Source organism: Anopheles gambiae, chromosome X, assembly GCF_943734735.2.
Source record: "Anopheles gambiae chromosome X, idAnoGambNW_F1_1, whole genome shotgun sequence".
NCBI lineage: Eukaryota > Metazoa > Arthropoda > Insecta > Diptera > Culicidae > Anopheles > Anopheles gambiae.
Genome location: NC_064600.1, coordinates 2507381 through 2651559, shown reverse-complemented (window position 1 = coordinate 2651559; position 144179 = coordinate 2507381). Strand labels below are relative to the sequence as shown.

Sequence of the window (144179 nt, the reverse complement as noted above, 5' to 3'; positions counted from 1 at the left end):
GAGGTGCCGTAAAGTGACAACCCCGGTAATGATGGACGTTCCGAGTCCGCACAGCACAGCAAATTCGCCCGGCTTTGACAGCTGGTTCGGGCCGATTTGCATAAATTTGTCCCACGCCCGTGCTGCCCGGGAAAGGGTGCAGGCAAGGGTGCATTAGCCGGGCGCAGAACGACCGTCCGCAGGCACACTCTCCGCTCTCCGAGCGGTTTACTTCTTCGCTCCGACGCCGTTCCCTTCCAGTCCGAACCGTGCCGATGCCGATGAGCGATTGAGCGGAGCAATCTGTCGAACTGAACAAATATGCCGTGCGGTGAAGGATTTTATTCAACCCCCCCCCCCCCCCCCCTCCAAACGAGAGCATATGCAAATTTTGAAGGATGCATCAAACCACTGCCGGGCACTGTGTGAGTTTCTTTTGGAGTGTTTTTTTTCTTATTGTTGTTGTTTGGCTTTGTGCTGCGAAGAAATGCGATCGAAAGTATAGCACAGGGGAAGAGAACATATTCCCAAAAACGGTTACTGCAAGTCAAGTTCAAATGCAGTGCGTTTAAAAACAAAGCAAAAGCAGTAGCAGTGCAGCAAAACCGACCCACAGCAACCGTTGGGTGATCAAACAGAGTCAACACAATTTATTAATCGCGGCCCGCTTGCCCGGTCCCTTCTGGAACTATTTTTGCGCCACCGGAAAAAAAGAATAAAGCTACAAAAGCGCCAACCCAGGCACACACACACACACACACACACACACTCCAAGCGATCAAGGACCGAGGACTGAGGAACGCTACCAGAAATGTCGCTTGCGTGGCTGCGTACGAAAACACGGGCGGCATTCTTAATCAAGCCCTCTGTTTCCCGGGGTCCTACCCCCCTCCCCCCCCCCGTTTTCCACCTGTGTACACTCCTGTCACAACTCTGTGCATACGTACGCGTGTGTTTCTGTTCCGAGTGCCAAGAAGGGCAGCAGAGATAATGTATTGAGGCATAAATACTGCCTGCTATATTTTATATTAATGAATATTTAATCACATTTGCATGCATAATGGTGCATCGCGCGAAATGATAGCACTGCTGCTGCTGCTGCACTCTTTCTGTGTGTTCGTCTTTGGAGTTTCCCCTGCCAGGGCAAACCGGAGAAAGGGTGGTTCCGGAGAGTCGCGATTTTATTTTTGTTGCGTTGAGTTTTTTTTTGTTCCCTTTCCGCGTGTACGCTACACACACACACACACACAAAATACAAACACCCAAACAGACACTTCCACACACACACACACACATGCTTTTGTTGTTGCTGGTGCTGCTGCTGCGTTGCCCTTCGTACGGTGTGGAAAAGTGTAGCAAACGGAAAACCCCTTACGGGTGGTGCGGGCAGTGGCGAGCGGGGGGAGTGCAATACAAATTGCGGGACACGCCGGGACGTGCAGCGCGGTTTCGCAATCAAACAACGGGAGGATGAAAAATAAAATACAGCTACAAAACTCATAAGCGGTTTTGCTCACATCCCTCAGCTCCCTTCAACCTCCATTAAACGATTCCTCCCATCGGTGGCTGTGGGGGGTGGAGCTGCGCTGGGTGAAAAGGTGTCTGGCTGGAATGCATGGCGAACTGTGCCCATGGTCGGCGCGCGTTTGCCAGCGTGCACGCGGAACGAGCGGCGAAACGCGCGGCCACCGCGAGCGGCCCCGATTTCGGCCTGCATTCCGGGCGCATTTTACGCTCCCTTTTATGGATGTGTCGGTTGCTGCGGACGAAGAAGCAGAGGTGTACGCGAGCGAGAGAGAGAGTGGCAAGGCTGGTGCAGCAGGTGGATCTTTTATGTTTATTGTTATGCGCGTAATTGCAGGGAGCAGTGCTGCAGCGACCGGGTCCCGTGCGAAATGATGGATGGATGACTGCAGCAGCCCGGTCCGTGGACGGCCCGCGCCAATGATGACGATGGGGCAGCGGCTGATGCGGAAAGGCAAAAAAAAAAAATGAGGCACGGGAAAGAAGGAGATAAAGAGAGAGAGAGAGAGAGAGAGAGAGAGAGAGAGGTAGGAAAAAAGAACACAAGAAAATCAAAGCGGCAAAACAGTTCACATGTGGAAATTGAATGAAGAATGGGGCGGCTACTCAATGAGGCAGCGAGCAGATTGCGAAGCAAATAGGCATGCCAAACGGGGAGGGAATGTGGAGCAAGACACTCTCTCCTTACAGAGTGCGGTGCGATTAGATAGTAGGTGCCGGGTAGAAAAGGGTGCTAAAGGCAGCGCCAAGGCGAAGAATTTGGTCGGCAGTGTGGTGTTGTTTTTGTGCAGTGCTTGAATGCAACGATCGAATCGGTTGATCCGGATGAGCTACCAGCAAAACCAATTACATAAATTGTGACGACAAGTGCTTCGGATCTTGGGTTCAAATTTGATTGTACGAATCCGGGATTAACTAAAGCATTGTTTATACTTGTGAATGTAACAATGAATCAACAATCCTTACTAAATTGTCTTCTTTGTCGCTAACTGATCAAATGAGCCATAATTGAATTTCAAATTAATTTGTTCTCATCGGCTACGTACAGCAGTTTCCTGTTCAACATACTTCAAGCAAACAAATCAATATACTGAACTACCTTCTACAACAAATGAATGAAAGGATAAACATGAGCTCAGTTTTTGAGTTAGATTAGTTTCGTGTACTTTCTTCCAGAAGCATAGTTTTCCGATGACTTAGATCCGATGACTTAAATCAGTGTTCTATCTACCGTACGCTAAGTCTATCTAAGTCTAAGCCTAAGTCTAAGTCTGTGAGATCATTTATCGAGATATAGTTCTACAGTGCGATCTCACTGATGACTTGGTAACTATTGCCTGCCAACAGGTGGATTTACACTCGACAGTAGGCTTGCTTGTCAGACCGCGGATGTGATGAGTGGTCTTGGTTGCTGCACGCTAAGTCATAACATAACGATGTAGTAGGTTCTTCATCGCACCACTTCTGCAAATTTTTAAAGTATCTTTGGACTCTGGCACTTTTCCTGACGTATGGAAATCGTCAACTATGTTCCCAGTGCATAAGAAAGGTGACAAGTGTATCATTGAAATCTATCGTGACATCACATCCATGTGTGCTGGAGCAAAAAAAAAATCGAAATTGCTGTTCATAAAGCTCTACTAGAAAAATGCAGATCGGTTATTTCATTTCACCAACATGGTTTTGTTCCCCAGCGCTCTACTACTACAAACCTGTTAAATTTTGTATCATCATGTGTGCGCTCCTTTGACTGACGGCTTCAAGTTGATACGCTGTATACCGATCTTAAGGCGGCCTTTGATAGTGTTAACCACACACTACTTGCCTTGAAGCTTCTACACATTGGGTTTTCTCAGCATACAGTATCATGGATAAGTTCGCATCTCGAAAATAGGCGTTATAAAGTCAAAATTAAGAACAGAATTTATTAGCTCTTCCGGTGTCCCGCAAGGCAGTAATTTAGGACATCTTATATTTATTACATTTATTGATGATTTAACTTATTGTGTGCCGCCTGATTCTTGTTTAATGTCTGCTGACGACGTCAAACTCTTTTTACCGGTTAGGAGTCCTGACGATTGCATCATCCTTCAAAATATTATAAATGGGTTTGATACTTGGTGTCTAAAAAATGATCTAGAGTTAGCCCTTGATACATGTTTCATTATTACGTTTCATAGAAAAAAAAACGATCAAGTATAATTATTCGTTGTTAGGCAGTGTGTTTAGATCGTCGTCAGGAAGTCTATTATCTAGGGGTTACACTAGACGCTAGTTTAAATTTCCGTTTACATATTGACAACACTGTTAACAAGGCATACAATATGCTAGGTTTTAGCTTTAGACAATTCCGTGAATGTAATGATGTCTTATGTCGTAAGTTCTTGTTTACTGGTCTTGTGCGCTCGTGCGTGGAGTATTGCTCAATTCTTTGGTTCCCGAATTGCACTACGATGATTAACAGAATAGAGGTAATACAACGGAAGTTTACAAGACTTGCTTTAAACTGCGCTCGCGTTGCCTTCTGCTAGGCTGACAGACGCTCGAACACCGTTTTAAGGTTAACCAATGTGTATTTGTAGCCAAAATATTAAAAAACGAATTAGACGTCCCTTATTTACTGGAGAAGAGCAATCAATATCTCTTCAAGGGATATCAAGGGAGATGTTAGGGGAATAATTTAGGATTTAGGTGTAGGATAGGTTTTAAGTACTTAATTTATCACAGCCTCAAGAGTGCAAGACACATATGTTGGTAAATAAAAAAATAAATAAATAAATAACATTTTTTGACAAAAAATGATTTCTATGGAGGTAACTTTCAACAACTAGAATGACCATATGAACGGAGCATGTCTTCGTGACATTGTCTAATGATATCTAAATGCATCATCTGAGTTGGTTTGGGAAACTAAACAAGAAATATGATTGGCAACATGTGAGCAAAAGCCATTTGAAGCCTTGCGCTAAACTACTTTTTGAAGAACATATGTTTTTGCTGTCAGCTTCAGTCCTTAAGATTTCAATCGTTCAGGAATGGCGTATCGCGAAATTGCCTTATTTCATCCGCTCATCTGAATGCGTCCGAAGCGTCTCCAGATTTCAAGCCAATTGACTTCAGGATTTTGAGATGTTGTGCTAAGGCAGTTCGAAGACGTCAAGCAATTCAGTTAGAACGAATTCAAGAATCGTTTTGTGTAAATTTGGAACCGATTGACGAATTAAGCTGAATTGACGAATGAGTTTTGAATGAATTGAAGTGTCTTTCGGGTCTGATGCCAACGCTAAACTCGCTCCATGTGCTGTAACAGTCTATCGATAGCAGATTGTTGAGGCTGCTCGAAATCTTGGACTCTCTGGAAATCAGTAGAAAAATAAAACTTTGAACAGTATCCTCAAACACGCAATCCGATTTGATCGCTGACAGTGCTCGCTGACCCTCGGACCCGTTCCGTCCAACTTCCAGCGTCACCATTCGGTCGATCGTTATCGTTGCGTGGATTTCTAGCCGCGAATCGCACTCACTCAATCGTACTCCTTTCTGCCATTCCCCAAACCAAGCAGCAACTAGAAGAGTTTCAAAAATCGTGCACTGATGCCGAAATAAGCCGGCAGCTAGAGAGCCAGCTCCTCCTCGCCATCAAAAGCTCAGATTGGTATAAGCTGCTTACCGAGGAAACCCCACAAACGACTTTCGCACCAACTGGGGAGGGAGTAAAACAAAAAAAAAAGCAGCTAACAATTGTTTTCTCGAGCTAGCCCCAAACGTCAACCCACAACAACAGAGCCGATACTCGGACTTCGCGCGTCACCTTCGACCCTGCCGGAAGGGTGAGAAAAATATCATAAACGTTAAAAAAAAAACACAACACAAAAAACTGTCGAAACAAGGAACCCTCACGTACATTGGCATTGACCATTTTACGGGAACTCACCCTCCCGGGCAAAACCCACCGTCCCGGGCTGCAGAAGTTTTCTCTCATTTTCATCTTCAATTTAATTTTATGACCAATTTAATAAGATTATCTCTACGGAGCCGGTGCTCTCGTTCGTCCGTTCGCTGCCCCTTTCTTTCGCTCCGGTTGTGATGTTTGTGCTGTCTGTGTGTGTGTGTGTGTTTCTGCTTCTCGTCCGTCCCTCTCCCATGCCCGTCTGCGTATCTTATCTGCTAGCACTCCGTAGCCTTTGCCCTTCCTTGCGCTTCTGCTACGTTTTGCGCTACTGGGAAGATTGTTGTCTTGTGTGCTTGGTTTTTCTGTGTTTTTTTTTTTTTGTAGTTTTCACACCATCTCTCCTCCACGAGCGGGTGGCGAAAGAACGCAGCGCATTGCACGAGTGACCGTTTGGTGGGTAGTGGACGCTTGTGGACGTGCTTGACCCTTTTCGATGGCTTTGTGCATGTCGAGGTCAGCTGAAATTGAAAGCAAAAAAAAGAGAATCGTTTGAAAGCACAAAAACAATTATTCGGGTCGAGGGAAAAGGAGGACGAAAGGAAAAGGATCGATATAGAAGTCATGTGAACATATTTTACATTTTGAAATGAATAAATGAGGCGAAACGTATCGGACAGAACAAGGGTTAGCTCAATCGGGGCTTTCGATGTTTCTTGGCGTATACATTGAGTTGTAGTTTTATATATATCTTTGATCCTTGTTTTTCTTGATCCTTGTGTTGTATGTAATTGATTGCTTTGATGAATTATTGTTTATTTTATACATTTAAATATAACTTCATGTACATTAGACACACTTGAAAGCTCAGTAAATATCAAATTTGTTCCTCAAAGGATCCGCTTAAATCCTTTCCTTACCTCATAATCACTCACAAACGGTTCTACGGCTATTCCAGCGGCTGTCGCAGCTGACTCGGCACGGAAAATCGTTGCCGTAAGCATCGTCTCAGTAAAGCATTTTCCATCCAATTTCCCACAACCGAAGGCGCGGTGCTGCCGTGTTGCTGCACGACCGCAAACGACACCAAGGCGCACGGCGGGTTTATCGTCCGTGTTCGTTTCGATAAAATATTTGCAACAACTCCGAAACACCGTACAGTGGTAGCTCACAATAGACTGTCGGGCCAACGCTTTTCCTCGCTCCCAAGCCACCCTTCTCATTGTCGATTCGAGGCGCATTTGTCAAATTATTGGCCGCTTCAACCCGCCATCGCCAACCCCGGGCTCGGGGCTTTGGATGCGTGAGTTTTGCTGATAAAAACGTCCTCACTCGGAAATTGATTACTCGTCTCCAACCCGAGACGACCCACCGCACCCGCTGGGGTGGGCAGAAATCGTGAAGCGTAAATAAGCGACACTCGGGCGACCGGGGGACACCTCGGTACCATCTTTCCGGTGCGCCATTTGGTGCCAAGTCAAATGCTATCGGCAGGAGTGAGCCGGCACAGTTTCACAGTCGTCCAGAGTGACACAAGTTTACAGTCAATTTGAGAACAATAATGCCGAACCGAAATGCGGTCGATTGCCGCACGGCAGGTTGGAAGTGCGGGAAGAGTGGGACGCTTCCGAGTGCGGTTGCGGACAGCAAGAAAATCGGAACATCAACTTCAACCAGTGTGTAGTGTCCTTGCCATTCGTGCCAATTGGAGGGATAGGTGGGAGGACCGTTTACAATTCGAGAGGGTTTTGTAGTTGAGAATTAAGTTTTTACGGCGTTTGCTAGCTACAATAATTGAGCAATCTACAGCAATATGAAGAATGCATGATGTTTCAGAAGAATTAAGTATAATCAATTTTTTATAAGATTGATGCTATGTCTATCCAAGAAGTTTGTCTAGAGCCTAGAAATGTAGAGCAAAAATCCTGAAATAGCCTTCACTGTTCTTCAAATGGTATCCAAAGACAGTTGATACCGATCTTGGAACTGTTTCTGAACCAATACCGATTATGGAGCTGACAATGAACCTGTAACCAGGAATTCATTCTTAACCCATATTGGATCTGGAATTGATCCTAACCTCGTGCCAGTCCTTGGAACGTGGTTGAACTCGTACTGCTCCAGGAATGGATATCGAACTCATCATGGACCAGGAACTGTTCCCGAATTCATACCAATTCTGGAACTGATGTTGAATCCATGGTGGTCTAGGGATAGATCCTGAGCTCTTCATGGTCCTAGAACTGGCCCAACTGGTCTAAGAGTTGGTTCCAAAGCAAAATCGGTCCTTACCAGTCTTTAAGCTTACCAAGGACCCATGCCGATCCTGGAGCTGATTCCGACTCCGTATCAGAACAGGAACTGATTCCTGATTTATACCTGTCCTTGAATTTATTCCGAATATAAATCGGTTCATGGAACTGGTTCCGAATCTACATCGGTACAGGTACCTATCTAGGAACCATATCGATCCTGGAACTGAATCCTACCCCATACCAGTTTTGTGACTATTGCTGGTTCTATACTAGATACGGAACAGATCCAGAATCCAAACTACTCCTGGAATAGATCCTGAATCCATACCAGCCCGAAAACTAACAAATGATTCTTACTGCTTCTGGAACTCATTGCGAATCCGAAATGGTTTGGAATTAAGTTTTGGAATTGATCCAGGAGACATGCTACTACTAGAAAAAAATTTCTGCTATTGCCTTTGGAACTGATTTTAAAAACAATACCCGCACCGATCCTGGAACTGATCCTCTTTTTGTTACATCGAAGTGTCTACACTATACCCCCAGCCTACCCTTGCAATGCTGGGCCGGTCTCATGGTACAGTCGTCACTCACACGAATTAAAAACATACCCGCCACGAAGACCAAACGCCGTACGGACCGTGCCTTCACAAAATGGTTTACAGTTGGTTGGCAAGTTTGCTCAACGATGCTTATAAAAGTACATTTTATCGAAGCAAAAATCCTGCAAAAGATAAAATCAAACAATGCACCAGCTCTCCCTTTTCGCTCTGCGCTGGTTCAACCTCATCCCGCGAGGCGCTGTTAGTTCTGGCTTGATTGGTAGGCGCTGAACGCGCCATCGGAATTTCGGCATTTTGCCATCGCCGCCATCAAGCACATCCACTGCTCATTGATCTATCCTTCATACCGGCCCGTATGTACATAAATGCCTTCTTATGTGTGTGTGTGTGCTTGTGTGTGTGGGCGTATTTATGCTCGGTTCATTGAAGTTGTGCTGCTTTGATTAGCCCGTGCAGCGCTCATTGTTCGCACTCCGAGCCTGAAAGGCTTTCCGGCGTGGCCATCGTTTGATCTTACCGGGCGCGCACAGGTTTTGCAACACCAGCTTCCACATCCGGTCTGCGTGTATGTGTGCGTGTGTGTGCGTGTGTGTGAATGTGGGAATCGCAAATCACGGTGGCAAACTTTGGATGCCAAGGGTAGTTTCCGCCCACAGCCCTCTTGCCGTCTGCTGCTGCTGTGTGTCTATTTTTCTACCGTTGTTGTTTTTTTTTATGCGCTGTTTCCTCCGGCTTCGGGCTCTCTTTTGTGACGGCTAATGCTTCCGATTCAGCCCCGTGAAATGGTGAAAGGTTTTGTATCCCACCTGAAAATGTGTGTGTGTGTGTGCGTATTTTTTTGTTTGTTAAATGGATCAAGAGCAACATTCAGATCCTTCCGGCAAGCTTTATAAGCTTACCATCCTTTTCCAGGGCTAGCAGGGAGGGCAGAGAGATACAGAGCACATCCCGTTGGCTGAATGGTTGAAGATTCTAGCAGCTCAACAAAACACTAACCCAAGTACATGCCAGCAAACACAGCAAACAACAAAAACGGTGAAGAAAATAGGAAAGCAAAAAAAGGTGGAACGTCCGTTTTACCATCATATCGATCACAATGCGCGTGGAAGAGCTGTGACAGCGGGACGAGCGGGACCAACGCAAAAGGTTGCCGGTACCTGGACATCTCGTTACCCGAGCCAGGTCGCGGAATAGGTAATGTGTAACCAGCCAACCCTGAAGCAGCAAACAAAAAACAGGCGAAAAGGACCAAAAAAAGCTAATTTTGCTAATTGAATAGTGACGAAATACAACACAAAAAAAAATCCAGTCTTTCTAGCACGAAGAATGGTTTCTGCAAGGGTCCGGGAACACACGCTGAGCCTACGGAATCAGCACGCCACGCAGTACACAGTATCCTCGGAACCGACCGAGCCGAAGGACTATCAAGCTCACAAAAAATCTAGATTGATTGAACCAACAAAACGAACCGAAAAAAAAGACTGATATTAAGCCCTGCAAAATCCTTTGCCCGCTCGATGGATTTCATTCTTTTCCGGGCTAAGACATCGTTCGCCGTTCGTTGCCGTGTGTTGTTCGCCCTTCCGGATGCGGAGACGCGGTAGTTTCGAGCGGCTAATCCCCTTGGCCCGGTGGGCAGGTGGATCACGGCGATCGCCGGCTTCGAGAGTGTGTAATTGATTGTAATTTTAGCCCGCAAGGAGCTGCTGTTTGTTCGAGCGCCTTGCGACATGGTTAAGCTCCGAGCGGGAGTCTTCGCAGAGCCGCAGCCAGCTCCAGGGCGGAGCATTGAGCCTTAAGCCATTGCACGGACGCTAAGAAGCGACCAGTTGTTACTTTTCTAGCCAGATCAGCAACGTTTAACCTGTAAGTGGGAGCAGCAGTAGCGTCAGTGGAAGCAGCAGTACCGGCCTAAGGTCAAATATCAAGTCGCTTTGGAGGATCTTTTTTAAGTTATTCTTAAAAGAATCTTCAAAGTAATGGAAATGTTAAACACTATTGTGTGTACACAAAAAAGTGAAGCCCCAAAAAGACGTTTCTTGAGACATTTCCACACCTCGAAAAAACCCCTCAATATTCCGATGGGCGTAGCTCGCAGACGACGAACCCACCCAGACGAAACTTTTTAATAAACTCCAGTCATTTACATTTTAATAAGCAAAGTGTGAAAATGCTCATTAATGTCACCTTTTTTTCATATACATGTTGTGGTGTACGAACGAAAGATGAAGCAAGATACACTAGCACACACACACACACACACTGCAAAAAAGAAGACGATGAAAGGACCTTCCCGGAGAAACTTCACGTAGCCGAATGTGACAAAAAGGGTTGTACGCACGGTGACACACTTTTCTGCTGACGTTTTTGATGTTCTTCCTTTTGGGTGGTCAGGTTGAGGGAAATTTCGCTCGGACTGTGGCCCCTTTGATCTCCCCAAACGGGCACAGTGCTGTCATCATCAAAATGACTCACGCCTCTGGCCGGCGGTACGAAAGGTATTGGCAGTGAAAGTGACCTGGAGTTTGGCGCTAGCGACTCGGGACTTGCCAGGAGGCTGGAGTCATGTCTTGCCAGGAGTGTCCCAGAGGGTTGGCAGGAATTGTAATTAACCTACGAAAGGAATTATTATTACATTCGGCGGAAAGTTTGATGTGCTGCTGAGTACACTTTGAAGTTGCATTCAGAGCATGTAACGATGGGGAAGTAAGTTTTGTTTCTCCAGGATACTTGGCGGATGTGACATTGCTAAAGCCTAACAGCTCAGTGCTGGAAACTGCGCCACAGAAATGTTCTTTGACTTGCTCCAATAATAATGGAATGATGTGTGACTGTAGATCGTCGTGGAAACTTGCAGCACCCACTGTTCGATTCCGGATTGCTCAAGAATTTTGGTAAGACCCAAGGGGTAAGACAGGGTTCGGGGTCGATGTGGAATTGGGTCAAACCAAGCCCAACTCCTTTCCAGGCCGCGGTCCAGCGAAGCGCAACGGAAGCGACGGACTCCTTTCGACCGGATCATCCTCGGACAAGGGGCAACCGACCGCCCGAGACCATGCGAGGCCAATATCCAATTACTTCACGTTCCGCTGCGCCCGCGTGAACACCGGCCGTACTCGAAACTGGACACCCTCGGTGTCAGACCATAACCGGTGCGCTCCGTGCGCTCCCGTGTGCATGCCTGCACGAACGTAACCTTTTTCTCTTTGGCCCGCGTCCCTGGCCGCCGAGAACGTGACAGGCGGACGTGGATCGATTTCGCGGACGGCGGGGGCCAGATGCAATCACACCGTGTACCTGACCCAACATCGATCGATTTCGAGGGGCGAAACCTGTTGACGGGTTTCTATCCCTTGCCGGCCCGTCCCGGCAACATGAGCAACGAGTCTGGAAGCAATATTTTGACAGGTGATAACAAGTGTCTAGGCAAGGCGAGCATTTGTTCGGGGCATCCCGGAATAGTAACACGAAACCTTGAGCTGGAATGTGATGTTCCGGGGTACAGTTTAGGTGGAAAAATAGGACCAATCAGAAGCTCCACCGAGGGTAAAGTGGGTAAAGTTCCCAAGAAATGCTTCCCGATCAGGCTTCACGAACTCCCAAACGAAGAATTCCAAATGTTCGCCTTGCAGTGGGTTTAAATCAATTGGAATGTTTTCTTGCGTCCTCCAGCAACTGTAGACGACATCTCCAACGGATACGCTACCATTCCGGTATCGATCGAGCATGTGGCCCATAGATTCCCGAGTCCAGCAATATTTCTTCCCAACCGTTGCCTCGGGGGCGCGCGCGCGCGCTCGAGCGCGTTTGCTGATCGGATCAGTTACCCCTTTACAAAAAAAAAAAAAAAAAAAAAAACACACGCATCCAAACCGGGCCCATTTATGCCATCATTTAGTCTAATTTCCTCCAATCTCGCTCTGATGCCAGGGTGAGATACCTGCCGAGGTGAAATACCGAGCGCAGCTCTAAATACACCGAAATCCCACCGGGCGTGCGTTCTGGCTTGCCAGTAACACACTGCCTGCTGCGGAATTCATTGGGAGTGTTTTTTTAAAATTTGATACTCTCCTCATTCCTTCTCCTGCGACTCCCCATCACGTCCCCGCCAAAAAGCAGTGTGGATCGTGCACACAGATCGGCATTAAAAACTCGTCATCGACGTTTTTGGACAAGCTAGCCATATTTTACTCCCGCCGGGCCGGGGTGTTTGGTGCTGTTTTGGGTTTCTTCCTGTCCTGTCCTACCACAAAAAAGGGGGAAAGAGGGGGCGAAGGAGAGCATTCCATCACTCACGGTGCGATAAAGATCACGTAACCGTCCAGTCGCGGCCATGATTTAATCTGAAGAAACCTTTTGGGTCGGCGCAACCAGCAGGAGCAGCAGGAGCAATGGCATCTCTGGCAGCTTCTTCCCGGTTTCCCGCGGGCCGCCCATTACCACCGGATGGATGACGATTGTAACGATACAAACACACACACACAGAGCCATACGAAGGTAATAAAATAAAAATAAATGCAATAAAACTGTCTCACTGTGGGGACCATCGCTCTCCGTTGCTCCGTGTGGTGTTTGGGGGGGGGGGGTTTGTGTTTTTTGTTTTGTTTTGTTTTGTTTCTTCTCACTGCATTGTCTCTTGTACGTCTTAGGTTTGCTTCGTTTCTAAAATTCAAAATCTGTTCGCCCGCTGTTGCTGCAGCCTGGAAAACCATAGTGCACCATGCAAACCCCTTCTTTTTTTTTCGGGAGTTGCTTGCACCACCCGCGCACTCTTGTTGATCCGTGCAGCGGCGGGGACCAGAATGGGTAGAAAAATGGCGTCATAAAACTCCAAATCAAACCGTACACCGGAGCAAAACAACACCATTTCACCCGCTGCGCCGTCCTACCGCCCAGGGAAAAGGGGGGGGGGGGGGGGAAACAGGGGAATTGTCCATAACTCATGCATCGATTACGGGCGGGAAGGGAGGGGGAGGATGGAGCCACCACGGCGCGATGTCACCGATGGTCACCGAGAAAACCAAACCCCAGCAGAGGGAACCGCACCGAAAAAAGTGATTGACTGGCGATTAAAATGCGCGCGCGCGCCTCCCCATGGCCACACGATCGTGGCGGCGGCGGCGGCGGTGATGTCTTGCTGGGTTTTATGTTCGTTTTATTTTATCGTAAGTATTCGCCTATCGTCTTTCCCGAACTTACGAATCGAACGCCTTTGGGCGAACCGGAAGGGTGATGGGGCAGCGTGATAAAAATCTAGAAAATAACAGCACAACAGCATGTAGAAACAAACGCACATAAACCGCCCCAGAAACAGCGGTGACAATGTCGGAGGAAAGTGAAACAAGAGGAAGGCCAAAAATATTCACACACACACACGCACACACACACACACACACACACACACTAACAGGGCTCGGTTTTAGTAACTGCAGATTGATGAACGTAAAGACGGCTGCGGGCGCCCACGAACCGGCCGCAGGCTGATTAGCTCGGAGCAATGAAAGAGAGAGAGAGAGAGAGAAAAGGATAAATACAGAGAGAGAGAGAGAGAGAGAGAGAGAGAGAGAGAGAGAGAGAGAGAGAGAGAGAGAGTACACACACTCGCGATTTAATTCGATCCCGGTCGGGACAAATTGACTCAGCGGGCGATCGGACGAGGGCCCGGGCTGCGCCAGCAAGTCTCACGGCCGGGCCTTCGGCGCACCGTGTTGTGGGAGGAAGCAGGAACTCATAAAACTACATCACTCTGGCACTAATATTCACTTGGTGTGGTATCTTTTTATGATTTGTTATAAATAATTTGGAGGTTTTTACGAAGGTTGTTTGGTAACCATTTCGACAAATCTGCTTGAAATTAAACTTTACTTTCATTTTTTATTTTTCTTTTTTTTTTGGTTGGCTTGTGGTTGTTTTTTTTTCTCTCGTTTTATTTCTTGTTGCAGTTTTATCAGCCTACAACACACGTTTTACAGGTTTGTAATTTTCTAACGTCATTTTTTCAGTAGTTTCTGACATGGGAAATTGTTTTAAGCACTCTTTTCGGGTTTTTGAATAATGCTGAAGCTTACTTACTTACTTTGGTTGCTTCCAAATAATGAATTTTGTATTCCTTTTGTTGTGGATGGTGTGGATTTTTTTTTAAACAATTTAAACTTAATCTAATAAGTTAGCTGCTTTCACTTATCATCAGTTATATTTATTGTAATTGTGATTTATTTGACAATTTTCAGCAGTTTAGAGACTTCCTTAGAGACAACACATTCTCCAAGCATTCTCCTACATCACCCCACTCTAGCAGTTGCAACTGAACCAGCTCCTTCTCTCCCGATCTTTTGGCCTGGGAAATAGGAGCGGCAAGCACATCGGGGCCGGGTATGAACATCCGCTACCGGATGCAAGAACCACACAATTTCCCTTCTCGCATGGCCTAGACGAGCAAAGACGGGCGCCCAATATCCGATTGATGAATTAGCAATGAGAAATACGGCCGGGCCGGTACACCCACTCGGTCGGCCGCTCACTTGCCCAGGCAAAGCCCCGTCGGACCCAGGGGCGGTGGCTCGAACCGGGACTAATTTATGCTAATTAATATTTCACCTGCACGAGCGAAGGAGCAGCGGCGGACCCCGGATGCTGGGACTGAAGCGGAAATTGTACACACACACACACACACACTGTACACATTCGCCCGTTACACCGGCAACCGATTCTTCCATTCGCAAGCGAGGAGCGAACTGCAGCACTCCCGGGAGAGAATGGGGATCCGGAATGGCTAGAATTATAATCCTTTACTGCGTTACTGTACCGGTGCCGTATTTTCCTTTCGACAAAAACTTATCTTCCAACGATGGCCAAACAGAGCGAAGGTACGTGCGAAAACGGAAGCAACGGCTATAGTTACAGCTTTTTTTTTTTTTTGATAAGCAGTCTAAAAATCGCTTTCCCATCATCCACGCTATCGCAATCGAGCCAAGCGTGGCGTCCCGTTACCTTGGCACTACTCGCCCCCAAAATGTTCGTCACAGGACGCATCAATGTTGGACGCCCCTCGGGGGACTGCCTACTTACAGCGTCTAGCGCCGTGACGACCCCGTGGCGTACGGGGCAGCACAGGAAGTTGAAATCCGAACATATTGAACCTCTTTGCCACAATCTCTGCTCTGCGCCGGGGAGAAAGACAAATCTATGAAATCGAAGTAGCTCCAGCCGGTCGGCTTGAGGTTGTCAAGTAGGTTCTGTGCTGGATGAACGAATCGTAGTAAGTTGGATTGAAATAATAACTGGGATGAAAATCGTACGCATTGTGCTTATTAGTTGAGTTTTTGGTGTGTTTATTGTAAATTACTTTTAAAGCAACATTTTAATACCGTCTTTGAGGAAATCGCTTCCATTTTTCTGCCAACCTACTAAAAATCTTCTCGCCAAGCTGGTGTCACAACACGATCTGCCCGGAAGAAAGTGAGTCAGACTGTGCGCAATTGAAAATTTAATTTATTTCCCCAGCGCATCCAGCCAGTGATGGCCGGTGACGGGCCGGTACGGTTAGCAAGGAGGTTCCATCCAGTTGAAACCCCGCCATCGGAAGGGAAACCCGATCGAAAAGACAAAAACTATTTCCCCCAGTGTGTAACGAACAAAGGAAAGGGAGAGGAAGAAGAAGAAGAAAAAAGCTCCGCACTGGAACCGATAACAGTCAAGATGAGGCGTGGTTCTGCAGTGCTCTGTTCCATTTTTTTGTTATTTTTATTAATTTTCATTTCACAGATGCTCCACCGGTGAGGATATCTATTACAGACAGCTTGTCAAATGAAGGGAAAAGGTCCGCCGCGCTAGCCTCCCGTCTGATTCGGTGCGAGTACCTAGCTGTAACAATCGAGAGCGTTGTACAGATCAACTTTGGTTGCGCTTGTCGGAGAAGATTTTTTCGTGGACAATTACAATTCTGAGATCTTAAAACATATTATTTTGAACTTTGCTTTGATGAACGAAACTACTAAAACACAATGCTGTCCTGCATCACCAAACTCGAGCCGCCCAGACAAGACTACCCCGAAAAGCCCTGCCGCAGTTCCTTCACTGCCCGATGCAGCATCGTCGCTTCCCGACGCGTAATCGCATTTGCTACGCGGTTCTGGTGAGACCTCCGCCGAGGCCGCATTATGGATGAGAGATTCGCAGACGATGACGGTGAACGCCGACCGCCGGCGACGGTGCCCCGTGGGAGCAGTGCGACTAAACGTGCAAACTCCATCGGGTGCAAACCGATCCTTGCGCAAAACCTCGCGCAGCAGTGCAATCGGACCGACTTCGCTGGTGGGCTTCGACCCACTCCCAGCGGACAATTATCTAAGTGGACGTCGTCGGTGTGGCAAGACGTTCTCGTCTCGGCACTTAAGCCGAATTCGCAAAGCGGCAACCAGTCAGCCGCCTGCCTGCACTGAGCGCGCTGGTAAATGATTATTAATGCATTCCAAACCTGGGGAAGCCTTGCAGTGTTGTGCGGGTGCGTACTGGTGTGGCGGCGAGAGGAGGTTTATAATAAATTCCATCCCTTTCATGGACATCATTATTAGATCAGGGGGTCCCTGCTACCTGCTTGCTACTCGGGTGACCCAGCACGGTGTGCAACGCTTGATTCCGATACGCACCGTTGCTGAATTATTCAAATGATGTCCGGCTGCAAGCGAGCATGGGCAGGAATTATCTTTGGGGAGTAGCATTTGAACGGCATGCCCGATGACTTGGCTGTGAGATGAATCATGAGCCTGGCTTTGAAAGATCAAATACAGTTTTGATTTTGGAGCAATAATGTCAATGCTCTTCGCAGTAACGAGTACATCAATATCTTATGCGTTTGGCAGAATCTTCCCAGGTTTGCACCAAACGTAAGAATAATGTTAATGCTCGTCTTAGAGCCATGTATCATTGATATCTCAAGGTTTTGATGAGACCGTTCCAGTTAGAATCTGCATTTAGACGACTCAAACTCTGTGGAAGTTCGTTTGGTAATTCTAGTATGATCTCCAAGATTCCTAAGATCGTTGGGATTTTAATAGTCTATAAGAATAATTCACTTCCAGCTATACTTTCATGCTCTGCTTACAGGGGCACACTGTCTTAAAAAGTTAGTGTAGATCCAGTATGTGTAAATAAGCGTGTAAGTTGTACAGTCAATCTTTTCACGACTTCGCATACATCATCATATCATACATGATTAACATTAATTTGAAAGCCTTTGAGAGCTGTAATCACTTTGAGCTTTAAATGAAGGGAATATAACGCGTCACACTGTACCCATTACGAATGTCGATATTCATCTGCAAACCGTCAGATTCAGGCCGTTTCCGATAAGTCCGCAACCGACGCTATTAATATCCTGCTGCAACAAACCGACACATTCTCTCCCCCAGGCGCACCAAAACCCGTCTCAACTAATCCCCTGGTCATGGTCGCGATGTTGCCCACAACGGAAAACGAGTGGGAGCGATTGAAACCGCAAATTACCTACCCTCCGATCGATCCATCCATCCGATCCGTCCGACGTGTCACTCGGTCGCTGCTCGCGTCGCGTCGTAATTGGATAAATGGCGCATCATGACGAACCTGGCGGCAGCGGCGGTGGCGGCAACTGACCACCGATCGGCACACAAACAAATAGATGTAAATTAATTACAAGCTTAAGTTCAAATTATTTCAACTATCAAATCAATCACGGTGCGATGTTAATCAATTATCGGGCGGGACGGGGCGGCGTTCGCTTCGGAGCGCCGCAAGCGTCTAGAGGGGTGGAGTGGGCTTTCACCCTAGTGACATCCCGCGCCAAACGGAAGGGAACCAGCGAACTGACAGTTCATAATTTCAAATCTTCGTGTTGAGAAAGCCCGCGGACTTGTTTCCATGCTCCATGCTGGGACCGGCCGAGACTCGTACCTCGGGAGGATCCCGCGAGCTGGAATGTACCGCTTGTGACGGGGAGGGAGGGAATGGGGGGGGGGGGGGCGTCTCACCGTTTACTGTGCGAAGGTTTTCGAGGGCACATTGCGATACAGAGCAGAACGGAATCGGATCGAGTTTGCGCCAGCTCTGGAACTCCCGCAGTTTCCGTGTCCCGGTTTGTTTGGATTTCTGGGCTGCTTTGCAGAGGGCAGAGAGCACCCCATCGGGGAAGGAGGAAGGTGAAAAATATAAGTTGTGATGCCCAGGGTTTGCCGCTGCGCTGGTGGTACAACTTCGGGAGTGGCGGTTTCCCATGATCGTGCGATAAGATGAAATCATCATTATCAAGCTTCACAATCTGGTCCAGGTTGGGAACCTAGTGCGTGTGTTTAGAATGATTTATCGATTTAAGGTAGTGGATGGAAACGAGACGAGTCTTAGATAGAACTGGACAGTGACAGTCTTTTAATACCTATCAGTTTCAGGAAAATTGGAACAATTAAAGCGCTCAGGTTTAAAAATTTTGATTCTCATTCAGTTTTTGATGTTTTGAGGATTTAGAACTTCACGCTATTAACACATCTTCAGGAGACAACTTCAACTAGTGAAGATTCTAAAAAAAAAGTCCAAGAATTCAGTTTTCTGAATTCTGAAGATCTCACAAAATACTTCAACAGTCTTTAGACATTTCCACTTCATTTCAATCGTTCATTTCAATTAGAATTGAACAAAGGTTTTGCAATAGAGCTTACGTCTACAATTAATGTTTAACTTTAACATCTTCTTTCAAACCGATTCACAAAGCATTAAGAAAGGAACTTGACTGACCATACCACCCGCATCTGACATCACGTAAAGCCTGACCCGCCAGCAGGACAACGACCGTGTGGTCTGCTAATTGCCTCAATTACTTCGCTCGCTCACACTTTCGCCCGAACCTCCGCCATTATCGGGCTCGATTGAAACTTTTGCAAACTCCTGCGGTCCAGCTCGACCAGCCCGCAGCATCGTCCCGGCTGCAGCTGAATGTGACTTTTAACCTACTTAGCGCCGCTTGGGTTCTTAGCGCATCCACATGCTCTAAATCATAGTGCAGGACGCTACCACCATCCGCCCCCCCCCCCCCCCCAAAAAAGCTGCCCAAGAAAAGGTCGAACCGAGGCCTCGATTATCGTTCGCACATCCTTCATTTTTATTGCCTGACCGCGGGCCTCGTACGCCACGCCAAGTGCTAACCGGTGGGGCACATAACTCATGCCAAAAACCGGAGTGCCCCCATTTATAATCGCCATTGGGAGCGTGCGTGCGTGTGTGCAAGCGAGAGGACACCTCGGTGTGTCAAACCAGCCAAGTTCCCAGTGTCGCAAAACGTTGCGAGGATGCTCGATTGGCTGCAGTGATCGAATTTATTGTACCCCGGCGAAGTGTGTGTTGCCGGTGGATTCGATGACAGGCGTGCGGTGGGGAAACATGGTGACTCTCCCTGCCCTCTTGCACAGGAACATGAAACCAATCAAACAGGACAAAACGTACCGGAAGAAGACGCTCCCCAAATGTGTACATCCGGAAAGGCGCAGTGCTTCGCCATCTCCCGGTGGCAAAAAATAGAGGTTAGTCGCTTCTGTCATTTATTACCCAACCCGCAGGCTGCCAGATTTATGCGTCCGATTTTTATCGGCTAGCTGCGAGTTTGCTGCGGTACGGGCTGCTGGACATGGAAATAGGGTTGCAGTTTGGGGGCGTGAAAAACAAATTTTCATATGAGCTCTGTACTTGCCCCTTTCTCCACCGGGGACATATATTTGCGGCGAGAAACCGACTGCGGTGATTTATTGCGTGAGTAATTGTTAGCGTCTTCTGCTTGCTCCTGCAGGGCGTACTTCAGCACACTCCAGCAGCAGCAGCAGCAAAGAGGCAAAAGCCCCTTTAACCGTCTATTAAGCGCTAATCGGTACTCGAGCGGTACTGCGCTCAGTGAAGTGCGTCCATCAAAGCCTACGCGCGAACCTGCGAGCGCTGCTCCAAGCTGTTGACTTAAGCCTGCCCATTTGGAAATGGAAAGACGCGGTCGAGGGAGGGAGCAACACCGAACGACCCACTCCAGTAGTCTGTGGCTTCCAGCGCCGTTTTGCGGTAAATCGACTTTCTTCGGCCTTTTGGGTTTCTCTTCAACCTGAAGTGGGTGCGGAGAGGGGGTAGGGGCAATTCCTGTCCCGGACTAGCGACGTGAAGCACCCTCGACAGCCGAACGGCCGATTGCCAGCGGCCGATAAAAAAAAAAAACGGTCGGCACCACTACTTCATCCCACTTCGGCTAGTTCTAGCTGATCGCTATCTGGCCGCGCGCCCTCGGTACGCTTGGAATTAAGATTACAAACTACAACGGTGCGAGCAGCCTAGAAACACCCATTCCAATCTCACCCAGGGGGAAAAAGCTTTTTCCCGGCCTGGCAGCTGCCAACGATTTGACGGCCCGTAAACCCGCCCGGAGACGTCAGCCGTTTTGGACAGCGGGCATTTACTAGTTTGTTTCCTGGGGAAACCGCGAAATGGAACTGGAACACCGCCCGTGTTCTTCGATGTCGGTTGTGCCGTTGGGGATAGACAGTGTGTGTGTGAGAGAGAGAGAGAGAGAGAGAGGAAGAGAGACAGGGAGAGAGACTCACTAAAACAGAAGGCTGGAGGCTCACTATGTTTACTGCCAAAGGACTGCCAAACCGGCCCCAAAGAACCATATTGTGTCCAGCGAGCCAACAAGATGCTTGACGGTTGCTCTTATGGACAAAACACACTCGAGAACTCCTGAGCATCTTCAGCTCGGTGTTCGTCAACGCGGCCCTAAGAACTACCGGACACGCCAAACACGCCGAAATCCACAACTTCAAGTACACAACGTAGCAATGCTAAACACACGCGCGCTGGGAAAGATTGATTTTTATCTCGAGCGCGCAGCGCACATCACACTTCACAACACGCCCTCGGTGCTGGAGGGAACCTACGGCGCGCAGTTCGCGGCTTACGATAAGATAATCTCCCACAAATGGACACCCCATCCCAGCCGAGCGCGTGTTGGTGTGTCCACGGTGGCAGCGCGGGTTCGTGACTGGTAACTTTAAACATTTATCACTCCCCTCGCATCGCATCCAGCAAGTTCAGCTTCCTGGGGGCCAGTGTTTCTTGCCGCGGCGGCGGTGGGCAGCCATGATTTCCACTCATAATGGAATAATCGGGCTGTAGGTTTTACTTTCTTCGTCATGTTCTTGCCTCAGCTCCTGTTTCTCCTTCCTCCTTGCTATCGATATTTGCGTCGATGACGACGGCGGTGGCGACGGCGCTGTGGTTGATGTACGACTTTAGGAAGCGAACGAAGAGGGGGCTTAATGTTGAGACTTTAATTCTTTGTGTTTGTTCGAAATGGGAAAGATTAAGTGCGTAACAGATGATCTACGGGAGATCTAGGTCCGTTGGCAAACAACAGCGGACTCTAGGCTAGACAATCGATTCTTGGAGCTTCATACAACAGTCAGTGTGTATGAAGGGATTTTGCAGAAGCAGGGAAGACATCAGCTTTTGTAGAAGCATATAAGACATCAGCTAAACAAGAGGAAGAATGTTGAATTAAGAATTACTTAAGTAAATGATGGCTCTACAAAAGACAATTCTTAATGCCAATAAAAAAGGAATTTTACTGCGTAAAAATATATGAAAAGCATTAAATAAGAAATAAATTTGTAAGCTCGTAATAAGAAATAAGTTTCATAGACTCGTGAAAAAGAAAAGGGAAAAGAGTAGTATCAAAATCATTTTTAAGGATAAACAAAACGTGATTAATTAGGACATAAACAACTCATTCACACAACTCTAAAGTACACAAAAACTAAAGTATTAAAGAAATCAACAAAACAACGATAACAAACAACAAGTAAAGTAGAAACGAATGGCCACAAATTAAAACTCCAATAACTGGTCATAAGGAAAAAGTAGTGACAAAAATAATCTATGATCAAAGAAAACATGTGTGTAAACTAGTAAGAAAAGGTACAAAATGATAAAAAAATCTAATGAACTCAAACAAACCAAACAAAGACAACAGAGTAATGTTACAATAATTTCATTGAAAAAAGCTAAAAATCATTTCTGAAAAAAAAAAAACATTAACAAAGTAAATAATTTAACACTAATCCATGAAACCAGTCAACAAAACAACGAAAATAAACACCAACGTAATGGAGAACAACGAAACAACCACAAATAATGGTCGAAACAAGTGTACAGCACGAAAAATAAATGTAGAAAAAGAATCTGAAATTACATCACCTAAATGTGGGAGAGCGAAAAGAGACATGTGGCTTTTGAAACTAATCCGCGAAAAACACACACACACAACCAAAACAAAGCATAACATTGACGGGCTTTTTAAGACATTTCGCCAACGAAGTTTGGATCTTGTAAGCCGTGTAGTTTACTTTTTGTTTATACCTCATTCCCGCTCCGTTTTGCTTCCCTGTGTTGGCATTGTTTTGGCGTGGTAATTTGCCGCTCGTTTCCCCCCTTACCGGGCGCTGGAGGATTACGTCTTTTACGCGTTTTTAGTCTGGTGAGGATGACCCCCAAAAACCACACCAAAACATTCTTCACTCAGCGCTTTCCGGTGGGCGCGGGACGCGGCCCAGCCAAACACTGTGATGGTGAGATATTTTTGTCAGGATTACGACTTCCGGCTTTTGCTCTTCTGGGGCGGGGTTGTCTGGGGGTAGTGGACCACTCTGGCTAAAGCCGTTGATAATGATGCAGATTACAGCAAGGCGAAGACGTCTTTCTTATCCGCGGCGCGGTCCCTAGCACAAAGCTGATTAGCGAAGGACAGATCCAGAGCAATACATCCACACACACACACACACATACACTTTCAATCTTGATCTCGGAACTCCAGTGACAGCCAGCCGTTGCTGCTGGATTTAATTAAAGGCCCATCCGTGACAGGTCCTCGTCATCGGCGGGATTACCGGAACGCTTGCGATGGGTTGTTGCCTCGCTGCCTGACACGTGTTGCACGTCGTCAAGTGGCACCACTCGTCCGCCACGGTGGTGAAGTGTGTCGGAAAGGAAGCTTGAGGTACTGCAGTAAACTTGGACCAGGCACACATTTCTTAAACAAAAAAAAAACGACTGCCTGAACACACTTGTGAGTGTGTGTTTTTCTAGCTTCCATCCGGTAAAGCTCCAAGTGTCATCGTGTGTTTAGAGGTTTGTCGTTATTTCTCGTCAGATTTAATCTCGTCACTTTTGCTTGTTTTTTTTTTTCTGTTGAGCTTAAACAATGCTTTGGCTTTATGTGTGATTTGGGGTATGTAAAAAGGGTATCCACAGTCCAAGCAAGAAGAACCATATTCGTATACTTGTTCGAGAACATTTACTATTAATATTCAGTACGGGCAGGCCGTATTGCTTACAAGTAATGAACTCTAGGTAAACTAAAAAATATATCTTCAAATCCTCCTTCACACAAAAAAAGAAATCATTAAATGTATTCATCCGTTCAATTAAAGCTTAAAAACTGACGCGAACAAAACCCGCCAGCGCCTCAGCAAACACGAACAATGCGCCCGCCCGGTGCAAAGGTTCCGTCCTCCAGCTCGCAAGCAAACTGCCAGCACCTGATCCTGCACGGTAAACAAGACGCCGAACGAAGGCGCACCGTTAGCATTGGTGAAATTTAAAACCCTCCAGGCGTTACGATCCGCCAAACGGCGTGGGGAGTGCACTTGGGCGAGCCTGGAACTGGAACGTATTCCTGCCAGTGGCAGGTCCTTCTCGGCGAGAGCGAGAGAGAGAGACCTTTCCCATTTCCCAGCAATGCACGCGTTACTTATCTGTTGGCTTCCCAATTTCCCCCTGCGTCTTCGGCTTCTGCGACTGCAAAGAATGTACTTGATATTCAATTATTTTCATTTCAATCAATCGCCCCAGCTAAGGTTGCCAGATAAAGAGCCTGAGTGGGTGCTTCTGGTAGGTGTACGCGCGTGTGTGTGTGTGTGTGTCTGTGGGTGTGTATAAGTCCTAAGCTTCCTTCGTCCTTTTGGTTAAGCAAGTCACTGAAAATTGAAAGTGGAAACCTCCGAATCGAATTCGTGCGGTGTGCTGCTCGCAGTATCACTTTCACGCGAGGATTACGAATTGGAATGGCAGCGTTTTTTTTTTTTTTTTTTGGGGGGTGAGTGAGGGAAGGGGACGTGATCTTTCGATTCTTGAAAAATCAAACGCCACGGTCAAGGGTGAGGTTCGCTCGTTCGCGCGAGGGCAAACAACAGGCGCGAAGTAAGCAGCGGGGTAGAGCGAAATAGCGGCGGAATAAAAATACTGTCGAGTGTTTGAGTATCGTGATTTTATCTTTTGCCCGAACCGAGCGCCCTTTGGGCCCAGCAGAAAGCACACACACACACACACACACACACACACACACACACACACACACACACACACACACACACACACACACACACACACACACACACACACACACACACACACACACACACACACACACACACACACACACACACACACACACACACACACACACACACACACACACACACACACACACACACACACACACACACACACACACACACACACACACACACACACACACACACACACACACACACACACACACACACACACACTCACACACACACACACACACACACACACACACACACACACACACACACACACACACACACACACACACACACACACACACACACACAGACACAAGGATGCATCATTCGGGCGAGTAAATTGAAGATTCGGTCGGAAGACGTGAACATAAAGCCGGTGAGATGTCGTTTCGCGGGGGCGTTGGGTTGAGCGAGGCAGCGAGCGAAGCAAAGGGACATCCGCCGACCAACTTCGATAACGAAATTATCTCGACCCCGTGGAGAGGAGGCGCTCGAGCGAGACTGGCGGGGAAATAAAATAGGATCGAAATTCGGCGTACTGTTGCCGGTTGTGAGATGGTTTGCCTGGAGTTGATTGAACTATTAGAGTGTAAAGGGAGGGGGAGAGATTGGGTATGGGCGCGATTCGTTTGTTGGAATTGATAGATACTGGCGAGGCAGTAAGAGGATTGCAGTCGTTTGATGCCTTCAATCTTTCGAAATAATTCACTGTGTGCACAGAACTGGCGAAAAAGCCGCATGGGATTGTTGGGAATACGAATGTTGATAGTTTGGCATGATCGAATGACGTAAAGATCCTGAAAAATATTAAATACTGTGAAGTCTGTAGTGCCTAAAGCATTTCTGATGTATCATCTTCAGAATAATGTTTTTTGTTTTTATTTATCAGTATAAGATTATGGATGTTCCAAAATAAACAGTGGACTTTAGCATTCGCCGCCTGTTCTTCCAGCAACTGTCTCCAGCAAAACATATAAAAAAACCAACCCTTTCTCCAGTATGAAGTTTCGTTTCAGTTCATCGGTTCATCCCACTCAACCGAACGGTCACACGTCTCGGAAAGCGCCCGGCAATAACGCAATCCGGCGGTAGAAAGGTTCCCCATTTCCAGCCCGGGAGTGTGGACAACTTTTACGCTCGTAAAAACGAAACGTAAAAACTCCGTAAAACGCATCCGAGAACGCATCGCCCGGGAGGTCACCCGGGATATCCCTCCCCCCTACCCCCGCGCCTGCTTCCCCTCCACATCAAGGTGATTCCGTTTTCGGACGGTGCAAACGGTGCATGGAACTCATAAACCGACCCATAAAACAAGTGACGCATAACGAGCGTCATACGCGTTTTCGGAGTTGTTTCGGCCGTTTTGGGCAGAATGTGTTGGCGCGGGTGGCAAACCATGAAGGTGGAAACCGTAGCGGTGTGTATGGAGTCATCGACAATCGTAAAAACACGCACACACACACACGCACACCAGGCCACAAAACCACGGATAGATGAACAATCGCAGCGGTTCTGGCCGGCGACACTGTGCGTCGCTTTCTTTCCGGTGCTCGATGTGCGGCATCGAACCTTCCTAGGATATTAAGGGCACACACAAGGAAGGCCATTAAACAGTTTATCTGCTTTCGTAGGTTCGGTTTGGTACAATTAAAGTTCACAATTTGATTGCGATAGACGCTGCAAGGCCAAAGAAATAAGCGCAACACTGCACATTATAGCAAGCAAGTAAAGACAAGCTCAGCTCATGCATTGCCATTGCATACATAAATGAGTATTGAGCCAGATCTGGCGTATGATCAAGAAGAACGAGATTGTTGAATTAAATAAAGCCATCGGAATCCCGCACACCACATCAGCCATCAGTCTTAGCGTGCACCCTTCTGCCGTACAGTGTGTTTACAAGAGGACTTCATTATTGATGTCTTTATCGTTTTGTTTTCATCGCCGTTCATAAGCAAGGCCGAGGTAATCTCACGCGAAAGGCGATTAGCATCGCTTCATGTGCTCGTTTCCATTTTTTCCCCCGGGGGAGTGAGAGGGCTTCGTTCGGGGTTTATGGCTTTCTAACAGCGTAGAAATCAGTCCCCTTTCGGGACCGCATTCGGCAAGAACCACAATCGCAGCGCAAAGAGCATAACAAACTCATAAATCCCGTATCCTTTCGTGCGCCTGCCTCGTTCCCCGGCAGGCAGGCGGATTAGAGACAGCAAACCCCCGCGGCTGTCGGTTTCGGAGGAAGCGGGTACTAATTAAAAAATAACATTCCCCTGTTCCCCAAAACTGCTCACGAAGCTAGGATGGAACTACAGTACGAACGACGGCAAACAGATCATAATCGGGCGCTCACTTGGTACTTCTTGGAGTGTATGGTGTCGGTGGCATTTCTGTTCCTGTTTTCCCCCGCCTAACTCTTGTTTATTGCTCCCCAATTCCAGGGAGACGTTTGAATTGTGGCAATAAAACTGAAGGGTGACAATTTCGAATGCGATGGCAGTAGAACGAACGATGGGCGGCTAGACGGCACTAGACCAGCTGCGGTCCGAGGTCCGAATCTGATGGATCTTTCGGATCTCATTATTAGCTATTCTATATGCGTTCCCCGCTGCCATGATCTATTATAGCTCCCACTGACAGACGGATGAAGTCATCCGGCGAAGAAGTTTTCGTTTTTATAGATTCATTAAGTTGAGGAATCAGCCCCAAGAGCGTTCGGCTGCGGTCGGCGAGTTTTCGATTGATGCTCCGGTGCATCCAATTTTTCGGCTGCTCGCATTCCAATAAAATCTTCCCAAAACTTAACCCCCACCGTTAAACGTCAAACTGCATCACAAACATTAGCCCCTGTTTTATGATGCCGAATGCGATCGTAAAAATCCCGGAACGGGTGAAACGATACTTCTCTTTTTGTGAATTATTTCAAACAATCATACACACACACACACATGCTGGTGCATCTCGTTTACCGAGAACTTCGGACGAAACGGAACGTACGAGATGCAGCATTTTAATTTATTCCATTTGGCGCAAAGTCCCATAAATCAATGGCCGGTCGCGGTCGTCAGTAATCCGGACCGAGGGCCACTATTTTCGAGGGAGCTGCAGGCGGAACCCCGGACGGTGACTCAGATTCTTTATTTGCGATTTAAGATTTCTGATTTTAAATGCAACCTTCCGCCCCTGGGGCTTTGCATCTGATACAGTGGGTTGGAATTAGCTCTTGCAAAGTTTGGGAAAAACTTTCCTACGCTTTGCTGAGGATCAATTCTTTGAGGTACTTTACCCTTCGCAAGTCAGTAATACTTCGTAACTATCTACTTAAAACCATCTGCAATGATGAAAAAATATCTGCAAGTACTTTAGATTATGTTGCTTATTAAAACAAATAATATTATACATAAATAAAACCTCAAAAACCGAAGCTGCAGCTGCCACGAATATTTATTGGACTTGTTTTTTTGGACAGTCTTTTGCAAGCAACCGAAAAAAAAAATAATTACACTCAAGCGGTGGTCAATTATGTAGAACAAGCGTACTCCATAGAGTACTTCCGTGGACCTAAAACTCAACTTGCAACAAACGAACTCCCAGTACGGTTGAACGAACGCTTTAATTCGTACACCATAATTCGCACCCTTCTTTTGCTACACCTTTCTTGTCTTCGTTTTCCTTTTTCGAAACCTCGGAAAGACAATGTATGACCTCGTCACCGTCAGGGCGAGGTTAGACTTTTGTCTTTCGAAAACCACAATCACCTCCGCCAAGAACATCTTGCCGATTGGAGCAAGGGAAGGACAGCAAGATAGAAGCATAAGTCAGGCACCAGCAAAAACTATTGGACCCGGAATGCGGGAAACGGCGGACCGTGCCCTCGCTCTCTCTCTCTCTTTCTCTCTCTCTCTCTCTCTCACACACACACACACACACACTCTCTCGCACTCTCGCTGTGTGTTCCACAGGGAAGGTAAGGGCAAAACCCACGCCACCACACCCACACGAGGGCACACAATCGCGCTACACGCATCGAATGCTTCATATCCGCGGGTCCGATGTTGCACCGCCCGCTGGGTTGTATCAAACTCACCCTCCCATATTGCCTCCCTTCGTTTCCCCGTTTCTTCCCGCAAACCCGCGTCCCGCGTCATGCCCTGGAGCGTTTCCGGCAAAAGTTTCTTGGAGCAAAAGTGAGTGTGCGCGCGCGCGCGCGCAACCGGCTTGAATATTGTTTACACGATGTTTCTGCGAGGTCCTAGAGCGCTTATTTTGATGCTCAGCTTCTCACTCCGGAGCAGGCGTAAAACTCCAATGACCCGATCCAGTTTGGTTCTATCGCGCCACCTTCCCCTGCTCCAAGCTTGAGCCCGTGCGACCGTCTGGGGTGAGAGTGTCCTAGTTCGGGTGAGTTCGATGCGAGCCCCACCCAAGCGCGGCGAGCTTTCGACCCCTCTGTGAGCGGAACACTCAACAATCAAAATCAAATAATAATTTATAGTACATTGTTACGTACGCCGGGGCACAAGCGTGGAGTGGCGGCGGCGGCGGCGGCCGCACACAGCAAAACATGTGCCCGACCTCTCACCGGCACTGGCTTTTAACCGGATACAATGCCAGCCGTTTGGGAAGGCCGGGGAAGGGGTTGGGAGGTGGAGGGAGGGTTGGCGGACGGAACAACCCAACCCAGCCGGTGCGCGGGTTTTCCGCGTACTGTCAGCGTGGGGTCGGCCACCTCCGGGCCGGGAAGCGGGAAATAATGTATCCGTAAGGTCGCCGGGCAAGATGCTGTGATATGAGACAAGGAGAAGTAGGAGGGGGAGATGGGGGAGAGGGAGAGGGGATACGGGAAAGGGTTAGAGGTTGGTTTTATGGGGAGAGAAAAACAACGGAACGCAACAAGTCAGAAGAAAACAAGCAAATGTGCTCATTGAATTGTGTTGCGCTGAACGGAACGGGCTACAGGCTGGGGGAGAGCATTAAAAAGAAAGGTTGTTTTGGCGTTGTTGTTTTCTTTCGCCGAGGATACAGCACTACATCCCAGGTTGGGAAAGCAGGGACCGACAACTCCAACGATCTTCACCGAAATCGAACCCCCCCCCCCCCCCCCCCCCCAAAACGTAAAACCAGCCGCAACGGATCCAACACAGAAGAGGCGATCAAGGGCACACCAATTGTTAGGGTTAGGTTCTTTGGCGCAATTACGGGAGGGCGTGTCGCCGCCGGCAGATAAACGCTTGCTAATATGCTGGCGACGACTTGGCATCTTTGTATCGTCTTGCTGGTCGGGGCCTGTAAATGTCAAGGAGTGTCTTCAAACTCGGATGTCTGTTTGATGATGGTAACTTCAGCCAGGCTCTATTGGAATTTGGAGTTGCAAAAAAAAAAAAAAAATTGTAAAAAGCCTGAGTAATAAAGCGGAATCAGTGGAGTCATCCTAACAGTTGAGTTCTCGTGTGCAAATGTTTCCTCCAGTCTCGTGTCCAGAGAGTTCCCGAAATATCTTCCACAGCATAGTGCTCTCGGACCTCGCAAACCTTCAGAATTCCTAAGGTCACTGCTCCAAACTTCCAGCAAATCTTATTTCCTGAAATTCGCTCACTCAAACTTTTACTGCATACTTTAAGATAGCTCATTAGGCTTATGTCATAAATGGCATTTTGAAAGGTCGCAGACAGCTCAGCACCTGAACCGCTGCGGAAGCTTCAGAGTCTCCGCCCAAGAGAGCCTCACCTCAGCCAGAGATTCCTAAATTAAGCTCCTTCAAGCATGTTTTATGACCGTGCGCGCACACTGCTTAGACTGCTCCAGTCCTCCAAAATCGTGCTGCTAGCGAGCTTCAAACACATGGAGGAGTGGGGGAGGCGGGGTGTAGTCATCAGCCCCCATAAAACACGCTTAGAATTGGATCCCGCACACCCACCTTCCGCGTGCGTGTGCAGTGTTTTCCCCCTTATTGACAGGTTGGCGTTTAGCGGAGTTGATGGAATTGACTCGCTTCACGGACTTCACGCTTCGTGCGCTTATCATTCGTCCGAACCGTGTACCGCACCGTCCGCACACGATCACCTGGGATCCCAGTATGGTCACCAACCTCTCCGCCGTTGGTTCTCCGCACAGCTTTGATAATTGCGTTTTTTTTCTTCTCTGCATCTCGCTATTCGTGGGCGGTTGCTATAAGCTAATCGAAATTTATGAAACACTAAAAAACACGGTACAGATGCGGCTAGTCCCCCCCTCCCAGCCCTCCCCTTCTTTCGTCCCGATAGATGGGAATTGGAAATGGGCAAACCGGCAAATAGTCGGCAACAGCGACCCAAGAAGCTGTTTGCTGCCGCAGCGTTGTCGTCATTCCGGGACGGGCTCTTTATGTCACGTTTTTTCGCTACGGTGGTGCCTCATTTTCACCCTCCCCACCCGTTCCCTCGCTATTTCACGACAATTAACACCTCGCGCATTATAAAAGCGCAGCACCGAAAGCGCAGCGACAGCGATCTTCTGCCTTGGAATGTCTGCCCAAATGGGATGAAATTAAATAGCTCGCGAAGCGACTGCGCGATTTCCCTACCCCGTTTTGTCATGACCTGCACTACTGCTCCCCTACCCCCCACCAGTCCAGTGTGCATTGGTGCCGTTTAAAGGTAGGTGCGCGAAACAACCAACCCGACCGACCGACCGAGACCGAGTCTCCCAGGACTCCCCATCGTTCCCTTGAACGCGAGCGTGCAAGTCTCCGTTTTCCCATAACGTTGTTTTATTTTAATGCTTCCCCCCCCCCCCCCCAACTCCTTTCTCCTCAACACAGCCCTACCTCTACACACACACATAGGCACTGATTTTGCATTAATGCATCAAGTGGTGGAGCCCCCCGTTCTGCCCTCCCTGCTTCGCTCAAAGAGCGCTGGGGCCGGGCCGCCGGGTGTGTACGAATCTTTAGCAGGCACAATTAAATTAACACTCAAACGATTTGTTGCGCACGGCAAAGGGCAACAGTATTGAAGCAGTGGGAGTGGGGGGGGGGGGGGAGGAGGTGGGAGGGGCGTGAAGTGGGGTATTGCATGACGGGAATCGGGATGCATTGATGCATCAATTTTTGCCGGGGCTTTTGGTGCCGGCCGTTCGTGCATCGTGTTGCCTTCGCACGCCCTGCTTCGCGCGGAGGACCGCGCGAATAACAAAGCACCGCACAAAGCCTTGAAAGGTAATTTGGTGTTTTTAATTGAAACTCCTACACCAACGGCAACAGCATCAACACATTCCCACTGCATTCTCACCCATCTGCTTCCGCCTGGCGGTGCAGCAGCACTGCAGCAGTTTCGAAAGCAGTTAAACTGTCCCATTCCCATCCCAGTCCCTGTTGGGGTAGCAGCATAAAGCTGAAGAAATAATACAACACCACAAAAAAACCGTCACACTCAGCCCACCCCCACCACCCCCGTAGCTCGGCCGGCGTGCTGTGCAGCAGGCAAATCGAGCGCTCTGTGGCAACAATGGCGGCAACAAACCGTGCCCGAGCGATAATGAGGAAAGCGAGTGGGCGAACGCGCGCGCGCGCGCTCTCGCGCCCTCGCCCTTGCTGGAGGCTGGCGAGGGCAAGCAGAAGTGTTGAGAAAAATTTAAATCTCGATAACTACGATGCAATTCATTTGCAACAACGCGCCCGGCCCAGCTCCCTGCTCGCCCGCTTACACACACACGCGCGCGCAGGACGATCCTGGCAAGAGCGCGCGGAGCCCCATTCCTTTCCGTGTGCTTGGTTCCGTCTCTCATGCATTTTGCTAGAGGTTTAAGCTAGAAATAATGAGTTCAATTTATGCGAGAGGGTTTTACTGTTGTTTTGTTTTTTTTTTTGTTTTTTTGCGAGGAATGCCGGGGAAGAGCTTTTCATAATTGAACACTTTTGGTTTTAAAAAGCATGCTTTGCTTACAGCCTCAAGAGCCACATCCGTACTTACTGTTGAACAAAAACGAAACAAAGCATCAGGTTAAAGGTAAAGCACATTAAACGATGCCCATTGATTCCCTTATTCGGCGACACCCGCGTTCCATGCCGCATGTGTAATGCAAAAAAAAAAACAAAAAAAAAAAACAAGCCGAACCACACACTCACGAATGCACAACAGCTTAAATGTGCAACAGCGACGAACGTGCGGGTGATGATCAAGATCATGGTGAACAAACACACGATTGTGAGGAGTGGAAAGGATTAGGAGGGGCACGGGTGGAATGGAGAAGAACGAAAAAAAAAACACTCAAATTTGTACATAATTAAAGTAAACAGGGTGTGGGAGCGAAACGGGAGTGAGATTTACATTTCGCAGTGGTTGTGCATTAAAATAGACACACACACACATACAAACGCAAAGCAAACAAACGTAATGCAGCGGTGAAGCTGGGAAGGAAAATGGGAAATCTCGCGATCCCTCACCTTCCGTGCGCGGTTTTGTTTCCCTCTCCTTTCGTACAATTGACGACGGAGAAGGGTTTTAGAAAAGTGGGGCGTGGAGAGTGTAAAGGTAAAGAACAAAAGTTGCTTCCTTTTCCCAGTGGCCGGTGTGTGCGAGGTGAAGTTATTTTGCCCATTTCGGACACGCGACTCCCGGGTGACTTCTTCCCATTAAATCGATCGAGTCGATACCTGCCTGCATGGCAATCCTGTGTGGACATGAGAGGGGCCCACCTGGGGTAGGACAGGGAAGCTTGTACCGTGGCACTTACGCCGACCGTTGCAATTTCCCTTGCGGCCGTGCGGTTACTTAAATGCACATTAAAATAAATATTCCTTCCCGGGCCGTGTTTGGTTTGGGGTAGAGCCTTGCATGCGCTACCAACATTAGCACAGCAACACACAGTGTGAGGGGGATGGAGAGGGGGGGGGGAAGGGTGAAGATAATGCGGCACTGCACTCACACGCGACTACATGATCACACGAATTAGTAGGCTTTCGGTTGAGCGGTTCGCGCTGCCTTCACTATCCGAGGGCAGGATCAATCGGGCTTCGGTTGGGCTGGGCTCGTCGCTGGGCTGCGCTTTGGGAGCCTGTTTTGCCAACGAAATTCTTCGCGGCGTGGTTTGGTAATGAAGCCCGTGGAAGTCGAGCTGCTCTGGAGCATGTAAATTAATTCCAAGGAAGCAGAACTTTGGCACGATCAGTGACCCTTTGGTTTCTGCGTGGAATGTCACTGGAGGGTGCACGGCATGGTGCTGTGGAATGCTATGGGAAGTGCGTTGTTGGAGTTTCAGGTGATCAATATGAGGATTTAATACACAACTGGTAATGTTCAAACGGCTCAACGAGGTTGGAAATAAACCCGTTCAGATGGTTTGAAAGCGTCAAAGCAATTGAACAACAACTTAGGTCTAGTCCCTAGGAAACTGCTAAGATATTCGCGATCGATGTAACAGTCTGTATTGAACATCGGATGTTGAGGCTAGAATTATGGATAGATGTACATGAATGATATCTAGACATGTGTAAGCGATAGATCCTGCGTGGGACAAGAACATTTAGTAAGACTTAACCTGGACCTGGACCTCCAGCTTCTATGGCAGCTTCAGAGCGCAAGATCCAGAACAGTGAGGCTAAAACAACTTAAACACGTTGTACAGGTACAGCTTCATAAAGTTGTTATGTAATCTTCCAATGGCTCTTTTTGCGACTATTAATAGTGCCTTAGAAAGGCATCCTTTAATATCTACAACAACTCACTGTAAGGTATAGTATTAGCAGACCAAAGATGTGGGAAGTGGGTGTGTTGAAGCAGTTTGAAGTCATCAATATCAGTATTTTCGAGACAACTTGTGATCTTCAAACGGCTCATCGCAAGTCCGGAATGATCAAATTCAGACGTTTTTGCAAACTTCAAACTAAAAGAATCGAAACTTTGGACTCAAAATAAACCTACCAACAAGGATATGGGCTTGAAACAAAGGCAGATATTAGGATTTAGCCCTCAGAAATAGCTAGAATATTCGCGATGTAAGGATATGTTTGGAGTATTGGATATTGTTACCAGAGTTATGGATAGATGTCCTAGCATGATATCTGGACAAGGGCAACTGCTGTAGCTTATGCGGGACGAATTCAGATTTTAAAGCTACTTCTACTACCGACATCAATTTTTAGCGCTACATTAGGAAAAAGTTCAGGATTCAGAACGGTAAGAAAACAAAAACTCTTTTTAGCATGCACACCTCATCTTCGCAGAGTCGTTGTATAACCTTTTAACGGAACTTTTTTGTTGCTCTTGTTTGTGCAAGTCCTTCAAAAAGGCATCCTTTAAAATCTCCAAGCTCCATTCCTGTCAGCATGTTGGCTCCAATGCCTGAGCGATGGCAGTTACAGTAACCCTTTGCGAAAAGAAAACAGCGACGCTTACCTAATCATTCCGTTCCCACGATCCTTTTTCTTGGGACGCAACTTTTCACCCTAAAAAAAAAAACACACACACACACACACACACAAAATCTGCATAGCAAACAAAGCAAAGAATCGAGCACCGATACACACGCACGCACAGACAAAAAAAAAGCTTCATCGCAACTGTCAGCACCGTGACACAGTGTCCCGCACCGGTTCCGGGCCTAATTAAGCGGAAGTTTGCTGCTTTCTTTTCCGTCTGCATTGTGCTCCGACGCGGCCTTCCGGCGCTTTCGATTTTCTGCCCGAGCCGCAGCCTGGAACCAATGTCCGCCCGGCGCGAACAAGCTTCGACAGCTCTTGTCTGCGCGCAAAAAAAACAAAAAGGAATATAAATCCCCAAAGCGCGGGAAGGCGATATGATGAAGGATACCCGAGAAGCAAACTCGGGGAAAAAAAACGCCCTCCCTTAACCCTTATCATAAACTAGTCACGGGAAGGCCCCCACAGCCACAGTCACTCCAAGCCGAGGAAGGTCAAGTTGGGTTGCATCCTTTTTTCGTCTGAGCCGGCTGGCCGCCGGTGTGAGTGCGTGATTCATCCGTCCTAAAGCTGAAGGACAGGTTGTGCTTCTTTTTTTGTGGTGCGAACCGTTTGTCTGGGTTCCATTTTTTTTTGGTGGGCAAATGGAACGATTTGCTGATTCTTACTTCCGAAGGACCTGGGATGAAAGCGGCGTGACACTGTGCAGTAGATTCTGGGAAGGAGTAGGACAAACGTGTGCAAAGCTGCAGCAGTAAAAAAAGCTCCCGCTCAGAATGGTAACGCTCCGAGCGACGGAAGGGCCAAACACGAAGGAAAGTTAAGGCGGCTCGCATGCAAATACAATCCGATCCTGAAGGACACCGGCCGCCTCAGTGAGTGAAGGTCCTTTTTGAATAAATAATCCAATCCACTGGGGCAGGGAGCGGATCGTTCGAAGCAGCTCGAAACGCAGACACAAATCGGTTCGTGACCCCTGGACCCACAACTAATGATGGCACTCCAACACTCAACACCCGACGCCCGATCCATCCATCATCGGGGCAAGCGTGGAGTTCGAGTCGCGAATGAACCGGTCACGGAACATTACTTATAGGGCGAGCGGAAAATAGCTCGCGGACGGGCGTACTTCCCTCCGTGCCACACATCGAGAACCACAGGGACTGGTGGACGGGGGTTGAGCGAAACAATCGCCTCGATCGCTAATGAATCACGACCGGAGGAAGCACGCAAATTGAACCTACATGCCTGGTCGGTCGGTTGGTTCTACGCATCCACCAGACGCAAGCACTGAAGAGCTTCATTAGAATTTAAATGATTGTTGCATGCGGAGCAGCAGGGAGGGACAGAGAGAGAGAGAGAGAGAGAGGACGTGGAAAAGGTTAGTCTTTCGTGTGGTCAAACATATTTTGGAAGGAATCAATCATCTCTGTCTTTGGAGTGTTTGAGACGATGAGCTTGAGTACACGATCTAGCCGTTAGCTGGCGTTCAGTGTTTTTAAGCCTTTCGTTAATATTTTGTATTATGACCGCTTTAGCTATTCGCTTGGACTATTCTGTGTTTTTTTTTTTATTTCTTGCTGAAATTATCTATTCAATCGTTCGCTGATTTGTTTCTCATTTTTATACGTTTTGTTTACTTTTCTCAAGTTTTTTCAGCTTATGCTTTTTTGTGCATGCTTTTCTTGTAGCTTGAATAGTTTCAAGATGCTATTCGAGTAATTGGTACTTCCGCAAACAAAACATTTGTAATATTTAAATCTTTCATCGTAAAATTTACTCATTACCGGAACTAATAAACCTCGTCCTTAAAATAATAAATTATGAATAACATGCCACTAAAAAAAAGCCTTTTTGAAGTATTAATTAGTAGTAAATAACACATTTTTAGGTGATCAAAATAATTCCTAATTGGCTCTTGGTATGCTACTTGTACTGTTTTATTAAAAAAGGAAAATAAATGTACATTAAATCTAGGAGTGTATAGTCCTCTCTTTCTGTAAACTACACACCTCAAGCCGTATTACAGTTGCCCAATTGCAGGGCTTATACGGACTCCCACACCGGCTCACCCTTAACTAGACTCCGCTCATCATCTGCCACGATGTACAGGTTGCTCGGCCGCCCTTGGTTGGTGGTGTCAAATCGAAACCGAGTACCGAGCATACCGCTCTGCCCGGAGCCGGCAGAGCACCGTCCCGAACGGTTGCTGTCTTCTGTCCAGTCCAGGGAGTCTGGGGTTAAAAATCGGCAATGCTCACCCGAAAACCTTCACCAGACATTGGAACCGGCTCAGCAAAGCAGCAGCAGGGCCGTTCGGGCATTAGCTATGCTAATGTGCAGCCATCCTCCCACCTTCCCTTCCCCCGGACCCCGAAAGGGGATAAAGTTTGCTCCGAGCCGGGCTCGTCCGTACACTCTGGCCTGGCGTGGCAACAAGATTAGGTTTTAGGTGCGATGAAAGAGAATATTTGATCACAAGCGAACCCCCAAATGTGTGTATATGCGCATGTGGAGTTGAGTTGGGTACACTCCCGGACATTCGATATGAGTCACGCCGGACATGGCGGTTGCCCATTTTCGATTGCAGCTCGGCTGCACCAGTCCAAAGACCGTCCGATGCGCTGCAAGTTTGCCGTAGTGCAGGGACCTGTCCCGACGCTGTATGAGATGGCAATCAGCCGGCAGGAGTTGTTCTTGAAACGAAATCTTGATGCCCTCCGGAGTGGCGCAGGATGGAAGCAAAGCAACTCCTCCCATTCGATGCGAATTGTGGCATTTCGGGACATTTCGGGACGGTGGCTACAGGAGCGCAAAAAGTAAACGCGCGCTGATCCTGTCGACTCCAGTTGATGTGTGCAATGTGTGCAATCGCTCATAAACTATCTATTGCACCGGGAGCTTGCTGCAGATGATGGTTGCTGATGATGGTGCTACCCCTAGCAACCTTGTTTCTCCGTGGCCTGCCTCCTGCAAAGCTCGCCGGTTCCACGCCATTTTTGACGACAACCCGGCACCGAAATCATAGAGGCCCTAGTGCTCCCGGTGCTGGCGGAACGATTTATATGCACCGTGGTCTGCTGCAATGTCCGCTCCCGAGCGCGGCGGGCTGGCTTAAAAGACTCGGATCGGCTCGCGCTCGTAAGTGGAGCGTCTGCTATGCAACAAGCTCAGCATTCCTTCCGCGCACCCATCACTGCCTACCAAAGCAAAGCCATCGGTGGAAGGTAATTCTCACCAAACAGCTTCCGAAGGGGGGAGGGCGATCGCGGAAGAGAAACATGGTTTCCGTCGCCATCTCGATTGTTTCGCGTGCCGTGCAGAAGGGGGTTGCCGCGAACGAAACCGCCCTTGCACAGTGGCCAAGAGCGTCGGAGAGAAATTCCAGCAAACGAAAGTCTTCTAATGCAAAGCACCAAGATGGGGTGGTTCTAAGATGTTGTTGGGGTGGCCTGGGACGTGAAGTACAGAAACGCGCAAGTGCTAAGCACAAGCTGGAACAATGAAATCTACTTATTGTTAATTTATTTTTTCTGTCCATGCAGGAGAGTTTCATTCGGTGGCTCGCGCGGGGTAGCAGAAGGTCGTTCGTTTCGCTCTATTCGTGTTCCCTGTCAAGTTTCTAAGGTTTCTTCCATTTCAAAACATTATTTTTGAGCCAAGCTTAGCAACAAAAAATTTAATTTATGATAAAATAATACTCAAACCTTCAACATTGCAAAAATCTCACTGAAGCCCTTTCTTGCCATAATGCTTTTAATAAGGAACCACAGCATTGCATTCGAGCAGCAACAGCTCGAATATTTCTGAGTGAGTTCCTCCCTTCCGTACCTTGCACACTCCACTAGTGATGGGTAAATTCAACAAAAATCCGGAATCGCTTCCGAATGACTCCGCCAAAATTGGAAGCGGTTCCGGAAGGTAGGTGCAAAACTCCGACCTCGGAGCCGTCTGGAGCCGTTCGGAGCCGTTCGGAGCCGTCCGGAGCCGTCGGAGCCGTCCGGAGCCGCTAGTCGGCAGCCGGAGCCGTCCGGAGCCGTTGGAGCCGTCGGAGCCGTCCGGAGCCGTCGGAGCCGTCCGGAGCCGTCCGGAGCCGCTAGTCGGCAGCCGGAGCCGTCGGAGCCGTCCGGAGCCGTTGGAGCCGTTGGAGCCGTCCGGAGCCGTCGGAGCCGTCGGAGTAGTTGTAATAGTCGGAAGTATTCTGAAGCGCATTAATTTCCCGATATTAGTGATAATTTTATTGTAAAAAACAGCTTAAAAGAGCTTAAAAAACAGTAAAAAAAGAGTCTTCTTCATTTATTGGTATGAAGCTTTTTTGTGTGTTTTTTTTTTCAAAAATAAAGCCAAAAATAATTGTTTGCTCCGTATATATATAGGAAAAAAATGAATCAAATTAGGAGGTCAAGGAGCAATAGAACTATGACGGGAGGTGGGTTTGATAAAATACGAAACAATGAGGCAGACGAGTGTAATTATGGCAGTTTTGCACGGTTGTTTACAGCGACTAAAGTGTATGGTTTAGGCCGCACTTGCTTTTTACCGAATAACATGATGGCTCCAACGGCTCCGACGGCTCCGGACGGCTCCGACGGCTCCAGCTGCCGACTAGCGGCTCCGGACGGCTCCGACGGCTCCGGACGGCTCCGACGGCTCCGACGGCTCCAGACGGCTCCGACGGCTCCGGACGGCTCCGGACGGCTCCGACGGCTCCAACGGCTCCGACGGCTCCGACGGCTCCGGACGGCTCCGGGCGGAATCGACGATTTGAATTTTTCGGAATCGGAGCCGGAGTAGCAATGTTTGGAAGCGATTCCGAGCCGTGGGTGCGATTCCGGTTACCCATCACTACACTCCACAACAAAAAGCAAGAATAAAATCGGCAAGAAACGTAAAACACAAACCAGTGCGAGAGGGAGCGTGAGTGCCCTCAGCAGAGCGTGAGTTCCAAACACGTGCGAGAAAAGTGCAGCGCTCGCTCGCGTTCCCGTCGAACGTCTGCCCCAAGCGAGCTCACGTGGAAAGCGAGAGAGAAAGCGCAACCCGAAAGAGCGAGCGTGAGCGCCCGTTTTCGATAAAACAAAACAAAAAATTAAAATTCGCCCAGCATCCGCTGATGCGCCGTCTCGCTCATACTGCTCACAGTGAGCGGCCGAGCGACGGATTTGCTCTTCCCGACCCCTGCGGGAGCGGTCGTGAGTGAAGCGGTGTCGAGCCTGATTTTTGTTTTCGGCACTCCGGTTGTTGCTTTTCTGTGTCCTTCCCGCACCGCCGACAATTTTGCCCGCAGCATACAAGCTGCGTTCCGATAACATGCTCCACCAGGCGGGCTGGGCTGGAACGAGAAACACAGGCAAGTGGGCCCAGGAGAGAGGGGATGGCGAATGGGGGGGTTGGTGGGCAACGGTGGGTGGCCGAAAAACTTCGGGAGCACGGCTCGCGTACACGCCGAAACCGAACGCGCCGGAAGGTGTGCGCTCAGTTCCGACCGAAAGGTTTGTTGCTCCGGACGCGTTTTCGTAAAGCCCCGGTTCGTGCCCGCTGGTTGTTGCCGAGGAGCGTGGGGTGGGGTCTCGGGCAGGGTCAAAAGGCGACTTTTCTTTTGCTGCCGCGACCGAACGGCCTACGAGGCCACGCACGTGCGTGTGCTCTGGAGGGTGCATTCGATGGTTGTTTTGTTGTTTTGGTTTTTGTAGTGTACGACCATATTTGTCAGTGAGTTGTGTGGATGTGTGATAACTAAGCATAGTGAAATTTAAACTGCAGGTAAATATATGAATAAATAAATAAATCAAACAATAACCAGTTGACAAATCTCATTGACCATTATTCCATTAAGTACTCACGCCCAAACCATCCTACTCCGAGATAGATTCCCATGGTTAGTGTCGCTCGCGATGTTTGTGTGAAGAAGCGTTGTTTTTTTTTGCTTATACAGTTTGGTTTTGTTTTGGTTCGACCATCTCGTGGCTTTCCACGATATGAGAATAAGCGCGCGAGAGCGGGAGAGAGAGAGAGTGAGAAAAGGCGAAAGAGAGTACGCGCCGTAAACTTTACGGCCGTGCGATAGAGAGATCCGAGCCAGCTTCATTACGGCCCTCTCATCCCAGGATGCTCACTCACCATTCCGCCACCGCTCGTCACTCAGGCACCGGAATTGTTTCGCTCGCGTCCGCCCTCACAATCAACCCGCGTCACTCACTCGCTCGCTCGTTTTGGAACGTTTTGCGTTTGCGAGCGTCAAACAGGCGCAACGGGGATTGGAAATTCGGGGGATCGGGATTGGAGCCCAGCCCCGGGCGCCCGGGTGCGGTTCAGGACTTTTTCGCTGGCAGAAATGAACCTGCGCGCGTGTGTGTGTGTGCGAGTTGATGAGTGGCTGTAGGGATTTGGGAAGCGTCCGACACAGCTAACCAAAAAACGCAATTTTGGCAACTTTGAGGAGCAAGATGGACAGTTGCAGCAAGGAACTTGGAGGGAATAATAATGCTACGCCAAAGGATTCTTCCACTATTTGCCACACTTACACGCTCCAAACATCCTGTCTCCGAGTGTGCATCTCCACCTTTTTGGGGTTTGTTGTTGTTGTTGTTGTTGTTTTTTTTTGGGCTAAAAGCCTTCACAATCAACACTTGCCACGCTTCGCTTTTCTCTTTCATTTCATCTCTTCCCCTTCACGCACACACATACCCAGCCTCACTGCATTGCAATGCAGGCCCCGGGGACGAACTCCGATGAAAAATGATGCAATTAAATAATTAAGCAGCCTTTCAAAATATGTCCATTCCTTCTTCGCTCCGTCTCTCTCCCTCTCTCGCTCTCTATCTCTTTTTCGCTCTCTCTCACTCTCTCTTCATCCACCCTTTCAGGGTTTGGCGAATCTGTTTGTTTGTTGCCATGTGCTTTTGTGGTTTGTTTTTGTCGCATTACGGACATTCCGAAACCTTGCTGGTGACGGTGGCGGTGGGACCGCCCCCGACCTTCACCCAGCCACCAACCCAGCCACACTTTCTGACCGAGGATGTCGCGCTGCTCCCAGTTTTAAGGATGTTTTATTTTTATCCCCTGACATTGATGACACTGTCGCCGGAGTGCTCGTTTTGGGTTGCGTTTGGCTGTTCATTTCCTTGTTTGTTGGTTTTGTTTTTTTGCGCGCGCTTCATCGCGATGCGCAGTCAATTAAAATTTTCACATCACCCTTCTCACTACCTCCGTTATCTTTCTCCCCATTCCATCCTCCATTCCAGTGGAAAGAGGGCCGAATTTTCCCGGCGTTCAACGAAAAAAAAAAAAGCGAACAAACAACGAACCCCAGTGCAACTAATCGACAGCTGTCGAACGAGGCGAGGAACCCGGTGGAAATGTGATGTGAGCTCCAGCAAGTGGGCAAGAAGACGCACGGAACAAACAGGGGAACGAGGGAAGGCTAGAAAAGTTCAAGCATACCCAACACACCAACACACACACAGACACACACACACACGTTCCAGCGAAAGATATGGCGCCAGTCCGGGACACACGGTGGGCTGGGCGGCTGTTCGCGCTGACACTGCTCGCGGTGACGCTGGCCGCGGTCGGGGGGCGGGCGGTGGCGGCATCATCACTACCAGCTGACAGCTACCGATTGACAGGGAGCAGCGCAGCGACAGCGTCCACAAAGGAGACGGTGTCAGCCTCAACTTCATCAACCTCAACCGACGACGCTACTATCAACCGCTGTCGCGCGGCCTGCCTGGCGAAGGTAATTATAATCTCATTAAATAATAGGGCCCGGCTGTATAGGGCCTGGGCCGCGCGGGTTTGCGCGTCACCACGATAAAACAACGGGGGGGGGGGGGGGGGGGGTAACGATCGGTAGCGGGAGCCTGCTAGAGCACGTACACGGCCGTGTTTGGCCGCCCGGGAGGCTTGGGCCGTCCGGGCTGTTGCGCTGTCAGCTTCCTTCCTAGATCGCTCGCCCGATGCCTTCTCTCGCCGTGGGAGCACCGGGCGACCCGGTGGTACCCGAATTGGCTATCATTAGGATGGGGCGGCAGGCATCCATCAAGCGGCAGTTGATGTGTCCTCCCGCTCGACTGACGCAGCCGACCGTCCTTGTCGGGGACTTACTCGAAACTTCCCCGCAAGTATCGGCGAGCTAGCCCGACACAAGCCGTTCTGTCCGTCCGCTCATTCCGTCCGGAATGAAGCAAAGAAGAGGAAGCAAAAAAAGAAAAAAAGGCAAACCCAAAACCGCAAACCCAATTGGCAGCGCGGCTGATGCCTGTTTAAGGGGATCTTGGGCGATCGGGCTCGATGCTCCGGTTCGTGATGCGTCAGCGCTGTCCAGCCTTGTCCAGCAATCCCCGACGAATGCCCGACTGCCGGGGGAGGGACGACGAACCCAATGCCTCCGCGCGCCACCGGACATGAGTCGCCCCGTGATTAACTAGTTTTCTGATTCAATCAAGATGCTGTCTATCATTTCGATTGTTGTTTTATCTCGTGTCGTCGTGCAGTCTCTTTCCTGCCCGCTGCCGTGCTGCGGGGGGGGGGGGGGGGCCCACTTCTTCCCTTCACCCTTTAGGAAAGGGGCTCCGGCCCCGGCTATTAGGTCGCGTTTGTTTTTTTTTTGCTCCCGCGCGCGGCTGGACACTGGTTGGCGCGGCCGCCTTCCACATTCTTTCCGGTTCGGTCTCGCGGCCCTACGGTACACCCGGTCACAGCGGTACGCCTCTGGCATTGTTTTGATGAGTTTTCTCTGCTTTGTTGAGCCGCGGGAGGGAGCGAATAAAACACACACACACACACACAGCCACAGTAAACTTCGAAACAAACCGTCCTTCGGCAGCAGAGCAGCCGGGGGAACACCAAACCAAATCTCTGGAGAGTTGCACTTACTGGCTCGCTTAAAAAAAAAAAAAAACAACCATGCGAGAGAGGCTGCCGAAAGCCCTCACTAAACAAAGCAAAAACAACAACAACAACAACGAAAGAAAAGAAAAAAGAACAAAACAAAACCCCGCCAAGGGTAAGGCGAGCCAACGGCAAAACGGCTTCTCTGCACAGACGGCGAAACGGCAACCGCAAACCCGGAGACCTCGCGAAAGCCACTCGTGTAGACGCATGTAGTGTTGTGTGGAGAGGGGATGGGGGGGGAGGGGGGAGGTGAGCACATGCGGGATATCTCGGGCAAAAGGAGGAGGGCAACAACAAAAAAAGTATGAAAAGAAAAAGAGGTTCCTCTTGAGTTCCATTATTAAATTTTTCCTTCCCAACCGGTACATCATTACGATCAGATAATCAATTAAATCGCGACACTAGAAGCAATTAAGAACGCGAAGGAGATTGACAAAGCGCGCCGTCGTTGCCCCCCCCCCCCCCCACTTCCTCTCCCCTTTCTGTTTGCCCTGTCGGTTTGGTTTGGAGAACGTAAGACGCAGCAGAATGGCACGATGACGGGGGTCCATCACAGTGAGGACGTCGCTACACCGGGACGAAGGTTGGAATGACTTTACTTCCGTTTCGATCGCTCCAATTGAGTGGAGGAGAATTCCCTCCTGCAAATCATTCGTGGCTGTACCATACACAGTTGGAGGTTTTGGTTTTCAAAACGTGCCCTCTGGCAGTGGACGGGCCGGCAATTACGGCGAGAGCGCCACTGTCCCACGCGGTTTAACGAAAGGTGGAAGCAGATCAATCGCTCTGATCTTACCCCCCCCCCCCTTTCCGGGTTCCCGGGCTTACTATTATCTGCACTGTTTGTGTTGAACGTGCTGCTGGAAGGTACTTCCGATCGCTGGAGCCGTTAGATGATTCACTGCACGGCTGTCAAGGTTTGGGAAATAGGGCGGCCGCCCGTACCTGGAGATGTTGGTCGTGCGTCCAAGTCCCGCAACAGCGCAATTACTGCGGGAGTTACACAAAGCAATGCCCGTTGGACGGATGATGACATTAAACAATGAAGAGAAAAACAGAAAAACGCTCCGGAAGACTGTTGACGACTCCGTGCTACGCCAGCTACATGTTGATGCAATTAGCAGTAAATTTTAAGCCTCATATCCGTCAAAGATCTTCATTGTTAGAAGTGCTTCGCCTTTCTGCGCGAGAAGGCAAGCATACCTAACGCATTGACTCAGCAGTTCGGCACAGCTCTGCTCTGTGTTTGTACCGGAACGGTACCAGACTTCGATTTACATCCCATCAACAAATTTTATTTCCCCCCAAGTGTCAAGGGTTTTTTGGCCCTCGGAGTGCGTGCAAAAGCCGCGGCGGGACGGCAATGCGCCCATATTTTATCACCTCCAGATCCCGACACTAACGACTCCATATTGTCGTCATCGCCGCCGCTCATTGCGCGATGCTTATGCTGTCCGGCACCGAGCTGCAGAAAACAATCGCGTCCACTGTTTCGGCCGGGCGACGGGGCGAGTTCATCGGACCCTGCGCCGCTCCGAACCATCGGAACGACGACTCATCTCAGACGGATCGGGTAAACCGGATCACCGGATTGATTCAGAAATAAAAAAAAAAACGCCGAAGGATTGGGATGTAATTTATCATAAGCTCCAGTTACAGCCGTGGCAGACGTTCGCACGGGCCGGGGTACGATGCGTAATTGCCGGCTAGATCTTCGGGGGCCATGTTTGGTTGCGGCCAACGACACACACACACACACACACGCGCATGGTACGGAAGGTGCGAATTAGATATTGTTGCAGTAATTACAATGATTACACCCGTGTGCGACGTGTGCGGAATGTGGTTCGGACCGGCCTGGACGAGCCCGGAATGACGTCACGGTAGCGGTCAAGTGGAGCAGTTTTCCAGAGCACAGGGGAACTGCGCTGCTGGAATCTGTTTGTCATAAAAAAATGGCTAGAATACTTGATTGGTTTAGTTGTTACATTCTGTTGTTATGTATATCCTTTTGCACATTGTTAACATTCACATTATTTTTCATTTTATATTACGTTTTCTTATTGACTACTCCTTTACAATGCTTTTATTCTAGTGCAGTATTGTGTTTTTTTGGTTTATTTGTGGATTTCATCAATTTACTTAATTTGTGCTTTGAAGTGTTATCTTTTGTTCGTCTTACTTATATTATGTATTTATTAGCAGTGTTTCGCAAATTCTTCTCTTTTCTGTTTCTATCGTTTCTTTATTGTACATCTTTTGTTTTCTATTTCAACCTCAATTTATGTAGTTTTTGAATCTATTTTCACCTTTTTTCTTCTAAATGCTGCTTTTTTGTTTTCATTCCTGTTGCTATGATGCAAGCTACATCTTTTTTTTCTATTTCAACCTCAATTTATGTAGTTTTTGAATCTATTTTCACTTTTTTTCTTCTAAATGCTCCTTTTTTGTTTTCATTCCTGTTGCTATGATGCAAGCTACCTTCTCGCAGCAACTGCATCCTCACTTCACCAAGCCCAATGTCCACTGTTTCCATTGCCCTGTCGCTTGTGGTCGGGCCCGTTGAGCCTAATGGCAGACGACAGTACGATGCGCATCCTTGACTTAACGCCCGCCCAGTGAAAAAAAATAATAAGGGTGCGCCCACCGGGCGGCGGCGTCGCCTGGTGGCTGGATTAATGTTACCGTCGCCTGATGGATGGATGGGCCGCACTAATGTTTCGCGCACGGAACGCGCCCTGGACAATTCGCGGCTCGCACGCTTCTCGCACACCGCGCAGTCTATAATTCGTCACCCATCCCTTGGCCCCTTGTCGGCCGCAAAAGTACGCGCTGCACCGGGGGCTCACGTTTCGCTCTTCAACTTTACCGACGGGCTAGTAGCTTGACATCTTTTCCGGATGCGCGTCGTTAACGTTTTGCTGCGCTGAGAGCAAGCGCGGTGTGACAAGGGGAGCGGGGATTAGGGGGGGGGGGGGGGGGTGGAAAAAAAAACCCAAGAAAAAATGCTTCCACACTTCCACACATCTTCGGTGGAAGCAGCGAGCCGAGTACATACGAAAAGGGAGCACGCGAAGGAAAGCAAAGGGCAAGATCTCGTGTGTGTGTTTTTTTGCTGTGTTCTTTCGCTCCCGGAAAAGGGTTCGTGGGGGGGGGGGGGGGGGGGCAAGTTGCAACCGACCAGAAACAAACACACAAAGCGCGATATATATTAATAACCAGCTCGGGCGGGAGCTCATAAATCACTGCCGGCCCGGGCGGCTGGTCCCTGTCCACCGGTTCCGAGAGTGCGGGGTGACATCTTGCACACGTCGCTCGTTGGGGGTGGAGGTGGGTGTGTGCACTTGCGACCGAAACAGTAGTAATCCGAACGGACACGCCTAGGGCGCACGGTGTGTGTGTGTGTGTGCATAGGTACGCCGCCAGTCGGGCATTCCCGGTAGGAATTGTGCATCAAAAGAGATTATGCTCCTTTTGGAGAGACGGAGCATAAGACGGATCGGGGCCGGGACCGATGAGGGCAATTCCGGCAGGGTTAAAGAACGTTTAGTACTAGCGGTAAAGATGCGCAACCCAAGTAACATTTTAAATCTTATCATAGTTTTAACGTTGTTGTTACGATTATTCCATTAAGCCTCCCTTTTTCATTTGAATGGCTTGTATGACCTAGTAAGACTATTATAAAACTCACTTGAGACTGAAAGGGCCCACCTACAGAACTCTGTTAAGACTACTTGTTGAAACCATTTCTAGACCTTTAAGATGTGAGGCGTAAATAATTTATCAAAATTACAGCTTATTGCTATGGATATGTTCTTGAGACGGCAATGAAGTAATGATTATGAAGGATTATGATAATTATTTGAGAATTATGATGTCGTCTTAAATTTTTTTCTGAATCTGAAATAGCTCGCGTATGAGCAAAACTCCACGCCAAGAAAATTTCACTGTTGAAGTACATTATAATAATTTGAAAAAATATGAAAGCGCCTCAATAATAAACAACTTTTTAGTAAAAAAATAAATTATTTTAAACATATATTTTTCATTGAAACACCCTCAATTTGCACAAAAAGGGTTTTCAAGGCTGTGGCATAATAAACATGACGAGAAAAGCTTTTGGAAAATTTCCATTTTTCTATTTGCCTTGTAAATTATGAATTGATTTACATACACATCAACATGGCTGACACATTTTGCATACACAAATCAACAATCTTATGCATTAAAATGGATTCCATTGGCTTAAGATCAAGAGGACTTTCTTGACCACAAGTGCAGTCGCTATGTAGTGCTGTATGTGTGGCTATCTGTAAGATAGTGGTTGGCTGAAATGGCTGAAAACCGCTTCTTCACGATTTGCGTTAATAGCGTATCTCAGATGCAGCCTGTATAGTTTGTTCCAAGTTCCCTTCATTCAAGGCTTCATAAGCATTTAATAAGATCAGTTAATGTTGATGTTCCAGTCTCAAATAACGAGTCCTAAAACATGCTTAAGAATACGTTTACTGGATGGTTAAAGCCAGGCATCTTTTAAGTCTTATAAGACAGTCTTATAATCTCCTTCAGAACGGTTTTAACGGTTTAATAACTTTAAAGACTGTTAAGCATCTTTAAAATACATGTTAAAACTATAATGCATAGTACACTCATATTAAAGTATTCTTTAGACATGTTTTTGTGTAAAAGCTATAGGAAATGTTTCTTGGGAATGGAAGTCAGTTATGCAGTACGGGGTAAACCTAATGTACTTAATTGTTTTAGATATTTACTTGAGTGTTAATGAGCTCTTTTGTTCAACAACATATTTTCTATGTATGTATTTGCAAGACCGTCCTGGCTTTTTGACATGTTTGTGTTGCTCTCACCGGTATTACTGGTTTGTTCTACATTATGTTTTGTCGTTTTGCTTCTTTTTTATATTTGTTAGATTTTCTCATCATTTTTGCATTGACTTTCTTATGTATCATGTAGTTATTCGATTATACTTGTTCATTTGATTAGTTTATTATTTTCAAACTGCTATTGATCTTGTTTGAGTCCTTAATAAAATGTCTTCTTCTTCTTCTTTTGGCTCAACAACCGTTGTCGGTCAAGGCCTGCCTGTACCACTTGGGCTGGTTTTCAGTGACTTTTAGGATTACCCCCATAGCAGGATAGTCAGTCCTACGTATGGCAGCACGTAGTCTATTTGGGGCTTGAACCCATGACGGGCCTTAATAAAATGTATTGTATTGAATTCAGGCTTTGCTTCAAAGTACCAACACTTTATGGAATGTTGTGTTACATTCATCTTACAAAACACAGCTCTACGCTGTCTCTTAGCCTTTTCGTGGAGTGAAATGGTAGATCAAAACGACGGTGCGTGCCGTGTGTGCACACCCGTGCAACCGTGACTAAGCCGGATCACTTGCGCTCCCCGGCCAGTATCGGATGAGGTGTCGCACGCCGCCACAGCCACACGCATCGGGCGACAGCTAAAGTGGCTGCGCGCGTGTCTGTAACCTGAAGCCTGAAGTGCAACGGGCTCTATAGCTTACGGAGAACCGTTCCGGCCGGCTAGATGCCCCCGGCCACCTTGAAGAGGCTCACACGCACTAAGTCCGGAAACTAGCAACGGCAACGAACCTAACCTCTGTCCCACACATGCACACATCAGTACAATGACCTCCCTGGTCGGTAAGGTAGATCCTTCCGTGGGCAGGGGTGCAAAATCGGTTCAAAAGATGCGTCGACGTGACGCGATGACACTGATTAGATTATGCGAGAAAATATTGCAGAACGGTCGCGCTGCTGCCTCCCGTTTCTCTCCACTCTCTCTCTCTCTCTCTCTCTCTCTTCTCTCTCTCCCTCTCTCTCTCTCTCTCTCTCTCTCTCTCTCTCTCTCTTGCCCTTCAAATGTCCCAAAATGCCGCAGCACGAACGCTTACATGAAAGAGCCCGACCCGACCCCGGCTGCTGGCAGAAGTCACCCGGGATGGGTGATGCTGCCTGCTCCATTCACCGTACTCCCCATCCGTGCACACAATTTCATGCTTCGGTACGGTTCAATGGTGCGGCTTAAGTCAAAGAAACGCTCACCCATCAGGCCCCGCCAAACAGTCCGCCGTCGGGAGCGGGAAAGGGGCACCAAACACGGGGGGGCGTTGAAAAATCAAAGCGAACGAAATCGAACAAAGCGCTTCCGGAAGAGGCGATTGAAATTGGTTTGTTTGAAGCATCGCAGCATGTAGCGGGGAATGCGAAATGGAAGCGCAGCTTAGCAGCGCCGAACCGTGCCGAGGCGGACGCAAACGCGAAAAGAATCCGGGGAAAGGATTTTCCCACCACTCCTGTGCACCAGGCGTGGGTGAAGGTAGGAGAGTGAAGCAATAAAATTATTATTTCAAATGAAATTAATTTTGAACTCGTTCCGCTTCCGCTTGCGTACGCCGATCCTCCTCAGCATTCAGATTTCCACCAATCAAAACACACAACCTGGTGTGTGTGTGTGTGTGTGCTTACTGTACAGGAAGGGCCAGCCACATGCCGTGCGGGAAATTCCGATGCACGCGCAGCGTACCTTCAAACCGTAACTTTAAACAGCAAAATAAAACAACAAAAAAAAAACGCACGCGATCGAACGGCTTCATTTGCCACGAAAATCGTTTTCCCGCCCCCTCCAAGATGTTGTTTGTTTCGTGCGTTTGTTTGTTTGTTTGGTTAGGATGCCCCTTGCTTTGCCGCTTCGCTTGCTTTGCCCTAGAATTTCCTTTTCCTTCCTGCCTGCCTGCCCGGTGGGGGGTGTTAGAACAAATCGCCCCGAACGGGTTGGGAACCTACGGGATACGGGTTGGTCCTGCCGCTTTCCACTAGCAGTTGCAGGAATTAAAAACAAAAAGGAAACCATCAACACAGACGCTAAATTGTCATCGCCAAAATTTGGTGCATGAAAATTTGGTTGGTTGCCTTTTCAAATGAAAGAGAGAGAGAGAGAGAGAAACAGAGCGAAAAAGGAAAAACAAACACAGCAGGCCAAAATGGACGAACGTAGCAGCGGGAAAGTATGCAAAAATTTTGCCACCGCGCGCGTAAACCGGTGGTTTTGGGTTCAGAATTGCTCTGTCAAAAGTTGGCGAATTAAAAAGGAATTTTGTTAAAGAGTGGTGGCGCAAAACACTTTACGCTTTAAAATGTTTAGAACCATTTTCCATTCGCTTCTGAGTGATGGAAAATCCCACCAAACAAAGTGAAATAACTATCGATTTCATTCATGGCAAGTGAATGTATCGCATCACAGATAATTTTTAAAATTCATTCCGGACTTGATACACTATCAAATGCTATTTTACTAATAAAGGGTCTTTCACACGCACTAGCTCATTAATATAAATCATAATTTTCGTTTGCACGGTTGTTTTTTTTTTTTGTTCGGTGCCTTTCATGCCCGCATTCATCAAACGAGGTAATGAAAATGGTGTTCAATTTTCCCACCACCCATCGTTGCTATTTTTAGTCGCCTAGTTCGACACTCATAAACTCATGGTGGTGGAAACAAAGTGATTTTAATGATCGAGCTTCCCCATGAAAAGCATCCCTTTTGCAATGCTATCTTTCGGGGGCGATTGCTGCATTATTTCGTTGTAGAGTTGCTGCTTTGTTGTGTTGTTTTGTGCATTGCGTATCGTAAAAGTTGTGAATGGATTGTAAATAAATATTGTGCTTTCATGTGGGTTCCGGTGTTGTTCTCGTGTACACATGGAAGTGGAAGATTTTTCATAAAATAATTATCATTGTATCGAGATTATCAATCATTCCATCGTGCTCCATTTGCTGACAGTAATGTGATATACACACAACATTATTATGGCAATACTTATGAGGATTACCAGTAATTAAAACGTGTCAGAATTATTGCGAAATTGCTAGCACCGTTCTCAAACTGTTTATTGCTTGGGAGGCATACGCCCGGGAAAATGGACCACAGAGAAGAGAGAAGCACGTCAAAACACGCTTGGCGGAACAAATCAGAAGCGTAAGGATGAATCGAGCCGAGGCTTGTGCAGCAGCAGGTGGCCAGTATTAAGATCTCAGGCGCTGGCCGAAAGAACCCACGGCGCGGTGGCTCCATTTCCTGCGCTCGTCATGCATGCCGATTTCTCACGCGATTAGCAGGGACCGATACATTCATTAACACTCCGGGCGCATCGGTGTTCCGGTGGCTGCAGCGCGTTGCGTCGATCGTTTCGTAAGGCCATTGTTTTTTTGTTCTTTTTTGCTTTCCGCTCTTCCGTTTTCCACTGTCACCGTAACGATTGAAACAGGGGTATGGCTTACATAGAAAAAAGCCAACCATCATCGGACATAATTGGAGCAAAAGGCTTAATAGTAATAGGATACGAACAAAATAAAAAAACAGACTCCAGACCAGCGAACGAAATAGAACGCGTCGCGTGGTAAAAGTGGTGAAGAAATAGAGAGAGAAAAAAATAATGGGAGCACAAACGGGGTCGCGAGACACGCTTAGCATTTGAAGCTCCCAAAGAAGAGGAAGAAGAAGCGACAAGGGCGCAACGCCTCTGGACGTCCCCGGGTGGCCCCGGGTTGGCTCTCCCGCGATCACGGGTCGCCCGGGCTGCGCAAAAGGGGAGCGAGTTTTATGATCAATTATAATTATCTGATTAAGCCTACTTACGCCCAGGGGCGTGATCTACGTGCCTTCGTGCCTTGGGCGGATTGGGCCCGCGAGATATCAGGGTTCGACAATCGCAGCGGGCCCTTGGTAGCGTTGAACGGAGCCAAGCGTGTTGGCGTGAGGAAGTTGTCAGTGAGCTCTCAGAAGTAAACACTTTGCAAAACTGTGTGGTGTGATATTGAGGAAAAGCGAAACCCCAGGGTCCAAGAATTTCTTCTCCACAATCGATTTTAGTGTGAAATTGGAATGTAGTTTAATGAAGGTAGAAGTGTCTAGGCAGTCTTTATAGGAGATGCAAAGTTTTTGCTTTTTGCGATAATTCCAAAGTAGAACTTTGATTCCTAAGCGAAATGCCTGGTTATATCGACAGTGAATGCTCCCGATACTTGAAAACCCCTGGATCACCCGGCAACACTCCCGCCCTCCGGGAGGGGAAGAGGCCCCAGACGTACACGACGATGACAATGGCGGGGATTCGAATTTGTTACGCTGTCGCGGCACGACGTGACCGACGGGCGTCGGTGCGCTTTCACTCGTACTCGCGCACACGATAATCCCCGCGGTCCCGGGAGCCGACTTCTTCATTACTCAAACAGCGTGAAGTTGTTAAGCCCGGCCGTCCCGTACCTCCACCGTCAGCTGCCAGCTTATCTAGCGGCAGCTCGGGCCAACGGGGACGGAATTCTTCTTCCACCCACGGGGGTTTTCCTGTTTTCTCCAGTGTTCCCGTTTGCACCAATTCCCCGTTTGTGGCGGCCGTTTCGAAGGGCTTAGAACATACCCTGGGGCTGCTCGTCCAGTCCGTTTCGGTATGTTTATTTTACTTGTTTCCGATTAAGTGTGAAAGCATGCTCACGACCATCGCCGGAATAGCTTCAGATTGTGGCGGAGCAGGAGGTGGAACGAAATTCGATAGCACTTTCCAACCTACTGCAACATAACTCTAACAAGAAAAAGTAGCAAAAATGTTTCATTATTTAATAGTTTTTTTTTTTTGGAAATTAGATTTAGAAACACTAACAAATGCATCTCCCATTACCTTCCCGTTATACTCTAAAGAGGTTCTGCAATATGATAGAGTCTTTAAAGCCTTCTGGATCCTAAATGCTGACATTTCGCCCTACGACATGTACATCCAAATATCTGCTGCAAATGACTGTACCACAACAGCCATAAACGATGCAGAGAAGGAGCGAATGATTGAAGCAAGAAAGCAGTTCCACACACCAACACCGGCAGAGCGCCCAAAGTCCCAATCCACTCGAGCCGAGTCAGCGAACCGGAAGCAGGCTGGAAGTTTTGCACCAACTGCCAGCTGCCTGTCTGTCGGTCGTTGTTGGAACTGTGGACGTGTTGGGAAATTGATTTCGAAAACGCTTGTCCGACTCGAGGTGCGGCTGAAGAGTGCCAAAACATGACCTATCAAGTGTGTTTGCATGTGTGTGTGTGTGTTGGTGCGTGGATGGACACCTCAGCGGGCATTTTGCCGTGCCCCTCTTCAGCTACGCGGCTGGAAGCTTCAGCACGTTGGGACGTCTACTGGTTTGAAGTTTGTTTGTTTTTTGAGCCTTGGGATGTGCATTCTGGGATACAGTCTCGAGGATAATTTCAAGAACTTTCCAGTTCTAGGTACTCTTGTTGAGCATTTTAGCTAAAGAGTTTTTCTAACTGAACAGTTTTTCGATGAATGATGAATATTGCGGCGTAGAAGTTCGAAACAAGTATTGAAGTCAAAATATATATTTATATATATTTCACCATGCTCTCTTCTGGGAATGCGAATTCTTCAGCATGTAGCAATCGTTCACCGAAATGTCATCATGAGTTAAATTTTTAAATTCGATTCGTATGACCGATTGCACTAAACTACTGAAAAAAAGGCCAGAACCTTCCTTCTCAACGTTTCTCGTACCGAACACAGGCAAGTGTTATTTTTAAGCACACATTTGCTCATACCATCGACGCAAATAAAACGCCACTCACGCGGGTATTTCGAAAGTGTTTGAGTCATGCGCAGCCGATACGAGAACACGGGCGCGTTAGAACGCAAACTGACTTGGAGGGTGCCGCTCGACGCAATCGGGACGGGTGTGCGAATGTGAACTCGCTGTACCCACCTACTTGAGCACGCACCTAAGCGACCAACCACGCCCTCGATTGGAAGGAACGCGCAAAACAAACACCACCCCGGGTACGAGCCGTGCAAACCAATAGGAGAATAGAAGAGGCGAAGTGCACTTTAGCGTGGACGCAACGCTAATTACGCAACGAAGCGCGCGGTGAAGATGGACGATCGCAAAGAAAAAAAGGTTGAAAGCGTTCCGTTGCAAGAGATCCGGCTCGAAGGACCATAATGGCGGTTGAGGAGATCTCGCCCGATTCTGTCAGGTAAAGGCGGATCGGTGGAGCGATGTGGTAGTTGGCTCAGATCAGGTATTATCAGCTTCCAGACTGTATGGAAGTGGTCGCCTTGATGATCGCCTGCGCCGTACAATTAATATAATCTCTAACAAAAACACACCTCCGACACATGTGAAGAGACCACCATCAGCGCTTGACTTGCGACAGCGTTCAGGCGATAGATCTTCTCCTCGCCTTCGCCCGTTTGCTTCTCCAATTAGCGACCCCGGGCCCGGGTTTTATGTGCACAGCTCCAAACGCAAACCTGCTGCACTGTTGACTCTTCTCACCTTGGGCAACCCGTCCGGCTGGTCCGGCATTATACCGACGGGTCTTACGCACCAGCTGCATCCAGGTTGCGTAGGCCACCCCATGCGCTGAAAACCAAACAGCCCATTTTCTAATTTCGCTGTCACCGATCGCCGGACGGCCGGAAACACACTGTCCCCCCGAAGGGCTGATTGTTGCTGGAATATGTCAATTGGAAGAACAGCGCGGCCCACTCGAAAACAACACCAACTCCAAGCACGATTAGCTTCGGCACCGAGTACGTGATAGTATGTCGTCTCGCTGCACCGGGGGCGAGGGTGGTTGGAACGCACTTTGGAGTCGTACAAATTGTGGGTGCAGATGTCAGACAGCGTTTCGGTGGCCGATTAGAGATGCGCGCGTTCGCACCAGATCGGACAGCGTGCCGCTGAACATGATCGCGCATTTCGTCGGAAAAGACGCGTAGCGGAAATGTAACAGACGACGAACGTGCACAATGCCCCGAGGTCCCGAAAGTGCCTATTCACGACGTGACGATGACGATGATGACTTTCACTTGACTGTCATTAATCTTTATTTCTGTTCTGTTCTGACCCAGCAAGCAGAAGCAGAGGAGGAAAAATTCTCAGGACAAAACCGTACATCGTTTCACGCTCTGGCGTGTCGTGAGTAATTGCTGGCGGATCAGAGAATGCGTAGGGGTTTTTTTTTTTTGGAGGGGAGGACGTAGAAAAAGACTTATTTGACAGTTGGCTATCGGGAGCTATTCGGCATGGCCGGTGACATATTGTGATCGCTTCAACACATGGCCTGCGCCAAACACTTCCAGAGACGCGCTGCTGTTGAGATATGCTCATTATGTGTGTGTGTGTGTGTGCGTGTTCGGGAGTCGTCGTTTCAATGCATTGGAACATAATTCTTACGTCGCAATGCTTCCTCACTTTCGTGCCCTGCACTCCCCCAAATGCAGTGAGGAGGGAGGATCTTTGGCTCAACGGAGTCACCATCATCGTACAACAGCATCAGCTTCAGGTGTGAGAGGCGCGCAGAGGTCCGGGAATGTGTTGAACCGGGCCGTTAAGATGCTCCCCGGTGCCTATGGAAGCCAACATTCCAGAATTGCATAATTATACAGCGATGAATGTTTATGGATATGTTTATGGATTGATTTAACGACATCTTTTAACGACTCACGGTTTGGCGCGGGTCTGAGGGAGCCGTGAATTTGTTCAGTCAATCGTTGCTTACTACCGCGTCCACCAAGATGGCGAGCGCGTCGGACGTAGACACGAAGCATCGGTCCCATGGGAAAAGGTGTCTGAAAGAGAGAAAGAGATAGATAGAGAGAGAGAGAAGATGGCGAAAGCAGCATCGTTTTGATGGAACAAATTCGCATTGTCGGAGCTCGCATCGGAGTTGCTATGAATTCGGAATATGTACTTCTTTCCTCCGCGCCTACCGACGCTCGGCGCATCATTCAACTTCGCCGCCCCGAAACGCTGGGCGCGTCCGATTTCGGGACGAAATAGTAGCAGAATTTATTACGTATTCAATTGAGCTAATGGGAAGCGATAGCTTCATTATAGAAATGAGCGTAATAATTTAGCGGCTAAACTGCCGCCGCGCTGCCGCTGTTGGTCGCACCAAAAGCAAAAAAAAAAAAAAAAAAAAAAGTAGAAGAAACCTACACCACCGGGTGGGAACGGGGAGCGTGGAACAGAGCTGCGGGGTGCATGGGTGGAGGCGTAAAAACGTTCAATCGCTACACGCTGCCAGCGCAACGAATTCAGTTTAGGGCATCAGGCTGGCAGCAGCAGTAGGAGAGGAAAGAGAGCGAGAAAAAAAAAGAAACACACAGAGATACGTCTCATTCGAGCCGAACACTAGACATTTCCAACTTCGGCGCTTCAGTTTTTGGTTTCATTATTAGTCTCCGCTTACTGGCCGCCGAGCAGTGAAGTAACAATCAGTGCGACGCGGCAGATGGAACGAAGGCCGATTCGGAGCCGTGGTGGCACTGGGAAGAGAGCAACGCCAGCGCAACGCAAACGTGGAATAATACATTTTCCGGTCGCTTCGTATATCTTGTCGGCTTTGTTTTTTTTTTTTCTTTAATTTTATTTTTATTTCCTCGCTTAGAGCTGTCAAACTGCCGACGCCATTTTTCTTTCCCAGCGAGACAGCCCGTCACAGGGCTTAAGTTACTGGCTGGCGAAGCGCTTCTATCATCTTGGGGCGGGTGTGACAGATTTGAAGAGCGCCCAGGGTGTAGGGTGGGCTGCTAGATTCCGTTTAGATGTTGCCCCATGCAACACCAGCAAACATCAGCTGTGTGTGGAGGAGTCAGATATTGAAGAGCAGCGCAATTGAAAGGGCAGCGAGGGTGTTGGTTGAGACACTGCGCACAGACAAATTGGTACAGTATGTTTTCCTGTTTGTTTTCCTTTTTTTTTTTGGAAAAGACCACTATTGCACTTGGAAATAACGAATAACGTACAACTTCCCACGAGGAGATTTTTTGGAGACTTCACACCTACAGTCCGCACGGAAGATATCATGCAAAGAGGCATTGCTCGGGACGACTCCACACATATGTTAGAGTCGTCTGCGCCTTTTCGGGCAACATCTTCATCCTCTCCCGACCACACAGATATGTCCACAATGTCAAATAGGGTGCTCACGTCTAAGCTTGCAACAATATCTTACCCCCTGTGCATCTCGGAAGGTTAAAAGGTGCCTCTTTGACAGCTCCACGAAGTGAAAGTACGTCTAGGGCTAGGCGTCTGAACCTTGTACCCTTCCCCAAAGGGCAAGTCTTCGCCGGGGGATGCAAAGGAGCACACACTCACACGAACTGGAACCCCTCATCCCCAGCGCCGATCCGATCCGAGGTGATAATTGGTCTCGCGGCTTCCGGCCACGCTTCCGATCGATCGATTGCCCGCGTGCGGGTCTCGGTTCTGCTTTTCGGCAGCTAATACGCTGCAACGTGTCACGATTCTGACCGTGAACTCCCGGGTGGCCTTTTCTTAAGCGCACAAGCGGCAGAGAAAGTTTGCTGATGCTAGATAGCGTCTTCGTGAGCGTTCTACTTACTGCCCTGGAGGGGCCGTAGCGAGCGTCACTCATGCAAATATTGCGCTGCAAAAGGAGCGTGCCGAGATGGTTGAAATATGTTTATACATTAGTTGAAGTAAAGCGGTTCCGCTCGGGAATTCCAGTTGCGCTTCTAGTGCACAGTATCTAACCTACACACTCTTACAAAAACGTCACTTTTGTCATATGAGTTTGTAGGTCTCAACATATCCCAAGCTGTTCCCAAGGTTATTCCAGAGGGAAACGGTGTCTTGCGTCTTGAAGCCTGTTTAAATTTATTGCTCCACAAGCGTTTCAAACGAAATATCTAGCTTGTGTGTATGTGTTCACAAGCCCCACTTGCGTATCAATTAGTCCGTTATATGAGTGGAATTCGGCATTGCCTACCACCCCCGGCTCAAGGCAAATTCCTTACCGGTTCAGGTTCGGAGCGAGTTGCACATTCTCCATTCGGCCTGGCTCGCCACCCGGTGCTGCGAAGCTGTGGGTACCGTCGCAGGTGGTCTGCCCTCTCGCATGGAATGTATCTGTATGGCAAGGTAGATGCTATCCTCCATGCAAAGGTGATGACTAACTGGTAGCAGTGGTGGTTAAGAACCGATCAGGGCGGCCTTCGACTCGGCAGGTGCGATAAGCTCGCTCACTTTATCGAGATTTTGACTCACACCGCACCATAGTTTGCCAGCGGTGGGAGGGATGAGGAAGAATCGTAAGGGAGTAGTTGGGATGCCATCGCACCGTGCCCTGCGCTCCAGTAATAATGCCTGACCGCCATAAATAACCGGAAGCTGCAATGCTGCGCGCCACAAAAGGATCGGCTGGATAATGGGATACAGTAACGATGGCTTCCCCTCTGCGTACAACGTTCTCCTGGCACAACGAAACAGGATGAAAGGTTTGAAACGTGCACAATGGGCAACATAATTAAATTACACCTTCCACTGTTTCGCGACGCCTTACGCTCGCACCCAGGACGCATAGCAGGACATGAACTCGGCGATGTTGCTGCACAACCCTATTATTGATGGCGTAACACTGTGCAATGCTGCTTCTTCTACATTCTACATCCCTATCACTCTTTCTCTCTCTTTCTCTCTTTCTCTCTATCTCTCTCTTTCACACACACACACACACATACACACACATAAACTGAGACACTTACCTTCGATGGTTCGGTGTGGCGTAAATCGAACAAAGTTTACACCGATTTCATGGGTGTTGTGTTTACAGAAGTGAATAATTAATCTAATTAATTAGCAAAACCCCTGCACACGAACACTCCCCTCTCTACATGTATGTGATTGTATGCCTCACTCTGCTTCCGCACGTGTCTGTGTGTGTGTTTAAGCATTTGTAAACTGAAAAGGATTGCAGGATAAAGGCAAATCATGGCACGTGGAAGGTGAAAGGGGCAGCACCAAACAATCGGATAGGAGATATCATTGCCGCATTTTTGGAATAGCCGTCCCTTGTAGCCTGGTCCAGGAATCTGACCGTGCGTTGGAGATTTAGTGTGGCGAGGGTTTGCTGGCTGCTGGGTTGCAAGGATGCCCCTCGGTTTTGAGCGTTTGTCAAACGTGAAGGGTGTTCTTGCCGCAGGTCAAATTTATGATTGGAGCTGCCGCATTTTTCCAAAGCCTCCAAGCGAATGTACCCTTTGGAGAGTGAGACAAAGAGAGAGAAAGTGAGAGAGAGAGAGAGAAAGATAGAGGGGTTAGGGGTAAGAAAGTTTCATGGGGAGAGGCATACCATTTGGACATCTGCTCACGAGTTTTGCATACGAGCTCGCATTTGATAAACATCATCCCTTACTGTTTTGGCTGGTGCTCGATGTCGCCAGGCCGGTTTGATAGATGTGCCGAATCAAAATTCGCCTCCTTTCGCCTTCCAGCTTTTGCTCTCGTGTTCCTGTTGTGCTTCCTGCCCAAAAATAACCTCCCCTTTTGCGATTTCAGGGAATCCTTGGCAAGGGGGATTTCCGGCACGGCATCGCTCCCTAGCGCTACTTTCACTCGTATCCTGGTCACGGCACCAGCGCTGTTACGGAGTATTTCCGATCCGGAATCCATAATCTAATTTATATGCATATTAAGCCCCATGCCGCCCGATCCCGCAAGCCGTGTGTGTGTGTGTGTGTGTGTGCGTGGGTTGAATATTTCATCGGAGAATGTGATTACGAGCGGATCTTTAGCACTAATCATCTCCATCTTTGAAGAGCCGCCCGGAAGTCTTCCTGCCGGATTTACACCATTTCGGCTGCGTCAGCCTCGTTCACTCCAAAGTGACAATATTTCAGATTTCTATTTTTTTGTTTTTTACTCTGGCTTGATAAACATTATGTTATATTGTTGGCTTTCTGGCTCCCAAAACCAACAGATTTGTGCAAATTAGTTATTGTTGCCATTTTTCACTAGTAATAAGCGGTGTTAGCGTAGCGCAACTACACAATACCTTCCTTGCTAACGAACGTTTCATACATGAAACGTTTTGCTACCATCGGTGCTACCCAAAGACACCCAACAAGAGAGGGAAAAGCAGAAGAAAATTGCGAGGAAAACGGTTTTGCTCATCGTTTCGTCAGCCAGCCAGTTGCTAGTCTGACTTCTTCTGATTTTCGGCAACCAGCACCACTAGCAAAGCCGGCTGATTGCGTATTCCGTTTGAGTCCGGTCCGGCACGGCTTGATTGACATGCCGCCCCACCCCATCCCGTCCCGGCAAAGAAAGCTAATTTCACCACATTTCGCCATTGTTTCTACCGTGCGCCACACACACACACACAGTGGCAAGGATAAAAGTCGGATCCCCTTTCAACCGCTCGGTCGGTACGCAATCGTGCACGTACGGATGTACTTTCGATTATTCATCCGTTTGCTGATTTCTTCGCCGAATCCTGCCAGACTTTACGCTTTCGGAAGGAAGCATACGTGCACACACACAAACAGAGAGCACCCACAGGGAAGTTTGGCCATTCGATGCTGGAAAGGAATCAGAAGAACGGCAAGAGCAAAACAACTCGCAGGAGCAAGAGCTCGAGTTTGCTGAAGCCGAAAGTGCGAGAAAGGTAGGAAGAGCGTTCCTGTTACCTTCTACACACACACACACACACACACACACACACACACACACACACACACACACACACACACACACACACACACACACACACACACACACAAGCGCGGGTTCGTCGTCCTGTTGGCTGGTGCTGGTCCTTGGTGCAAGAATTTTGGCACGTTTTACCATCGGAAAATAATGCTTTTACTGCCGAAAAGAAAAAATCTCCCCGAAGAAAGAATCCCGACAACTTGGCCAACAAAGCGAAAGTAGTATTTGTACGGCAGTACGTTTGTGTGTGTGTGTGTGTGTGTGTGGGTAGCTGTGCGTTAAGGATGATAAAAAGGGAAGCAAACAAGGGCGAAACTTTTTCGGGCATGGAGCGGAGCTCGCTCATTTCCATCCGATGCGCTCCAATACGCATCGCACAGGAGACCGGGGCCGTGGTGCGGAACTTCTTATCAGACGCTGTGTTTCGTGGCTGCCTGCTGTCCTTCTTTGGGTATAATTTTTCCTTTCCGCCTTTGTTCTGGCCAACGGGGTTTCCTTTTTTTTTCATGCGCTAGCGTAGGCTGCGCGCAAATGATTACGGGCGCGTAGTAGCGTTGCGGCGTGCATGATAAGTTGGTTAGGGCACGGCCGCACACAACGCGAAAGAAAGAAAGTTGCACACGCGGGCAGTACGTGCGCCGGGAGCAGGAAGCGCCTGCAGGCTTGTGGGATTAGCTTTGGGGACGAATGGAAGAACCGGAGTTTGCCGCTAACGACTTCATTATATTCCAAATCGAAACATTAGCAGCGAATAAATGACTTCGGGACGGGACTTCAGTAGCGACCTTTAAGGAACTGTCTGCTTAGAATCATGCTGAAGCTGTATGCTCCCGAAGACGCGCTGCCTCCAAAGAGGCTCGAAAGGTCGTGGTTGGCATGCATGTTAAGAATAATTTGCCAACACCTTTGCTAACACAACCGTTCACTTGATCGTTACTATCTACGCTGTACGGCGTGCAGTTTGCTGCCCAAAAATTACCAGCAAACGATGCCGTTTCCTTCATTCGCTTCCTGTCGCTTTGATGTAAACCATCTCGCTCCGCGCGCCACTAGCCGGACACTTTTCCAAGCCCTGCGAAAGGCACGAATTCCCGCCACCCGAGCTCACCTGTCCAGACGCCAACTGCCCAAACCCCGGGACACGAAATGAAACTGTTTTTCAGCAGCACATCAACATGAATAAAATATAAGCCGCTTTTCTTCTCGCTTCGGGGTTCGTTTGCTTTTCTTTTTTTGTTTCTGTTTTTCCCACCCTTACTCCGGGCATTCTTTCCCCTTGTGCTGTTGCCCCAAGCCTCTGTTTCGGTGTTGGGTGTGTGTGTGTGCGGTTTTGGGGGCGTTTTTATTTATTTATGGCACCGGAACTTCTCGCACAAACTCCCTGCCCGGGAAGTGGGGCCGGAGCGGGTCTGTTGTGCAACAGCTCGTACCCGGCTGGCAAGCAGGCTCGCCAGGGAGCAAGGTGCAAATCAAAGCGTGGACAGCGTGGCGTTGAAAGCAGTACGGCAACGTCTTGCCCAGGTTTCCTTGGCCGGAACGCTTTGGCGGCCCAGCGTTTGCTTTTGCCCCACTTTGCTGCTGCACGGTCAGCGAGCAAACGGGCGAACTTGCTGAGGCAAAGGATGTACTTTTTTTTTTATCCCATTTTCGGGTGTGATGTAGCGGTCCCTAGCAATGAAGGGATGATGGCAAATGTTCCGCACGAAACAAAACGATGCAAACATTCAATTCGGAGATTCATAACCTTCGCTTTCGTGCTTTGCATGCTTCGCCAGCACTTCATTAGGTATGCAACGGGAGATGAGATTCCGTTCAGTGAACAGTGTATGAGCGAAGATCATTTTAATTCACTTTTATTGTGGTCCATTCCATGGTTATGGAGATGCTTCTCGTCGCATTATTGTCATCGCATATAAAACTATTTATTTTCTACTTTTTGAGACATTGCGGATCAAAACGCTAGTAGAGTAAATGTATCAATAGTGGTGCAATTGCTAGCGGTACGGTTGGGTTAAAATGGGTAAATCTCAACACAGTATGACTGCCAGACCCCAGGTAGGACCGGAACCGCCAAAAGGAGTACTTAATTTGAAGTAGATTTTTCACTCTACATATGCGAATGTAGGTCTTTGTTTGGTATATTTCTTGATGTTATGACTATAACCACTATACGAACATAGCACTATTTAACTTTTAAACGCTTTGTAAAAGACCAGCGAATGTTTCAAACATAACATATTGTATGGAACGCGTACTTCGTGCAAAACCACTACTGGGGCCCTTCACGATTCTAGTCAGTTTTTTTGTATGGAGTTTGACAGTTGGAGGCTGAAATCATGTAAACACTCCATACAAAACCACACACACACACAAAACTAGCCTGCAATTTGTCAGCCTAGATTACCCAATTGACATTTTCGAGCACGAATAGTCGAGAATTCGAACAAATTCCCTTAAACTGGTGCCTTAAACTTCCCTTAAACTGCACCAGTTTGAGGGAATTCAGAAAAAAGTCCTTTTAAAATCAACAGTGATGTGGCTTTTTCGTCGCTTTATTCTAGATTCGCTCGGAAATGATGTTTCCTATCGTTATAGTTGGTCATGTACCCATTTTATACTTAAATAATACCATTTTTTCAAACCACAGCTATGAATGAAAAATGAGCTCGACGGCAACGTCCATCGATAGAGAAACGTCTAATTTACGAACACTCCAAGTCTTGGCGCTTGCAACACACTTTATCACACACAAATTCACAATTTCAAGCGTATCGACTACTAATCGAGCAGGTATGGGAAAACAATTTCGAGCAAATGTCACTTGAGTATTCTAGCCCAAGGTGGATTTAAAAATATCAGGTGGTGGAATCTAGAGCATTTTGACAATTCGTCATATGACGTAAGGTCCCCAGGATTCGAACTTTGTTTACATTTATTAAATTTGTTCATATAATTTATCTGCCCCATTTTTTAGATTAAATATTATTTAAAAGTTTATTTTGGACTTTTCGAGTTCTTATTTAACATTAAAACATGTATTAAAGTGTGTTATTTAGTGTTATTCCGTGAATTTATTCTATAATTCATTGTGTTTTCGACATTTTTGAAGATAAAAACAAAGAAATCATTTTTTTTTCAGTTTTCATATTAATTCCTCATTAACTACGAGTCGCATGGACTATTTATGTGAGATTAGAACTCTTACTCACATGATTTTAAATTTCATGCATAAACAAATCATCAAATCTTTTGTTAATATATCTCATTTTTTCGATAAAATCAATAGACACACAAAAATGCACATAATAACTAAGAAATCTGTTCTATTTGCTAAGCTTTGTGCGCGGAAACCAATGGTTAACGGTTTTAAAATGACGTAAAGTCCCTCAACTATGGCGACCCCCCAAAGGCCCTAATCCACCACCTGATATTTTTAATCCACCTTGTTCTAGCCTCAACGCTAGAATTAGATTCGAGTAGCTGCTCGAAAAATGGTAAAACAAGGTGGTGTTTACATTTATCCCGAGGTGCATTAAAGAGATCTGGTGATGTAATCCAGAATCAAAGTGTATGTGGTAAAGGTATATTACTTTTTGACAGAACGGGTGAAAACTTCTGTTCAAACAAGCTTTCTGGAGGCTTGACGAATACACAAAACACTCTTAAAATGTTCATTCAGAAGCAGAAGCGATAAAAATCAGCCTTCTAAATTCATACACCTTGGGATAAACCCACCTGTATATTACACCCACTTAGATAGCTGCTGGAAAACTGCTATACAATGCAAACAGCTGACAGGCTGAAATTTCAGCTTACCAACTTAAAACGGAAAGGACCCCACTAGTGGTACGTTTACATTAATTTATATTGTCCATTTTCTTGCATCTCAACGAATGCAACTCGTTGAAAAGCATGAAATGCATCCGAACCGTGTGCTACGTTTTCATATTAACTTTAAATGCCCAAGTGAAGATAAAAATATAGGCTACAAAAGCATTTCAACCACACAGTAACCACACAAGCTCCTAGAAAAGGTGAAACACTTCTTTCTTCAAAAAAAAGAAGCCCTTTTGCACTCGCTGCAGCAACCTGGTCAAAAAAAGTAAAAAAGAAAGTGAAGTAATTTATTATGCTTTATGGTTCAAACATATAAATGAATAAATTTATAATCCAGCCTGTTCCAGCTTTTCGGCGGTGTATGCTACACATTTTAAAACCCACACAAACACACACACCCACACACGCTTTCGCGGAACAATGGGCACAAAAGAGCGCGGGGACAAAACCTTACTACTAGCCCGCTATATACCAATTGATCCCGTTTCATACATTCCTGTGCACGATTTGCATACAGCGAGCAAAAAAGAAAGAAAGAAATGCATTGAAATGGCAACACACCACACACACGTACACACAGCCAAGGCAGGGAAAATCTTCATCGTTTTTCACGCGCTCGGGCGCAGTGACCTTCCTCCTCCTTCTGTCGCCCTTAGCACGGTAGCGGTAGCATGGATCATTCGCTCTTATACCGCGCGCCACATGCTGATAAGCGTGGTAACTTTTCTTCGGCCAGGATTTACGGGCCAGCAAACGGGTGGAAAAGCTAAAAACCGTTTACACCGGTTTGGCTTTTTTTCTCTCGTTTTTGCTCGGCGTTTTTGTTCATCAGCATTCGTTTCTGTATCGTACCGGCATGCGTTTATGCGTTTTTGGGGATCCATTTTTTTTTTTTTGCTGCTCCTGCTGCTGTTGCGTTCCTTTTGTCCGCAGCCGTTGCGGAAGGAGCGTGGGTTTGGTACCTCGCTCGCCCCGCGATCCACCGCAATGGTTGTAAATTTGTGCTGCAACCGAATGGGTCGGGTGCAAGCTCCCGCCCCAAAACAGAGAGCGAAGAACGGTTCGTTACACCAGTGTGGTCGTGCTTTTGCACTTGCTCTTTTAGCCGTTTTGTTGCGTTTTTATTTTTTATTTTTTGTCACGGATCATACCCGTTCATTGCAGTTCGTTTTTTTTTTGCCATTGCCATCGCCAAGCACGTGTTACGTGGTCGTTTAGTGAGGAGCCGAAAGGAGGATGCGAGAAAAGAAAAAGCAACCTCCAACCTGCCTCTGCTCGCAGAAAGATGGACGATGCTTTTGTCAGTGCTTTTGTCCTTTTTGTCGTTTTGTGTTTTGTTGCTGCTGTTTGCCCTCCAAACGCATTGGTGGTTTCCATACCCTTCCAGAAGTGTTTGTGTGTGTGTGTGTGTGTGTGTGTGTGTGTGTGTGTACCAATGCACATGAGGAGAGGAAAAAGTTTCGAAAATTCATACACCACTTTTCCGGCACGGCACCAGCGCCTGCAGCTCTCAGCAGGATGGAGTGTTTCGGTTTTCGCTTTTCTCCATTTCACTAAACGTTTTAACGCTGCAGCATTTAGCCATCCGCAACCGGCAAACAGCGGGTACGGCTGTGGGAGATTGCCTGCAAAGTTTCGCCCGCTCCCGTTGTTGACCGGTTGCACCGCCGAGGTAGCGGTTTTGAGTGTGTGGCGTGTGTAACGATGAGTTTGTTTTTGTTGCTTGTCACATTCACCTAATCCTTTAGTGCAACAGTTGAACATGTGGAAAGCTTGCTATGCATCCATGACGATCTTATCCATGATAATCACTGGAAGGTTTTAATATAAAAGTACCTCACTTCATGCGTCACAGCTAATGGCCAGTTTTATATGTTTTATATTACATTTTCCGTACTAGCTATTAAATGTTAAATAAATTATAGATAATACATAATAAATATTAGCCAATATTTAGCTAATACACAATAAAAAAGACTGCGGGTCACAGGTGAAAGTCAACTACTAAGAAAAATACAAAACAAAGTCTAGAGTGATATTACCTGTTTCTGAATTACTGTTTCTGCCACACTTATGAGTGTGTTTCACTTAATCGATCGTCTTTGCATCAATCTTCCCAGCATCGCTGAATGTTAATAGTATGAAATTAAACTACAATCACGAACCGTGCTGCCGTAAACGAGTTTGCAAACACAACGTGCAAATGGATGCGCCTTGCCGTCCGTACCTTACACCGTGCTGGGCGCCTCCATCCGCTGGCGCGTGGCGCTTCGCGAGTGATTTTATGCATCTTTAGCACCGCAATAACCATCTTCACTACCACTACCATCCTCTGTTTTGTTTGTGCAAGATATTTGGCTTTCCCGGTTTTGTTGGTTCGAAGCTCGAACTGGTGATCGATAATCATTCATGTGTGTGATGCACGGGGAAAGGAAAAACAATAAAAAAAGGCTACTAAAAAATGGGACTTGTCTGTGTATTCTTACCCCGACCCATGCAGCTCGATGGAAGGATGCTTTCAGCAGTGGCAGGTTTTGGGGTTTTGCGGGAAATTTGTTTTCCACCCACCTGCACGGATGAGTAGTTGTATGTGTGTGTGTGTGTGTGTGTGTGAGGCATACCGTTCGCCCACCTGGTGCGCACCTCGAACGGATTGCCATTGCTCCCTGGAATGGAAATGAACCGACGAGCGAAACGAGCAAATGGCACACAAAGCGACGAACCGGGCGTGCGGGTGGAAAACCCCGGCTCAGGTGCGGTAAGGTGAGCAGAAAGTTTCGAAATTCTTCTCCGGGAGTTTGCAGCTTGTCTTACTTTGGCCCGCTCCCTTCCCCGCCCTTTATGCTTTCTCCCGGTCAGTCAACTTTGCCACCGGCTAAACGAGTTTTCTCGACTGATTTTTCACCAGCTCCTCTGCCAGGCATTCCCGTACGCCCAGAGGCGCGTCACACCACCACCTTCTCTACTACATTGCACACACACACACACACACACACACACACATATACGAACTTCAGAACTTAAACTGTTTCAGCACCGGTTTTCTGTTCGGCGTTCCCTTTTGGAAACGCAAGATGTTGCCAGCGCCATCATCATCGTCCATCATCAGCGCGCTCCCTTTCTCCGGAGAATTGCCCTCGTTAGCCACGAACCCTGAAAGGCCAAGGACCTTTGCGGGGGGAGGGGGCGAGCGGTGCGGGCACGCGGTACGAAGGGGCTGGTAGCTGGGGTTTGCCGAAGCTTGCCACCTGCCGCCTCGAGACGGAGCTTATCGATAGCGAGTGTTGCAAACGTTGTTGTATTTCGGCGCAGCTTCCACAGCCGCCGCCGCCGCCGCTCAACGATGCGATGGAGATCGATTAAAATAAAGTGCCGCCTCTCCGCTCGCCACTCGAATGCCGCCCGTTTGCGCCCGGCAGGGACGTTTTGAATGTCTACGGTGGGGGGATAAACGTGATTTTAAATCTCAACCGAAATCAGGCTGGAAAGAGAGTGTTGAATTGATTTGAAAAAAAAAACGGAAAATACCAATCATTTTTGTCCTTTTTTTGCGTTTCCTTGACTTCAGCGATACTTATCCACTATTCATTGCACAAAAGCGTTATGAAGTGAAAGTTTTCACTAGCAAATTAAGATTGATAATCGAACGGAGTCTTCATCCTTACCCCTTAAAGCGTACGGCATGTGTCCGTTACCATAGCACGGTCTGAAGTTTACAGCTTCAAACGAATAGCAACCAACCAACCAGCTCCCAAAGCGTTTTTAAGTCACTAAATGAAGGCAAACAAACGAGAAATTTGAACCGAACAAAAAATGATTTGAAATGCAAGCCTTACTTAGTGAAAGTGCTTTCATACGTTTAATACAATTTCTTGTCACAGATGATGTCAAGCCCATAAGAGGCTTCAGCAATGCTTGGCTGACTGTCGATGCGACAGGAAGCTCAAAGTGCTGATGGAATATTTAAAACCCGCTGTCAAATAGCGAAACACTCCCAGTGCTCTGTCCATCCAACGAAACTTCACAGAAGGCGAAGAAGAAAATTAAAAAAAAAAAAATCTCAATGCAAAATAACTTCCCCACGGAACAACCTAAGCATACAATGTTCAATCAACACTGGTGGTTCAATTTTTGTGCCGCACCCAGCACAGCCCAACCGTGCCTTTCTCTGCACCAAGCGTGTTTCCCGCGCCTCGTCGCGCCAAACGTGCCAACGATGTGGGGAAGATCGATTTCAGCACACAGAAATTATGTTGCCTGAAGTGTAAATTAGTTTTCTCCAGCTCCGCCCGCTGGCGGGGGACCCGGGGGACAAACCGCAAGATAAACATCATCAGCGGCGCCAGCACCCGGGACGCACGTTTGCTATTTTTCGGCAAATTGAAATCGCCCCCTGCAGCCCACCACGGCCCACGGCGGCAAGAGTGATTTTATTTGCATTAACCGGTGGGCAGGCGACGAACGCCGTGCAGCGCTGTGCGTCCTGTGCAAACCCACCGTTGCCGAAAGCCGATCACTTCCGGCCAGTGGAAGGGACGAGGGGGTGGGAAGGGGGGGGGGGGTAGAATTTGGCTGTGTTGTGATAAGTTTTCTTTGCCTTCCCGGCGTGAGAGGGGCGGAGCGGAACTTGCTGTGGCAGTTTGTTGAATGTTTAAAGCTCCTTTTTGCTTTGCTTTTGATGGAAAATTGAACAATACTGCGGGTTCGACAGCTCCAGAACCCTGCTTCCGGTGTGTCATGCTGATCGTTCGTTCTTTCTGTTGCTGTGGTTGCTTTTTCAAATCTTCTTCATTGGCACATTAATAGGTATTAACATTTCGCGCCTCGCGCGAAACGCAGCTACCACGCTTCATTACACGTTTCGTGTTTGTTTTTTACACCTTTGTACCGTCCTTCTCACTGACTCTTTCTCTCTATTTCTCTCTCTCTCTCTCTCTCTCTGTTTGCTTGCAGCATTCTGTGCCCGATATGGCGTGCAGCCAAACGCGAGCCTGCTCAACGGTAAGTCCCCCCTCCCTTAGCGAGCCCGGGCTCCGCCCGCCAGATTCAAACTAGTGCGACTAGTGAGAAATAAAACGACCAAGAAAACGACAGCAACGAACAAACAGAGACTAAAAAGAAAACAACGCTCACCTCTCAGCAAACGCAATCAACGATTGCTAACGCATTGATGAGGAACCAAACGGACACACAGCCATAAACCCGGCCAAACATCAGGCGGCCATCGGCGAAGGTGTGATGGTGCGAACGAGCTGCGCAAACATTCGCGCCCCGCTCGCCGCATCGGTTAAAAGCATTCCAGCATTCCGCAGTGAGAATTCTATCGTACAGCAGGGGGGCATGAGGGGCATGCGGTGGAGTTGTGCGTGTGTGTGCGTGTGATTGGGTTGGTTTCTTTGCATATTTAAATCGAACAAAATACAAGCAGCTTTCGTCGAAATGAATTTTGTGCATTGTGATGGTTTTATGGACGAGGAACTAGAAATGGAAGTTGAAAAATTGTCTTTGCTGTACATTTTTCGATGCACACTAGTAATGGGAAGTAGTGATGTGCTCTCTGGAGCGCACCCACGACTCCGATCCGACTCTAACCATTGTTAGTTCGATTCCGACTCCGGCAAAATGGAACCACTAAATCCGCCCGGAGTCGGAGTCGTCCGGAGTCGTCGGAGTCGTTCGGAGTCGGAGTCGTTCGGAGTCGGAGTTGTCCAGAGTCGTCGGAGTCATTCGAAGTAGTTCGGAGTCGTTTGGAGTCGTTCGGAGTCGTCCGGAGTCGGAGTCGTCCGGAGTCGTTCGGAGTCGGAGTCGTCCGGAGTCTTTCGGAGCCGTCCGGAGTCGTTTGGAGTCGTTCGGAGTCATCCGGAGTCGTTCGGAGTCGTTCGGAGTCGGAGTTGTCCGGAATCGTTATGAGTCGTCCGGAGTCGTTCGGAGTCGGAGTCGTTTGGAATCGTTCGCTCCGGAGTCGGAGTCGTCCGGAGTCGTCCGGAGTCGTCCGGAGTCGTTCGCAGTCGGAGTCGTCCGGAGTCGTTCCAAGTCGTACGGAGTCGTTCGAAGTCGTCCGGAGTCATTCGGAGTCGACTGGAATCTGAATTGGTCGGAGTCAACAGGAACCTTTGTGCTTGTGATCAGACATTTCCTTTCATTGTGGGTTTTTGTCTTTCACTTTGCGCGTGCACTTCTTATACAGGCCTTAATTACAAAGGCCGACCTCGGCCGACTCCAGACGACTCCGGATGACTTCGAACGACTCCGAACGACACCGGACGACTCCGGACGACTCCGGACGACTCCGACTCCGAATGACTCCGGACGACTCCGACTCCGAAGGACTCCGACTCCGAACGACTCCGACGACTCCGGACGACTCCGACTCCGAGCGGATTTAGTGGTTCCATTTTGCCGGAGTCGAAATCGGACGACTTGGAACGTATCCGGACGACTCCGGACGACTCCGAACGACTCCAGACAACTCCGGACGACTCCGAACGACTCCGAACGTCTCCGGATGATGCAAAGCGGACCTACCTTCCGGAGTCGATTCCGAATTAATCGGAGTCGGATCGGAGTCGACTCCGGATTTTTGCCAACTTTACCCACCACTAATGGGAAGCTTTGAAGAACTTCCGAGGAGATCTTCCAAGTTCATTGATAGATATTTCTATGTCTTATAAGTAACCAAAACATTAGCTTATATTTAGTAAAAACATGTAGCTCTACACCTTGCAGTAATTTAAAGATTATCGTCTCAACATTCTAGCGCTACCGTGCACACAAATCGCTGCCATAGACACGCACACACGCACACACACACGCTTTGATTGCACAGTCTGATTTGCAAGCAGATATAAATGGCAACACTTAAGCTGTAAATTAACACCAGCGCCAGCTACTGTTTGATTGGCAGTCGCATAACGCATAACGCAAACTGCTCGCCCCGTCTCGACAATAAAACGAAATGCGAAATCTCTTCACCCAGCGTCCGAACCATCGTGACCTCTCGGGCAAACCCCAGCCCAGCCCTCCAGCGACCCGCCGTTGGCCGTTGGCGAGGTGGCAGAAGGCAAAGATATCAATTACTAGCGCAAACAGTATTTACGGGGCTTTCATTATTTAATTTGTGTCCTCGGCGACGCAGCGGCCCAGAGCGGTCACAGCGGGCGGCAGCGACACCTCCAGTGACCGGTCCCGAGGCGTCCCTCCAGGCAGCTGGGCAAGCATGAGAGCGAACCGTTCCGCAAGCACAGTGTAATATCTTAATGGAAACGGATCCGTGGAACACTTGGAAGGAAAGACGGCAACACGAAACGGCAGCGCATTTGTTTGCTTTTCTAAAAACACACACACACACAAACAACATGCACCGGAAAGGGTGAAAAGGGGGTTTTAAGAAGGACTGTGTGTGCTTTCTCAACAGCGCGCACTTTAGCTGGATGACAATCAACCCGAATGCGATCGTTTGTTTGCTGCATGTTTCTTCCTGGTTTTGCTTTCACCTTGCGCTCAAATTGGTCTTCGCCAGAACTATACTTTACACCGATTATAATAACAATTTTGGCCATTCTTTCACGTCTTGCATGCTACAAATACACCAAGCCTTCCATTTACACAATTGTACGTGCCTAGACGCGCCTTTTCCCAACTCTTTCCTTCCCTCTCAACACCATTTCTCTTCTTGTTCTCTTTTTTGTGTGTTTTTTTTTGCTGCTCTGATCTCCTCCCGTTGATTGTTTTTCTCAGCTTTGTCGCTAATATTTGTCCGACCAACTTGTTTTCTATTTACCTACAGTGTTTTTCTTCTCTCTCTCTCTTTCTCCCTGTGTGTGTTAAGTTCTCCACCAGCACATGAGCATGTGTGTAGCATACCTTTACCATCGAGACGCGGTAAAGAGCACACGATTTGTCCCCGATACCTTTGCGTTTTGGTTTCCATTCTGGCGTTTCGAATGCATACATATGCTCAAACTTTTAGAAAAAGAAGAGATGTAGAGGTGGGATCGAAACACAACAACAAAAACGTACCAAGAGCAAACAGAAATTGTAAGTGCGGACGATTGCTCAGCCAATGGTAGCGTGGACCGGAGGCTTGAAGTTGTTTCCAGCGGACTGTTTCGGTAATTATTGAAACTGATCGTTATGCACGCACGGGCACGGTTGTGTTGATGTTGACTTGTTTGGCAGGTACAATGGCAGACGTCTTGACATTTCCAGACAGCTTTCGTTTTTTTTAGTCTGCACGATTGTTATTCCATCGTTGCAAGAAACTCGCCATGTGGAGCTAGATCTAATGCTTACTTCAATTATTCCCTCGTGCACTATCAGTCATTTGTTAAGATATTTTTGTAGAAATGTTTTCTCAATTCTTGCAATATGCTGCAAACTTTAAGATACGTTTCATTCCAAACGTTCAACATCCAGTAGCTGCTTACTGAACGATGAAGCTTATTTGTCGCCATCATTCTGCCAACGTATTGACACATTAAATGACAAGTCAGTGTGCATGACCGTTTGCTCGTACAGCTATCGCGTCGTCTTTAATCGTGTTTGGGCTTGCAAATCCATGCTTTCCTGCTGCCCGCAGGAGTGCGTGTACCCCAAGTAAAATTACAGTTCGCACCACTTGAAGCTGAAGCTTTCGGACGCGGTGAACAAGTGGCCCCAGAAGCCGACCGTGGCTCGTGAGTTTCGGAATCATGTTTCGTCTTTCTGTGCGCCTTTTTTTCCCCCCATTGCCTGTTGCAGCAATCACTCTATCACTTGACTTCTTGAGTGCGCTCGCCACTCGGTACGGTATCGAACGGTGGGGGTTTTTTTCTCTTGGTTCTCTTCCTCCGAGCGGTTTTTTTTTGGCGAAACTGCTCGTGTTCAACGGGAGTTCAACGTCTTTGGAAAGGATATTTTCCAGCATCGCCAGCGTTGAGCCGCGCCAGTAATGGCGTGGCAGAGTGTGGAGAGCGTAAGTGCAATCGTTGTCGCCGTCTAGTGGCAGTGGTGTAGTTGGTGTTTTTGGTTTTTGTTGCGCTCTTACACTGGTAGCGCTCTTTCTGCCGCTTTTTTCTTTTGTACAAGCACCAGCTACCAACAAACCACCATCAACGAAAACCGATACACAGCAGGGCTAAGAATCGAAACACTCACACACGATCTGTAAGCGAAGGAAAAACAAACAACTTCATCCATGAAATGAGCATTCACGTCTGCACACCGTTCAAGTACCAAGCAGCAAGGCGGCTAGGTACGGTACTCCTAGCCTGACCTCCAATCGCTCGCAGCGCTCTGCTCTGCGATAGCTGGCGGACGATGGACGACGAACCGGACCCGGAATCCGCTAGGAGCGGCGACGGTGCCCTTGGTACGCCCGTGGTCCGTGTCTGTGTGCAGACCTTGGACGACCCCGGACGAGCCCTTGCTACAATACGGACCTCGGTGTAGTTCTGCTGCCGCATCTGCACCGTTTGGTTTGTTTTACAGACCGACCGCCATGCCGGTCGTTGGTGATGTTTTCCGAGGATGTCCTCCGATCGGTGCCTGTGAAGGGGCGCGCGAGCAAACAAAAACACGCAGCATAACAACAACGCCAGTGCCAGTGCAGCTGGCGGTCGGACGGTTCTATCCCGCACAGCCTAAACACGCAGGAGGACCACCCTTGTGCTGTACAGGGGGCTCTTGGAATGGAGCGTTTCGGGATACCACGGCTGGCGGCGATGGCACAGTCGTCGCTGTTTATGGATTGTAATATATCTTATTTGTTTACATCCTAGGGCTCCTGGAGGGGGAGGACTGGTGGAGAGGTGGTACTCGCAACACCCGGAGCCACTCGGAAGGAGCCGTCCGATGTTCGTCTGACTCCAGTGTGACAGTCGTGCACTGGTCGTCTGTCTTTCTAGTTTGTCTGGTGCTGTATATGTGTGACGGTGTGGCTCCTATTTCACTGGGGTCAGGTCATGCCGGGGATTGGGAACACCATTTGACCGACCTGGATATTGGATGACTTTGAATGACATCAACTCCGGAGCAGAATTAGAACCATACCGACCGCAAAGACTTGCTCAACAGCGCCAATAGAATTCATATCCAACCATTTCCACACACAAAAAACTGTCATACAAGTACATCTTTGCAGGTTACAACACATGTCGGAACACCTGTCCGCTGGAGCACAAGAAAGGCATCGCTAAGAAGTTCAACTCCCCGGAGATGCACAACTTCTTCGTGGTAAAATGCTTTCACCGTAACTCGGTGCAGAGATTGGGTCCGGAAGTACCGTCCGACAATGCGACAGTGCCTCGGAGCGGCACGGTCCTTGCAAATAAAGACCCTACCGGCGTGGCACACAAAAACTTCCAGGCAGGGACCTGGAATTCCAAGAACCCTAGCACGGGTCGGAAGGAACCGCTCGGGAATGCAATGGCCTGGTCGGCCTGAGCGAAGCGAAAACCGTTTGCCACCATCCGGTCACAATAAATCACGTGCAATTGGGAAGTGAAAAACACATCCTGCCCGGCCGGTGAAGTCAACGATCATCGGGGAAAAAAGGTGTCCCCGAGGGCACCAAGGGAAAGCTACCTCTCCGCGACGCAAGATAGGGTCGAGGGAGGGGGAAAAATAGGTGAGGAAATCAAACATTTGCCTTTGACGCTTCTGCTCTGGCTGGTGTACCCGTCTGTCGGTCCCGGCTCTCGGGGTCTTTGTCAATTCCTCCCCCGGCTTTAACCGCTACCCAGCAACGGAAGGACCAGCGCAAAAGGGAAGGTGGCGATAATTTACGATCTTTTATTGGTTTTTCCTAGCCGGAGTCGCCTGTCGGCTGTCCGGGTCCCGCAGCAGGCCGGATCTTTATTTTTATAAAACACACATACACACACACATGCACACCTACACACAGTGTTTCGACTCTATTGTCCGGATCTTGCCGGCTCTCTTGGCGGGCAGCACACGATTGCCATTTATGCTAAATGGTTGTTAAATGGCATAAAACCGTCACTTCCGTCTCCCGGCTCGTGCACATTTGTGAGCGGTGACCCCGTGCGGGGAAGTGGCCGACCTTTTTCGGCGATGCACCCAGCTGCTTGGTGTGACCTCAGAGAAGGAAGAGAGAGAGAGAGAGAGAAGAGACAAGATCCCAGGCGGCTGTGTCTTTTCCAGCAGCGAGACCGGCAACGTCACCAAGAACCGGAAGAAAGCTGTAAATATTTACGAGTCCTATTTCCCGACTCTGCCGGATGTGCCCGGGCCAGTTGTGTCAAGATATCTCTTTGGCCGCTCTGCTGATGATGTTTTCCTGTATTGCTCTGTTGGCTTTCGGGTGTCCCATGTCCCCTGCGGATGTCGCTGTCCCTCCCGCAAGGGATATCGCTTAATGTACGCTCCGGAGATCCTTCAATACCATCGTTTGCTCGCCCGGGGATTGGAACGATCTAATGAACAATTTTGAGCTTAATGAGGTTGCTACCTTTTTTTTGTTGGGTGGGATGTCATACACTCAAGGCTTTTGCTAGAACATTTGACAGCAAGAGGCAGAGGCGAAGAAGCAACTCAAAGTACCTTTTGACGTCCTTTAACGAGTGTCGCGTCTTGAAAGCACTTAGGCAGCTCGATGTTCCGCAGCGGAAACAAATCCTCACCAGAATCGCGCGCATGTAAACAGTGTCCTATTACGCCGGCAGCACACACATGGGTGTGTCCCCAACGAGACTATCCAGAGTTCGTCACTTAAGACCTGCAGCCGCACTAAGTGGCTAATGACAGGGCTAAGGAAGGGAGTTGCAAAGCAACAAAGATGAAATAACAAGCCGGGGTGTCATCTTACCCAGCAAACGTCAATTTGTAGTCGAAACAAGGGCGCTATCAGCTCGCACTCGTCCTAGGATTGATTTCAGAAGCCTACGCGCCTCACCGTATCTCCTGCAGCTCTCGCGCGTTCTGTGTTTTCATCGTCCGGCAGAGTGTTTTGTGCGCACGAAACCTCGGGCAACCTCCAGGCCAATACCGGGAGACCTTTTAATTCAATGCGGAGCGGTTGGATTTGCAAGCAGCCGCCTGGCTTTGGCCCGGTCGATTATGAATGCTAATTTTAACCGTCTGTGCGGTGTACTGCGGTGCGAGGTACGGGCTGGTGATGGTACCGATGACATCGCTTCATGGTTCAAGGAGGGCGAGCCGAGCAGGCGGGGTCGCGTTTTTGCAACAGCAACCGGCATGATTTATTGCTGGTGCGGAAAAGAGCAAAAATTTCGCATGCCTTGAGTGCGCGATCGACAGTAGAGAAGGAGCACGTGAGAAAGAAAGAGAGAGAGAGGACGAGAGACTTAGAGATAGACAGGGGTTTCGTAGCGAACGTTGTGCCGTCGCGCTACCGCAGTCATAATTTAGCGAAACGAAAAATGACGAGAACCATGAGAGTTGGCGGACTCGAAATGTTAGCACGGGAAGGAGACGGAGGAGAGACCAGCAGAAATACGCTCCCGTGGTACCCGTGTTTTTTGGTCGGTTGTAAACAAAAAGCGATATTATTAGCCCCGAGCAAACTAGCCGCAACTGAAGCGACGGGGTGCAAATGACAGACACTGCCGGGCAGCGCATGTCGAACCGGACCGCTAGCAGCAACTACACAGGCAAGTGCGCAACTGCGGTTCACTATCCAGTTCAATCCATCCAGCGTTTAATTTCGTGTTGCTTACTGCTATAGCACATCAGTAGTTTCAATGGAGAGTCGTATCGTTTCTCAGAACAACAAATTTGCGAAAAGGATTTCATTTAACCTTGTCCACGCAATAGACATTTCAGCTCAATTTTGTAACGACTTGGCTATTTCCGCGATGGCTCTACTGTCTGCCTACAGTTTTGAAAGGTTGCTGGGGTAGTTTGTTGAGGCAATCGTTTTTTGGAATTGGACTGCCAACTTTTGATCCTCATCGATACCTAACTTCGAGCGGCAAATACGAACGCCAACTCTCGGAAGAGTTGAAGTTACTACTGAGCTCTGTTATTGCAATCTACTCTCTGCGTATCAAGACTAACGGCCTCGCCTCCATCAGGTTTGTTCGGTCGAAGGTAGTCCTCCTAAGGTGAATTTCCTTATGCTTCGTATGGTATCGAACTTCTAAAAAAAATAGCTCTCACTAGCTTTACACAAGATTTGAATGTCTGGAATAGGGTAGGCCAGGATTTTGACCTGAAATTCGATTGGCACTGGAGGGCTCTTATGGTAATGGTTGTACATCGTTATTCTGTTGATGAGTAAGATGTTGTTGTTTTTGTTGTATTATAATAGAGGTATTGAGTCTCGTGGGTCTCTTTCGCCCCTAATAAGTAAGATGCTGAAGATTGATGTTGTTCGGGATAAGATACAAATCGATTTTCTGGAAATTGATTTTTCCTTCGACATATAGAAACAATCGTCAAAACACTCTATAAAATGATGACTTAATGCTCCTCATTTCAGTTCAAAACACCGCAAAATACGATAAAAACAAAAGCCCACTAAGCATTGGAACGCAGAGTCTTTTGTGGTAATTTGAAGTTCTCACATGCAAAAAGTGTGTATGAAGAGCTTCGTTTTAGCTATTCGCAAATTTTGATTTGTTTATACAATGTTCTTAAGATGTCAAAGCCATAACAACCAATCGAAGCTAATTATATCCCAAAAAGTAAGTTCGTCCTCAAACCCGTCTGAGCTCGGTCGAACCTAAGCTGCTGCTAATCCGTACCCATCGACACGCGATTGACATTTGATTTGTATTTATGCTGTGTCATTTACACAAGATCACAACTCGGGACCGCGTCTGGCCACCCCTTGTCGCTTCCATTTCACCCAAAACACCCATCGTGCACCTGCTGCAATGCCCCGAATGCCCCTCCCCGCTATGCCACTATGTGGCAGGACGTCGGGCCAGAAAGATTAGCCTAGCGTTACCAATTTGTGGAAAGCCGCTCGCACACACACACACAGACACACATAATGGAAGGAAGAGAAATGAGCGTGTCAACAAAAGGATAATCTTTCCCCCGCTTCCGGATGCCCTTCCCTTCCTAGATTTTTTCGCATTTTTTCCGCCGCTCAAGTGGGGCAGAATAGATTTTATTGCCATGGTTAGGGAAGGTAAGGCCGAATGGGCTTTATTTATTTATTTTGGCTTCTTGCTTTAAGCTGGGCGAAAGAGGAGCAACACAACAACAAAAAAACCGAGTAACCACCAAAGCGGATCTCTTTATGGTAATAATATTTTGCCCCGACTAATCCTCCATCATACTTCCTGGGCGAAATTGTCCTCCCGCCCCAGTCCAGCGTGAGCAAGGAAAATGAATGAGCGTGGATCATGGCAGAATGTCATTGGACAGGAAAGGAAAACAAAAAAGAAAAAAATCACACACACACACACACACACACACGAAAGGATGCTTTTCCTGGTGACGATAGCAGCATTGCCGGTCGGGGTATCCAAGACAAACGCCGCAGCCCAATAACACATGGGCATCCCCAGCACACACACGCAGCACGTGTACGCACACGGCACACACACACACACAAAGCACAATGGGGCTCGGGAAAATCCGTGAACGTGAAGAAAAACCTTCCCAACCGTTGAATCCTTAAGCAATTGTCTTCCATAAATCGTCTTCCATTATCGTAAAACCGTCCGCACCTGGGCACCGATGTGTGTCTGTGCGCTCTTTGGGCGGCCACCGCGGCAAGCGGATCCACCGAGCGGCCTTTGTCTTGCTGGGGGAGGCTCCTTTACCTTTTCTGCCAAAGCGTGTGCGTTTTTGTTCGAGTTCAGTTTTCTGGCGGATTCGTGGTTTTTGTGGTTGCGTGCGTTCCGTTCGCTATTTGTTGTGGCGTTTCTTGCGTACCTTGGGCCTCGAGGTCTTTTTTTTATTTGTAAATCTCGTTACCGTGCTACCCTTTGCCGCCCGCCACCTTCCTGTGCTTCTGCACTTCCAGTCCACGTACACTTTAATAGATTGGGTTGTTGAATTTCTTTTGGCCCCTTTGCTCCACCGCTCAGCGCAACCTACCCCCGAACAAGTTCCGCCAGCAATACACCTTAACATACTCTTTCCGCATTTCACGCGAGTTGTATGGACCTTCTTTCCCAATTCGGGACCATTCCCGTGGCCGTGGGCCAATTTCCAAAAGCGAGCACTCACACACACACACACACACATATAGAAAAACGTGTGGAAAGCCTCAGCATATCCCGATTATTTTGTTTTTGTTTTTTTTTTTTACTTTCTGGGGCAGCCAGCGGAATCTCCAGAGTGTGGCCGGCATTGCACATAGAAACGAAAACAAAAACCCCTTCGTGCTTCGCTTTTATTGCCTCGACGGTGGGTTGCGGGTACGGGGGCAGCAGCAGCAGCACCAGCAGCAGCACTACCCCCATCACCACCAAACTAACCTCAAATAACGGCAAACAATCTCCGTGTCCTTGTTTTGCTGTCGCTCGGATCGGAGCCGGATGATAAGGATGAGCTCGAGGCAGACGTTTAGAGAAAGGGTAGGAAGGCAGGGAGCTGATAGCTACCGCAGGTACGGTTCCACGCTTTATCTTTACCTCCTCACCCCTCTTGCTGGAGTCCCGTTTGAGCCTGGGCGAAAGGAATTTTCGAGTTTATTTATTTATGTTTATGCTCTAGCGGTTGTTTCTGCGCAATTTTTGGCATCCCCGCCCGGTTGCTCCAACGCTTTATTGTGTGTGTATGTGTGTGTGTGTGTTTGTGTTAGCCGTCGTTAATACTTGCTTGTCCTTCTACGAACACGTACACACACACACAGAAGCACAGAAGCACACGCAAGCAAAGGAAAATAGGAATAAAACCCAATCGCAAAGCATTTCCCATCCACGAAGCACATTTCATCTGTCGGCTTAATATTGTTTCATGTATTATTCTGCCACCATACCCAACCATATCTCCCGCTCATCTCATCACCTTCCTACACAAACGATACATTTCGTTTGTTTTCCCCACGCATCTTCCCCAGCCGTTCGAATTCCAAACCAAACTTCAACCCGCAACCGGCCAAGTGTTTTGCCGAAATGAAGGCACCGGGAAGAGCGTACCTTTCCCTATGCAAAGAAGGGTGCTGAGGAGGACGTGGCCCACGTGGTGGGCAGGAAGAGCGTGCGGGCATGTCAAATCCCCACGAACATCCGCAAACACTCGGTCGGTTCTCCACATCGCCCCCCCCCCCCACCCCCTTCTACACGGTTGTCAACGTGAGGCGTTTCCCACACTGCACGCACCGCATTTTCCACCGAAGCGAGACAGACAATGCTGTAAGCGGCTCGGCACGCGCACTGTGGTTGGTGCGATTCTCACGCTACCTGATAATCGCGGTGCGGGCCGCTGCTTTGGAGAATCTGTTTTTCGCGTTTCACTGGCGCGAGCTGAGTGGGGGGGGGGGGGAGGGGGTTGGACGGACGAAATTTTGGGCCGATTTTTCATCTCATTTTACTGTGTTTTTTTTTCTTTTTACGCGCGAATCCCTTTTTGCTTTCTCCACGGCTGCACCATTGAATCAAGGGGTGAGTGTGTGCGTGTGCGCACATTTTTTTATTTAATATTTAAAGTAGCGAAACAACTGTAACGCACTGCTGGAGCAGCTGATAAACTGAGGCAATGTTGCTTGAGATGACGTCATCGAATATTTGTTTTAAATTGTTTCTTTTTGTTCAGAGCAATACAATATTACTTTGAAAATAAAGAAAGTTTAGAGGAAGAAAGAATTGTAAACGCGTTTCATGATATTTTCAAAATGTCTGTAAAAAACTGTGACATATCCTTTTACAGTGTTTTTTTTTTTCATTCCAACTAACAACTGTTGGCAAGCTATGTCTATAATCACCTTTGCTCCAACTGATGTCACGGTTGCGGCACGCGGTTTGTTTTATCGATGACGTCATTTCATCGGCAAATGTCAAACTCCATAGAAAAAAAGAGATTCCTGAAACATCACAATCACAATTGCCTTATTGGTTGTGTCAATAGTGAAGATGGTGGTTATAGGAAGATCAAGAAGAGTTTGCTTGATTTGAAGTCGATTTTTCACTCACCCAAATAATCGAATTTTGGTCTTTGTTTGGTAAATTTCTTACAGAAAACTCATTTTTGTTGCTTATTTTAATGAAAGCAGTACAACATGTCAAAAATGTCGTCGAAAAAAAATCTAAAATTACCTGTTTTTATTGATTTTAGAACTAGGACCACTATAGGAACATGCCTGTTTGGTGTACCTATAATGGCACTATCGTAAAAAACGCTGAAAAATACGTAAATATGGTCAAAAGCCAATGAATTTGAATAAAACAATATCATTTGATAACAATTATGTTAAAAAAAACTAATAATTGCTTTGCTATGTGGTCATTTAGAACGTTAACAAATATATGAGTATAGTTATGAAATCCTCAGGAATTTGGAAAAAATGTTAATACCTTTCACAAAATAATGGATTTTTCGGTCACTAAGAAACGGAGTGGCCCCATTTCATTTTTAAATCCTTTGTAAAAGGCTAGAGAACATTTCACACTATCATAAATATCTTAAAAACTGTTAATTTATCGTATGAGACGCATTTTAGTGCAATACCACCAGTATTGGTACTAGCACCACTATAGGTACGTTTACCCTAATTGATTACTTTCACGGCGTCGCTAAGAGTCCATTAAACAAGGAATACATTAAAGATTTTACTTAACTTTTTATGTAAACCCGCAAATAGACTTCTCTAGCCACTCTCTAATCAGCTTTCGAAGATAAATGTCTGCATTTCGGCAATACTTCAACACTAAAACTCTTATCAAGGTTTAAGTTTCGTTTGGTTTGCACCCACTACTCGGTGAACCACTTGTATGTCGTTCAAGGCTACTAACACTGCTCTCGTGTTGTTACTAGATGCTTTTCATCCTTAGCAGCTCGTCCCTTTTTTATCAGCAAACGCCTCATCTGCTTGATTTATCATCTGTCGTTTGTAAATTCTTCTCGTCAGGCGGTGTACCGTCTACCGTTTTGCAGGCATCTTCAAGCTCCAATGGGGGATTGTGGCCGCGTCTACAGAACACTAAAGAAACCCGCAAGTTCAAGAAAAGAAAGAGGTACATTTTCAACATCTTTCTTGCTGCTGTTGTGGCTGTAGCTGTTGCGGCACCCCCCAAAACTCACCCATTCGCGGGGGCGCAGCAAAGAATGAAGTGTACCGTTGGGACTTAATCTTATCGTAGCATCGGAAAGAGTTTTTTTTCCGTTTTGCGGGACGGTTTATTTACCACCACCGCTCGCTGCTTCCTGCTCCGCGCTTTGCTCGACGTTGGTTCGAAGTTTGTTTTTTTTTTGTTTTGTTTTGCGACCAGCACTGCAAACACACCCCGGTACGGTGGAAAATTATGTATTCATGACCGAGCCGGGTTTACGGGGCCGGTGGGTGTTCGGATGGGGGGGGGGGGGGGTGGTTTTGTGCCAAACCCGCTCCTCCTGGGAGCGAAACAAGCGGCCAAACTCATCCAGGAAGGAAGCGCCGTTGTGCCACTTTCGCGCAAATAAAAGCGGAACAGCAATGAATGGAAGCTGCAAATGCATGAATAAGTCGCCACGGAGCAGCGGAGAATGGCAACAGTTATGAAATCATTTAGCTGGGAGGTCGGTGGCGCCCTCTGGTGAGGATCTAACCCGCTGTGGGGGTGGGGTGGGCACGGGATCGTTTGAATGCATTAACGAGACAAAGCGAGAGATGGAGAGACATTCGCAAGCCAAAAATATGATCCCAGCAAAGAGCAGCCAACCCCCGGAGGGAAGGGAAGGTCTCAAACGGACTATTTGCATAGACTTCAAATGCAAAACATCGTCTTGATTGTTTCTAAATGCAATACTCTGCCCCATTGTGTGGATCTGGATGGATGCGGCCCACCGGCTGCTCCTTGAACCAGCCCACGCGTTCGACGTTCGACTTCCCGCAGCAGCAATCCTAGGTTTCATGTCCGTATATCAGCGCGACTTGCAACAATGTTGCTAGCCCGTGTTGCATACCGACACGCAAGCCCATCTCATGTTCACCTGCGTTCCAGGAGCTGCTCCATTAGTGTAGGATTTCGCTTACAGGCACCTGCCAAGTGATTCTCCCGGAACGCGACGTTTGGTGACTTTCGGGCGGGACTCCCGCAGCGTCCCCTGGACGCTAACAAGTTGTTTGTCTCGCTGCTCGATTAATGGCCGCTGTCGAGCGTCGCTTTCGGGCGCGAATTTCTGGAGCACGATCACGCGCTACACCCTTGACCCTGGCGGGTGTCTTACAATGTTTCACCGGAGCGCAAAAAGGGCATGTTTTACAAAACGGGTAAACAACTGCACTGCCGCGCTGCAGCCCGCTGCGAGCAGTCCGAAAACGCGATATAATGACCGGACTGTGTACACCCGGTGGACACCGTCGGTTCAGCGGGTGGCACCGCAAGCGTTTGCTGCTGAGGATGCGCGGCTGCACGAAGCCGAACCGCGCCCGGATGACGAATCAATTACCCCAACGCGGGATGGGATTTTTGTCGTGTGCAAGGGATGTTTCGCCTGAAGGGCTAGGAGAGCGTAGCTCATAAATCATCTGTCAATGCTGTACCGGCCAACGCACTGACACCACCAACTTGGGCGAGCGCGCTAGGCAGTCGTGCGCTTCCAACTCCCCAACACAAGCACAATCGAAACTTTTCGCAAATTCGGGGTACGCCAATCGGGATCCTATTAAAAATGATTGATTGCTGGATGGTGGTCCGCCCGACCGTCCGGCCGGAAGTGGCTCGGGTCCTTGCTGTGGTGGTGCTTCCGCTCCCGACCGGTGTATGCGTGGCATATGATCTCGCCGAACAAATCAAGATGCCACCTGGACGCCCCCGGGGGCCGCCGAGAAGTTCGTCAGCTGCGAAAGCTCCGACGAGCTCCGGCCAGCGAAGTTGATTGATAGCGATATTTCTCTGCGTGGCTACTGCGAGACGATTTTGACGTCCTGGAACAATCCACGGAGCACACAAGTGCGGGGGAGGGGGGGCGTCTCTTGTCAACAGCACCACCAAAACCTGCCCGGCGGCCAACGCGGCCACAACCCGGCCGGACACGCGATAGCAATTTATCAGTCACTCCATTAATCACGTGCGTCAGGTCTCTCGCTCTCTCTCTTTTTCACGCACTGTCTCCGCAGCAACAATTGCCATCATCGTTCGATTGTGGCGGCCCCCAGGACGCCCTGGCGGTGCATTATCAGCTCGCGCGGTCGCGGTACATTCGCGGGATGTTACTGTCCAGCTCCAGCGACGGGAAAGGGCCAGCCAACTTTATCGGCCAGCCGCACACACACTGGCGAGCTTCAAGTTCAAGGTTGGTTGGCCAGCCCAGTGCGCTCATCTGTCAGAGGCTATCGCGCGATGCACAGTGTGACAAATTGTCTGCCGATAGTGATCGGCTAGAATGGAGACTGAAAAAAAAAAGAGAGCAGAGATCACGTTCCAGTCCAAAATTCCCGAAAGTGCGCAAGTGTTTACGCGCGGGAATGCGTGTCCTGTGCGCTCGATAATGGGTGCGGTTAATTTATGGAACGTGGGATAAGATTTTCACGCACCGCGTCTAATCTTTGTCGCTGCACTCTTGGACGAGCGTGTTTTGGAGTTTGTGGGGAGGGCCTGAAATTCCCATGATGGCATGGTAATTGCACGAAACCGACAAAAAAACGACAATCCAACAGCACACAGAACACACCGCAGCTGGACACAATGTTCCAGTGCATACTGGAGTTCGCGATTCTGCCAGCAGGACTCATTGGACAACATCAGACTTCTATCAGACTTCTTCAAAACTGAGAACCAAACCACGGTGCGCAAAAACCGCACATCCGTGACGGATTCGCAGGGCAGGGCAAAAGGACCATCAACAGCGGTGGAAAGCCCCTCGAGATCCTGGACCAATTTCATGCATCAAGACCTTTGGCAATTTGTCATCGTCCGCCCGTCAGCTTCGGTCGGGGAGAGTTTGGGATTCTCCAGCATACATTTTTCTTCTCTTTTGCTGCTGCTCTATTCCAACGACTCTTTATCGCCACGAGACCGTCGCTGCTCCGGTCTGCTGCGGGCATTATTAAACCGGCAACCTCTTCGCCGCTTCTCATTATCCAGACCTGTGCCCCGAAACCCGACATGTGTCGCACAAAAGAAACGCAAAATCCCGTCAGGCATCTTGGTTCCCTTTCGTCTCCTTTTTTTTGCCTGCTTGGGAAATGGATTGGCTGGTACGAAGCGCTACAGATGGCCTTCGGATGGTTTACCTTCAGGCTGGTGGGCCCGTTTCGGTGCACACACGTTCCAAATATTCCAATTCATCGCTCGCCATCTCTCTCTCTCTCTCTCTCTCTCTCTCTCTCTCTCTCTCTCTCTCTCTCTCTCTCTCTCTCTCTCTCTCTCTCTCTCGTTCGTTCGTTTGTCCCTGTGTCCCGCACCCATTGCTCGACGGGGAATGGGGGGGGTTCAAATCCATTTTGCAAAGCATAAATTTGTCAAACTGACTTTATCGTTCACCGTGGCCGTGCGTTTTTTTTTCTCTCTCTTCTCCCTTCGGTTTTGTTCACCATGCCTGTACTTCCTTTTGTCGTCTCTCCCGATCAGTTTAAATCCTGCAGAAACGTTCCCCGCTCATCATACCACGCGGACAATCGGGACCGCGTATCGGATGAAAAGAACATAGCGCACACGCACACATCTTGAGGAACAAAAAAAAAAAGGGCCATACATATCTATGGAAGCGTATTCTTGGGAGATTGTTTTCGCTTTTGTTCCGCCCGATTTTGCTCTATCAACCCCGAAACCCCGCGCTCCAGCAGTTCTTGCAGGACTGCTCGGATCACATCTTGTGCGATCTGGTACCTTCCGGGGGCCGCACTTGATGTCTCTCTTGCCGCTCCGGGACCGGGACCGGGTTTGGCTGGGGCGGTTTCGGAGGAAGTTTTTCGTTTTGTTCCCGTGTCTGTGTGTGTGTGTGTGTGTCGTACCCTGGGATCGCGTGCCTTGTCCTTCGGCCGGGTCCTTCATTTCCATGTCACTGCATTTATGCTTTTTTCCTCTTTCTTTTCGCATTGCAACTCTCTATACAGTTCTCTTGCTCCCTCGCTGGGTCTTGCTTCCTAACCGTACGTCACGGGAAAGAGTTTGTGGTCGCTGGGTCGCGGGAACTTCAGACAGAGCGAGAAGATGTTCTTATACGAATATGTGTCTACGTGTATGCGCGTGACTATGTATGAGCAAGAAGGAACCACGCAAGAGCACCTCAGAAACTCAGCAAACACTCCCGCGACGGTAGAAGAAGTAATGCCCGAGAGTGCAAATCAAAAAAACAAAAAAAAGGCCTAAAACCTGCAAAGTAATACCCAACCATCGCTGCACCTACTGCACCTACCCGCTTTCAATTCAAAGCGGGAGCTCCGAACAATGGCGGCGACCCAGACAGCGGCCAGCGGCCATTCCAGTGCTCCGATTGCACCGTGCAGCCGTGGCGCGTTTTGTAGCCGGCCAAACGCACGCCCGTTCCTCTCGGGTTGGGCTTTCGCGTGCTTCTTTCGATTTGCAACAACGTGTGTTCGCTTCTTCATTGCTTTTTAGTTTCAATTTTACCGGATCGGTTTTTGGGGAATTTTTGGTGCACACGAATGAAGATGCGAAGGTTCTCCCCAGCGCCCTGCCGACCCCGAAGGACGTTGGGCGGTGGTTATTGCGTCGACCGGTATCGCATTGTCGCCTGGTGTCCGCCGTTTCGCTCTCTGCCTCGCCACTGCGTGACTGTGTGTGTGTGGTCCGATACGGTCGTCGCGTGTGACTTTGGGGCAATGGGATGCAGAATATGTGCGTCTAAAGATCTCAAAAATCTTCTCGAGAAGGTGCATTAAAGATTTGGCCGTCCGAGATAAGCGTATCTTCCTTTTGCTTGGCGATGAAGGTTTCACAAGGAGAACTTTCTGTATTGCGCATCGTGAAACTGAGCGTATGCAGCCGTTGCTCCTGTGGAATTTATTGCCACATTATCCAAATGGCTTATCCATTCCAGGCGAAGATCTAACATATAGATCATTCCTCTGTTTGGTTAGCTTTGTCGCAAACAGTCGGTGAGCTGCAAAACGCATCGCCAATATCTTCAAGCTCCAGCTCACTGTTGCAGAGCTTTTGTAGAAGCCTGCACCAGAACATAGCCATCCAGACAGCTTTTGAGCTTCCTAAGACTTTCAGCTCCAAATTCTACACGCAGAGATATTATGGCACAATGCTGTCACCCCTTACGTAACCTCACAGAAACGGAAAAGGAAAAATCCCACAACACAAGTTAATAAATCAATTATACCGACAGCTAATGTGCCCGACGAAGCAGTGTAATCCGATTGTGGGTTTGCGGGTTGGGTCCAGTTCAGTTGGCGGCAAACGGAGGAGATGCCACCCCAAAAGTATCGGACCACAGCACCACAGCTAATGACATTTATCGATACGGTTACCCGAAAAAAAAATCGATGTTCGGTTCGGCCTTTGCGGGACCGGTTCTTTTCGGTTGGACAAAAGGCTCAATGTTACAACACCATCGACTTAGAGGCTCGTGCTGGGTTCCTGTTGCAGCGATGTCTTAAAGCCAAGATCTGATTAGAAGTGACAGGAGCGCTGTAAGGACGGAGCAGACATTCTTCATGCTTTATTTGCACATTGGAGTGACACGGTACAAGACAGGTCTAGGAGTTGGACATTTGGGTGATTCTAGCTGGAGTTTATGTCTCCCTTTAGAGCTGTCCCCAACTGTTGGGTGGTGAAGATCTAGCTCTTTCTCATACTGTGTTCATCAAATCGACACCCTCAATAGAACTCAATAAGGATGGATTGACGTGTTAAAGTAATAAAAATCAACCGTAAATAGCGTAGAATTTGCGACTTCTAGATTTCTCTGGTTGTATGTCTTGTCTCAACTATTTTTAAACACTATGAAAAACAACCCAAGCATCCAAAAGCGCAAAAGAACGTTCTGCCCAACTGCTCCACATGTACAAACGCTCATTAAAATGGGCCTTCCCGCACTGGCCAGGTCGTTTCACGATGGGCCGCGCGAAGCGCTACAATAATTAGCTGGGTCACGTGAAAAGCCGAACCACGGTCCGTACGCTTCCCCACACACACACACACACACACAATGTAGGCACATAATCGCGATCCAAAATGGCTCCTATTCCACCCGGGAGCTACAGCAACAGCACCACCACAAAATCAATCCATTTTTCCGGCGAACTGCAATCAGGGCGCGCTAATCAGCAGGAATTTGCTAATTTTCGCTAGTTCCCTTATGTTACCCGCGGAGTTAGCCGGGCCCCCAAACCCAGCGGACGAAGCCCGGTGTGTCTTTGCTCGCGTGCGATTTTATGAAGATTATTACCGAAACCGAACCGAAGCAAGCAGATCGAGCGGTGCGTGGCGTCGGCTGCGATAGGCTCGGCCGTTCTTCCTCACTGACAGTTGCACACGGGGAATGTAAACCACTGCAGAAACCCAAAACAAAGCAAAACACCAGTGCCAACGGCTGCAGCAAACGTTTTGTCTGGCCAGAGAGAGAGAGGGTATTATTTCGCATGCGGCCCTTTTTTGTGCGGAAAATTAAAAGCCATTTAACGCATCTGCATCGAGCGTGTGTGTGTGTGTGTGTGAGTGCGTATTTGTCCATGTTGTTTTCAGCCATCCGGTGTACGGAGTTGCGTTTGCGGGCCGAGCTCTGTCTCAATCTCTCCATCCCGGGGGGCATAAGCAGCGGGGAAGCGCTCCGAAAATTATGCGTTTACTCGCTGACACTGCGTCGCTGTTGCTGGCATTAGGGCGACATGCAACGATTTTGTCAAAACAGCAAAGAGCAAAAGACAAAAAGTAAAGCAAAGTAAGAATTAAAAAAAAAACACCACAACGTCTCGAGCGTCGGGTATGCCGTGGACCAGTTGTAACCTTCCATCTAGCTGCCCACCATTACGCGTGTTCAGTGCATGTTTCGATTGCGCTCTCGAGTTCCCAGGGGGGGGGGGGGGGTAAAGAACGGGCAGGAAAGAATCATTATCGACTGCTGCCCGAAAGTTCGAACTGCACAGTCGACTTACACTGCTGCCGAGCTCGGTTGCAGCAGACAACCCGGCTAATGAATTCACGATTACATACTCATGCGATCGTTTATTAGCCTAAAATGTATGCTTAAATTTAAATAATTAATTAAATTGCTTTCCCGCACTGCTCGGAGCGGGGTTCGTTCTTGCTGCAGGCTGCGACTTCGCTCTGGTACGTTCGCTCTGTGGAATTCCGTGCGATTTAACACGGTGGGTCAGGCAGGGGTCTTTGTAGCCATAAAATCATGCGGTAGGTTTGGCGTTTGGCGTAAGAGATATTGCAGGAACGTAGGAATAGAAGGAATAGCAGGGAATATAAGTAGTTGTTCATATCTGTTGAAAGGTCCGTTAAGTATCAAACTTTGATCACTGCATTAGGCAGAGCGTCAGCTTGGTACAATAACCTGAACAAAAGAAGCTAGAACCTGGATGATAACACAAAGATTTAAGTTGGAGTATATCAGTACGCGCGAAGATGCCTCGGACAACCAAGTTCTTAATGTCACAGGAAGAGTTTGACTTTTCTGGAGCACACACTAAGAATTTATCGAAGAATTCAAATCCCTTATCGACTTTACACCATTCTTGTGTGAACTTCAATGTTTGACACAAGAATCGTTGAATATCTTCAAGAAATCTTCATCTCGGAAGCGTTAATTTAAACAAACGTCCACTATGCGCACCACTGTGTCCATTTCTTCACTGTTACATTTTCATTCCTGCCAGCACCACACACAAACACACACTGTAATGAAACACATTTCGCAGCTTGCCGTATGTGTGTGTGTGTGTGTGTAAGCACTTTGGAAGGGAAGCATGTTGCGATTGCTACCGAAGAATCAGTGGAGCAACCGAAAGACGTAACATCAGCTCCACGAGCTCCAACATGGCTTTGCGAGGAGCTCCGGCGATCTCCTCTTACAAGTATGGTCGGTGTTTAGGGTTATGTTGTTGTTGTTTTTCTCCGTTGCGTTCCCCTTCTCTTTACCCAGCGCTGTTTTTTTTTTTCAATTACCCTTCGCTCACTCTCTAGACATCCACCGCGATGCTACGGCAGCCGAGAGCTGCAGTCGATCGTGACAGAATTGGCGATCGGTGCCGATTTCCACCTCCAGCAGGAAGGGCACACCGCACGGATGGGAACGATTCAAAGACGTTCAGATTTACACGATTGCAGCACCAGTTTCAGCGCTACGCGAACAGAAGGTGCAGGACACACCGTCATGTGTCAACCGACAGTGCAGCGGGCGAAGAATTGGCGAGGTGAACCTGAAGTGCACGGGACATTCGGTTTCGCTTGCTTATCTTGTCGATTTACGCATTCGATTATCGCACGGCCGGGATCTTGCCCTCGGGGGGGAGGGAAGGCAAACCTGGGAAGCTGGCCCGTGAGCTGGCAGTATTTGTCACTCCGGGCACTCCGGGAGCAACCCCGTGGGAGCCCCTTCCCCATCGTCCATCATCGGTTCCGTTCGATCGGGCTGCCTCGATATGTAAATCGCTTGCGCTCCGTCACCACATCGCCACCGGCAGCCGCCGCCGCACTCCAAAGCATGCACACATGCGACATCGGCAGGGAGGGGAGCCTGAACCCGAGCCCGATGCGTAAACTGTTTCGCATAATGCATAATAATACCGGGGGTGCTCGCATTGCCGGTCACGCCACGGTCGGAAATTGGCCCGACCGTGCACCGGCGTATCTCTATTAGCGCTCTGCTCCGAAACCCGCGCTCAGCCGGGCTCGTGTGTACACGAGGGTTGCCCGCACCCTGCAGGACCTCCAGCAGAGACGCAGTTTAGCGGCCCCGTGAGTGGCGGCGAGGCGGTGTTTATCTCCGGGCGCGCCATGTTTGCAGATACTTTGCCGTGTAATAGTGGATGATAATTTTATTATTGCATGCGGTGTGTGTTTCGTACCCCGGCAGATCTTGGGGCCCTGGGAGCGTGAGTGTATGGAGGCCCGATCGTAGCGCATGGACGACTAGCATGTGGGTCCCCTAGGTTCCTGGAACTTCTCCGCCGAGGACACATGTTCGAGCGTAGATCGAATTGCGTTGGCTTCTGGGAAGCGTACCGGTACCATAAGTGATGGCTAGCCGGAGGGTACGTTAGCCGACTGCTTCGTGGATGTCGGCAGAGCAAGACGAGTGCTTCCAAGGACAGTGGAAGGTACAAGCTGCACATGATGAATGACGAAAATTAGATCCATAATCGGAGGCTCGCTGCTCGCATTATTCTTCAACGCTTCACATTAGGCGAACATCATTAGCGAAAGGCTCAGCATGATACGCTAATATTTCGCTGGATGGTTTTGCCTGAGATAAGGGCCTGGCTTTGGCAGTTCCTGGCGTGCCTGCTCAGGTTGGCTTGCAGCTTCGAAGAAGCGATCTTCACCGCACTATATTAACTTGCAGCGCAAATCCCTTCGTTTTGAGGTGAATCATTAAGCCCGCACTGGTACACAGTTGCTCACCTTTAATTAATCATTCCAATGATTCAATCGGCCGGCCGTACACCGTGAAGACACAGGTTGGAAAAGGTCGCTTCTTGCGCTAGACAACACCGACTGCAGCGAGCGGCCAAAGCGAGCAACATAACAAAAAACACCAGGAAAAAAAACCACAAAAGTCAGAAGCCAGAACCAACCGACCCCAGACACCCCCTTAAACCCTCCCCCGGTGATCGGGAAGGGTCGGAAAAAATCAAAGGAATATTTTAGATACATCCTATCTAAATTGACTTAAATTATAATGCCTGGGCAAATGGTGAGGAGCGTTTCATTTTAATAATCTATTCCCGCCCGTCACTGTCCCTTCCTGAGCTAGCCCGGTGCCTTTACCCTTCTCTGCCTTACTCTTGCCTGCTCTCTCTCTCTCTCTCTCTTGCTCGCTCGAAAGAACTGAAGAGGAGGAAGAGTGCATGTGTGGAAGCTAAAACAAACGAACGTTTGCCGCTTAACTTATCGCAAACGTCCCGATGACAGCCAGTGCGTTCTCGGTTTGTATGTGTGTGTGTGTTTGTGTGTGTGTGTGTGTGTGTGTGTGGTTTTTATTTCTTTTTTTTTCATTCATCTTGCGGTTCCTTCATCGTTCAGCGTTTTCGTTCAACTTTGCTGCTGTTGCTGCTCTCAGGCGCATTTGATTTTGTGCTTCCCTTTTTTTTTGTCTTTCCCACCCCTTCCACCCCCCCCCCCCCCCCACCTCCCATCATCATTTGTACTTGTGCGCCGTGTGTATTAAGCATATTTAGAGCACTTTTCCCTCATTTCCCCGGGGCTACCAACCCCCAATAAAAGCCACTTGGGTCAATGCCGGCTACCTCTGCACTTCGGCAGCGCTGCGCACCGCAACGACTTTGCGCTTTGCCCTTGCTGTGCGCAGGCGGCCTTTGGCGGGCTGGCGGCGGCTTGCCGGATCAAACGCACCGATTTCGCCGCAAAAGGACGCATGCACACAAACGGGAGGGCATTGGATCGACGCCGGGGTTTGCTTCCGATTTTGTTTCGATTTTTTTTGTTGTTGTTGTTCTCCTCCTGCTTTGCTTTGTTTTGTAAATAATATTTTTTGTTTGTATGTTGGTTTGCGGACGTTTTTTTTTTTGGCTCGCTCAAACTTTTGATTGCTTTGCGCTACCACCACTGCGCCACCTCTCCACTTATCTGCACCGATCCCGCAAAGCTTCTGGAAGCAACCTGAGGAAAATGCTCTCACACATCAACGGCGCGGGACAAAGCAAAACAGCACCAGAAAAAAACGCTTCATTTCTTCATCCCGCGGCAAGCGTTGGCTGCTCATGCAATATTAATCTCATCATCTTATCCACCGGCACCGATGCGATGGAGCCCACGGCCACGGTTTCCGTCACCAATGGCGCGTTTCGAAGCGCGTTTCGTCATCCAATGGCCTCCGCGCGGCCCGAAACAAGCCCGAAACAAACAAACCGCTCCCCTTTTGCGAGCGAGGCAAAGACGGCAGCAATTGAAGATTTATTTACTTTTTCACCATCATCTTCACGGGAAGCGTCGTCCTCGTCGGGGATGATTAATGTTGGCGATTGGGTCGCCGCCGACTCGGCCAAAGGTCGCTCCTGCCAGGGGGGGAAAAGGAGTACGCTTCTGTATTTTTTAGGATTTTTTGTTGGCTTTTTTTTGTTTATTTTCACGTGACATCGCAGAACGAACGTGTCAATGCGTTCAAAGGAAGTAATCTTAAAAGTTTGCTATAGTTATTGTTGCTTCCCTTTTGGGAAACTAAAACAGATAAGGCAAGAACAATGTATGAAAGGTGTATCAAACTTTCCAGAAAAAAAAACGAAAAAACACAGAAAACATACAATTAATATAAATAGATAAACAAATGTAAACAAAAGGACAGGCGATTAAAAAAAGGAATGAACGGATAAATAACAATGAATAGAAAAGCAAAAAGTTGATAAATAAAAGTTAAAAAAGAGTAATTAATAATGAACAAACATGTTAAAACGAGTTTACACCAGAAGAATAAAGACGAAAAGATAATAAAGTAAAAGCTAGAACATAGAAAGGAAATTAAAAAAATCGTTGAAAAAAATTGAAATTTCTTAACAAATTAAATTTTAAAGCTTAATGAGAAAAACTGGAAAAGCTGAAATGAAAACATTAGTTCTAATTACTCGGATGGCTACAGCTCTTGAAAAGAAAATAAACGCCAACGGTTTTAAGACTCATTCAACATCGCTTCCTTCCCTAATAGCTGAACTTTCAAAACCGTTTTCCTAATCGCTCGCCCAAGAAGACATCATAAATGTCATTCTGCTCGGTAAGCTAAAGCTCCCATACATCTGCACGAGGCCTCCCAGATCGCTCGCAAGTCCCCGAGAGCCCCCAAGGGTCAACAGATAATCGCTTCTGGATGCGCTGGCACCTGGCAAACACGGCAAAGTCCAGCTCGACCAGCAGCACACGGCGAACAGGTTCCTGCTCAATAACGCCAGTCGCTGCTGCTGCTGCTGATGATGATGGGCCGAGGTCACCACTTTGAGGCTGACCGGCACACATTAGCAGCTTCTTTCTCCGCACCGGGCAGCCACAGATTCGACACACCCGCTGACGGGCGGCACCGTCCGCTTAGATCTCCCGGACACGCTCGGAATGTGTCTAATGTGTTCTCTCTATCTCTTCTTTTTCTCCCTCTCTCTCTCTCTTTCTCTTTTTCTTTTGATTAGAAGCTATAAAAATAGCTTAACACGCCACCGATTGGAGCTAACCCCAAACAACACCAGGGTCAGTAGCGTGGTTCTTCAACGATTATTTATTGCACACGCCCGGTCTCTCTCTTCTCTCCACCTTGCTCCACAGCGTCCCGACCGTTTGCTGCATTCGCCATCCCACTGGCACTGGCAAGCAAAACTAAAACGCTGTCATGTATTAATCGTTTCCGGAGCATGATTATAATCTGCATCTAATCAGCTCTCGCGCGCTCTCTCTCTCTCTCTCTCTCTCTCTCTCTCTCTCTCTCTCTCTCCCGTCATTTAAATGAAGTCCACGGCACGGTCAACGCCAAGTTTAGAAAAAAAAAAATGTCCGTGTGGGCCCGGGAAGCGGGAAGCCGGCCGCATCTTGGCGGCAGTTGATGGTGATGAGTTAATAAGCGGCTGCGAGAAGCTGCCTAGCGCCGTGGCCGAAAAACAGAAATAATACAACAACCGTGAAGCTACAATCATTCCACATTACCGCACCCAAAACCATGAAACGCTTAATCGATTTGCAATTCAAAACCCGCGCGAAACGATTCGCGGAGGCTCGCGCGCTCATTTAACGACTCTTTTTGAATCGTTCTTTTTTTTTTTTGTTAATCATTTCGAATCGGATGCCGGATGGATGTGTGTGATTATGACTTTTTATTTCTATGTTGAGTGTTTTTTTTTGCAGCGAAAGGAAAACCACTCTACCTCTGTCAGCCCGCTTGGAGTCTGCTAATCTGAAGCTCATTTTTTAAAGATCCCTCCTTCCCTGTGTTTCCTCCCTACCCTCTGTTCGCGTTCGAGCGGCTGCTAATAATCGAACCGCGGCGATCTCTTATCAGTCGCCAGCGATCGGAAGAAAAATTTAATCATTATTCATAATTATAATGCACGGCTCACTACCACGGGGCCACGGCACTTCGATTTATTGCCGCACCGTTACGCCATCATTTATCATCAGTTGGTTTTTTCGGTGCGGGGTTGCTATGGCTCTCTGGGGGCTTTTTTTGTGTGATTATTTCCCCCCCTCCGCTTCCCAGTGTGCAGGTTTGCCCGTTTTTCTCTTCCGTCGCCTGAGAACGAAGTCAAATGAAGTGCCCAAGAGTCCTTTGAATAAGAATTCCGTGAGTGTGTATGTGAGTGTGTGACAAGACATTCTTTTCTCTGTACGTACTTTGTTGTGTTTGGTGTGTGTGCTTATATGTGTGAAAGATTCTGTTTAAATCTGTTGTTTTTTCTTTCTTTTTTCACTTGTTTGTGTCTTTTATTTCATTTTTTTTCATTTCCTGTTAACCTGTTTATTTTTGTATTTTGTTCTTGCAAAACTAGTTAAGCGTTTACATAAGTAAATATTTGCTATAGTTGAACTAGTCTGTTACTTTCATCACCTGGTTGTTGGTTATTTTATTAATTTGGCATTTTCTGTCATTATTTCAGTTGTATGGCGCAACATATATGATTCAGTTTAATAATGTTTTCTAAGCGGTCTAATGTATTGACAATGGTACAATGGCTTCCCCATCAAGCCATGGGATGGATTAATGAAATCATAACATGCTTAGCTAAAAATACAAATGTTAAAATATTCAACAAAATAACGAACTCGACCGCGTCTGGTTCGCGTCGCTTGAACAACAACACACCAGCCAGGCCCCGCGGTCCGGAACGGCGCAAAATGATTAAACGCTGGAATGCAGAACCTCCCCCTCTGCACGGCGGACGCATCCCTAGCCAAGACGCTTTTATTTCGCAAGACTTGCGCACTTTTCTAAGCTCTTCATCGCATTGGCCGACTGGGGCGCCTTTCTACCCCGCCGTTGCCTGCCCACACCAACAGTCATATCGATTACGAAGTTCATCTTTCTGCCGCCCTCTCTCGCCGCCCTGTACTAAACCAGCGCGGCTTGCAAAACGGTCAACCTTTTCGCTTTTGCTCCATCCCTTTGTTTGCCAAGCCTTGTGTTTTTTTTTTCTTTCTATTGGTGCACAATTTGTGGAAACGGTCTCGTCCGAAGGTACGACCTGCACCAGACACAACTCACAACACTCCCAAAATCGTTTCTGTCTCACTGACTCCTTCGAACGGTGGGTAGAGTAAACTGTGTGTGTGTGTATGTTTTTGTTTTTTGTTCAGTGGGAGGAATGTTTCCTAAATGCTAAATTATTAACGTACGCAAGTGCAAAACTGCACAGTTCTAACAGCGAAGCAGACAATTTTGGCAAGGAGAGCCACCAAGTACGTTTGTGCTCTGCATTAGCTCTCTTACTTGCCTGGTTTGCTGGGGCTTTGAGAGCTCATATCGCTGGTCCTTCAATATTGTCAAAATAAGAGGATTCCTCATAAATTCAATATACACAAGTTTATAAAAAAAGATGAAATCATATTTGAGGTTCGTCGCTTTTGCTAAAGTCTTTTGTTTTAGATGATCGTATCTCGTTTGTAGGGGTTTCTCCTTGTAAAATACTGTGCATTTTTTGTCAAATTTAGCTGAAACGCCAAATATTATACTTCAATTCTCTTCCAGTGTTAGCCTAAACCTAACAATAAATGTAAAAAAACGATTAAACGATTGCATTTCTGCTTACTGTTACGTTCCCTTCGACAGTCACGTCCTGTGTCACCGTGTGTTTGCCAACCCACCCGAAGCGAAAGTCAATCCGTCCACCACCTAAACAGACAACCCAACGTCACAGTTGGAGCTAATAGTAATAATAATAAGAAGAAAAAACGTCCCACCCCTACCGGGAAGACCCTCAGTCAGTACGGGACCGCGGGAAACGGACGGGACCTGTGCGCCGTGTGTCTTGTGTGTGCAAAATAATAAAACGGAAAGCGGTAAACGCATTCAGCCAAACACGGCACACAGAACATGGCTGGCACCGTCCCCGTCTCGACTGCCATGCTCTATGCACCGTAGTGCACCACTACGCCGTGGCTTTCGATTTCTCGTGTGCCCGTGTTTCGCAGTGCTGTCCCGGGCGAACCTTCACCTGCGACCAGGCGTTGCGCAACAGCACTATGTGCATATGTGCGCGGCCACCGACTTATGCACATGTGCACTGTTGCACAATGATGTCCCAGCGTGGAGTTTGTCATTCACGAACACACACACACATACACACACTCTGCTCTCCATTGAACGCAGCGCATGGGGTGGTTTGAAATATCACCTCCCCGCCAATCGTGCACGCTTGCCATAACTCATAATGTTTATTTGGTCTAATTACGTGGGCTATTATTTACCACACATCATTACCGTGGTTGCGTCGCGGTTTTAGCGAAAGGGCCTAAACAGGGGCTGTGGCTCACCGAGCTGGCTGAGTTCGTTTTTGCGATCCTCTGGGGCCCTGAATGGATACAGCCACTCTTCGCAATAGCTCCGCTCGGTGAACGGTTTGATGAAGTCGATCAGCACAGCGGCCGACAGCAATCAGACAGCGGGGAGTGGGAACAGCACTCTGCAATTCGATGGATTAGGTAGGAAGCGACGGGAATGTACCCACTGGTACAAGGATTAAGGTCACGAGAAGCCTCGGTAATCCAGTGACCAAATGGTAGACGAGAAAGAAGCGCAAATAAACGCCCAAAAAAAACCTCAATACGATCATGCACTGCAAAGTGTGTTTTCGCTGGATAGTGATGTGGTTCGGTGATTATTGTTGCATCCCTCAAGTATGTACTTCAACAGCTAGAGCGAAATGAAATTTTAAAACAAAAGATTTAACCTCCACTCAAGCGACGAACCTTTTCTTCGCGATCAACTGGCACTGTTTACGATCGCAAAACATTTGGACGTTTCGTGTCAGTGCTGTGTCCTTTTAGCCATTGTGTACCCACCCGTGGGCGAACAAAAACTAAACAAAAAAAAAATTCGATTCGTCATGATCCAGTTGGAAAGAACCCGGGCAGGGGCTGCAACAGCAAAGCTAATAAGGCGACAGGCGACGCTCGCTGAAAGGTTCAATTGTTCCACCCCGAAGCGGGCTGCAATCAAACCTGTATCGTGAACGTGAACGGCGCGAAGCCCGCCCGAAACATCGATTCTGCCCCGCTCTGTAAACAATCAACCACCACCTCACCCACCCCCCCCCCCCCCCCCCCCCCGATGGCCCCGATCATAACAGCAGCGATGATGTTTGATGTTGATGTCGATGATGATGATGATGATGATGATGATGATAATGATTACGATAATAACAGTAATAAAGGGTGAGCTCCATGATAATGAGGATGACTCTTTATCTGAAACAATGGTCACATAAATTGCTCCAATCCGACGGGGTCTGCCGGGGCTCCAGGAACTTGTCGGGGATGCATTTTTTTTCGCACAATAAGCTTTAACATCTTGGAAGAAGCTGCACACACCAACATCATGACCAGCAGACGATCAAAAAAAAAAAATTGTTAGGATGGTGTTGAAGAAGCTTTCCAGCTAGCTTTACCTTCCCTTCGATGCACGATCGATGAGTCGAGCAGACATTTCCAGCACTTCAAGGAGTGGATGAGGCGAGGGGAATTTTGCAATGATTGCATCAGCTTACCTTACCCTGTCGGCGGCACGGTGAACAGATTCAACTTTGTTGGAGATGGCTTTCCGCGTGGTTGATACAGTATTAAGAATATTGACTTATATTTAGCGTAAATTGCAATCTTCCTTCAACTCTGTGGTTTTTTTTAGTCTTTGGGTTATCTTTCACGTTTTTTTTCATTTTTTTTTTTTGCAGTGCTGGATCAGCTGTACGAGTGCAGGAGCGCAGCAGCCAACACCGGGTTCGCGACGGTCTGCTCTGCCCCGCTGCCAGCTCCAGCTCACCGTCCAGCGGATGGTGCGCAACGAGTCACTGGTCACGGCCGACGTCAGCTGGACGGCAACGCAGCCGGACGTGTGCAACGGCACCAACTTCGAGGTGCCCGGCGCTAGCCAATGTCTCGTGACGTGGGAAGTGTCCGGCGGTGGACTGATGGGCAACCTGCTGACCGAGTCCCCCAGCGTGCAGCTTTCCCTCTGGTCGGACACCAACTATCGCGTGCAGGTTACCTGCCGCAGCAAGGTAAGCCGTCCCTGTTCGACCGTTCCTTCGCTTCGCTCAACGCGACGATCCTTTCGCCCACAGCGTTCGAGCGCACTGATCCGCTCGGCACCGCTCGTGCTGAGCACCTCGGGCGCGGTACTGCTCGAGACCGGCACCCGGAAGCCGCCGCAGGCGCAGACCACCACGGTCCGGCTGCTGGGCGAGGTCGCCGAGGGCGATGATGACGAGGCGCTGGCACGGGAGCTGGACTCGTTCGAGGAGGGCGACTCGTACCACCGGAGGCACTCGCCGAGCCAGCTGCATCCCTGGCCGATCGCGCGCGAAAGCAACGGCGAGATCGCCATCCTGGCCCTGTTCGTCGCCATGCTGCTGTTCCTGCTGGTGCTGCTGACGATCGTGATTCTGGTCAAGTGGCGCCCGGGCAGCCCCGCCGACCCCGGCCGGCTAGAGAAGGACGCACTGGTGGAGAACGAGGTTATGGTTGAGATCCTGCACGTCTAAAGACGCGGCGGGCGCCGCTGGGGAGAGTGTAAATATTCCACGATCGGAGCCACGGCACTGGTCCACGGGCTTCGATCGGCTTAGATAATGCAAAATGTGAACTTAATTGTAGGTAATGTTAAGAAGGTAACGAAGCTTACAACTGAAACCAACGAATAAATCTAGCTAGAGCTGTTCAAGAGCCCGCGGCGGATCTGCTATATTAAAATGTAACAAATAACAAATAACAAACTCGGAAAAGCCGCACGCCGATACGAAAATGAAATGAAACAACGGACGCCCGTGACGCCCCCCCGTCGATTTTCCGTGGCATTTAATTCTATTCGCCTCTTTCCCAAACAAATGACGCCCAATGGGCCACCGTGGGGCTCCAGCTTTCGGCTTCACCTCCCATTTTTTCTAATGTCATATTGTAAATGAATACCTTTCATTAGATTTTAAATGCAAACGTGCGTCTCTCCACGTTTCAAAACAAGCCTCGCTCCTGTCGAACAAAATAAACAAAACTCTCGGTCGCTCGGTCGGATGCGAGAGGGGTGTCGTGTTGCCATTCCGCTCCACCGAGCGCACTGAATATTAACCTGTATGTGTTTGTGTGTTGGGCGAGCAAAAGCAGAGCCACTGCCCGGCGTCTTACTTATTGCCCCTCTCGCTCTTATCGGGCCACTAACCGGCTGCTAATCGGCCGCTCACGCGGGCCCCGAAAGCTAATTGGAAATAATCGTTTCGAGAGCGGTGTACCGCGGTTGCAGGTGAATCGTCTAAACATTATGCCACAAATTGCTCACGTTGTGCAACACGCTCGCTCGGGTAGGTGGTGAAATGTGGTGTTAATTTAGCTACACACACACAGACACACACACACATGTGAACAGCATTATTGCACTGCTATGGTAAATTTCGACGAAATGATGAACTTTACTTCGATCGAAGTGGTCCGATTTGCTCAAAAACGCTTTAACAGGATAGTAAAGTTGTACCGTATTCTACCGCGCTTACGTTAACGCTTTGCCAGTGTGCGATTGTAAATATGTGCATTGAAACATTGTTGCCAAGCTGAGATAGCATTATAGCATTTTATTGTATAAGATCGTATCGCAAACCGAAACGAGATGGTTAGAATAATGGTTTAATTTTATCATGCAGTCCTAGTATATTGTGCCAAGCGGATGAAGTTGTAAATCTGCTCATTCTATTATCCAACACACTCCTTAGAACAAAGATAAGTGAACAACATCAACAAAAATTCGAAAGAAAGAGCCCAACTAGCCAGAATATAAACAAGCCCCACGCTCATCAACAAATACACCGCGAAAGAACTCCATAGAAGCAGCAGCAGCAAACAAAAACAAACACACCAAAACCTAATCAGTTCCTTTCCGCTCGGGCGTCTCCGGTACTGGGTTGGCCGGCAGAGCGGGCCGGTAATTCTATCGATGGATAGTGTTCCGGCGCTGCCCTTCCCAGCTGCCCCGGCAAACTAAATTAAACTAATAAAAACAGCAAACAAACCCCTTACCGAGCGCTCGCGCAAGAGAGAGAGAGATAGAGAGAGATAGAGAGAGAGAGAGAGAGAGAGTGATAACTCCGGCGAGCAGAAGAGAAATGGAAAGATAATTGTAGCAAGGCCAGGCATTAGCAGCATGGGGCTTCACCGGGCGAAATGAGTCAAGAATATAGCAGAGTGGCTTGGAGGAGAAGTAGTTGGAGGGGAGGGAGAAGAGAAACAATCAAATAATAATTGAATAAAATTGTAATAAATTATGTAAATGATTGAATCTCGATAAGTTTTTGTTTGCGTTCCCCGTTCGCCGTTGACTTTTAAGCGCTTTTCGATGGTGCTGCCCGTTCCGGTTCTGCACGGTTCATGCTGTTATTGGGACGCTTCGTTCTGGCTTCACCTCTGATAGTGGTAGTAGTAGTAGTTCTGCTCACTCTTGATTGCTCCCATGTTTTTTTTGTCTGTTTTACGCTGCAGTTCATTTGGGTCGTTTGTCTCGCTCTTCGCTCTTCATTTTCATTCATCCACCGTTGCTGCTCGTTGTATGTAGTTGATTTTCATTCTTCAGCTGTAGCGATGGCGAGCGGAACGACCTTGCTCGTTTTTTTTTTTCGGGCTACCCCGTGGCGAGTAGCGAGGTGAGTATGGCAAGAAATCGAGAAGCAAGCCAGCAAAAGGGCAACAAAACCGCGGACTCATTCGAATTGCAAAAGTGAAGAAGAAACTAATTTCGTTGAAGATGCTGAAGGAACGGTCCCGCTGCTCCCACCGTTGGCTACCAGATTGCCACTAATCCGATTCGATAATGCTATGTTGGTTATAATTAACCGAATTCATCTCAATCATTGCAGCAATCATTTGGGTGAAGAATTGAAAAGCAGATTGAAGAAGAAAAAAAACACACACACACACACACTAAAGAGTGAAATGAATAATCGAACTCGAAGCGGGCGAACAAGGTAAGTAAACAGATCAAACCGATTCGTTCGACACGCTCGCAATACTCATACACTCACATACGCACACAAGCGCTGATGGCGTGCGAAAGGAAGCGCAAGCACAGTTGGAAGCAGGCAGCAGCGAAGCGCACACACAAACACAACTCCCACAGGGTGAAAGTGATGGTATTAACGAAATTGCTGTACAGCCTTTTAGAGGCACAAATTACACAAATTACAAATTACGATTTGGCGTGCTCGGGAAGGAATTGTGTTCGTCGGGAGCGTCGTCGAGCAAACCCGAGTAAAGCGCTTCGCCGTGTGTCACATCGGGCAAAAGTGTCGTGTATGAGTGCGTTCCGTTTCGACAGCGGTAACAGTCACACAAGCTTTTTTTTTTTTTGAGGTCCTCTGTCAGTCAGCGTCGTCAACCGGTTCAGTGTAATCACTCTGCCAGTGCTTGCTTCTTTGCTGCAAAACGCCAGTGACATTAAACCAACCGCATTATGCGGCCACATTTGACGTCTATTTTGGGCGTTTTGGGTTGAATCCGTCTGCCAGGCTGCGTGGCGGAAGCGCCCAGGTACGAAGCAATAATTAGTGCTAATTGACTCTCCCTGACCACGCGCTGGGGCTGGCTTAATAGACTTGTAGAGTTGGCGTCGCTCTTTCTTTTTGCGTTTGTAGCTTTTGTAAAAAGAAAACAAATGGACCCTGCTTTCTGCACACACACACACACACCGCTGTAAGTTTTGCGAGCGTGTCCGTTGCCTTTGCAAAGTGGTAGCCTTTCAGCTGACACCAGACCGGACCTTTTGGAAGCTGCCGCAACTGGCCGTTCAATCAACATGCGCACCCGGAAAATGGTTCCTGGGTTGGAGTTGGACGCCTCAACATTAGTTGAAATTGACTGCAAACGCTGAGTGCAGTTGGCAGACTCTGGATGAGGTCGAGGAGTATTGGCCCGTACCTTCGAGACTGAATACCTGAGGACTTGCCGATCCCCTTGACAAATGGCACCATCATTAGCGCTTACAAATGGCTTCACCATATTTCAGCGGAACGAGATGAGTACCCATCTGCTGTGAGCTCCGATACGCCGACCGAGAAGGAACGCTTTTCATAAACGCCAAATGAATATTAATTAATGCTCTAGCTTCCCCCCGGATCCACTGACCGGGCGGAAGGATCTCCTCCGAGGAATTTGAATGTTTTTTCGTTGTTCTTGTTGGTGTTTGCATTCGGTGGCCGCAAGTAGTGCTGCTCTAATTCACTTGCCAGCCTGCTAGCTTTGTAGGTCAGCTCCTAACACATCCCTCCCTTTCCGGGTTGGACTGCACGGAACCCGTTCGCGTACAAGCAATTTACATACAATTGGCTTGACAGTTTTGTGACTTCCTGTCCCGGGGTTGGCGTGAACTTGGCAGTGGGTCGTCCGTCCCACAGTTCCGTGCATCCCCCCCCCACCCCTCTCATCCCCTCTCCACCATCTTGTATGCAAATGGCATGCGCCGTTGCGGCCACGTCGCCCGCGTTTGCAGTTTGATTTCCCGCGCACCCGATCGGGTTCAATGAGCCGTACGAAAACGCCGACCTCAAAATGCCGCTGTACTTTGCATTTTTCCGCGTGCCGTGCAAACCGTTTTCTCTGGTTGAGGGGCCGTAGGAGCATGGAGCACAGAATAAGCTATTGTTGCCGGATTCCAGGTCAAGCTCTGGGTTTTAGAAAGCAAAGCGAATAGAATGCATTTCCCAATGCTACAGGACCGAAACAAAAAAAAAACACACACAAGTACACCAGAGAGTGGACAGCGTACACGGGAAGGCGAATTTCTCGCTTATTCCGAGTAATTGAGTGCAAGTCAATCCACTGTATGCGAAGTCGTTGGAAGAACCAACTACCAAAACTCCAATACCACTCCAATTCTTCATCGCTACGACGGAGATTTAATCAACAAACGTTCAACATAACTTTAGTATTCGCTCACGCGAAACTAGGAATTCATTAAACTTTCCCCCGGTAGTCAAGCAGGAAGCTATCCCGGTCTGGGTTCTCCCGGCCCAGGCTCGGAACCGCCCGCTCGGAACGGGTTGTTTAATTTAAATTTCCAATTTATTTGCTCTCCTTCGAGGGTCACTTCCGATGGTGTGTCCTGCCGAAGTCATCCCGAGCTCCAATCAGGTGCAGAGGAACGTCAAGCGCAGTTTCCAAAGACATTCCACGGAAGACAATGGACCTAAGATGTCCTTCAAGTACACATACACACACACACACACACAGACTCATATTGAAGCACATTCTTGAGTGTCTTGAGAGGACACGCATCCGAGAGAGACCCGATGGATAGAGAATGCTTCACTTGACCTCGGGCCGGGCTTTTACACTTGACATACCGACCCAGCTGACAGGTGTCAACAGCCGGTGCTTCGTTTTTTTGTCTTACCTTTCCCCTCATTTACTCCAACACCTCCAGTTTCATACCAAGCAACTAAAAAAAGAGCAGACTTCAGGTGGAATTCTATTTTCATTTTAATAGCTCCAGATGCAATGGGCGAAGGCAACGCGGCTGACTACTAATTCTTCTTCTACCATTTCCGCTTTGTATATCTCTGTCTTTCTGTGTGCGTGCGTTTTGTGTTGGGACGTGTGGAAAAGGTAATAAAACACCATTTAAAAGCTTTCAACGTGTTGATTTCGGAGCTCCCGGGCAGGGGGCAAGGTGGTGGCGAGGGCTTGAATGTTTGCACCATAAATTACAATTATTAGACCGATAGCTTTTGGAGCTTCTCACGCAGTTTGTGCGGACCCACTCGACTCGAAAGGGGCAGGGCGATGGAAACGATTTTAAAGTTTGTGCGTATGTGTTTGTGTGTGTTCCGGTAGAATTCATCGACCAACGGTGGAGCGAAATTGGAGACAAATGGAGCATTAAAAGTTTGCTCACATTTAGACTCAATTAAACCGAAATTGAGGCGGTCCCGTGGTACAGTCGTCATCTCGAACCACTCAATAACATGCCCGTCTTGGGTTCAAGCCCAAAATAGACCGTCCCCCCGAAGCAAGGATTGACTATCCAGCTACATGGTAATGAATTAAGTCTCGAAAGCCTGTATAGACCGGCATGTTCGCGTAGGACATTAGGCAAAATAGAAGAAGAAGAAGAAACCGAAACCTTTTGCTCCACAATACATCGGGCTAGCTAGTGCATGCCCGTTAAAATTGAGCTGAGCTTATCTAAAAAAACATTTCTATTGTTTTCTGTGAAGACTTCACTTCAAGCTTTGGGACAAAAAAGCAAGGGAAAAAGCGCTCCATCCTTCAGAGACCGCGCATTCGGTGGGCCGGGAAATTGGCGGTTCACGATGCTTTAAAAATGGTTAGAACCCATTGGAGTAGCCTCTCGCAGGCAGAGTAACATCAACATCGGAAAGCAAAAAATGCTTAAAAAAAAAGGTAGCACCGTGGAACCTGAAGCTCACGACGCGAAACAACGCTCACACAATGGGATTACGACTCATTCGAATAAATTAGCATCAGTAATAGATCGTAAACGACCATATCGATGTGTGTATGTGAGTGTGGCTCAGTGACTGTGTGTGCATGATATGGTAGGCTGAGCTTTGACTTCTGCTTCATTTCTTTTGCCCAAACCCCTCCCCAAGATCAATTGGTTCCCAAAGACTGGTAGAAGCTTGCTCCAAAACGTGCACGAAAAACATTGGACCGTTCGGGCATGTACGATCCTAAGACTTATAAAGGTGGCGCTACTGCGTGTGTGTGGAGCACAGGTGGAGAAAATGAGAAATTAAAAGACCTCCTCGCATTTGGAATAGCACGTCTCTGCTCCACAAAAACAAAACAAAAAATGGTTCCTTCCATGTGTGTGCTTTTGCTTTTTTTTTCATTCTTGTCTTTCTACATTACACTCCTTCCTGTTGACGCAACAGCTCGCTAATGAACTCCACTATTTCAGCACTCCACGATCATCTCTTTGCGGCTAGAGCAACCGTAGCAAACGCGCCCAATATCATTAAAAAAACTAAACAACGCCAACGTTTGACGATTTACAATGATGAATTAAAAATTCAAATGCTCACACATAGATGGATGGCGCAGCAAGCAAAAAGAAAATGCGGAAAGGATACGAGTAAACACAACAGCAGAACAAAAAGAAGAAGAAGAGGAAGAAAACAGCAGCGCAGCATAAACAAAACGTTCTTCACAAATGTGAGCAAAAGGCGGAGTTTGCAATGCGTTCGCTCGAAGGGATAAGAACAGCGAGAGGGCACCACATTGGCAAAGGATGCAATTGGTAACCTTCCCCTCTTCACCATCCTTTTCACATCTGAAGAGATTTCCAGATGGCAGCATGGCGTCAATGGCCGGATGGTGAAGAAGAAGACGGAAAAGAGCACGCCAAACGGTAAGGATTTTTCGTCAGCGGATCCGTTTCGGTCGCCATTTCGTAACGCGACGGGGCGGCCTCCAAACAAACACAAAAACCCAACCTCACCCCAACGGGGCTTTCGTGCATGCACGGATCCCTCCGTTGCAAGCTAATGCACACTGCTCCTCCTCCTCCTTCTGAACAAAAGGGGCACGGTGTGCAAAAGCATGCAATAAAAAATCACTGAGTAGTATTGTATTACGATATCCTTGCCGGCGCCTTCCGACCGACACTGGGGAAAACGGCACCGAGGAACCTTTGTTTGGTTCTCCATTACAGTGGGCTGTGCACTCGGGAGTGCAGCATCGTACCCTGGATGCAACTGGAGCGCAGTGCAACACGTGCACTTACATCCTCACGTCCTTTCGGCGAACGGCCGTGTGGAAGTGTGTTTTTAACCCTTCCCACTCATGTACACGTACATACGTGCGAGGGTAAGTGGTTGGAAGATGGAAATAACAATCTTTTCACGAAACTGCGACAGAGTGAAAGCAAGAGAGAGAGAGGGACATGGCAACACATAATAGAGCGCCCCAGGACGAGATCCGTGTGCCGGTCCGGGGCCCGCACTTCAACAACAAGCCAATCAGCATAATGACGGCGACAATGCACGGGCGCCTGCATCCGTATGCGTCCACTTGCATTCTCGCGTCCCTGAAATCGTCTTCCCCGCCTGCTGGTAAGTGGTCGCAGTCGGAGGGTGGCCCGGAATTTTCCAGCCCTTCGTACCTCCGCGCACCTAGGGAAGCACGCGTGCGTAGCGCGGTGCGTGGTATCCCGTGATATATCCCCTGAAGAGCACTCTCAAGGCGGCGTCATGCCGTGCCGTTGTAATGTGATCCTGGTGTCATTGCTCGATGCTGTTGCTTCCATCTTTGTATGCATCAGTACGGTTGCAGCCATTACAAATTCCAGATTTTCATCGCAGGAATTGCGTATCAGCTCGAAAACAGTATAAATTGTTTGGCTTTGCTCATTTTTATTGGAAGATGTTTGATGTATTAGGTCCTTCTAGCCGCGATTTAGTAGGACACACAACATTGGAACTATTGCTGCACGTTTTTGTCTTGTGAGAAAGTTGGTTGATTGTGAGAATGTTGGGTTGGTCCCAAGCACATTCTCAGAATACTATGACGACTTAACAATCGGTCAGCTTGATTACGGTTCATCAGAAACCATTCTATCAAAATCTCTTTGCCTTTGGATGTTTTTACAGGAATCTATCACTCGAGAACATTCTTATGGAGTGGTGCAGCGTATGTGACGAGCAGATCTTCATGGAACAAGGCTACTACTATTTTAACAAGAAAACGATACACCGTTAGCGTATACTAAGCTTCTAGTAGAGGCGCATTTTCCCATAAGCGAACCGGTCTCAAGTAACGAATCAAGCAAACTTAAACTATCCCAAGGAACCAATAATTGCTGTAGACTTTGTAGAAACCAGAAAGCTCTAGACCGATTTGTAATGCTTTTTTACTCTCAAAATTGTTCGATGGTCTCGATATTGCCGATGAGGCTACACAAACACACTACTTCGACTTTGAGGCCCCTCTCAATATTCATCGAAATTATTTTTTGTGCTGGTCAAAGTCAAACTTTATCAGGAACAAGAGAAATAAACCCCATAACACTCAGTACTACACTTTGGTACACAAGGCTGCGAGATTGATAAATCTGATCTCTGAGCTCGTATACCTGAGATTAATATACTGTGAATCTTATGAAAATAACAATTAGAACAGTAACTATCACCTTATATATCCATCCCCATACAGCCTCACTCATTCCCGAATCGTTAAATGGAAATAGTAAGATAAAACACGATAACTCCAAAAAAAACTTCACGAATCTTCAAACTTGATGAGACAAGACAAGTCGTCTTGTCAAGTTTTCACTATAGATTCGTCTTTAAATGTACCAAGTTAAAATCTAGGAAGCAATCACTAAATCGCACCCTTGACGACTGCATGTAGTGACTGAGCGAGGGTTTTGAAACTGAAATCTAACCTAGGATACGTGGTTGTGCAGTTGTATCTTCATCTACGTAACGCATCTGCCTAACCAGATGTAGGTAAAATATAAACCATAACATTGAACAATAAGCGGCGAAAATGTATTTAATTTTAAAACAAAGTAAGATGTACAGTTCAACACTGTGTCAACCCTGTCCCAAAGGAACGGTTGCAACAAGGCCTAGACCGACGATCCTTAGCACAAAGCAAAATTTCTTCAATTTTCTTTTAAAATTATTAACATAAAACTCCGCTTTTTATCCATTCACAGCCTTCAAACAGTTACAAGTAGCGTAGAATAAGAAATTCTTCTCTTGGCGTGAATGCAGCTTTCGGACCCAACCTCGCCGAGAACGCCATGGTGCGCTCCCAATCAAGAAAGCTTCCGACCGCTCCCACGGGCGCCCTTAAACTCTCATCACCCAATCTGCCGCAACACTTCCGCCATGGGACGGAGGCAGCGCGGGTTAAGATGCTGCGGTTAATTTTCAAGATGAAATTGCGAAACCCCTCTCAGGCTTTCTCATCTGTTTCGCTTCCCTCCAGCGGAGCAAACCGAGAATAATCGCGGGATTGCTTCGAGTGCTTTCCCGGAGTGCTTGAACGAGATGCACCAAGCTTTCTTACTCCAGCTAGTCTCCCCCTTGCGGCAAAGGTAAATAGATAGCCGGGAAACAAACAAATACGCTTTTCCTTGCGGCGTTTTGTTGCTTTCCTCGCGCAAAAGGATGCTTGAAAGCGTGGGATGCGCTCCTGCGCCAGGTGGAGCAGCTCAACAATGCGACAAAAGTCCTCTTTTCGGCGCAGCTCTATATTCTTTGCCGCAAAACCGAGCACTACCATTGTTTTTTACTCCATTCTTTCTCCTCTGCACCGCTCGCTTGCACCGGAAAACTAATTCCGTAAATGCGATTCGGCGATGCATCAGTCAAATGAGATGTGCTGTGTGGTGCAAGTAGGGATGTTGTTTTTGTTATGTTTTTTGTTCATTCTCTACTTTGTACATTGTCGATTTCATCTTACATCCAACACATCTTGCGTTCGGCCATCTTTGCCTGAGACAACGACAACGCTACATCGTTTGCAATATCTTTCTGTCGCTCAGCATATTTGCTGCGGAAAACCACCTTACTTTCCCCGGCCATATGTCATCTTGCAGACGCTTTGGCTTTCGGGTCTCGCGGAGCTTCCGTTTCCTTCTCGAGTTGGCTTGCCGCCATGCGTGTACCTGTGGTTAGCGACAAGCGCACGCGTAATTGGAAAGCCCAAGCGCTCTCCAGACTAGACATCCTAATCTTGAGCCCCCGAGAACCCACTAATGAATCCCATCATTACCCGAAACACTTCGGCAGTTTGGGACCGGTGTTGGGAGTTCACATTAATTGGGCTATTATTCCTGCCCGGGCTTTGGCGGTATTTTGTCGGGCATGGGGTGAGGGCGAGGGCGTTCATAATCCAATTACCGGGTCTTTTGATCAAATCTCAGGAATATTCGTACGGGAGTCGAACGGGCTACGATGAGGCCTATCTAATTGCAACTACAACCATCACGCAACCATCATTTGCTCGATCGACATGGTCGGCATAGGGCAAAGGTTTAGCAAATAGGATATGTGTGTGTGGATCGATCTTATACCCATTTTTAGGGTTTTCATCGAAAGAATCAAAGCCTGATGATAAACGCGAGTTACAAAAATGATCGTTGAAGCACCATTAGCTGCCTAAAATCAGTGCAATGATCCCGAAAGAGCCACAAAACGGTCTAGCTACCTTTGAGGGCAATGAAGTCATTGCATGCTCAACCTCAAACCCTCGCTTCCGGGACATGAATCCCAGCACGAATCCCTGATACATCTTAAACTGTTCGCAAACAGATCACCTAGGCCGGCGGGGTAAACAATGCATCGATCCGGGACGGCATGTTTGTCCAGTGCGTCTCGATGTCGGGCCGTACGTGACTTTCAAGCGATTGTAGGTAATTATGCATATTACCATTGCCTCTGCCGACTCCGTCGCTCAACGCAACGCCACAGCGTCCCAAGACGGTGCGTTTGGGCGTAAAAGTAAAGAACGCGCAGCTTTGCCTCCACTTGAGCACGTCCACGAGCATTTCACGCTCCAAACGATCCTTGTCCGTGTTGCCTGTGAGATGATTGATGGAGTCCAACCGTGGAAAGGGGGCTTAGGAGCCGCCACGCTCAGCTTCGCTTATTTTGTTTTGTTATTAATAGTTACCAGGTCTTGTCGCTGGGTCTCTGTGTCTCTAGACCCGGGTCAAACCCACCTGCTGCGGGCTTCACCGAGCGACCGTGCGCGTACGCCAACATCCAGCGACAGTTGCCTAAGAAAAGCTTTTTTTCCACGACTGGTCGCGCAACCGGTGGAAACTCGCTGAAGTTCGTTTCGGCGAAACAGCGTACCTCGCCAATATAAGACGAGCAATGGCTGTCTGACTGTACGAAATGCTCCCAACGGCTGACGTCCAGCAAAACGCTTTGCTTCATCCATCACCAGACCCGTGTCTGCAGCGCAACCTTTTCCCTCACTTGGTGCGGCTGTCTCCACTGTCTCAGAGCAATAAAAAAAAATACATTCTCTCCCAGAGCTCTACATTCGCTTCATTCTCTCCATTCCACAGCGCTGCTAAATTTGTTATTTTCTTGGACATCACCCCTGGAGCCTCTCCGCACAAAATCCTTCGCTTGTTCGCGGGTGGATTCGGTTGGCTAAATTCCGGAAACAAAGCCTGGATCGGGCCCGGAGCAGATCTTGCTGGGGAAGACGCTGGAAACTAACGACTCATCAACAGTAGAACCGCGAAGAGAAACGGGTTTGTGAAGAGAGAGAGAGAGAGAGAGAGAGAGAGAGAGAGACGCCCAGGCTGATAAACATCATTCCGGTTCGGTTGTGCGGATGCTTTCGGCACCGTTTCATCTTATCTCGATGGTTGATGGATTAGTTTCAGTTGTTTGGCCGACTCAGGGGGAATGCGCCGCGCCACCGACGATGGTTCATTAATTATCCCGACCACGGCGAAGCACTGCTGCGCGTAACGTGCCTTCATTGTCGTGCGCGAGTGGCTTTTACGTAGCCGGTGAAGACGACCTCCTCTTCCCCATATCTTATAGACTCAGCTCCCGGTGTTGATGAGCGTAGAGCGGGCGAGCCGAAAGGTTGGCGCAAGCGCATTCCTATGCTTTCTCAGAAGATATTCAACGCGTTCAACGGGCAAGCGAGTGCGCGAGTGACATGGTTAATGCTAGGCGGCGGTTCAATGTCATGTTCGATTTGCTTGAGCTAATGTCCGATGTAAAGCGACCGTCGTATCTGGTTGCATCGGGCTGCTTCTAGATCTTGGAGCTTCACTTATCTCACATCTCGGACTCTCGGACAACTCGTGAATTGGGGCTAGCCAATTCAGGCAGCATCTTCTGGATGCTCTGGAATCAATGCACATGGTGACCTCGCACCAGCAGGCTATCAATGTTGAAAATTGATTTGACAGATTTGACATTCGTTTTTGGGAATAGATGAAAACAAAAACCATAACACGAAAGAAAAACATCGAAAGCAACTCTACGGCACCCCAGCAAACAACAACCACCTGCCTCCCAGCGTGCGGTACCCCAACAACAGTACGCCTCGTGTTTACCATTACGCTCTAATCGGCCAACCTCATCAATCTTCCGATGATCTTTTTTTTCTGCTGCCCCATGTTCGATTCGCTTAACCCGGTCCCTGGTTGGATGCGATAAAACACAGCATATCTCTTCTACCTCCTACCATCATCATCCGGCTACCGGTGGTCTGTGGTTGTGTAGCGAGACGCTACGAAACTGATATCCGATGGGATACAAAGGAGACGCACAGCACAGCAACGCTCGACTAGCAACGGCTGGTGCCTGCTGCCTTTGTGTGGTCCAAACACCACTCAGTTGCGATGCAGAGCGAGACAGCGAGAGTGACAACCAACTGCTGCTGCTTAGTCGTCGCAGGGACGACACCGTACGGACATCAGTTATCAGAACAGAGCCGAGTTCTCACCGGGGTGGGCTCTTGGTTGATTACAATTTTAATTGATTTTGTTTTGTTTTTCGGACCATGTTCCGTTCGTTTTGTTAGTTTCCTTCACCTACCCCTGGGCTCATTAAAGGCGCTCTCTGCACGGCTGGACACAGAAACACAAATGCTCGAGCGAGGGGCCGACTTTTTGGTCCACCTGCCGATGGGGCGAGCGCTGCTGATGGATGGCGGACTTCCTAATCGTGTCAATTAAGCGCAGTGTCGAGTGTCGGCATTCCTGGAAGAGGTCTGGAAGGTTTACTGAAGTCTAGAGGCCTCTGAACTGATCCCCATAACCTCTCTCACGCTCTCTCTCTCTATATCTCTCTTTTTCTTTGGTCATTACATAACCTGAGAATACCTTGAACTGCTACGAAGTCATCCAAGGTCCTTGGAGGCCATCCAAAGCCTTGTTAGAGGCAGATGATACGGATCCAAAACAATGTCTCGCTGCAGTCTATCGCCACGTTCGGGGACATGCTGTTTGCAGGAAATAATAATTCACCCAGCTGTCAGTCCACCGGCACCCGGAACCCACCGCCCACACCGCCCTCGCATATCATCACTTTCGAATGCAAGCTCCAACGCACGATGCGAAAAATGCGCAACCAGATGGAAATGGCAACTTCCACGGCAAGAAGTTGCAACATACGGCATCCGTTACCGCTCTCCTTTCCCCATTCCGATGTCCGATCCGTGATCCACGGCCTGGAAATGACTCATCGGCCTGTGCAAACATTGCGGCACGGCTGAATGTAGGGCACCGGGCACGCGGCTGCCGCATTAAAATCCTTTCTGTGGACCGTGTCCTGGTGCACGCGCGCGCCCCAGGACACGCAGAGACCCGGACAGCCTGTCAACCCGTTTATCAACTCCAGCGGGGGGTTTGCACCACCCTCCACCCTCATATCCATATCCTCATCTTTGCTGCGGAACGAGTGGAGTGTTTGGGTTACACACGCGTGTTTGTTTTTGCATAAAACGTGCCACTATAAAAGAAAAAGGCTCGCTCGTGCAGATATGCGACGCTAAATAGGCACAGGCAAAATCACTTTCAGTGGGTGAGAGCCCCCTAGAAGGGATGGGGGGGGAGGTTTGGTTGGGGGTAGAAAACCGATGGTAAACGCTAGTGTTGCTAGTGCCAGCGAGTGCCATTGCTGCATTCTAATTGCACCGGGTAATGGCCAACCAGGCACCAGGATGCTCACTTTCGTTCTCTCCCTGCAGGTGGAGTCGAGGAGGATTTTCTCGGTTAGTGTGTGTGTGTGTATGTATATTTTTTGCTACACTTATTTGTTTGGTCTCCACCATTGGACATGGTAAGTGCATTCTCGCCGCACTCGCGAATCCAAACACACGCACGCAACTAACCGCAAATAAATGTGTCTAGTTCTTTTTTTTTGTCGACTGTTCCTTTTGGTCGCGCGGAATGTTGTTTACCCTTTCCGCCTGTACAGGCAAACACTGGCAAACAGTAATACCACTCACACAGCACAACCAGGTCATACATAACTACGCTTGCACAAGGGAAAAAAAAGAAATGAGACGAAAACCGTTTAGGAGGTTAAAGCGATTGAAGTTGCAAGGCGACATTGCGACATGCGGTGTTATTGTGCATCCTTTTTGTTGTTGCTGCACTTGAAGTAGGTGACCAGGATGGATGGTGGGAAAAACAGTTCAAAGTGGCCCAGAAACGTTGTCAGGGATATCCAGCATGTCTTTTGCCGCTCGCGCTGACGGGGACGGGGCAGCGAATAGCACTTGCCAGAGGACACCGGTACGGTATACTGCGGTCGCTGTGCTATTTTGTTTGCTCATAATATTGTGTGGCAAACAGTGGCTTAGACAGTATTGTAGAGAATGGAAATGGAAGCGGAAATACTACTGGGTCGATCATTACATCAAAACAGGAGCAAAATACAATGATAGAGCCTGGTTTAATAACGATAACTACGAGTATGAACTAGATTGAAGGTTTGTAGGTTTGGTCCAGAATTTTAAACAGAATTAATGAGAAACATGCAAAACAAATTTTAATTGTTGTGGAGCTTTCAATGTCAAAGCATTCTCTTCTCGTAATTGTGAACTCTCGATGACATTTTAAGGTGTTCATCAATAACTTCTTGTTCCTCAGCACAGCAGCCGGATAGACAAATCCTGCTACGAGGAAACGGTCCTTTCTAGGCTCAAACCCATGATGGGAATGTTATTGAGTCGAACGACTTGACGACTGTGCCACGAGAGTGCCCCAAGTTCATTAAAAATAGTTAACATTTGAATGTATTCAATGCATGTCGTTCATAATAAACTTATCCTGTAGCTGATCTTGAATTCATACCGGATCTTATTTGTACCTTTATAGTGGAATTCCATGAACTGATATTGAACCGATATCTTGAAACTTCTTGAAAATTGATTACAAACACATGCAGGTCGTGGAACTATTACTGGACTCTCACCGGTCGCAGAAACCAATGCCAATCCTAGAACTGAATCAGAATTATAGAGCATTACATTATATACCATTGCCATAAGGTAAGCATTACGTAAGCATTACATTGAGCATTACATTATAAGGTTTCTAGTTCTAGCCAAGACAGTCGATGTGTTTTAAGCAAGTTGTATTGCATTGTCCTTTAGTAAATACCAAGCTAGGTCTAAAGCAGTACTATTCAATATATCGCCAAAAGAGGCGAACTCTGATGCTAATGCTAACATTCTCGATTTCAAGTTTGAGCAAAATATTAGTATACAAGAAATAATGGTTAAAAGATGTATTGTACATTTTCCTGCATTATTGCATCCTCTGGGGCCGGATAACACTACATCTGTTTCCAAAAACATCATTAATTGCCGATTCGTCAAGAAGATGTTTTTTTTTGTATATTGACAAGCAGTCTGGTCCTCGTTGGCCCGGGTTGCTCGATAAATGATTCGTCATCGACGCAAACCTTCATCAACCGGCTGGCTGGCCGGCCCCGACAGGGGATGTAACGCACATCTCCAGTCGCTTTTCGTGAAAACGCAACACGCAAACGGCCAAATCTGCGAGGGGCGGAACCGAGGAAAAAAAAAGTCCTGAGAAATGTCCTGGCAGGTACAGACACACACACATACACACACGCACGATGCACTTGATCGAAGGTTCAGGTCTCAAATGTTCTCATGCTTTTCCCTTTACTACCATTCCTTCCATTCCCTTTATTCTTGCTATCTTCAAACAAACCATCCAATGCACCGTAATTACGTTAAAGCGTTCGGTAAGCGGGCTACCTTTTGAACCCGCGCGTACTTGTGATCGAAGATCGCCCGGTTCGGCCTCTGCTGGCGATAAAGAAAAGGATCACTCCAAAGGGCTACAAAAAAGACAAGATCCTCTCAAGTATACACTTCTCGCCGGGTCCTGTTCGAGGGCGAGCGAGTCCTTTCAATCCCTGTTTTCAGTAGCAAATCGAGCGAAAGGAAAGAAAAGGGGCTCCTAAACTGGATCGGTCGCCGTTTTCTTATCACCTCCTTTACCTTCGCACCCGGGACTTCCCGGAAAACAAAAACGAACCAGAAGGTTTCATCCTTCGCACGGTACCCGGTCCGGCACTCCACCAGCTGTCGCTGTGCTCGAGGGAAGCGGACCGACAGCGAGGGAAAGCGGATGCACAGAAGAGTTTAATTCGAAAAATGAACTCGAAGTGACACCAACGATAAAACGGAGAGTGTCGGATCGAAGAAACGGGCCACGCTGACGGCATAAATTCATGCCCGCCCTCTCCTGTTAACGTTAAGGGCGCCTTATTTATGGTATCGGCTCGCCCGTAACATAACTACCGAAAAATGTCTGCTTTGGAAGCGACGGGCGAAAGAACGGGAACGGTTTTTTTTACTGCTGTCGTGCATGCTTACAGTGTTGTAATGCTGTTTCATTGTTACTTTGGAAGGTTACTGTGGAAGAAGGGGCCGAGATAAAACAACAGCGTGGTACAATGTAAACGTATCAGTAATAAAACATGACAGGATGAAACATAACATAAAAAAACAAAAACTATTTTACTTTCAGTTACATATTTTTGGCTAAAATTCTTCAATTATTATTAGTATTGCATAGAGTAGCTCTATTGAAAGAGGCGAGAGCGTCTTATATTCGATAAGATGCGAGAGCTCCGTACGCTCCCAATACTCCGCACGCTCTATACGCTCAATGTAACTCCACAGTCTCAATAGCTGTAGCTCTCCACAATAGCAATGTACACACTCTTCTCACGTAAAATAGTGGGAATGATGTAACGTAGAGGCTGAGATTATTTATTATTATCTTAAATTATATTGCTTGGTGAATCTTTCAATTCAATAAAACAAAATTCAATTTTTAAATTGAATATGTTTCCAGAAGACAGCTTAATTTGTCAAGAACCTGTAAAGGAACTACATGATGCTAATGTGTCAGTTCATTGGCGTCATAATCGTGCACAAATTCTGCAAAGCTCAAATCCAACGTTCGGTTCCAACATCAACTAGATCACACAAAATGTGTTGGCCGCTCTATAATGTGTTTAAAGGCTAATTTGTAAACAAAAAGCCAAGCTCAAACCACTCAAATCGATTACATCCACGCAATACACGACCGAGAGCTCAGCAGTGGCATCAGCAGGTGAGCTATCGCCGCCAAACCTGCCTGAGAAGATGGTAGTGGACCTGAGAGCTATAAAACTGAAAAACAGGGCTGTCAGGTGGCGAGTAAATGATGATCCTTCCCGAGCAAACATTGGCGGCGCCCGGGATGATTTCTCGAAACGTATCAAACCCGTTGCAGGCCATCGAGAGAGGGTCCGTGGCGAGATTCTTTTTTTTCTTTTCGGGTGAAAAACAAACCTCATTTTGTGTCTGTCTGTGTGTGTTTTGTTCGTATGTCGGCGGTGACGGCGGGGTCTGCCCCGATTGGATTTATCTCTTCGCTTCGTCCCGCGCACCCGCAAACCTGGCGCCAAACAGAACTTGGACCGCGGCGCGGGTTATGTTTTATGGTTACGAGTTGGTTTTATTAGTCAAATAACGTTCGTCCCCCTTTTCGGAAGCAGCGCTTTGCCGCCTGCCGATGGGTCGGCGTGCGTTAAAGGTTCTCCTAGAAATTATCGGCAGCACGGTTAGCAGCACACACTGGACGACGGCATTGGCAAGGCTGGCAACCCGTGAGCTGTATTAATTGCTGTGTGTTATTTACGCTCAGCGCACGATCACGGCACGACAAACCTGCGAACCGAAATTCACACACGTCCAGCGCACAAATAAAGTGTTCCCATCCCGTTCGAAGGACCAAAGCGATGCGCGGGTCACACCATTACCACTTCCAGGCTACCGGTGCTAACTGGGCAGAGCTGTTACCGTGCTGGGCGCGCGGGGCTAATTTCTCAATTTCCGGCCCCAGAAGGCTCGGCCACGGTTCCACGCTACCGGTACCGGTTGATCCGTGGTAGAAAAAGAGCAAAAAGAAGAAACAAAAAAAAGCAAATGGAATAAAAAAAAACCCATCGTAGCCGAATGTTCAGAGATAGCCGCCACCAGGTTCTGGGCCATAATTAGACTTAATGCTCGAACTGGTTTCGATTGGTCGCGGTTCGATCGGGCTAACGCGCGCACAAGAAGCAAATCGATGATCAAAGTTGCTCAAGATTTGAGTTGAAGCTGAAAGTGACAGTGAAGTGCAGCACTGGTAGGTGTCCGTAAGGTCTGCCGAAGTATAAATCATACGGGCTGGATTACTTTGTAGCGGTGTGGTATTTTACGTTTCAATTTGAGTTTTACCGGTTTTTGAACAGGTCCGTAAGTAGCAATTAATTTAAAATTATTTCAAATTACCTTGCTTCCTTCGTTCCACAAGTGTTGGTGCATTGCAACTACAAGTGCACCTGTCCGTGTCTTACTGACGCTTGCAATGACGCTTGATTGATCACCCCTGAAACCTGTTTATACTGTTTCGTTCAATGGCAACAGAACAGCAAGCAGGCGCCTGGAGACACTTTTTCCCGGGGCAGGAGCAACTAATGTTCTATTTTCGAGACTATTTCGGAGTGTTACTTCAAGTAATGTCTCGTCCCTTCACTCATAAACGCCATCCAGTTCCAAGCCCCCCCCTTAATTTCGTCTGCGGGAAAACGCGACACAATTGCAGGTGTTGCAACATCATAATCAGTCACCTTTTCCCGATCTGGGCTTTGCGCAGGGCAGGCAAGAGTGCATTTAAGAAGAAATCGCATTTATAACACCGGCTCCAGCGCATCAAAGGTGAGCAAACAAGCCGGCCTCGGGTCGGTGGAGCAAAGACGAAGACACCAAGACGGCCAGCCAGCGAGACCAATTAGGGCGCACTGCTCTAATCCTTTCCACGCACCAGCAACAGCAGCGCAACACCTCGCCCAACGTACCATTATATCGCAATTAGGGTGTAGCTTCCTTACCCCCAGCCCTTCCCTCCGCCAACTTCCTACCGGTTCAAAGGCTTGCTTGACGGTGATTCGTGCTCGAGAGCGATCGGAGCTTCCTGTCACCGTGCAGCGATCGTGGACGCTCGCGCGCGCCCGTCGCCGTCAGAACATTCCATTTCCTGCGGATGGCTGGAGAGGTGCCTGGGGAACGCTGCCATCATCATTACTAGCGCCACAGCACTTACACGGTGTGTCAAGGAGAAGCCAAAACACACACTCACACATACAACTAGAGAAGAAGAAAGAAAGAAAAAAGACTCCTCTGCTCCAGAGCTCGATCATAATTAATCCAGCGAATGGTGTTGGGAGCGATTTTCGGCATTTCGGGTGCCCTCCTTCCCATCATACTGATTCTGGTATTCCGAATCGATTACGAGCCTCTTCCGGACCGGGGGAGTGGAGCGCATTCCTCCAAAGGGGGAGGGCGATGAAGAAACTTATCCAGAAATAGAATCTCTAACCGCTTCACTCTAAGCACTCTAAGGGAACTGATTCGAGCGCACCGTGATTCCGAGTCCGAGCAAAATCGTCTCGAATAACGTCCCCAATTAAAGCTAAATTGGCTCGTCGCAAGGAACGGTGCTGAGAAGGAACCGTTTCCATCGGCACACACACACACGCCCGGAAGTGGCTGGCTGGATTTTTTTTCTTTCGTTTTTTTTTTTTGATGGTGCACAAACAGAACAGAAGCTTTTATTCCGCGCGTCGGAAACTCGCTTGGGTGGGAAGCAGGCGAGCAGGCAAGTTAAAATGGTGTGAGAAATAATGTCAATAATTTCACTCGGACACCGAGTTTCGCTCGACAAAGGGAAACTCATTATGGGTTGAGATTCTTCCTCTGCTTCTGCTTCACTGTATTTAACTTTCTTCCCATCGAGGCCTTCTGATTGAGTCTTTTTCTCCATCTCCAGCGGTGTTGATGCGGGAGTACTTTGTTAGGGGTAGATTTGTAGCACGTGGAGTGGTTTCCCTGCTTGCCAGAAGAAACAAAAAAAAAACGGCGAAAAGCTCGAACATAATTGCACTCATCGCTCTTTGATAGCGGAGCTAGGGCCTAAGAAATTGCTGGAGATCGTCGAAAATCTTCGTCCGCTTAATGCTTTGACGATACTAATTGTACGGCCTCCGACGCGTTCTCAGTAATGGTTTCAAAATTGGTCCCTGGCCCCTAGTGCTTGCCGACACGCAGTGGCACAGCATGCTCCACAGATCGAAATTCTCCCTCGAGAACGAGCGACTCCCAGCACAAAAAGATCAAATGCAACCTTCAAGCGCAACCTTGTAGCCGTTCCGCGAAGAGTTTCCCATTAAAACTGGACCGAAACCGTTCTAAATTCTGCGAAGCGCAGCCGTAAACCACCGCCACTCGAAAGGCCTTGGCCCCGATGTGTGATTATTGGCCGTTACAAAAAAAAAGGGAATGGAAATTCGCCCGGCGGAAGAAATGGTGGTCCCCCCGGTTGGAATAAATCAATCATACCTCGCGTTCGAGATTCATTGTAGCCCGAGCATCATTAGACAAACGATTTCTTCCCAAAAAAAAAAAACCGAACACACTCACACAAACTTCAAACCTTGAAAGGTCCCAAGGGCTGACGCTGATGTGATGCGAACGGTCTAGCAGCGGCCTGGAATGTCTTTTCACGCTGGTGTGTTCTATGAAGAAGAAAGTGGAAGCGAGCGATCCGAAGAGAACCGAAAAAAAGGTTCATCAATCGTGCACCCAGCGCGCCGAAACCATCTGACGTTAAATTATTTAACCACATTTCATTTCTTGGAGTTTTGTTTTTTTTTTTTCGTTAGTTTCGACGCAAACGGTGCCAGAAGTTGAAGATCCATAACCTAATTTCTAGCTCAAACGGTTCGATGCAGTGCTTCTGGCCGTCTGGCTAATGGCTGGGGCGGGTTCTATGGCAGGGTTAGCTATTGCTGGTTTGGAATTTTCTGGTGTGGCGTGTATAGAATAAGATGCAATTTTTAGTGCCCGAAAGTGCAACGATAGACACCGTTTTCGAGTCCATATGGACAATCTTAAGCTGCTCTTGAACATTGTTCAACTGTAGGTAAGCATTTAAACACGGTAAACACGTCCAACTGAAATGCGGATGGCTATCTGAACATAAATTCATTCGTTCAATCGTTCAATTGTTATTATTTCATTTGTTTCTTGTCAATTATTGTATTTGAGAAAGCAATTTCCATAAATTAGAGAAAACTAACCACCACGCACACAAAAATAAAAGATACAATACATAACCCCTGCCTATAATGCCGCTTGATATTTGATTATAGAGAAGAGCTTGCATCATCAACATCACTAGGTTTTTTTTAAAGAAATCTGCTAACGACATCAAGGCATCTTAAGCATAAGCGTTCAAAAAAAAAAATTGTAAAAATCGAACACTGAAATGCAGGGCTCGGCAACCGATTTTAAACCTATTTCATCCAGCAACTCTACAACTGCAACACGGAAGATAAAACATTCTGGAGTAAATAAATTCATTTGAATTAGCTACGTTAACATAAATCAAAACCATCGCTACGAAAAAAGTGCTTGCTCAACCCTGCACACGGCAGCCAAATTCCCATCGGTCGCTGCCAAATGCTCAACCACACGCAGCGCGCCCTTAGCTCCATCAGCCGTCCGTCAAAAGCGGGCTAATGATTAAATCGATTTCAAAACGGTTTTTTTTTTGGAGGTCCAATTTTCGCACCATCCAGATCCAGTTCTAACCAGGCGACCAAGATGGTCGCCCCCTTTGCGCGGGCAGAAACCAAGGGACGAGGCGCCTAGACGCCTGAAGTGACTGAAAATTGCATCAATTATGAGCAATTTTCGATTTCGGTATGGAACCAACCGACCCCCGGCCCTAATCGCACCCACTTGAACAGCAGCAAAGGGCAAATTGCGAGCGGGGTGCCTTCTCCGTGCATGTTTATTCCGGTGTAAGATCGGTGCGTTTGGAGGAAGCAACAAGAGGAAGTAAGAAAACAAAAAAAAACAAGCGATAAACAGAAGGAGATTAATTTGGAGATGTTTTGTTGCTTATTAAGATCTGGGCTTCTAGGCATTTTACTTTGTGTTTCTCTTTGGTATACGTTGAAGTTGGAGTTTCTTACAGCATTTTCCATAAGGGTTTAAGTAGTTGTTTTTTTTTCAAATAAGCTGTCTAATGGATCCAAAAATGTTTAAAATAGATATATTTTTTTCTGCTTACCTTAACAAAAACTATGTTTTGGATAAACAACGGTCTTTCACTATGCATCGGGAAACATTCTCATCAGTACTTTTAAAGCATTTTTCTACATACTCCTTAAGAGCAAAATGTGAAAAAACCTTGCGAGCAAGATCAATACTATAGCTCAATAACGCTCTCATAATGCAACACGACAGATGGTGTCGTTCCAAATGGACGCGGTGCCAAAGCACAGGTCTTCAGTTCAAATCTCGCTTCGTGTCGTGTACTAAACTTTTAATTCCTACACAGCAGTCGAAAAAGACGTCCATTGTTTAACGTCGCGTAACGTGTTTTACTATACCACTTCTATCGCTATATAAATTGTGATTGTATAAACCATACCTGCAAGTAAAAGAAGGCTGTGTGTTGGGGAGACCCTTTCATGCATTAATCACCAAGAAGAGTCTACCCAGTATTACTGCCAATAGAGAGAGGAGAAGAGTCTCTTCTATAGAAATGTGACAAAAATAAATGCACTTTTTTTATAAAACCGTCATTTTCCATTGCACACGTCCTCCTACACGTACTGTAACTTCCAATGCGAGTTTCATTTTTTACATCGATAGAATTTTTAAATTTGCCACTGCATTCATGCATGATTGTGTATGTGCTTGTGCGTGGAAATCCGCTTTTATTAACGCACCAATCGTGTTACCTTTTTTCACGCGCCTCGTTTTTGTGTGTATTTTTCGTTCATTTACTGTTCCTCGCACTTTCTCTCTTGCTCTCTCTCTCTCTATCTCTCTCTCTCTCTCTCTTTGTCGCACTCCGGGAATGTTTATTTTCAAATGCATTCCTCACGCGACTGCATTATTTAATAGCTTGGACGGGTGAAAAAAGGGGGGTTGTAGAACGGGGCTGGTATTGGCGGTGGTGGCGCGACGACCATCACTTTATTTTATGGTCTGTTCATAAAGCATAAATTTTAAGCCACCGTGACGTTTATGTAAATTTGAATATCTCACGTATTCGTTGCACCCTTCTCCTTCCCACTCGCCACCTTCCCCAAAACTACCACACACTACCGCAAGTGTGCGTTTGATTTTATATTTGTCCCCCTGGCCCCTGGCTGGTAGGCAGAGGAACAGGGTGCAGGCGGTGGGGTGGTTGGGTGAGCCTGCCGTTAAACCGCAGCACGTGTAAATTATTCGAAACAGCGTCACATCGCGGCACCTCATTGCACACTGACAAGCGCGCGAGCGGCAGATAATCGTATTCCGCACCGACCCTCCACCCAGAGCCAACCCATGCCCCATGAAAAACCGGGGGGAAAAAACAACCTCCCCGGAATGATGCAATTTTAGACGCGGGAGCAATCCCGTGCTGGGCGCAAGGGAGCAACAAGGGGAGCTTCGTTCGGCTTTTTTTTGTTTTGCAGCAGCAAACGGCAACGGCAGCGGCTCAAATCGTTCGGAAAGCTTCCGGGTTTTTACTTCCTCCTTTTCCTCTTCCCCTCTCCTCCCCCCACCACCCTTTCAATCCCTCCGCTTCTTCCCCACAACTGCACCGGGGGTTCGACAGTTGATGGAACACTTGAGCTCTTGGGTTATTTAAATATTTATAACTAGCTGATTGTGCCGAAGGCGGCGGATTCTCTTTATTCTGCTTTTATTTTTTCGCCACCACCCCCCGGTTGCACAGCTCTGCATTGCAGGATGGTTCTTTTCCTTTTTTTTAACCAAATTTCGCTCCCGTATGTGTGTGTGTGTGTGGTCTTTGCATTCCGGTTGGGTTTGATGTTTTATTTAAAAATTAATCCTGCTATAAGCTGCTTGGCGCGTGTTGGCGATGTTTGCAATTTTTTTTTCACCCCGCTGCCTTGACCGTTTTTCGAGTGGCGGTTCCCGGTTATACCCAATGCAAAACGAACGTTGGGTTGTGTCTTTATGTTCCTAAAATATCTCCGAACGCACATTTTGAAGATGGCAGGCTACATTCAATTGATCCCTGCAGATAACGACGAATTGTGTTGCAACCCCATCTTTCTAACATTTTGAATTGAAGGCGCCCTTTGCTGGCTGTGCTCGTCGAGCCCTTCCCACAAAAAAACACATACACACACATGCACACGCAATCAAACAATTTGAATACTGTCCCAATCCCATGGCAGCGATCGATGCTTTGCCTCGACGCCCACGCGCGCATCGAATTTCGCTCCCCGGGAGGTACGATCTTTCCAGCCACACCACCACCATCATCAACACCCCAATAAACCACCCTGTTTCCTTTCCCAGCATCAACCAGCCGCACCTATCGCTTTGCTCCAGCACGGGCCCTTTGGCGCGATGTCAAAGTTCCTACTATTCGATTGTTGTCCTGGTGGGCTTGTGGGAGGCCTTGAATTGGAACTGAACTCCAGCGCCAAAGCTGAGACTGACAGACTAAGAGCCCCCCCCCCCCCCCCCCCCCCCCTGCAGAGATTGGCCGAACGCTCCAGGCTCCAGCTGCGTGCATCCCGGAGAAGGTTAGTCATCATCATCATCATCATCAAGCGCTCGTTCGGTTTTGACGAACTGCGCGCGCTAGAGCTGGGCAATGGAAACGTTTCCACCAAATGTGGCAACATAAAATCAAAACGTCATTAAAGGGTGCACCATAAACAGGTTTCATCAATGGAGCAGTGAGGGGTGGGGGAGATGTTTTAAAGCTACGATCAAACCTTTTTTATATTCCTTGCAGTTCCTGGGATACTTGAAGCTGTGCGAGACTCTTGCCTAGAAGCTGGTCCTCAGTCAAGTAGATTGGTCGAGGCATGGCACAACTGTTCACCTACAGGGATAGATATGCTAGAAAGTGCACTGTAAACATACTATGAAGGCAAATCTTTAGATGAGGTTAAACATTTCGTTCAACAAAACTCCTAATGTCTTGCATTTTAGTGGAAAAAAACACTTTTTACATAAATTACATTCTGGTAACGGCATTGGGATGTTTCATTCAAAAGTCCTAATAGATCTGTACAGCAATTGTTTGATGCTTGTCGATTTGTTAGTGTCTTTCAGTTTATTTTTGAGACTTCAAATGATGAGATGTAAGATGGAACTACATCAATCCGTTACTGGAATTCTATGAATACAGGAGAAAACATCATCAACACATTCCGCAATACCAACCTCAGAAATGATGTATTGAATTTAATGAACTTACTGTGTTTCGTGTCTTTGTCTTGTTTCTAGACGTAATGTCTTAATAGTTTGTTTATTAATTAACTAACTAATTGTTAATTATTAATGATTGATTTGTACGTACAACGGAGCCGGTATTGGTAGAGTTTTTGTTACGGACAAGCAGCACACGCGTTTCGGATGGGAACTGATCTCGTCCGGCTTTGTAGAGGCCGGGGCCACTATCGACTAAGCCATTGGGTCATTCTATTGGTGAGCTGTAGTTCTCGTATATAAGGACGGTGGGATGTCAGTTTGATCAGTTTGAGGAAAGCTTTGTTGACAACATAATGACTTATTTTGAACATTTTAAATTCAACAAAGATAAATTCCCAAAGAATGGTTCTAAACATTTCGTTTCAAATGCGAAGATGGTTAGACAAAACTGCTGAGAGAGCTATTTACACTGTGCGCGCTACCCTTTAGTTTAACAACCTTCAAAAACGAAGAAGTATATTCCGACACTTCTGTGAGTCACACGTTTTCACCGAGCGGCAAAAGTCGAGTGCTCGGAATGATTGCTTCCACCATTACTACTATTGCAAACTTAGCTCGCTTAACGCAAGGCGACCACTAATTGTGCCGTAAATCATCGAAACCAATCCAAAAACGCCCGGCTTGCGCCGCGGCTGTCGACGAAACACCCCTTCACGATCGGGTCCATGAACGGGAAACGACCCGGACCCGGGGTCCTCTTGGTGGCACAAGCAAATTAACACACTCCGCGCCATACGCATAAAACCGGGTGCCGGCAAGGAGCCGACACGATGTGAGTTTGGCACACGCACAGCAACAGAAGAAAAAACCCGGCAAAAAGTTCACATACACACACACACACATGCGCATGAGAATGAGATGAGATAAATTTAGAAGCACGGTTCGCGAAAAACCGCACAGCAGCATACCGGTACGCGTTCGCATTTCAATTCATTAAATTAAATTCATTCAGTGGAAATTCTTGTCCTCTCACCCACCTCCTGGGACCTCCCATCAGCCATCCCCCCCCCCCTCCCCTTTTTGGAGCGTTGTAACGGTACGGCCCGGTGCGTGCGATCACCCTTCGTGGCGGTAGAGAATTCGAAACATGAAATTAATTTCAAGATTCTCTATTTATGCACGTATTTATAGCAGCCGCGCACCGGCGGCAGCGGAGAGTGCCCCCAATGATTGAGGTGGCACTCCCTGCACTCCGCGAGTGGAATGAGCATTTTGGGGAAGCCAGCGACATGCGCTTCTGTCCATCAGCAAGGCAGCCCTTTGGTTTGGTGCGTGTGTGTCGTTGACGACTGATTGTTGGTAAGGCAACTGATTCTCAAAACTGTGCCGTTTGCGCCCGTTGCACATTTTTTTGCGCTCGCTTTTGCTTCTGCTGCTCGCGTTGGTTTGGTTAAAACATTCAGGGGCCAACTAGTTTTTTTTTTATATTGTTTGTAATGTATGCGACAACGGTATGACCAGCAATGCGTTTGAAATTGTTCGTCATTCGTCAAATGTTCGTAATAATGTCAGAAGTTATAATTCTGGAGATTGGAGAACGAAGATTCTTTAATTCTTTACTATCTTACACAAAGTACAATTTATTATCTGTTTTCAACATTCAAATGATAAAGATCATTTGCCTTCTAAAACTAAAATGCTCCAAATATATATTTTGAAGAGTTAGTAATTCAATTATTAGACGAAAGCTTAAATCAATCTTGAAAACTCAGAAAGATCAAAAATTTGTAAATGCTACCTCCAATTAAAAAAACAAAAGCCACACTAAAAAAACTATCATAATGTGTAACTCTAAATTGAATTACAAGAATAGAATTTAAAAGACGAATTAAAAAAAAACAACGAATAATGGTTTCCCCCTTCCCTTGAAACCATGTTTCCAAACATTGATTCTTCGCCTGTTTAACGTGCTACACACACGGCAAACTGAGGCCCTTTACAGCATTAAAATAAGTGACAAAAAACTCTAAATAATGAATCGCTACACCGATGAAACAAGCTCGGAATCAGTCCAGCGTCGGGAGAAGCAGTGAAATCGTCACCGAAAAAGGAAAAAAACACACACACAACCCAACTGACATGTGAAGTACAAGAGCCCGTGTAACGCGTGACGCAAGATCTTTGACATTTGCTTGCCACGTCCGAACAGATCTGGTGTGTTGCAGGAAACGGTGGCACGGCGCACGGAAAACTGTTCTGGTGCGAACGAAACTATCCCCGCAAGAGTTGAAGGATGAACAACAACAACAACAACAACAAGAACCAAACATGGAAATATAGGCACACAAAAACACAAGAGATGCTCCACTGCCGGCCCCGCTTGGGCAAGAATGTTACACAGCAACGCTCCATGGCGCGTCCCAGAATGGCGTTGTTAATGTAAGGTTTGCCAGTTTTATCTTTGGATTTTGTTGTTTTTTTTTTGTTGTTGTTGTGCCCTCTCACTCCCTGCGAGTGGTGCCAGAGAACGCCATCGCGACGAAAAGACGCAACCGACGGAAGGATTCATTCATTTCCGCTGTGCGAGCGAACGACGAGATGAACGAAAACTCGGCGGGCGATGCGATAATAGCGCTCCGCGGGGTTTATGCGATCGGGCAATGGCGCGCGAATCTAATGAAGAGATTCCGCACCGCACCGCGACTTACCAGGCACTAATTAGGCGCACTGTTTGTAATTAGAGGAAGAATGCCACGCCCCACCCGTCTGCCCAGGTTGGCCTGTGTGATTGTGTGTGTGTGTGTATGCCTTGCACGATGATGATTATTAAATTGGACTGCTCGGCGGTAGCGGAATGCTGCAGTTGTGTCGTTCAATATTCCGCGAGCCGAGACGCGCATCTAGGGCAATGCTGTACTCAACAACTCCACAAAGCGTTACAATATGCTGCTATATTTAACGCATCCTCAGTCAGTCCTCTGGGACTTTCCCTTCTTCAGCACCGAACCGCAGCCTCATGATAAAGCAACTCCTTCGACGTTCTTATCAAGATAACAATCATCCATGACCTAGATTGGGAAGCCTGCAGAGAAGGTCCTGCGTTTCGCCCGACCGCCCGATTTTTCTCAGGCCAAGACAAAACTCAACTTCTTCAGTGCGGAGCGGAGTGCTTACCGAATGGGGTGGATTTTCCAGAATCTTTAAGCCGAGGGTCGCAAGCGTACCCTTTCAGGAACGTGCCCAGGAAGCGCACATCCAACCACCATGATGGCCCACCACCATTGAATAAAGAAAACAATATCCCATCATCTCGCCATAGAGAAATCTCATCAACCGGGTGCGGCTTATCCGACCGAGCGATCAGCTCAGTAGACCCGAGCAGTTCCGAAAAAAGGGGTTTTGATACACTGATAGTAGACGACGCAGTAGCTGCTGCATCAAGTCGTTCAAGTCAAGTCACATAACGTACGGTAGGTCGATTATACTAAGGATTTTTTTTGCTTGTGTCTCTTTCCTGCACGATAAAACGCTTAATCACAAGGCACACACACATACTCTCACACACACAGGGACGCAACAAAAGCGTACTTTTTAAGGGTCTGCTCAATACGATAAGACGGTTAAGAACGGAACGCGGGCGAATGGCGAAATGAACAGGTTTGAGTGATAGCGAGGTTCTTGCCTTCTGCAGGTCTCCTGAAACGACATAACACACACACAAACACACGCTGTGAGACTGGATTTCGCCGTGTGCCACTAACACAAGGCCAACGATGTGCGAAGGTGTCACACACTGGCTAGAGGGCGCCCCATTGTGTGCCCCAGCAAGTGTAAACTCGTTCGAAAATCTAGGCTACAATGATAACAATCTCATTACGCCTTTCAGGAGGTACACTGGGAGTGTGTGTGTGATAGTGCTTGTCGAACGAGGTCGTAATCCAAGGTGTGTTTATCCTTCTCAGTTCTGGCTCACTCTCCGCAGCTAGTGGGCACTAGGGCATTGGCACTTTTTTGTTGTTGTCTGTCCGAAAAATAAGCTTCAGGAAGGTTCATTACTGCAACGTGTTCTGGAGGTGGCAGTTGTTTAAATCTTTTAAATGCAAACGCACAGCTTTTTGGCCTCCTTTGGATTGGTTTGTAGCAGAACCGTTTACTCAACCTGACGACGCATTTGTTACCATTTTTATCAAATGCGAAAAGAAAGAAAAAGCCACATGATGTCGTCTGGCGACAATGACAATCTGTCCAGACTGCCCGTTGATTCGGTTTTTGAGAAGCACCTGTTGATGTAGCGATAAGAAATGTGCGCAAAACATAAATGTACAGCACACGAGAATCTCAGCCAGAGTGACAGGACCACCGAAACGAACAGCAAAAAGGATCACAGGTCAAGCTGACCAGAGAGCTGAGGTAACAGGACGCACATGTTCGTGTCCTGTCGAGAAGCAGGCGCCCACCACCCGCACCGAGGGATTTCGTGTGAGGCGACAGCCTGGGTCTCTGTTCTAATGGTCAACTCGACTCAAGATCTTAGATTTTTGGACCTTGCGGGTTTGAAATGAAAATCGCGTCAGGCGACGTTACCAGCAAAGAGAAAGAACAACAACCAAAACCGTCAAGTCATGATTGGCCGAGTAAGTACCGATGATTTAGCTGCAAATCGGAAATCGACGCTGAATGCTTCTCCGTACCACTGTTGCTTAATTTCCCCGGCACAAGCAGGTATACCGTCTCGTGCTCATGTGCTCGCCAAATGAGCCCGCTTGTTGCTGACAGCATACTCGCGCAAAGGAGATGAGGGACACACAAAACAAAGGACAAAAAAGCCCGAATAAGTGTGCAACATAGCTTGAAGTGCGGAAGAATGTTTTTTTTTTAAGTTTTTCTGTTCTTTTCTCACAGTGCAGAAGTTCGCTTCAGGTTTCAAATTTCGGATCCACTTCACCTTCGACCCTCGCAAGGCGCAAAACGAGGGAAGAAGAGTGCTTACATTCAATTTTCTTCACCGGTGCACAAGGCACAAGTGTCGGGTTCGGGTTAGCATTGGCCCGTTGTGTTGATATTTTATCACATTTAGAAATCTTTTCCAAATGCTAAGAAGCAGTCATCAGTGCGAGAATTCTGATGTTTGGACTGCCGACACTTAACCCTGCTGGGGCGATGCAATTGCTTCCACTTCACGCAAGGACTAACTCTTCGTTTGGAGGCTTACAATTTCTGGTTCTTCGTGCTAGAACTGCGCATCTCTAACTGCTGAGTTCAAATACACAACTTTTCACGACGCAATGTTTCCCTCGTCGACACACACACACACACACACACAACTTTTGACAACATCTTTCCAAAACTTTCTACCATCACGAAAGCGGCACGAATTCTTGAAACAAAGCGACCCCATCCATTCATTACACAGCTTACTATCCAGCATTGAGTTCGCTTTGATGTGGCAGGCATAAAATTCATATTTTAGCATTCCAACATTCCGCCAGCGTTAGTACGCCCGTAAGACCAAAGGTAAGGTGGAACAAGCGGTGCGGCACTCTGCCAGAGATGCCACCAGCAACCGCCATAAAAAGAGCACTCCCTCCCACTCTCCACCACAGCTGGGAGCTTCGTGGAGGATTTGGGAAGTGAGCAAACTTCTTAATTAACGTTATCGCCAGTGACTGCTTCTCGACAGCATTCTCGCTGTTCGCCCGATTGCTTGCCGATTGTGCTCGACGCAGCCATTTAAAAGAAAAGGCATTAAGAGTGAAGTGGCTAGAGATGATTTTTGAAGGCCACGCAGTGGCCCCTCGGGACCTGACCGGGTCGCACAGCTTTGCGGAAAAGTCTAGAACTATGCGTAACGCGAAGGGCCGGGGAAAACCGAATGCTTGCAATAGGAAAATGTAATGTACAGGGAGCAGGCGTTACAAGGGAGGACGCTACACTGTCCGGGGAAGGTGGGTTGTTTCACTTATCTTATCACACCGAACGGGCTTCCGGCCGTTTGAATGCGAAGGAAGTTTGTGGATGTATGCTGCCGCTGTTAATAAAATACATTCCAGTCGCTCTTTTACATCCGCCTGTGCCAGTTGGCATGGGAGATGCCGTAAGGAAATGAAGAAGTGAAGAAGACACTTTTGAGTTTTTGTTTATTTCAATGTTTCGTCGTCTAAATTACATATTAATTAACACGATAGGACCTAACGCAGGGATTTCCTGGAGACGCTGGTGACGCTATTAGCAGGTCTGCTCGTTCAGCGTGATTGCTCCAGATCCTCTTGCTGACAATCCTCCTCAACACAATCCGCAGCAATTTAGCACCAGCCCATGGGTTGAATATCCATTCCTTGATAGGTAGGCTGACTGCTTTAAGGAGGTCGTTGCGAATCCCTGCTTGCTCGCCAGGCGTAATCGGACCAGGCTCTTCAGCTCACGTTCTCACGCAGCGAATCGGCCGAACATCACCACCCATTCCACTGCGTGGTCGTTTTCGTCTCTACCTTACGCCATCCTCCGGAACCGTGGCCGATGGTGTAAGGATATCCGGCCACGACGCGCGCACACACAGCGCCCGGATCATAATCTTCCACCACATTGCACCGAACGAGCAACGGAAATTGGAACACCGGCCGGAAATGGATGTGCCCTAAATGACCAGCGGAGTGTTATGGACACACTGGCTGCCGTTACGGGCCATAACGGCAAGGCAATAAAGCACAGCGCACACAGGAGAGTGTCCGAGGCCGGCTGAACTGCGAACGAAAACTGTCCGCCAACACGCAAATACTGTCACACGCGCCTCTATCTGTCTGGGTGTGTGTGTGTACTCGCCACCACTGGGCAAAAGTGCAAACTTTCAGTGATTTTTCTTTTCCTTTTTCTGGACCTGATAACAAGCAACTCTCCCGTTCTGCTTTTTTCACTTATTTTTGCTATCGGTTCGGTGCCCGTTTGATATCGTTTGAAGCTACCAAGTCACACGCCCTGCCGGGCTCGGTCGGAGTTTCTTTCTTGCACTGCCAGCGATTAGGCACAGCGAGCAGGAAACCGTGCTCCGGAAATTAGGCAAATGGTGTGAATGTTCACACAACTCTTCCACCATTTCGTCTACAGGCAACTGACGCATTGCAAGCCGGGCGCTTCCCCGAGCAGCTATCGATACACGTTCCGCATTTCTTTGCACGTACTAACACACGAGGAATGGGAACAACACCAAGCGATACGAATCCTTCGAATGTGTTTGTAGCGCGACACGATGCCTGAGCGTTTGTGTAAATGGTAGTGCGGAATAGGTGAAGGTGAATAAACGGCGATACACTAATACAAAGCAGAGAATGATCCGTAACGCTAAGCTTGGGTAGTGTTTCGATATTAAACGTTGAGATACGAATGTTGGGTATAAGAACAGCTCCTACACACCAATTCCAGCCATACTCGCTGTCAAATATTATTCATCATTGAACGTGTGCCCGTGTCCGAGTGCAGAGATGAAGGTTAATAAGACGAAGATTGAAAATTCTAATACAAACCTACAGACCAATCATTAAACTTTATAATTCTATAGATCATTCGTATGGGTGACACCGCGGCGAGTGAAATAAAATAAAGCATTCAAAAAATAAAACTTTCACATGCTAGCACTTACGCTTAATTTAGTTTTATTCTCCACCAAACGACAGCAGTGAGGTGCTTACTGTGTCATTCACCACTCAACTGTACTCGCTTCGACACCGTTTCATCCATCACCCATATACGATGTAAAGTTGATTGCCTTTAAGCGAGTCGTTTTTTTTTACTATTGACACCTCCCTTCCTTCCTCCTGTTCCAGCTGACAGGTGATTTATTTGTTCCACATTTATTGCCCATCATCAAAATCCGATTTCGATTGGTATCAAACCTGGTGCGCCGAGGACGGAGAGAGAGAGAGAGAGAGATTGTGTGACACTTCCAAATGAGACCGGAAACGTTACACGGCTATAGGCGGCTGGAGCAGCTTTTATTAAAACCGCCTATTACGTTTGTTTGTTCGTGCAGCATGTACAAGCACAAAATAAAACCAAACCCGAAACGATTTTCGATTTGTACCCACGGGAGAGGGTAAACCCGGTACTGGGGGTGCTGGGAAAATTGTGCAAATCCTTAATCTCATTTCAATGACAGATAGAGAGAGAGAGAGAGAGGAGTTCGTTTTTTATCTATTTGTTTACCTATTGCTGTTTGCTACTTTCCCACGCACATTTAGGAGTTTTTTATGTGTTTTTTGTTTGTTTGCTTTGCAATACTGACCACTCAGTTCGATGTGTGTCTGTTGCACTGTTCAGATGCTTTTCCAATTGTATTAAATTTATTTTATATTTGACACGCAATTTTTTTTTTTTGCTTTTGTTTTGTGAGTACGTGTTTTTTCTACAACGAATGTGAAATGGAAACAACTTTTCCTTGCACTCGATGCGGGTTAATTGTGCCTTTTTTTCTCGCGAGTTCCCCTTTCTCTCCCATACGCACTACCCCCTCACACACACACACACACTGAATGAAATGTTATTCGCACTTTATATGTTTTATCATTTTTAATTAAATTCTCTCCAATTCTTTCCTCCTTCTCCCAACTCCATCCATCCATGTGTGTGTGTGTTATTTGTTACTGTTTTTTAGTTGTTTCAGTTTTGCTCACTGCCACGTCTCCCGTTTTTTCCCCGCCCAATTTGTTGAAGTGTTTTATTGCGCGCGGACCGATATTTTATAACTCTCACTCTCGCCCTCCGGTTGACTCCTCGTTTTGGGGAGTGAATGCTGCTGACCGGCGGGTTCTCATTTTGCACGCGCTTCATTTCCCCGCGCGCACGTGTGTGTGTGTGTGTGTGTGTGACACTTCATTTGCACACTGCTTCTAGCATGCCGGTAGCCATTATTGGATCTGCCAATCGTTCCATTTTAATGCTTCCTGCTTTTATGTTTCGCGTTGTTCATACACATCTATCTCATTTGCCTCCGGTTTAGCTTATTTGCTCTTTAGTTTTTCAGTTGAGGATTCGTTTTGCATCAACGCCACCCATTGCATCAACGTGATAGTTTTTGCTAGTATAATGATGTGTGATATCAGCGTAAGGTCCGTAATTAGATTTAATTTTATGTTCCAGCATTCCAACACAGAGGCGATATTTCTAGTATTCACCAGCGCAGGAGAGAATGGTGTTCCTTTAATTATCTCTAATTCAGATATCACTGTGTGCGTTAGCAACATATCACCTGGATATTCCCAAATCTATTGCAGAATAGAAGTTGAATGAGTCCTTCCTAAAAATATGTCGTAATTTCAATTGTTCTGATTTGAAATACAACAAAGTACTTAATTTTGGGAATATCAAACTTCCTATATTTGCTTTTGAGGTTTTAAACAGTTGGGAACTTTTATAGCAAATAAATTGCTAACACAAACGCTTACTCAGGGAACAGAAAAGCTTGACACCTTTCTACCAGGTTTGTTGGCGAAATGAAAGTGTCATGGTTTCAGGTTCTAGGCTATAGAATAAGTGGCAGTATTGTTCTAAGATGTGATACAGTTCCTTCCTTGCCTTGGATTACAATCAGATAACAGATTAACATTTTAGATTAATTTTGAAAATACGTTACCTAAAGCTCGTGCATGGTAGAACTTCATAGTCATTTAGCCTTTCAGCTTATAATCTCTGTTCTGAGCTAGCTTGCATTGTATTATTCAATGGTTTCATCGTCTTTCATGTCCATTAATTTTCCTCAATACATGCTCAATATAAGCTTCCTGTTTAGCCTTGAATCTTTTGATCATAGACAAACAGCTCTCCCAATACATTTTATTACACTTAACTAATTTGCGGTTACATCAATGCTCCGTCACTGCTCTCTTGCTAAAGAATTGCAGAGCACTGAGGCTAAACCTCCTCAGTTTTTGTTTCGAAGAACTATCTGGATAATAGAACTGAGGAGCATTAACGACAACTTCATGCAGCATCTTTGAACAACGACGACTTTTGGATAGAATAAAGCTATGCATCAATTTAAGAATATAATTTGAAGTAGGCTCACTGGGACCAGATGACTTAGAAATACATACGAAGAACACATACAAGATATAGAAACTTAACCTTTTTTGTTAGGTTTGCCATGCATTTGACATCCCAAATTCGAACGTCCATCAAATGTAGTCTGGTTATGAATACAGCCTTACTTTGAGGTCCTAACCGCACAACACACAGAAAGACCCAACATTCCACAAGATTACCACAGAAATAGTGCCTAAGGAAACAAGTATGTCAGTTGATATCTCTATTACACAAGAACTAGTGGAAGTTGCTAAACCAACACAACCCATTGCTGATTATTTACAGCAATAGCAATCAAACTAACTTCCCCGTCGGGTCCGGATTTGCGCTTGCCCAACCGACAAGTCCAACATGGAAAACTCGCACAAATATTGACGGCAAGTTTTTCACTGCACCCAAGCGCCAATTCAGCCAATCTGTCTATGTGCGTGTGTATGTGTGTGGGTGAGTGTTCGATTACTTCTCCACTCAACTTCAATCGTACCAAGGATCACCACAAGACACCCACAACTCGCAACAGCCAGCAACAACCGCGAGGCGGTTTCGTTAATTAACGACCCCTTGCTGCTAGACGAGAACTTCCTAATGATGCGCTAAACGAAGGCAACCATTTGAGGGACATGTAGGGGCAGGGTGCAGCGCCCACCAATTTATGGATATAGATGGGCGAGTGGTACACCGTTCAGGGGCGGTGCAGACGGAGCAGTCTTCTAATTAACCTTTTCTTGTGTCACCCGGCCCAGAGTTCTGCCGGTTATCCTTGCGCGAAAAATCCATCTCACAGAGTGCGCAAAGTTCCCACGAACGCACACAAGGCTAGAAGCGCAAGAAGACCCAGCTTTATATTACATTACGCCCTACCCTCTGCCTTTCTGCGAGGGAGTTTCCCATCGCTACTGGTCCAAGTTTTACAACCCAACAGCTCAACCGCTGGCAAAGTTTAGCGGCATGTGAGCGCCCCCAACGCGAAGTTTTGCTGGCATATCGATCGGTCGTGGAGCAAATGCAAGGATGTTTCCCTTTCCGAGACATCCCAACGCTCTGGCTCGACCATACTACTGGAGCCCACGTTTTAGGTCCCAAGCCACCCAACATTCTGGGGCTATCCGGTTGCTAAATTTAATAATCCACTTGTAAAACTAGCAACACTGCAGCGCTATGCTTTCGGCATACTGGCAAAGCATTTTTCAGACTTTTGTGTTGTTGATAGTAAAGTTTCGGCCAATTCAAGAAATCTAGCTACACTGCTACACTGCACGGTGGAGCTGCAAAGTCTTGGGCAAACTTTTCCTTCCCACCCACAAGATGCGGGATTAATGGATGCTACCGTATCCACCAATCATCCCATCTTTGATGTCGTCTGATTCGTACACATTTGAAACCGGGATTGATCTGCCCGGATCGGCTACAGATTGCTCCAGACGTTGCTCTCAGAAGTTGCTGTGGATTGTAACTAACGCTGCACGTGAGTGTTTGTGAACTAAGTGAATCTGCCCCTGGCTCGGGCACCATGAATGATAAAATACGAGCACTCAGCGTACCCCGAGCAACCTCAGGTATGGGAGACATTCCAAGAGTTGAGATACATCAGAGAGTATAGCTTTCACGTACAAACAATTAGATTACTAAGAAATGTCGTACTGACTGGCTCCAACTTTCGAGCCCCCTGGCACGCTGGCACTATCAGAGAGCAGAAAAGAAAACAGTTTGATGATTGGAGCTGCCGTTCCTGTAATTGCTAATTGCTGCCAACCGTATTCTTGGCGGCTGGGTTTATTACTTTCCCCCTTTGCCAATCATCGTCACACGGAACGTGCGTATCCGATCGTTCTTGCCATACGAAACTAAACACAGCCATATCCGATTGTTTCTCGAGTGCTGATACGGCGAAGTAACCGTATCCTCCACCATACAGTCGGTGAGCTTCAGAAGGGTGCTTCAAAAACCAATACCAGTATTTTTTCATTGCATTGCCAAGCCGGGAAGTAAATCGAACGCTCGGCTCACTCATCCTTTGCCCCGGATCGGCCGAGAAAGCCATATCGTTTCAAACAGCTGCATCTTCCTGCAAGGCGGAAGACGACGTAGCGTTCTCGGCCCCAGCTAGCGTCGGGGATGAGCTGGAATTGTTTGTCTTGCTCCTTCTGCCCGCTACCAGGTGCCTTCTTCCGGGGTATTTTATTGCAAATTAGCATGCATCTGTGCAATTAGGGGGATATAATCTTAGGCAAGGCCCAGAGGGGTGTAACGGGGGCACATCCAGGAGCGTTCGGGAGATAGCAACGTATCGATACACGCCCTAGCTTCTCACCCTTTGCGCTAGTGAGACGGCAAAACCAATCAATCAACAGCAATATGTGGAAATCAAATGGGCAAACGGTTTGCTGCCACTGAGCTTGGGGAAAACTACAGTGTCGGGCGCATCTTTGGAGGTCGTGCCAAGTAAAAATTACTACTAAAACAATCCTAAACCAAATATTTGCAAGGAAACATTGATTAGCAGTTAACAGCTTAATAAATCGATCAGTACATTGCATTTCAACATTTGCAAGTACATTGCAACAACATTTCAACTCAGCAAAGAGGCTTAGTACATACAATTAGTAACCCATAGTACGCTCCTAGCGGGACTACTATTCATCCAAGGTCCAATATCAATTGCCTTTCTTAATTTACTTACACTGTAATTTATACTCCCGGTCAAATAGAATTAACGCCTTACAACGCAGTAGCCTAGTGTATCGGTTAGTACACCAATCAGAGTAACCACTACTTTTCAACCAACTTCTGTTACTAATTTCTTAATAACTGTCTTTCTGGCAGCTAGTCGTACGGCCCCTTTGCTCCTTTTTAAATGCAGCACCAAGTCACCCACTCACAGGTTCGCAGTTTTGCGTGCCCAGACTGCATACGTTGCGTGTGCGTGTGCGGGAATGAAACACACACACTAAACAACCCTTGCTGAGTGTTCGACTTTGCACGAATTGAAATGTACCAAAGGGCGAGTGCAAATTATAATTGAAAAATTATGAAATTATCCTGTCCCTCGGCTGTCATTTCGCACGCACCCCGGAAGTCTGGGAGCGTTTGACACGAAGCACGGCACGCGGCACAGCAACGCCAAACAACACCTTTGCTCCTGTTCTTCGCCTTTGCCCAATTCCAAGGGCGGGCAAAGGGGGAGCACACACAGTGCGAGGTGCAAATCGATCGCAACCGGTCAGACTGTTTTATCGTTTTTTTTTTTTTTTTCGCTTGTGCTTATGGGACAAGCCGGCCTCCCCCCAAGGGCCGGATAGTGTGGGATTTAGAATCCTTTAATTCGTGACATCGGGTCGGGGGCCGGTACTCGGGGACCGCCATTCGCCATGTTTTTAATTATCACCCGACGCAGCAAGCATCAGGCACACACAAGCGTGTGCGTTTGTGCGGAAGCAGGTGTCCTGAGCGGTTGTGTTATCTGGTTTCGTGTCGTGTGGCAATGCCACGGTGACTCACGAGCGGTCTGCTCCGTAACAGTCGAACCTTCTTAGCGCTAAAAAGGGTGTTCTTCGCGCTAAAAGCGTTGAGGGGAATTCAAATTGAATTTGCACGAGCACAGGGAATGTGCACAAACATCAACACAAATGTATATTAAAAAGCAAGGGAAACAAAATAACACTAAAGTGCATTCCCGGCTGGTACTGTCTGTGGATATTCTTGCTACAGACAAAGACTTGCTATGCAACTGTATTAGGACGACTAAGCCTAGTAAATAAGACTAAGCCTAGTTCGTAATCCAGATAGGACTTAGTAAATTAAGTCATTAAAAGCAACAAAATGGACCAAATGTATTAAGAGCACTAACCAGGTCGTGGTGTTGCATCAGCACAAAAATTGGTTACATTCATTTGCGACACTCTGGACACTTTAGACTGCTTCATTTTTGCCAACATGAAGAAAATGCCAGTTTTTGGATTGTAAAAACGAAGTGCTTTCAAGGACGCACTTGGAGTATATCTCAGCTACTAATTTCGCATCGATTAAATGCAATGGGAATGATCTTGCCGTACTCGGAGCCTACTGGAGCATCTTATGAACTGCAGCCAACAGATTACGAATGCGCTTTTATTCACTGGCGAGCAACTTCTCTTACGGCACCAATAACAATGTCCCAAGAAACTCTGAAATCGAAAGTCTGTTCTGGTCGATGAAGCATGATCCGGCTGACCAACACTTCTCGAATGACGATGGTGTGAAGATATTGATCCATACATGGCATGGAAATCTCTAGCTCACCTGCCGGTTTCCCAACTTTATCGAGAGAAGATTCTTGAGAACGTAGCTTCTTTTCAAGATTTTAAGTAACGGCATCATTTTTCTGAGTATTTTGTCCTCCTGAAACCTATAACCCATTAATGTAACACCGGAACAGAATTCAAGATCTCAATAACCAGCATAAAAACAAAATTGAGCTAAACCCCAAATCTCACACGCTCCAGCACATCAATCCCGTCAGATGTTCGGCCAGCTTGAATGTTCAGCTTACCTTTTCCCTCCGATCGAAACTCACCACAACGCTCTTAAAGTTACAACGCTTACTCTGCCACGGAAGAGGCAACCCAAAACTTTTCCCCGCGCAGCTCACTGTCCCTTTCGTCCCCTGCTCTTTTTACCTATGCTACATTAACACCTACCATTTTGGAAGGGGGTGGAAGACTTCCAGACAACGCCAGGCAAGGCCAGGGCCCGCGGTCCTGGCAGGAATTCGGGAATTAAAATAGTTGTGCTTGACTACTGCGGGGGAGGGGGGGGGGGGGGTAGACAGGCGGACAAGTTGGGTGCTGAAGAAGCCGCGCTGTGCGCTTGCTATGCGAACAATGCCGGCCGGGGAATGTCGGAGCGAAGCGCACAGGTGTCCCCCCCCCCCCCCCCCCGGAAGCTGGTTTTTGGGCACATCAAACAGATGCCGGAAAGCGAAACCTCCAACCAAGGCATTCGCTCCGGTAGCGCAGCAAAACAACAAAGCGTCGTCTTTCGCTGCGCAGTAAAAAGGACAACAAAGTGGGGTCGCAGAAGTGACAGACAGTGTAAAGGACAGTGAACACACGGGTATGCGGCATGAAAAACAGTATGTCAGCTGCCCTGGGAAGTTGCGCTCCTAGAACAGTTGTGCTAGCGCCACCAAAAACACATTCGCGACTAATTCTAACCTTCCTACAGAAGCGTCCGAGCGTTTGCATTGCTTAAAATAAAACCGTATTTACTCTTCGGCCGCCTGCTTGAAATAGCTTTACTCCCTCCTCCCTTCCCCTCCTCCCCAACAAACCCAAAGGCTCGAGTTTTCAGTTTATTCGTCCGAGTTCCGAGAGTTTATTTCAGCTGGCGTATTGCCACGCCAGCGCACGACGAGCGTTACGATTATTATACACTCCACTCCCCTCCCTGCTCCAGACCACTCCGGATGGTTCAGTTGCACTGCTAAACACTCCACTCCACCGGACAAAACCGCTGACGACGGGTGTGCCAGTGCCTTTATCGTGCCGAGCGTTTCGGCTTTCAGGAGTTTCGGGGGGGGGGGGTGCGACGACCAGCTTGACCGATGAAAGATGAAAGATAAAGAGAGGGTCGAGGAAGGCAAGTAGCAAAGGGGAAAAGGGGGAAGGGAGGAGATCTCGCTTCCGGCAGTTTGAGCAGTCGGCCTCCCATGCCGGACCCGGGATAAAACGGTTCCGGAACTCCATTAGTTTTGGGGCCGAATTCAGTGGTCGAGAGGATCCAACGGTATCAGACAAACACGTGAAAGCAAGGGTGTTGGAGTAGCAGGGGGCGTGCAGAGCAGGGCAAGGGGGGGACCATAATGAATAGCCCAAGTGTTATCAACAACCCTCCCAAAACCGACAGCGAACGCCTCGGGTCGGAGGGCCGGGGTTCAACATTAACACCAATATTTATGTAGTCAATATTTCGTACAAAAATCCACACCAACCCACACACACACATACACGGAGCTGACCGAGGGTACACAGCGATCCGCTTGTCCGAAATGGCAGTTTTCGTAAAACCACAAGCTCTTCATCTCTCTCTCTCTCTCTGACCCCACCAAAGCCTCACCAATCACCCATGCCCCGGTCCGAGCCTGAGCATCGGATGGGAATCCCATCGACACTGAAAAACTCAAAACCCTTCAGGCTTACCCGCGCACCGCCACCTTCAGCGGCCTGAATGACCTAGATATATCCAAGCAGCTTGTTTATGTTGCGGGATCTTCGGTTTCGGCACCGGGGTCAAACGTTTGCTATCCGAGCGTGTAGCTGGGGTCCAGGTTTTGCGAGCGAATAATTTCTAAAGTTTGCCCCAAATTAAACGCTCTGCGAAGCTGGCGCCAATGGAAGTGGCGCCTCCCAGGTTCCAGGATCTGTGCCTGAGAAAATAGTTCCCCCCCCCCCCCCTGCCACCTTAATGCAAAGGGAGGGCGTATGTCAGCGCCAATTAGTCACATCAGCCGTGCACCGATGTCAGAGATGCCTTTTCGCCGTTGTTGCATTGGGCAGATATGGGTCGTGTGTCCACCACCAGCTTGGAACCCGTCTCCAGTTGTAATTTGTAATTGCGCCTCGGCGACATTCGCGGCGGCATTGTCGGTGGGTTTATTTTGCGCTTGTTGTGTTGTTTTTCTCCCACACAACAATCTTGTGAGATGGGAACCCGATTGGTAACCAACTTTCCACGCAGTATGAGCGAAGCTTGAGTGGGCCGCGTCGACACCACATCGACGTCAATCGTCCTCCAATTGGAGGCTGTCACGCTGTCAGTGGTTGTTTTTTCTTAACCGGGGTGTGCTCGCGAATACACAGTACCTTTAGAGCTCTCAGCTAATTGCCAGGCTGTAGGGTACTGCATACAGTTCAAGAGGGTCCACAGCCAATCCAAAGGGTCCCTACTGGAAGGCTTAATTCCGATGGATTCTCGTGTCTGTTGCCATTGGAACAATTGGTACTAATTAGACTTGACTTGACCATTAAAAGTGAATTCAAATTACTTATATTTTAGAAAATGTTTGACTGAAAGGAGCACTCGGCGCTCGAGACCGTAACAGACGATTTTTGTCCTAATTGGAAGTAGTAGAGCGACACTGAGAGTACTCATTATGCAGTACAGTCTGTTTCCCAGGGTACACAGT

At 47.8% G+C, this 144179-nt stretch overlaps 1 protein-coding gene across 2 annotated transcripts; it reads left to right on the top strand.

The window, feature by feature from the left end:
• Positions 1-40462: 40462 nt before the first annotated feature.
• LOC11175806 (transmembrane protein fend) lies at positions 40463-102942 on the top strand. 2 transcript variants are annotated; one of them, XM_061644831.1, is made up of 5 exons: positions 40463-40766; positions 42248-42741; positions 70236-70283; positions 100360-100686; positions 100750-102942. In XM_061644831.1, exons 2-5 carry the CDS (start codon positions 42499-42501, stop codon positions 101167-101169), a joined length of 1038 nt encoding a protein of 345 aa, XP_061500815.1. In that variant the 5' UTR covers positions 40463-40766; positions 42248-42498; the 3' UTR covers positions 101170-102942. The 2 variants fall into 2 exon arrangements, with proteins under 2 accessions (XP_061500815.1, XP_061500819.1); XM_061644835.1 differs by lacking the exon at positions 70236-70283.
• The last annotated feature ends 41237 nt before the right edge of the window (positions 102943-144179 follow it).

Excerpts from the sequence above, each read along its gene's own strand:
- LOC11175806 (XM_061644831.1), top strand. The coding sequence starts at position 42,499 with ATGGCGCCAGTCCGGGACACACGGTGGGCTGGGCGGCTGTTCGCGCTG. Across the intron at positions 42,742-70,235 it reads GCGCGGCCTGCCTGGCGAAG|CATTCTGTGCCCGATATGGC; the intron begins GTAATTATAATC and ends GTTTGCTTGCAG. Across the intron at positions 70,284-100,359 it reads AAACGCGAGCCTGCTCAACG|TGCTGGATCAGCTGTACGAG; the intron begins GTAAGTCCCCCC and ends TTTTTTTTGCAG.